This window comes from Diadema setosum, chromosome 22 (assembly GCF_964275005.1).
Source record: "Diadema setosum chromosome 22, eeDiaSeto1, whole genome shotgun sequence".
NCBI lineage: Eukaryota > Metazoa > Echinodermata > Echinoidea > Diadematoida > Diadematidae > Diadema > Diadema setosum.
The window spans coordinates 25,299,420-25,434,850 of NC_092706.1; the positions used below are offsets into that span (position 1 = coordinate 25,299,420).

Here is a 135,431-nt window from a genome sequence, read left to right on the forward strand (position 1 = left end):
GCGGAAAATATTTCGAGCTTGGATTTTTATCGGGCTGATGTGAAAATGCCTTTTGTTTAAAGACTAGTTCCACCCGTATGTGAGGTCGATTGTCAACGCAAAATTTGATTGTTTTCTTGCTCTCTGTATGCGTTATTTTCAATAGAAAGGGGGGGGGGGGGGGAGAGAAAGAGAAGTGAGAAAAAAAATTAGATACAACTATACCAGGATAAAACGATCTTCACAAACAATAGCACCCTCATAATATCATGCTAATTCCTGCGAATTGTCATCAGTTCGAGTACTGCATAGGGTTAGGGTTCCATACTACATATCTGCTGAGCTGAGATAAATGCTATTTTGCGTTTTTTGCAGATTCTTTAAAAACACAGAAACATTCAAAAATAATTTTGTGGTATGATTATGCACCATACCTAGTTGTCTAACAATACCTAGGAAAAAAATATGTTTCCGTTATTTTTTAAATGTTAGGCCTATTTAGGAAAATGTAGTTACTGCGGTGACTTACCCATGATTTTGGGTAGTTTCCCCATGGAAAAAAGCAGTAACTGCACATGTCACATGACCATAGTGAGGAGACTCCACCAGCTTATAAAATAAAGTTCTTCTACTTTCTAGTTAGTCTAGATCTATAAGATCTAGGACCTAGACCTAGACTAGGTCTTGTCACTTCTAGGAATGAATGGAATTCTGTGTAACAGTAAGGTAATTGAAGTGCCTGACCTGGTCCCTGGACTAGACTATAAAGTATCAAGTCTCTTCGTCTTAGATCCTAGTCGAACTCTGTCGTTACACTTAGACTACACGTACAGATCTATGCCCAATGTTAGTGCTAGACCTAGATCTAGATTACTGACATTTTGTCTAACACTAAACAGTTAACTCTGACTCTGTAATGTTAGATATGGTACGCGGTAGACCTAGATCTAGACTATTTGTGTATTAATACTAGAATATCTAGTGCTCATCTCCTTTCAAAGCCGCCATTCTGCCATTTTTTTCTTCTATTTTCCAGTCAAGGTGCAGCCCAGGTCCAGGAAAGGATAGATTTAGTCTAACAGATCTAGACTAGGGTCTAGATCTAGATAGCGTAGGCCTACTATGGCATAGCCTATATCTACTAGGCCTAGTATTTTTGCAATAGACCTAACTTTATCGCTTTTTTGTGCCATAATATTCCTCAGATTTTGAAGGGGGCAGTTCAAATACCAAAATCACATTTGGATGATTTTCAATTCATTTTCTACTGAAGACTTCAGTCTGAGGATTTGATTCTTTTAAGTTTAGATAGATCTAGAGATCTAGATCTGGAGGGGTCTAAATTTTGGTAAATATAATCTAGGCCCTAGATCTAGATCTAGATTCTAGGCCTATCTAGATAGACCTTGGCCTGGGGTAGACTCTAAATTCTGTTATATTCTGTTATAACACTAGTTCGAGTGAATAGATCGGGGTCTAACCGTTTACTGTTACTATCATCAAATTGTACTCATCATCAATCATCATCATCATCATCAACAACAACATTATTTTGTTGTCTAATACTAGGGTCTAGATCTAGATCTAATACAAGTTTTAAAAAGTTTACAAAAATCTTGATTGTAAACTTATTTAAATGGCTGTTAAATGACATTTCTGGTCATTAAGTTCAATCTACTGTAGATGTGGACTTAGTCTCAGAAAGTAAAATACTAGGTTAACGTTAGTAGATCCTTTATTTAGTTGCAAGTTAGACTTTCTCAGAGACTATGTCCAGATCTACAGCAGCGCCAGTGTGTTATACTGCCCTCTTACGGGCAGTGTTTGAGATGTATGTTATATTGTTGTTGTACAACCTTCGCCCCTTTCGGCCGGCAGTTTGTGTTGCGTGAGCATAATAAAGATTGCTTAAACCTTAACTATTGTGACTGGTTATCCATCCCCGAACAATGTTCTCTTAATGGCGTGGTGGCAGCTACATGGGATCAAGTACCCTGCTCTTCCCTCATTACCGATGGATTTTATGCATGATATGGCAGCCAGTCGGTCGGCAAAACGTGTCGTGATAGGTAGTTATGGTTTGCTCGCATCTGCTGTAGTCCCATACATAGCCCTTGAATGGCCGTTCCCTGTCCCCTCTTGAGGCAACGACCTCGCACCCAGGCCCGAGAGAGAGGCCGCCCCTACCAGTACCAGTATTCTAACCAGAAGTACAATGTACCAGGTACCTTACAGTGTTTGCGATTCTGAGTCAATTCAAATCAAAAGAAATGAAAGCAATGAATGGATGACTGAGGATGATTATGTCGGTCTTGATTATGATGATTTCTGTGACGATCATGATGATGAAAGTTATGACAGTTGTGATGAGCCCTTCGGGGACCCTAACCAACCTCGTCCCCATGAGGATCTAGTATTGCATGCTACTCGTTGTGATGGCGTCAATCCAAGTTCATGTAGCATTACTCCTCGTCCTGTCCCTATGTGTATGAGTAGTCTTGGTGTTAGTGAGTCCAGTCGTTCTAATGTTAGACATACAGTTCACAGTTGCCCAATCTGTCTCGTGGCCAATCGCCCGAACCAGCATCACATCAGTGATTGCTCATTCCTACCAGAGCATGAAAGAGATATCATTACATGTGCTCGCCAAGCGGCGTCAGTCCTTGGCTACTCTGATTCCCTGTGTCCATATGACAATTATCTGGATGATTATGATGAGCTAGATTCAGAATGTGATTTCTCAGAAGTTGATGAATGTTTTGATGATCTTCATGACAGTTTTTTGTCTACAGATATCATCTGCTTGTCTGCTAGGGTATGTGTTGCTGATTCAGACTGTACTAGTCTTGGAGATACAACGGATATGTCAGATTTAGACAGGTCAATAGGGTTTCAAGACAATTCTTACTGCTATAATCGTGGCTCATCGGAGTCGGATGAGTTCCACTTCCGGGTTGATCAGTCGCCACAGTCTCCAGTAGCTAGTCCCTCAGTGTTGCCTGAAAAGGCCTGTATGTCTCCCTACATTGATCTTGACCATGGCCAACAGAGTGTCCGGGTTACTCTTGTCAGCGGTTCTCCACAGAACTTGATTGGCTATTCAGTGTTTAAGAGTCTTGGAGGTGTTTTAATGGACTCTTCTGAGGCTTATTCAGTTGACCGTTCTTCACCGTATGCAATCATTGGAGGGACGTGCCTTACACTCACAAGAGATGGGAAGGCATTTCTCTTTGAAGGGTTAGTTGTTGACTCTCCGGATGTTTTAGTTGAGGCAGGCATTCCGTTCATAGTGTTACACGACATTACCATCCGTCCCGCGAAGCGCCGCATCACAGTTGGTGATGGACCTTCGTACACCTATGGTCCTGATCCTACACCAGAGGCAGATATTCGGCTGTCCCGTACGCCTTCAATGTCTCTCAGCCTTCCCCGGTACAACCCACCTTCATCCATCCCTGATGATGTGACCGAACCTTCACCAGCCAGCAACTGTCACCACCAAGGCATAGGCCTACGCCCCTGTTCCCAGGACGCTGAACCTGCACGTCAGTGTCTAGCCCAGTCTGAGCTAGCCATCATTCGCACCCCTGAGATGAATGGCACCATCCCTGATGACACTGATGATGATTCCTGTGATGCCCTAGCCACACCTCGTCATCTCTGTGGCTGGCCAGCATGTCAGCCATCTTCAGATGTCAACCAGTGTTCCTTGGACACCTCACCCCCTGATGAGCTTCCTGTGGATGTTCTAAACATCAGTGTTGGTAGCACTACCGCTCCTCATCGACACAGTGGGCCCCCCGACCATCCTCGCATTATCAAGATCAATGACCCTCCTGGGCGCCCCCCAGATGCATCCATTGAACCCCGTGCCTTCACCAATGCCTCCACTCCTGGAGGTACATCTCGCTTTCCACGGGGCGAGAAGATTACTGCCCGTCGTCTTCATCTTACCACACCTGTGATGTCTCCAACCCCAGACATTGCTCCTCACCCTCAACCAGGTCACTACACGTGCTTGCATGTAGGACCCCCTCCTGGTCGTCCTCCAGACATTGACTGTATATTCAGAAGCTCCCTGATAATTGATAACCCCCATTTTTGACCTCAGCTACCAGATGTTCCTGGACTCTGACTTGTGAATTGAATTGTGTGCCACATGCCTGCTTCATTTTTATAAGTTTGTTAAGCCACTATATTTGTGTAAACAGGTAATAGGATAAATGGATTGTTGTTGATTAAATAATGCAGGATTTTTAAGGTTATCGGTTATTTTTTATCATTATGTATAATGTATATGTGAAATTAGTGTTTAGAAGTGAGACAAAAAAAGTGTGCTGTATAAGTATGTGATCTGTTATGTTTTATTTGCAAGGTAATATTGTAAACTTTAGTTGATAATTATGTTAGTTATATTGGAATTTTTGTTTATAATGGGTGAAGTTTGTGTGAATTGTGTATAGTTTTGTAACTTTTGATATTTTGGTACTCTGAGATTTAAAACTGGCACTCTGAGATTTCAAATTCAGGTTCATTTTTTGTTTGTTTGTTTTTGTGATTGTATGAAATCTATGCACAGCATGCATTTTTCCTTTTTGAGCATCTTATATTACAAAGTTGCTAATATTTTTGTTCTGGTCTAAAGTGTTTTGTATTGATTCTGATTCATGTCATGTACGAAGACAGTGCATGTACAGCTGTATATTGTTATTGGATGCAAGTACATGTTGTAGTACATACATCATGTAAGCAGAAAGTTGACTTGCACATAGCAACTTGCGCAAATCTGAATAACATGTACTGTATACCGTTTTATGTGTGCAGCATACACATGCTGGTTTTGACAGCAACTCAAGTCAGCATTTTTATGTTTGTGTTTTTGCCTTTCAGTTTGCCCAGTGTGTATGATTCTTTGAGTCATTTCCTATGTCTTATGTCAAATACATGTTGCACACATTTAGGAGAGGTGAGATTTTTTACATACGTATGTATGATGTTCGTTTGATTTTTTTGTTGTTGTTGCACATGCAAGGGAAGAATATCAGTAACAGGTTTATTGATAAAGAAAAGATAAATGTACGTATGATGATAATTTGTCATTATATGAAGTTTATATGATATGCATGGTAACACATTGTACATGGCATATACAATGTAGTTTTGATGGACCTTATGTAGCTCATTCTCCCCCTTTTGATATGTAAGAATCATGTGTCAGGTCATATTGTATGGAGTGACGTCAATGTTGGAGTCCGTTTTTGATACACTTGAAGGACAAAATATGTTTCGGAAGTTTGAGTATGTTTTTAAAAGTGTAATACACCGTACAGGTGTATTTGATCTCTGCGTTTTTCTGATACCAATGTATATTGTAATTTGTTTTTATATACATGTACAGTACATCTTTTACTGGATGTATCGTTGTCAGTTGTTTCGTTTGGTATATGCCAAAGGGTTGCAGTAATAACTCACATCATAAGTTAATGATGACATTAAGGTTTTGATATTGCTTCATCAGATGGGTGGCTATTTTCAGCGGCTTTCATTCACGTGCGTGTCTTATTCATACCGATTTGAATACATGTATCAGGCATTATTATGAACACACCACATTGTTGTTTTCAATGCCATGTTGCTTTCATTTGATTTATCTAGGGATTTTTGTCTTCACGCTTTTACAGCCTATGTTGATGTTTATTTGGTTCTAATGTAACAACATTGTGTGTGGTGTGTATGTGCTTTAAGACTGTAGAGGAAAGACAGCTATAGTGTAGTGTTTATGTACACTCGTTCCAAATCCCAGCATATGTTAGAAGATAATTGATTACAGCTGTATGTGCTGGGTTTAACAGTGTTGTAACAAAAGAGTGAATGAGAGTGGGGAGACCATGGTACTTACATGGTACGTAGGCCTACAGTAGTAGTGTTTCATATTGTGAGAAAAGGTAGAAAGTGAGGTAGCTACATGTGTTTGTATGATATTTGATAGTTGACATTGTGAAATATTTTCTGTTTCATTTACACCGTAAAGTAGTTTGTTTTATTAAGTGTTGTTTTATGATTGGTAGAAGATGTTTGTACAGGGTATGTATGAGGTTGTGCATGTATAGCATAGGTTATTGGTATTTTTGTATGGGCATGATTCTGATTGTTGATCCAGTGAGTAAGTACTGTATGATAGCAGTGCTTATCATAGTGTAATGTTGGTGTTTCATATTAGTTGGGTGTCAGTCAGTTCATACAAGTTTCTAGAGACCGTGTCTATATGGGGATAATGTTTGTATTAATGTTATCAAATCATTGAGTGTTCGTAATGTGGTCTAGCTATCCACATCATTAGTCAGAAGTTTGATTGGTTTAATTCCACACACATTCTTGGCATATTGAATGTGCATGATTATTCCATAGCCAAGGGTTTCCCATTGTGTTATGTAGAAGAAGACAGAAAGAAGAAAGTGATCGCGCCAGTGTGTTATACTGCCCTCTTACGGGCAGTGTTTGAGATGTATGTTATATTGTTGTTGTACAACCTTCGCCCCTTTCGGCCGGCAGTTTGTGTTGCGTGAGCATAATAAAGATTGCTTAAACCTTAACTATTGTGACTGGTTATCCATCCCCGAACAATGTTCTCTTAATGGCGCAGATTATAGTAGACCTAACGTTAGATTGATCTTAACATGTCAAGTCTAACTCTATGTGTCGATATACTGTTTGTCATAAATGACATGTACATGATCCTATCTGATGTAACGGAATTAAGCAGAAATAAATCAAATCAAATCAAATCAAAAATCTATAATTTAGGGTTAACTGTCAGACCTTCCTTACTAAATTTCTACTCATATTTTCAGCTCACCTTGATTTTCTGGTTCTGGCCAAAGCCATGGCCACCATGACTTTTCTTCTGCAATTCACAATGGATTTGCAGGCATGCCTTGACAGCATAAATTTTTCAGTCACTGTGTGACCGCATGGTTGGCACTGTCACTCAAACTGTACTGTGATGACTCTGATGTGATGAATTCTGCAGTGCAGTTGTAAGCATGCTGCAAAATATTATGCGCGTGCAGCATGATTCTGCACTCAGAGCGCGCTCAGTCTTTCAGGTCTGATAGTCTCCAGAAAGAAACTTTTTCTACAACTTGTCATATGATTCCCTGCGGGCAGAGTCAAGTTACTGGTGAAACAATCTTTTTATATCTACTTACCTAAATTATAGAAGAAACTGCTGTTTATATTGTTTTAAAAAACTGATAGAACTTTTTATACCCCCGCCAAACGAAGTTCGAAGGGGGTATATTTTTTAAAGGTATTAGGGGAAAAATATACAGGAAGGACTACAGAGTCTGAATGATTAGACTAAATTGGTAGTTACTGCTTTCTTCCGTATGTAGGTTTTGTAGTTACTGCTTTCTTCCGTGGGGAAACTTGCAAAGTTGAATCAACTGGATGTAGTTACTGCTTTTTGCAAAAGTGAAACATTGCATTTTTGGTCACTTTCCATTTTTTTTTGGGGGGGGGGACAAAACTGATCTACTCACATCAAAGGGCATTGGGTAAACTATTCATTTTTGCAAAAAAAAAGTAAAAATTCATAAAAATGTCAGTTACTGCTTTTTTCCGTGGGGGGCAGAGGTAATCAAAGTCTGTAATTGACACATTCTTTTTCCTTCATCTTTGCTCCCATCTACAGTACACTTAGCCTCTGAGACGTTTTGCCAGCATCCTGGTAGCGTGTCTTACGGAAAATGGAACTCAACCGACACGTCACTGGGATCTTCAATAACTCTCACTTGCGATGAAAATTACGTCATCAATGGCAGTGCCACCCTGCGGTGTATAAGATTTCCTGACAACAATTCGCTTGACTGGAGTGCATCGTTACCAACTTGCCTGAATCTCGAGAAAATGTGTCCGGGTATAACAATAGGCCATTTGCTTCATACAGTGTACAAGGAAAACACTGTTGACAATATACACTTCGCACTTTGCACATGCATAGGATAACGTTTTAAATTCGGACACACACAACAAAAAATTCCAAATCTACGTCCTCTGTCAATTGTTGCTATATGGAGTGGTGAAACTAATAAAGTGCCGTAGTAATAAAAGTGACAGTTCTGTGTACCCTTCTGTATTAACAGAGCATAACTTGGTAAAATTTAGTACTGGCAACATTTTTATATACCAATATAGCAGGTAAACATGCATGTTGCTCATTTGCTTTTGGTATTTTATTCCTCATAATCTTTTAAAGCAAACACCGTCGCTCTAAGTCCAAAAACCCAGATCCTTCTGAACCCTGCACCCTTAGGTACAATTCTTTATTCCGATGGTTCATTTTTCCCAACCTTCGGCGTGACGCCACAAAATAAAAATAAATAGATATTCTTATTAACGAAACTTATTTCATTTTTGGGAGTGACAAACATCTAGGTATACACAAAATGTCAGTGTTTCACAAAACGAATCTTCCAAATAACAAACATTACTAGTATCCCCACCTGTCTCCTGCATTCTCAACTCTTAAAGATGATAAGGGATTTACATTAGATACATACACCTTGCTGTGGACAGGAAATATGAGACGTCACACAAGAATAATCTAAAATGAAAGGAATATAATAATTATTCAGAGGGGTGAAGATTCAGGTTTGAGTTTCTTCAATTTGTCTCCATCAGTTGCGATCTCTACAAATGAAATTTGTCCATTAGCTGCGATCTTAACAAATTTCATTTGTAGAGGGAGACAAATCGAAGAAACTCAACCTGAAGAATAATCTGGCCTAAATAAATCATTTTCCTCTTTCCAGCCAACGAGTCAAACTGTGATCACCCTGGTAACGTCTCTCATGGAAAATGGAATTTGAACACCACACGACTTGGATCCATAGTCACTCTTGAGTGTGATGAAGGTTATATCATCAGTGGTAGTGCGACGTTGGTTTGTGTGCAGAGGTCAACACACCAGCTAGTTTGGAACGCATCGATCCCATCTTGCCAACCAGATGAACGTACAGGTTTTACCTTCACCCCAACATTATTTAACATGAAGAAAATTTATGCATATCATAATTACTATCAGTTTTTTTTCTCCAAACGTTATTCATTGAAGATGATTGTTTATTTGCCAGAATTGACGTTAAGCTTTTTATCACTTCAAGTATTGGTTAACTATGAGTTTTCACACACGCTTCTGAACTCTTTATAGATTGTATCTGTTCGTTTGCTTAGGATTCTTAATCTTAATATGCATTTCTTAAACACAAGATATACATTACATGATATTAGATAACATGACATCCGTAAGTGAATGACATAACTGAAAGGTCGCACGACATTATACAATGTAATTTAACAAAATAAGTACTCAATACTCTGATAGCATTTCCTCGTAATGTTGTAGAAATGCCATTTGAAAAAGTACAGAAGACTAGTAAAAAACGTTTTTATGGGCTTTCGGTTAAGGAGGAAAATATGTTTACAAAAATTAGAGGAGATTGACATGATTGTTGTGTAGGTGTGTTCATTTTTCAAACAATTATATCTATTTTTTAAGATATTGCAAATGCACAGAGCTGCTTCTTAGGCCTATAATATGTACAATGTACGGTTTTAATTTTATGAAAACTCACAAGTGACGCAGACTGTTATACAAGGAGAAGGGAAAAAAAATCACATTATACACACTGTATCTGACTTGTACACCCGCACGGGTGATCACGCACCTCTCCATAAGTTTTGTGCCACGGACATTGTTTTCTTTGTCTTCTCTTTTTCTTTTTGTTTATTCGACGTTAATATTTCCACAATTCATAAATTTTCATTCCTTTCAAATGTAAATATCAAGTAAGAATTAATCTCATATCAGCATCTAAGAATTTACACCGTACAAGCAACGCTTTTATGTAGACTCCTCGTATTTCACTTGTTTAATTGTCTAAAATTATGTATTTGACAATTTACTCATGGATATTTTGTTATGTTTATGGTTTATTTGTTGAAATGTGGAATATGGAAAAAACAAACAAACACATGAGGCATTTCTATATAGCGTTGTCAAAGAAATATTTAAGAATTGTTGGTGTGTTTCCACAGTGAATTCCGAGTCTTACCTTTAGAGGGAAGGAGTATAGGCAACGAAGGTGAAAGGCTGTCTCGTTTGTGAAATCATTTTGAGCCATACATGTGTACTGGCTTTACATCATAATCGAAGGACTGAAGGCCAAACAGATGAATGGAATATTACGTTGTCCCAATGTAGAACTGCAGCTGGACGGGAAATCAAACCTGGGATCGAAATTTTGAGATGTAAAAGATAAAATTGTGGATTCTGTTGTTGGCATTTGTTTGTCAATATTTCACTGCAACCTAAACGGCAAAAGTGTGCTCACATTTCAGCATTCCGTAACTTTTACACGTTCGAATTAATTATGTACTTTTTTTTAATGTTTAGGTGGAAACGGCCTTGTTATGATTACACATGTGAAACAAGCTCTCTTCACCTTCACAATTACCCACCCTCCATCCCCTAGCCTCGCCCCCAGAAAACAAAGAAAACAAATTATCCGTGCACGCGTACATACCATATGCATGACAATAATACTACTAATAAAAACATGCAGAAACCGTATTCTTGTCTTCATGCGCCTGAAATTATTGTTATGATCATTCTCTTTAGTTTCAGGTAACGTGTCGAAATGTAATCACCCTGGTAAAGTACTGCACGGAAAATGGAATTCAAACACCATGCGGGTTGGATCCACAGTAACCCTGGTGTGTGATGAAGGTTACATAGTCAGTGGTAGTGCGACGTTGCTTTGTGTGACATCATCCGACGAAAATACATCAACATATTCGCCAGGGTGGAACGCATCCATTCCATCTTGCCAACCATTAGGAAGTAAGTCCTCAAAATGTATATCAGCATCAAATCAACAACAGATAAACTTGAAGAGTTTGTTCGCAAAAATCGATAAGTCCATATTTGCTAAATCGAGATATTTGCGATAAAAGGTCATGAAAAATAAAAAGAATAATAAGAAAATGTTTGCTTCTTTTGACCATAACTTCAAAAATGTACCTTTATATGTATTGACCAATATATCATTTAAAAGGTATTATGACTTTATGACAGAGACCGTACTTCAAAATCTTCAAAAATGGACTTATCAGTTTTTGCGAACAAACGCTTCACTTCATTTCGTAGAATATCTTGCAAACTAAGTGAACAAATATGCTTAAACTGACACCTTTATCAGTTTATCCCCACGTGCATCATATCAAGAAATGTATGTTCAAGTTCCTGAGGGGTATACTTAAGTGTTTATTCACAAGTTAAGGTTTTCTTTGAAAGTTTATGTCAAGATTATTTTTTTTCTTCGAGGCTTCAAAGCAGATGTTATTTATAAGACCTTTCTTGTAAAATTGATTTTGTACGTATTACTAGGCATTATGACATGCTTACTTCAGCTGACTTCTCTGCTGCTGATGTAAGGAAAGGCATTTGACAAGGAAGAAGTTTTGGGAGGTGAAAAAAAATATAAACAAGCAGTGAAACGTGTTTTGATAAAAAGAGATCTGAGATTTGTTTAAATTAATGAGCAGAAGTCAACTTGGATTGGAATTGAATATGAATGGATCTTTGAAAGAACGCAATCACAGCACGGATGTCTTCAACTCCTTGACGAAAAACTATAATAGCGAAGATGAAAAAGGTGATGCGTGGAACAGGGTTGGAAGTATTCATGCATTTACCCAAACCTATACTTTGCCTCAATCCTCTTTGTTGGTTTTTCAACTCGGAAAAAAAAAACACCATCAAACGACTATTATTGTCTTTCTAACTACCCATTTCCTTGTTGTTATTTTCTCTGAATTACCAGATCTTGGCATGATGATTTTTATCTATTTGTGTTTTTTTTTTCTTGGAATGATGATCCAGACGATGCACTTGCTCTATTATCGGCCAAATTCCTATAACATTTCTTTATTGATTATTTGTTCGCGAGTAAACTAATGAAAGTTGGTGGCATCATCATCCTTGCCTTAGCCAAAATTATGCGGTTGTAATCATAACCACTTGAATTTTGGCAAAAAACATGTAAAACATCCATTGTTTTCCCTAAACAAAATTTGAAATGGCTCATATATTTTTTAAGGTTTGTTCAAAATCCCATTGGCATTCACGCTGCACACTGACACTGGTCCGACGCGTCGCGACGGTCCCTGACCAGTAAATATCCTTGCTGGACCACTAACCTTTTCAGGAATGGACCTGCCAGTACTAAAACGTGGAAACTGGGTAACTACTGTCCGTCGTGTCTGTCGGACCAGGAGAAAAATGAGTTAGTGTGAAGCCCTGTCCAGGTTCTTTTCGTTATCTGAGACAATAAAGGAATGTATCATTTTATGTCGGGTGTCATTCTGGAGATTGGAAAGGAATAATTGATCTACACACTTTCGTTTTCGCAATATAGAAAGAGACTTTATGTCCTTTCCATGGGAAGAAAGACAAACACATGGACGTGTACTGGACAATTATTAGGTGATCCGAGTATCCCTCGGATCACCTTCTGTATCTGTATGGATTCTTTGTTCTTCTTCTTTCTTTATTTCTGGACAAAATTTGTGTATCGATTAGCTCAAAAAGTGTTCTTCCTATCAATTTCAAACTTATACCAAATATGTATCATGTCCCAAAGACGACGGGTCTAATAAAATCATAGTGATCAGTCGACCGTGACGTCACTATGACGTCATTATATGAAAACACATTCTCAATCATATCTCATTTTTGCTTGTTTTTACTACATGATGCAGGGAACATTACTATCCTGAGTTGTTCTTTATTTCTTATAAGCTTGTGCTTTTCTGTGTTTAAAAACAACAACGCAAAACAACATTATCTTTGTGTTGGTTAATAAAGCTCCATACAATATTTCAATTTGTCATCCTGTTGCAGCATGGGTCGGATGCCTTCGAAAAATAGCCATTACAAGTTCGTTAGTTGTCGGATTAGTTCTTGTGATGTTGGGAATCTGCATCATCCAAAAGTTCAACACCAAACCTTGCACCTGTCATAAGGTAATACATTATTTCGCCACAATAGCTGAGTATTTCGCCACAATAGCTGAGAGATATCTTTAATGACTTACAATCAATGATTTCAATTGCACTGCCCTCACCATGAGCGGAAAATAATGTCTTTCAAATTGCATCTGTTGTCATTTGTCAGGGCCATATAGAAATCAGATGCATGATGTTTAAACTTTAAGAAGATACAAATTTGTATGTGAAAAAAAAAATGATATGGGACTGTCATTCTAACAATCATTCCTTCGTTCAAATGGTCAGGCACATACAATGTAAGAATCTTGTTAAAATGGTTTTGGACATAGAAAAATGGAAACATCTATGACTGCACAAAACAAAACAAAACAAAATCCTTATGGGTAATATTTGTATATGTAGGCCGGTCAAGATAGATTCAGATGTTCTTGTAAGTAAATGAGTAAGTAATAAACTAAAGTAAAGTTTGAAAGTAAATGTAAGAAGTTCTTAAAGCACATGGGTGAAGATGTGCTTGTGACATTGATCAAGTTTCTCTCCCTGTACAAATGTGTTTGCTAGATCGCAAGTGCAGTTTTGTATTTTTAGCAAACATGTTGGAAATAGAAAACAGTGAGAATCAAACCTGTCATCTACTTCTTTTTAGGCACCGACACTTCCACAAGGGTATCGCTGGTTGTCGCTAGTGACACAATGAACTTGGAAGTATGCCCAGTCGACAATTATCGATAAACATGATGAAAGTCATAGCACATGACATACCCCCTGCATTGAAAATCTCTTAATTTGTTTGAGTAAGCCTTAATCGCCTTGGGCTATTCAACATAGCAATGTCTGGATTTCAGAGCCTCGGTATAGTTCCAAGTTCATCGTATCACCGTACTGCTAATCAGGGATAGCCAGGAAGTATAGTCTCACTGCCCAGAAGGCAGTAGATGACAGGTTCGAGTCCCGCTGGTTACCTTTTCCAATCTGATTGTTGAAATGTAAATCGATCTACAGTTGCAATCTTACAATTACATTTCACAGACAGAGACAACTTTATTGATAAAAATCATACCACATATAAGACACATTTTGAAGTACAGTGTGTATTCTTCAATTCTTGATTCGTCTCTGCAGGATTATACTCCTAAAACAAACATGAGAAACTCAGCAGACAAGAGCTCGTTGCCTCTCCATGATATCAAGAGCCAACAAGGTGAAGGTGTTGTCGATGTCAAGAAAGAGGTATACATGAACATGTCAAGAACTGTGAAGAAGGAAAAAGGGGAGGATGTCATATATGCGGAGTCCACGGATATCGAAGGGGAGGAAAGGGATATCGATGGAGACAGTTACTTGCTCTCCGGAGCTGCAGGAGACTGTGCTGGATATCGAAACATTCGGTCACCAATTTACGAAGATATTCCTACAACTTCCGACCAAACCGCCACCTTTCAAAATCCACATTATGTCAATGAGTTGATGAATGTCGGTAAGACTGCAACACACAAACACCTGGCATTGGGTGCGCACGATCCGCTATATTCTGTATCCATCTACTCAAGCAAACCAAACGAAAAGCCCGAGGTGGATGGAAATGGGTACCTTGTTCTCGATGATCAGTTTGCTATCGAGGACGATAACTTGCCACCCACCCAAATACCTCTGTATGAAAATGAGATTTCTCCAGAAGTACAGATCCATAAGGCACACGTTCACGCCAATCCATCAATGTACGAGAGCATCTCTAGTAATCCAGAACTTTGAAGAAGATTGAAGCCATGACGTCATAATGAGAGTTTCTAACGAGATCTAAGACATGTTCGCGTTCTCTTTATCGAAATAAATTGTTGTCTAAGACCAGTTTCAAGTCAGGGCAAATTGACTTTCATTGGAAAAACTCGTGCCAACGAGATTTCTCCTGCAGCATATATTTGTGGGATTCGTTCAAAATTGATTAATTTTAGGAACACCTGAATATGCCTTCGTTTTTTTTTTATTCTGTGGAAAACTAACTTTTGTTTCTGTATCCATTGCATTTTTGTATACGGATCATGTTACAATACAATACAACACAATCAGATCATTTATACAGCGCCCTTACACAGTCAATGACTGGTTTCACAGCACTTTACAACAACATTCAGTTACAGATTGCCATCAAAAAGGAAAGTCTTAAGATTCTTCTTGAAGACATCAAGGGATGGGGAAATGCGGACGAACCGAGGTAAATCATTCCACAATCGCGGTGCAGCTGTCACAAAAACATTGTCCCCCGCTCTACTGATTGTTTTGGGTACATGGAGTAAGGTGCTATCTGCACTTGAACGTAGTCCAGGGCGAGCATAACAGTATGGAATGATCAGAGATCTAAGATAAGTTGGAGTCTTGAAAGCAAGTCTTGAAAGCAATGCGATGTGCGACTGGTAGCCAATGTAGCTGCTTCAGCAAGGAGGTGACATGATCACGCCTACGGCACATGAAGATGAGTTTTGCCGCACGATTCTGTACCCTCTGAAGGCGCTCTACCTGCTGGGAATTGATGCCATAAAGCAGCGAGTTGGCGTAATCCAGTCTGGATGCACAAATGGCCCTGACGGCATTATCACATGTTTCCTGTCAATTAATGGTCTAATGCGAGCAATGACAGATGGTAATGCATGTTACGGTTGGAATACTTGAATGCAAACGAAATTATCCATGTTTACTATCTTTTATTAATGAAAAAAAAAATGGATGAAATTCGTTTTCAAGTCAAATGGAAATGTGTGATCAGTGCCAGTCATTAATTTATTAATGGACGATTTCATTGTGAACTTTCTTGTGATTTATAGATCACTCCAACACATATGTGAAGGTACATTGTTTCATGTCGAATGTTCTGGTGTCATGATTAAGTAGACCTACATGCTGAATTCATAAAAGAGCACAGTCTTCAAGGTCACGATGGATATCGCACTTTAGACACGGTTAGAGAATATGTGTATACCAGTTATGGTTTAGATGGTATGATTGCGAGAAACAGATATCAAAAGGTATATTTCATAGTTTGAGCGGTAAATTGTTAAATCCTTTAATTCTGTCATCTTTTAATGTAATGTAGTTATGAACCTCATCTAAAAGCTAACTTCCAGCCTCGCTTTTCTTTTTTGTGTGATTTTTTTTTTCTTTACACTACTACTTCCACTTATGTGTCATTGATTGTATGATGAAACTACAATGTATGCGCAATTCAAAGGTTGAATTGTGCATTGATTGTCGAGTACGACGATAATTAAACTATTTCAGATATCTTTATATTTCTGACTTTTTACACATTAATGTTCTATAATAATTTCAAATATATAAGATATCGTTGTCTACCGTTCTTTATATCTTTCTTTCGTTTGTTTACTTAGATCAGTTTCTCCTTTTTTATCACGATAGCTTGTGAGTACTGGTTTCTCGTTTTTGAAAAACAACAACAACAGAATAAATATGGTTGTAATATATCTTAAACGTGTGAGCAGTTATCGACAATTTCAAGAATGAATGTTTGTTCTGTGGTTAATCATAATCAATTTAGTCATAATGTTTCATACAAATCAAAGCTTACTGTGCAATTGCATTCATTTGCACAATGTGTAAGCTATATCCTGCATTAAGCATTACTATATGAGTAAACCAGCTTGAGTTTGTGAATCTCACGTAAACGGCGAACAAAAATTGTAGTCGACAAACCGTTGTCACAGCCGAAGATGATACTGATTGTATGAGTTTTCTTCTGAATGGCGATTTAAGCACAAACATTACCTACAGATATTTAAGAAATGCCTGGCAGTAGTTAAGACTAATTCCACTTTTTTAAATGCATCTCTCGTCGTAATATCAAATGCATTCCATTGAGTAATAACCAAAAAATCTAGGCTTCATATCATGTAAATGATGTGTTACACTTACACTAATGCTATCACTTTGTGTACTTATTTGATGTTACAACAAAAAGAGAACAAAGCACATCTACGCTAATCATTCTTTCTAGCAAGATAAAAAAAATGGCTGCAGCTTTGATCAGACGAAGAACACTAAAAAACACACTTGCACGAACACACAAACACACATATAAGAGGCAAGTGGATTCTAAAGCTCGAAAGTTGACCCTTTTAAAAACACATGGTGCATTTTCAGATAATAAAGTGGTTCATATTTTTCACACTACATGTAAGGCGTAGTCTTACAGTTCATTAGGTGTATGAGTATGCCATGAAGAGATATTTTTATATATATGTATATATATATATATATATATATATATATATGACCGTGCACCTCAAAACGAACATAAAGTCGCACACACTGATTTTGCGTGAGGACTGAAAATAAGTGAAATGGGTTAACCTAGCCGAACTTGACTCTTTCATATTTTCTGACAGAGCGGGCCTTCTTTTACATTATGCTAAAATTTAGTATCATAAAACGGGCAGGAAAGTGCGTTTTTTAGCAGTTTATCTCGAACATTTTTGGTAGAATAGTGTGATTAGGTGTGTCTTTCGAATCCCTTTTTCATTTCTGAAAAACCTTGTCCACACTCTTCACTTTCAACTATAATAACTTTTTAAAGGATACTGGTACTGCTTTGAAAGTTGGCATTAATTATGGACAAAATGTGTTAATGAGGCATGCTCAATTTCAGTTTAATCTGATAATCCCTTCATTGTTGTTACTCTGGTGGTTTACTTCCTGTTTTTTGTCCCATTCATCGCACAGCCAGCACGGTTTGGTAAAGATTAAGTGCTTGAATAGACATTGTACTTCAGAGCCTCTTTTCTCAGTTCACACTTTTCCTGAATTTGTGCTTTCTTTCCAATATTTAGATAGGTTAGGAGAGTCCATTTGATTTGAGTTATACATCATTTTAAAGCTTTAAGTCTGCTCTTTCAGAATATGGTCTTAACTGAAAATTCATGTCTGGCGATTTTATGTTTGTTTTGAGGTGCAGGGTCACATATACATGTGTGTGTGTGAGTGTGTGTGTATGTGTGCGTTTGTGTGAAGTGTATTACTTTGTCATTTCATAAATGAGCATTCAAAATCACACAGCGCACGCACTCGAAATATTCGGGCATTTAGATTCAGAATCCAAGCAATCAGTTTTATTTAGGGGAACTCTATTTCGTTTATGTCAAGATGAACAAGAACTCAGATAAAGTAGGTCTACTTGATATACAAAAAAAAAAAAAGTTGAAAACACATCAACACCACAGTAACACCAATTGGTGTGGACTCCTATTGGCACTGGGCGGAAGTTATGACACGTGTAGTGTCATTGTTGAATTAACACCAGCGCAATGTCGAAAGTATCACTAACTACAGTGTCAAACTCACACCACAAAGTGCCGAGTGAAAACTTTTCAACACCACAATATAATTTCTACACATGTTGCTGTGGTCCTCTATTAACACTTAACGGTAATCTGTATTAGATTTAACACTCACTGTATCAAATATACCACCAACATCTTGAAATTGCAGTGTATGTTTAAAGGTAATGTAGGTGCTGTATAAAATATTTTGAATAATGGGGGGTAATGGGTTAAGGATAGGAGAAGAAATGGGCGAAAATTTCTTGTAAAACCTGCAAAGAGGTGTACACAACAGATTAATTCTTATGCATTTAATGTTTAATGCTTTTGTATTGTTGTGTGTTATGTGTTCTTGGTTGTTGAGTTTAAGATATTTTGAAGTATAAGGTCCAATCAGCAGTGCACTATTACAACGACAATTCAAACATACTCCTTGGTGACACCGCAAACACTAAAAAAGGACAACCCTCCTAGAGTGAATAACTCATCGTTATCTAAAGGCAAACTCAAACACAGTAATCTCACATAGTCCTGCAAAATTTAACAAAAAAGATATCAATAAACAGCAGACAAGACATATGGGCCTTTAATATTCGTGGTTTCAGTTTCCATGTTGTCGATATTGTTTTCTCTCGAATGTGTCAATCAACCTCTCCTATCATTCTCGTTTGTGTCCGTTGAATGATGGTGCCCTTATATGGCTGTCATTTTACCCTCGTCATGATCGCTAAGTGAAATTATGGAATGAACAGGCAGATCAGTATACGGCAAACTAATAGGCCAGTCTATTCAAAACTATGTGAAAAAGACACTCATACAGGGCCCCAAGCTAACTAAATGCAAGACTTCTTTTTAATGGAATCCACTCATTTGGAACATGGTTGTCGTTTCACGAATTTGAATGACCGACGAGATTCCATCGCCGCGGTTTAAAATGAATTTGAATGCCCATTGCTGAAATGCATGTTCCTACAGTAGGTTTGAATGACGCATATGAAAAATTGATTGCTCCGTGAATTTTAATGACCGAATTTTGGAATTCGATTGTTGCCTCGGTGCTGCAAGCGTGAAATGCGTGAAATTCATCGCTCAGAATAGGAACTTGAATGACAAAATTATGAAATTGACGGTGAAAACCTACACCTATAACTTGTGAGGATCATGAAAATAAAGAGAGCTGAACATTTGTGTATAGGTTCCTTTGAAGTTAGTATTACCATTTGAATTCGTACAGTATTAGTACCAACTTATCCTACCCCTAACTTCTAATCGGTGATATACAGATGTACATATTAGCGTCAATAGGGATCTCGGACCTTTTCACTTTAACATAGCTTTCCCGCCAAATTTCGTCAGATTTGTATTCGAATTAATGAAAAGACCTTTAAATTCAAGCGATTTTGGTCACTGCTCTGTGTTCTCACGGTTCATAATAATTCTTGAGCATTCAATTGCGTTCTATGTCATTCTTTTTCAATTCTATCCAATTCAGTTTAGAGAAAAATTCATTCCATTTAACGACTCAAATATGACGTTCAATTTTTAGCCACCTGAATAGACGTTCAATTTCGTTCAAAATACCAATTTCAATTTCATTTATAGGATAACAACTTCTCACCTTGAACATTAGAATTCAATCAACGTAAGAAAGTTCCCACCCGTTTTACGTGTCTTCTTTTCATTGTGATTTCATTGTACAATGTAGTTCATTTTCATTTCAAAGTTTCGTTTCATCAGTTCAGTCTATTAGTAGTGTTTGTATTCTTGCCCGTCGACCATTCTTCCATCTTCACTTTATCCAATTACAGTATCGCTGTAACTTAAGATGGAATAGCTATATCTCAGAATTTTGTCTACGTTCATATTTACATTTCTTATTCTATTCCTACCAGTCCCTTTCCCTGTCCATACATCAAGTCATAAGTTGCCACAAGCGGCTCAGCTGTAAACCAGTTTAACCCAAGAGTATCGCCATTGACATTGTCATGCTGGTTGTCTATGCTTCCCCCACCAATTCTGTCAGTAGGGCCTATCCGAGATATCCACGTATACGCGTTTATGCTCTTGTCTTAGCAGCGTTAAAGTCGTGGATGAAGAAAATAATGTAAATGACTGGTAATGTGTTTTAAAGTGGAGTTATATGAGCTTATAGATTAGCTATCAAAAGGCAAAAGTCTCATTCCACCTTACATTAAGTTTGCATATTGTTCAAACAGATGAGAAATCATAAAGAATATATCAATTTCAAGAAACAACGAAAACAATGCCCATATAATATGAATGTTTGCCTCATCGTCAATGCTGATGGGAATTTAAATGCGCTACACGTGCATGCATTTTCTAATTTGAACGCCCCCTATTTCACGTCTATCTGAAAAACTCATGATATCGCATGCTGATGAAATTAAATTGAATGTACTAGATACTTTTTTGTATGTTGATATTGGTGATCTTTCAAATTCACTCGAACTTGAACGATGGCATCTTTCAATCAAATGCAAATCTGATGAAATTGGGTGGGAAAACCTATATTTGCACTGCTCCAAAAATGGTAGTCAAGACGATACGTGTTCGAGGACTGGTCTAGTACAGAGACATTGATCCTATAGTGCAGCACTGCCATACAGGGGCTTTTAACTGCATTGCACACCCTCCTTGTGCCACTTCTTTTTCCCTTCTTTTCCATTCTCCTCCCTTGAAAGACTGCATTCAATAATGACAAACTGGTTAATAATGTTACAATACTATTACAGGCAGAATACCCTGTCTATACGTTAGATCAGCCGTGGGAAGGAAGCGGCCGAGCCGGAGGGAGAGTGTTGGCGGGAGTGTCTCCCTTCCTGCGACAGGGATCCTAGCAACAGGCTGTAAATCTTGCGAGCTGGTGCATACTTTGAAGATTGTTCCGATATATAAGGCTTGGGTGGTTGGAAATCAATTTGTTAAGAGTGTTATTTAAATGCCTTTAATCTTTTCAGGTTTGTGAGCTTCAGAGAGATGGATAGGGGAGAGAGGGGGGGGGGGGGGGAGGAGAGGAGTATCATGCTTACTACGTGAGACTTGGTTGGCTTGAAAGATAGTTCAGTACGTTCATAATGTTGTAGGCAATGTTGTAAGTTTTGCTTACCCCCCCCCCCAAAAAAAAAAAAAAAATCACATTTGTATATTAAAGAAAATATACAAAAAATCACATGCATAGCACTAAAATTATCTTCTTCAAAGTCTCGAGGAATACAAAGTAGCGTCAACATACTGCAGTGCGCCAAATATCAAGGGAATATGTCTTTATACATCTTTCAAGAAATTTTGGTGTTATATATTTTCTATAAGTCTTCATACCAGTTTACTATCTTGACACTATAAACTCCTATCTCGTCTCCCTCCGGCAGCGAAGGCACACACGTTTGCAGAAAAAAAAAAATCTATGAGGCATTAATTAAAAAATTTAAGAGCTACTTGCTGGAGTTGAGAGAAATGTTGATAAAAGTATCTGTCCCATTCGTTTGAAGAATTGTCTGGCTGAGGTTTCAGATAGATAGATGGCGCTCTTCACCTAAGGAACGTATCTTCGGATCTCTCCAAATCAGCCAGGGAATTTTTCATTTTTGTACCCTTCACTTTGTTAATTCACCACCTCGAACATTTACAACTGTTTTCACTGTGTTCTTCTGAGCCGACTAGACGACTTTCAAAGATGATGAGTCAGCGAAGGCCCACCAGATCTCAAGTTATAAAAACGACCCCACCAACACCAGCGAGCGGGCTCCAACCCAACAGTGCACCCCCTGCTCCAAAGCAGGCGAGCGGAGCCACTGCAACAGGATCGCCCGGTGCCAGCCCGACAAGGACCCCTGGAGAGTCTGCAAGCCATAATATCGACAGATCTCCATTGCCCGCCAACAACCCGGACACAGTGCAACAGGGTGTCCATTCAGATGCATCGGACCATGATATATCTATTGAAACGACCCTTTCTCCGGCACTCGAGGCATGCTTTCAGCGGATGAGCGACAAGTTTGAAAGGATGCTTAGAAAGGTGTCCGATAATCTTATCACAAAGCTGAGTGAAATGGAGAGCAACTTCAACAGGTCTTTGCTTGCCGAGAGGAAGCGGATCGACACCCTCGAGAAACAGCAGGCGGAGATGAAAACGACAATCGACGAGCTGAGGAAGGAGGCAGATGACCTTCGAGCCCGGACCATCATCTGCGAAGCCGCCGTCAACAAGAGTGAGCGTTTCCTGAGGAGAAACAACGTGAGAATCGTCGGGATTCCCGAAGCTCCACCAGGAGACGAGCGAGAGGACTGCATCCAGGCTTCGGAAAAGATCCTTCGCGACAAATTCAACATCACAGCCAAAGTGGAACGCGCTCATCGTGACGGTCTTAAATCGAAGGACCGTCCACGTCACATCCTAGTGAAGCTGTTGTCCTACCGGGACAAAATGGATGTGATGCGCAGCTGCAGAAATGTGTTGAAGAACGAAAACTACTTCATCATCGATGATCTAACAGCAGTCGACCTCGCGGAAAAAAAGAGGTGGTCAAAGCAGGTCCAACAGCTCTACAGTTCGGGAACAAAACTCCGCTTCTACGCCGGGAAGTGGCGCCAGCTCGGTGGCGCCCCGTATGTATTTGAGTAAACGTTCTGTATTTTTTTTTCTGATTGATATCCGATAAATGTACTGAATATATTATTATTTGAAATTAATATTGATGCAAAGTTTGTATAAATTATTATGATACTGGATATTTGATATTACTTTGAATATTCTACTTATTGTGTTTATATTGCCCCGCTCTGATTATATTAATGTTTGACACATTATCCCAGCGTTAAGAATAACATATAATTGTTTTTATATTTTTGATTTCCCTTTTTATGGATTAACATTTTTTCTTTTTTCCTCTTACGGTATGAATATACTAAATTTTATATTTATTTGAATTGATCTAGGTAAAGGGTTGTATTGAAATCTGAAATTTGGTGTTTTGATAAGTACAGATTATTTTCTTTTTTTCTTTTTTTGTTTTTGTTTCAAGCATAATGAATACTGCAGTCTCCCCCGATAGTTGAGAACGTTCCAATTCGATCATGATCGTTCGCTCATTGTTTATGATGTGAGTGTAGCTTTTTTTCTCTCAACCTAATTTGATACATCATAATGATGTATCTCCGAATGATTTTTTCTAAGGTATTGCATTGAATGATTGAGTGTTTTGTATTGTTTAGTTTTGGATAGGTTAAACAAATCTGATTGTAATCGTCCCCCATAAGTAAATCAGGTATTTGAATAATGTATCCTTTTTTTTTTTTTCCATAATCTTTTATTGATTCCATATTCAATACAATTTCATGATAAATCGAATCATATATATTACAAAATTCACGATTTAACAAAACACAATTATAATGAAATCAAAACCAAGCTGTACTTTCAGCAGGAACAGTGCATTAGCAAAGGAAATACAATTCACCGAGAAAAAAACAAAAACAACATACACTGCTTACTTGCTTTCATTAAAATCAAATGGCTCTGTCCTTTTAACATGACAGCGCATTCAAAAAAAAAAAAAAAAATATATATATATATTTATATTAAATGGAGCTGTACTTTCAGCGTAACGGTGCTTCATACAAAGAAATATTTAACACATCAATATGCACCCAAATAAAATCGATATACAACCAAATGGAATCGATATTCCCATTAATCACCCCCCTCCCCCTCCCCCCTCCCTCTCCCCTCTACCCTTCCCCTCCCCTTCCCCCCTTCCCCGTGGACATCTGGCTCCGGGTCTTTCCATACTTATTTTCAAATTTTCCCATTTACTAAAATGAATGGTTAAAGTTCCCTTCATTGATGCTAATTTCTTTTCCTCAAATCTATCCTCTAAAATATTATTTTTTATTTCACGATATGTAGGCGGCTTTCCATATTCTCTACTTTTAAAAATCAAGTATTTAACCAAAATTAAAATGTGATTTAACAACTGATGTTTTCCCCTATTATCCTCCTTCCACCCAAACAAAATTTCTTCCCAAGTACAATTTTTAAATTCAACATTCTCTATCATTTCTTCACATGATTCCCAGAGTAATTTCACATGCTCACAAATATAAAATAAGTGTTTGTATGTTTCTTCTTCTTTTTCACAAAAAGAGCATAAATTACTTGCAGTAAAACCAAACCTGTAAAGATGGTGATTTGTATAAACAATACCATGCATCAGTTTAAACTGAAACTCTCTTAATCGGCTATTTAATGTACATTGTCTTGGCCTTAAAAATATATTTTGTATCTCCTTGACAGAAAACCCATAATTTTGATTAATTCTATCAAAAATCAATACTGCACTTTCTTTTTCCTTAAGAAATTGCAAATACATTTGTTTTGATCTTAAATTGCTAATGGCGATTGTTTTCCCTCCTATAATAAAATCAGTTTCCAAAATATCTTTTTCTTTTTCTTTCATATTTCTCCTCCAACCCATCGGTATATTTTCATAAATACATCTTAACAAAAAAATATCTTTAACTCCTAAACCTAAATCTCTAAAATATCTATCACATTTCAATTCACCATTATTTCCTAAAATATGTTTTAATCTATAAACTCCATTTTTATACATACTTTCATCATATATACAACTTCTATTCAATCGTATATATTTATTATTAAATATTATAACATTACCACTATACAAACTACTACTAACATTACTTCTCATTTGTTTCGTTTGTACCCACACTTCTAATAAATCCCTATAAAATAATGGAGCTCTCACTTTCAACAGCGCTGGTAAATAATCACACAAAAATATAAATTCTCCTCCTATATCTCTCGTAACAAAATTAAAATATTGCTTCCATTTCATATTTTCATCTTTATTAAGAAGTTTCTTAACCCACATAATTCGCTGTGCTTTAACTAAATCAACAAAATTCATCATTTTTAACCCACCTTGTCTATAATCTAAAAACAATATATCTTTTTTAATTTTATCTCTTTTTCCTTTCCATATAAAATCAAAAACCAATTTGTCTAAAGAATCAAAAACCCACCTAGGAACTGGAGTGAGAGAAGCTCGATATATAACTTTTGAATAAATATGTACTTTGAGTAATTGAATCTTTCCCATCAAAGTTAAATCTCTTTGTTTCCAGAAATTCAAAAGAACTTTTATCTTACTCAAAATCTCTTTATAATTCATATTTTCCTTCGTTCCTTCATCTAAAGAAAAGAAAACCCCAAGTATCTTCACAAAATCAACTGTTTCTCCAAAATTAGTATCTAATTTCAAATACTGATATAATCCCAATCTTAATACTTTAGTCTTATCCATATTTACCTTTAATCCCGACATTTTTTCAAATTCTTCAAACACCATCTTTAACCTATAAATTGATTTCTCATTACGTATAAAAATAGTCATATCATCTGCATATAAAACTAATTTAATTTCCTCCTCTCCAAACTTTATTCCTTGTACAGAATTATCCCTTCGTAATCTATGCGCCATTATTTCCATGCATAAAATAAATAAATAAATGGTAAGAATCGATAGGCACTGTTACACCCCGAATTAAAATCGATCAAGGAATATTATGTCGCAACTATGCTGTGAGATTGGAATATCTTTTCTGTTTTTGTTCTTTCTTACGGTCGAAGTTTGATTTTGTTCTTTTCTTGTCTTTTTGCAAAGTGTTATTTCCTTTATATCTTATCTTATGGCCCAATTTACTCATCAATTTAAAGAGTTACTCAGTAACCACGCTCTGATATACAAACGACCATTCTAGATATCTTCATCAATACCCTGACTTGCAATCGATTGTGGATTTTTTTTTTTTAATCGTATGGCTCGATGTATTAATCAAGGTAAAGGGTTACTCAGTAACCACGTTCTGATTTGCAACCGATCATGATTCAATGTTATTATCGAAACTTTAACGTGTCATGGATCGTAAAATATCTAGCTATTTTTTTATTTTTTTTATGAGATGTGAATACCGTTATTTTGTTGTCAATTTTTTTTTCTTTTATTGTCTAAATATTGAAATTGGTTTATTAAAGTACAGAATAGTGTTATATTTTTCTTAGTTTTTTTTGTATGAATTAACCGATTTATTAAGTTAGTAATTATGTTTTAGTAATATATCCTTTTGCATTTATACAATCTCTGTACTGATATTGAGAGGTCTTTTATTTTTTTTTTAAATGTAGTTGTATTCCATGTTAATAGATTGGAAATTTGCAGTAACCCTGACACTACACATAAATCCTGTATTTATTTTAATTTTTCTGTTTGTAATAGATTAGGAAATTTTCATAATATGCCTTTTAGGCAATAAAAGATTAGGATATAGTTATGATTGATTTAGTAAGAAACATTATTATTATTATTATTTCTTTTTTTGATATCCTTCTTTTTTCTCTGTCCCATAATAATTTTGATTTTATGAGATTTGATTACAAACTTTTTTTCAACATTTTTTTTCTCTTTTCGTTGCTTCCAGGAAAGATCTGTTATTAATAATTGTACGTAATAATGGTACATTAACTTTTTTGTGTGTGTGATAGTTATTGATAGGTAATGAAAGTACCAATGAAATTAGTGAATGGTACAAATTCTAAGATTGTAGTTTGAACATAAGGTTATTTTACTCCTGTGCTCCTTTGGAGAGACCGATGTGACTCCTTAAATTGATAGATGTGTAAGTCCCCTTATGACGTTGATGTGTATGAGTACATTGTATGTGTGTGCGTCTTTATATGAACGTGTGTGTGTGTGTTTGCGTGTATGTTTGTGTATGTGTTTGTATGCATGTGTTTGTATGTACCATGTGTGTGTGTATGTATGTACACTCTTTCTTTTCATTCCCTCTTCTTCTTTCAACAGGTCAGTAGATTTCTCATTACAGGACGTGCGGTGGTTTTGTTACGACCGTCAGGGTCTTCCAGCATTGAATCGATTTAATGGCTGATTCGATATTTGATTTTGACTTCAGTCGTTTGAATGAACAGGATTTTCATGATTTATTTGTATTTGATTCAAATGACCAGAATGCTACTGCTTCACTGTCATTTGACAACCTAATATCTAAAGATATTAATTTTCATACAAATGATATTTTTAATGATAAATTTCAAGATATTTCTTCGCCATATGTCACTGTTAATCAATTAAAGTCCAAAGATGTTAGCGAAAAGTTCTCCCTGATGCATATGAATATAAGAAGTTTAAATAAAAACTTTGAAAATTTGCGTATTTTTTTAGATAATTTTACAGACTCATTTTTTTCTGTAATTGGGCTCACAGAAACATGGCTCACTGATAATACTGCCTCTTTATTTAATCTCCCAGGATATCATTTGATAAATAACGACAGATATAATAGAAGTGGTGGGGGTGTTGCCTTCTATGTTAAATCCAATTTTGATTTTTTCATTCGAAAAGATATCTGTCGAATGGAAAGTTTTGTTGAATCCTTATTTATAGAAATCAAAGTGCCTAATCGGAAAGATATTTTATTAGGCGTAATATACAGGCCCCCTGATGCTAATATGAAATTATTTTTTGATTATTTTAATGAATTATTACAAGAATCTTCAGTTTTGAATAAGGAATGTTATTTAATGGGTGACTTTAATATTGATTTAAGTAAATGTAATGATTCTTATTATCCCGAGGAATTTCTCAATATTATGCTCTCTGCATATTTCTCACCCTTGATATCAAAACCAACCCGTGTAACAGAACAATCTGCCACTTTAATAGATAATATTTTTTGTAATGTAAACCCTTTTCCTGATTCTGCTATTATACTTACGGATATATCTGATCATTATGCTATTTATATGTGTTCATCTTTACAGTTAAAGACAAAAATACCTCAGAATTATGAAAGAAGGCGTAAGTTTACACCTCAGAATATAGCCCAGTTTCAGGAATCTTTGATGGAAATTGACTGGTCTGACTTACATGTGGTGCAAGATACGAATGTAGCTTATGAACTTTTTATAAATAAGATTGTTACTTTGTTAGATACACATATTCCATTAGTTAAAAAGAAGTTGGGTAGTTACAAACGTGATCCAAGATTGCCATGGGTGTCAAAGTCATTATTACGTTCAATTAATCGTAAAAATAATTTGTATTATGTAAGTAAGGCTAAAAAAACACAGCAATCCCGTGATAAGTATAGGGCATATAAAAATACTCTCACTATGGTATTGCGTAGAGAAAAAAGGAATTATTATATGAGAAAATTAGATTTGTTTAAAAATGATATGCGCAATACTTGGAAATTGATAAATGAAACATTGAATAAGCATAAGGAAAGAAATGTTATTTCTAAAATTAAGAATGATGGATTTGAAATAAAAGATTTACGTATGATAGCAGAAATATTTAATTCACATTTTTCAACTGTTGGCCGGAATCTTTGTGCAAATATTCCGTTGTCTACTAAAGAATTCTATGATTATCTGGACGTAGGTAATCAAAATTCAATCTTTTTTTTTCCCTGTAACAGTATATGAGATTTTAGATATTGTTCATAATTTACCTTCTAAAAGAAGTTCTGGTTATGATGATATTGATAATATACTGTTAAAAAATATAATACCGTATATTGTTGATCCTTTGTTTCACATTTTTAATCTATCAATATCACAAGGGCAGGTACCAGATGTTATGAAAATATCAAAAATAGTTCCAATTTTTAAAAAGGGTAATAGGGAAGAATTGAATAATTACAGACCTATTTCTCTTTTGCCTAATATATCTAAAATATTAGAAAAGATAATATATTCTCGAGTTATAGATTTTTTAAATAGAAATGACATTTTGTCAAAATATCAATTTGGATTTCGCAAGAAACATAGCACAGCACATGCAATATTATCTTTCACTGAAAAAGTATCTCGAGCAATTGATAAGTTTCAACATACTGCAGGAATCTTCCTGGACCTCTCCAAGGCCTTCGACACGATTAACCACGACATTCTTCTTTATAAACTTAATCATTATGGTATACGTGGGAAGGCCTTGGAGTGGTTCAAAAGCTATTTGAAAGACAGAAAACCATTTGTTTGTATAAACAATGAAAAATCTTCTTTGCGGTCAGTTGATTGTGGAGTTCCACAAGGAAGTATACTAGGGCCGTTACTTTTTATTATCTACATCAATGATTTTCCAAAATCTTCAAATGTTCTTTCTTTTACATTATTTGCAGATGATTCTAATCTTTTTTTTTCTCATTCAAATCCTCATACATTAGTTGATGTCATGAATATAGAATTGAACAAGATAATGCAATGGCTAAGAGCAAATAGATTATCGCTTAATTTGAAGAAAACAAATGTGATGTTGTTTAGTAATACCCTTGATAAATTGCCACATGATATGATTTTTGAAAATGAAGTGATAAAACAGGTTTATTCTGTCAGATTTCTTGGTGTAACTGTAGACAGTAAGCTTTCTTGGAAACAGCATATAGATTATATATGCCGCACTATTTCCAGTAACATAGGTGTAATTAATAAAGTAAAGTTTTGTTTTTCTGTTAAAAAGTTGCTAATGTTATATTCAACGTTAATTTTACCTTATTTAACGTATGGAATTATAATATGGGGAAATACACATTCAACTTATTTGGATAGATTATTCTTGTTACAAAAAAAAGCACTTCGAGTAATATGTAATACCTCTAAATATTCCCATACTGACGGATTATTTGTGGAGAATAAGGTTTTAAAAGTAAGGGATTTCTATTATTATTTCCTTGGTCAATTTATGTACAGTTTGTATAATAAGTCACTTCCTTCAGTTTTTGAAAATATGTTTAATAAGAATAAAAATATTCATAAATACTCCACTCGTCAAACAGATGAATATCATTTGCCCCTTACCCTAACTCTATTTACAAAATCCACGTTTATCTACAGTGGCCCAAAATTTTGGAATTCCCTTGAGAAAAATATAAAAGATTCCATTAGTTTGAAATCATTCTCTAGTAATTTAAAGAAATATTTGATTAGCTCATATGTACCCCATGATTAGTTTGACTGTTTGGAATTGTTGTTCTTTTTTCTTCTGCCTGTATCGAGAATGTTGACCTGCCCTTCGCTCTCTCTACTCTCCCTCTCCCCCTCCCGCCCTCTCTTTCCCTACTCTCTTCTGTGTGTGCACAATGTATGTGGATGCATACATGTGTGTGTACGTGCGTGTGTGTGCGTATGTGTATGTGGGTACGTGTGTGTGCTTGTGTGTATGTGTATGTCTATGTCTATGTGTATGTGTGTATGTGTATGTCTATGTCTATGTGTATGTGTATATCTATGTCTATGTCTATGTGTATGTGTATACATGTGAAAGCGTATACACTGTACTTCATGTAACCATCCGATTTGATTGAATGAAAACTGTATACTTTCAATGATTAGCTTGTACGGTACATGTATCGTTGTATTGTGTTATAAAGTCATATATAATTAATGTATTGTAGTAATGTAACGTAAGTGAGGGGACTGCAATCTACAAGTTCGCTTTTTAGCAGCCCCTCAATTTCCATTTCCATGAAGTTCTTTTAAGAACCAATATGTATTATTATGTTCCAATATATGTAATCATGTCAAAGTGTATTACCTGTGTTTGATTGGAAATGAAAATAAAAAAACATGCATGTGAACATGCATGTGTGAAATGAAATGAAATAAATGAGATTATTCAAAAATATTCAAATTATGCCGGGTATCTGGATCCTTTCGCTTCTCAAGATCGCAATAAAAGAGCTTTCGATATTACACACAAAGACACACACACACACACACACACTCACAGACACACACACAAACAAACACACAATGCACTTGCTATTGTACTAATTGCATCTCCTTGTCAATTAATCGCCGTTCATTGACAGAGTTTTCATCTCTGCAGCAATTTCATTCTCCGAAACTGTTACCACCAAAAATCATTTTAAACAAAACTGAAGGAGCATCAAAGACAGTGAGGTTTCATACATTTTGGACCTGGTTACACTTGCACATTAGATGAGGTGGTGATATTCATCAAGTAATTCATACTTGAAATTGAAAATGTCTAAAAATCAGGAAGTTACCCACCCTTTAAGAAGTGATCATTGCAGCCATATTTGATATACATTTAACATGAATTTTAAACTCCTGGCTGTATTTCTGCACCATATCCATTACTGTAGTATACACGCAAACAACTAGGTGACTGTGAAGGCCACCTCCCTTATTATATAGTTCTGTAAATCTCTTCTTTCCCCACTTCAACAAAACCGCTCTCGTTCTAACTATTCAATTTCACCGTATGCATTCAATTACATTTTGAATTAAACTGTGTGGAGTGGAGTTTCGCTTTCATTTCTCGCAGCATACGCGCCATAAAGTCCAGGGATGATTGGCCATCACATCATATCACGTGATTCACAACAGAAGATGGGATGTTCGTGCGCATCAACCAAGCTCAGAACAGGGTGCGGTCGAGATGACGTGACAATCTCTCTTCTGTGGGCTTTACTTTTACTTACTTTTACTTTTCCGGAACGATGGTGTAGGACAGAGCCTGTTCATCGATCAGGTAGAGTTATCTCTTGATGCTCTCTTTCCAATGAAGTTGAATTTGTTGGGACATGCTTCACCTTCTAGGTTACATGATTTAGCAGCGAGGTTGATGCAAAATGTTACTTATTCCACCTCAGATTATGTGCTTGTCAAAGAATGAACACGTAGAAAGAAGTCATGGGTTTCCGTTTGAAAACGTGGATGTTCATGATGGTCATACTGTCCTTTTCCTGGCAAAGTTCATCTAAAATATACCGTAAGTAGTCCTGCGTGTCATACCTTTTTCTGATAAACTTAAGTGCAGAGGCGATGAAAACATTTCAAATGGGAATTTCCAAGCACAGTCGACTCGCAGCTGCTTATAAGAAAGTATTTCAGATTTTATTTTCTTTTTATCAACCATATCTATATATAAAAGTCTCGAACTACTGCTGCTGCTGCTGCTGCTGCTGCTGCTGCTCGCACTTGCTCGGTGCACTCAGGCGGAACGCCAAGGGCATTCATAGGTCATTGTATTGAAACACTGCCTGTGTCATTCCCACTAGGCAGAAGGGATGATGCGTGTACACTCGTGCGAATGTGCACTTAGTTGACTCAATACAGCACTAGTTTATGTCCATTTTATGAAAAGAAATAATAAACTGAGAAGGTATAATGAAAAATATTATGTTTCTGTGTATTTTATTCATAAATCATCTTCATTTCAACCTATCTGTAATCACATCTTACCCACTTGCAAATCGACGTGTCCATAGTGTCCTCGAGCCCCCAGATACAGTGTACCGCTGGGACATTCCATTCAATGACGGGGTTTTTATTTTGCAACGTTATCAACTAACTCTCATGTAAGCAAGTTCTTGCTATGGCTAATCTATTCTATAATGTATCATAATCTATCTATGCTTTAGATAGCCTAATTCAATTTTGCAGAGACATAGAAAAAGATTTGTTTACAATCGTGATACGTTCAACTACTCATTTACCCTGTGCTGGAATCCGCATGTCTGCTCCGCACGTGTTATCGCTATCGCTCAAACTTCGATCGCGATGGCTTGTGTGTAGGGGAAGCATGGGGCTGAAAAAACACGCATCACGTGGCATGGTACAAACAAATCGGACGTAAGAAGTCGTACATTCAAGAGCTAAAACAGACAAATAGCGAAATCAATGTCCACTGAAAAGGTCTTGACACTGTAATGTATGTCCCAAAATCATGTTTGGCTTAGTTTTGAGAGAATTTTCAAGGTTTTCCTCGCTCGAGATCAGGAATGAGATAACTGAACTAGGTACTCATACAACGTGTACTGTAACATGTGCAATGTGACTGCTGCATGCATCGAGTGCGACAAGAACGCTAGGAATGCACCAGCTACGCGGTGTGCTGCAAATTCTTGGGGCGAAATTAGACTTCATTGTTCAGCCCGTGTAGTATTTATATTTTCATAATAATTCTAATTCTTCATAAAATCACGATTAAAATACTTGATATATTCGTTATATATTTTAGAAGCGTAATAATCTTATGAAATATTTTTTTTTTTTGGGGGGGGGGGGGGGGGGGTTCAGTCCGAGAGTAAAAAGACTTTTGAATAAAAAAAGTAATAATAAACAAAAATTCTTAACTCAAGTCTAAATTCCATGCGCCTTCTTGCAGTTCCCCGCAGTTGCCCATGGATACAGAAGGCGTTTTTACATCAGCCCGATAAAAATCCAAGCTCGAGATATTTTTTTTTATTCCCCAAGTCAGAAAATAGCGCGCTATTTCGAAACATCGGGCTGATGTAAAAACGCCTAGAGTCGTACCTATCATATACCCTACTGCTCCTGTTAGATTGTAATTGAGAGCGATTGTGATTTTATCGGTGGTGTTTATAGTTTTATAACCCTAGCCAATAAAAAAAAAGACAAATTCTAACATCAAATGGTGTGACAGTTTTAGTCAGAATTCCCTATCGATATCACTTGTTGCCACGATAGTTTTCAGATTTCACTTGCTTCATTATCGAAGCTGTTGGAAGTTTGAAAGAACTGCTTCACAGAAATCACCTTTGGTTTATCATTTATTTTCACAAATAAGAATTTTTATCACTTACATATATATATTTTTTTTTATTAGTTTAATGTCATAATATTTCATGATGGTATGTGTTCTGTCCTTACATGGCAAGATGGGATTTTTTTCCATCCAGGGTCAAAGAAGAAAGTGACAGCAAGGAAACAAAAAGGATAGGGAGGAAATGAAGAGGACAGAATGAAATACCTGCTCAGCAGGCTCTTTTTTTTTATTGATTTAACACAATGGTGAACGCAGTACATCAGATGATAAGTACAATTCTAAATAATTTATTAGTTGAAAAATTAGCAAAGAAAACGGGATTTCATCAAGTTCTAAATGAAAACTAAATAAATTAGCATCGCCATTTAGATCTAATATTCACTACAGAATAGACCTAATGCAAACTTATTGTCAAGCTTTTGGTTGAGTTTCTTTAGAGACACAAATTTTGGTAGCACTAAATCCGAGTGAACAAGCAAAATGAAAAAAAAAATGATAAAATGCAGGTCTCTAGACCATTCCTGTCTGTGCACGAGCGAGCATCAGTACCGTTTCAGTGTCACTCTCGTCATCAGCCTAGGCTACTCGTGTCATGTCGTACTCGCCATCAACATCATGCTCATGGTCACACGAAATAAATTGCATCATAAGGGTTCGGACATCAACATCACCAGAATCATGGACATTAACATCATCATCACTTTCATCTCAAGTTCTCAACCACAGCAAATCCCTGAATATCACTGCCATCATCATCACATACTCTTCACTCTCACAAAACACATCAGCAAACGAGACCTAGCTAGACATTAGTTATACAAAAAATGAAACGGAGGTGGAAAACAAGTATTGAATACACGAAGACTATCGACAGTGGTATTTTACCGTAGAAAAAAATACACAGAACATCTTGCACCGGAAAAAAAAAAATCGAGGTAAAAAACTACGATGAGGAAAACTAGGGTGAAAACCCGATGCCTGGAAGAGGAACGATGAAAACACTTTACGGTAAAAATGCTAACTCGAAAACAAACGAGTGGGTACCATACAAAGAACGATGTTCTCGCACACACGTAGATAATCTACATCGTGTTCAATAAAAAAACTCAACAAACACTCGAACAAAAACTCACCTCTAAATTGTTGCAAACGAGATGATCACTTAAAATAATGAACAAAACACTCTCAGAAGTACGATTGTACTCTGAGAATAAAAGATATTAGAATGATAAGAAAGCAAAAGAGAAAAAAGAGGAAGAAATGGACGGGAACCCTAGAGAAGTTACGCAACACTCACTAACGTAGATGGAATTCGACACACACAGCTAGCTAGGTTTATAATCAGATATCCACGCACTCTCTGAGGAGATCGATCGATATCACGATATAGTCCAGTCAAAATACGACAAAAAGTGGGTTAACCCACAACTAATTGCAACAGAAACGATTCCACTTGCATATGAACCGGAGGAGCTATTAAAATAACATATGAAAAGTTCCCTAAAATTCGAGTGGTGGATCAGTGTCTAATTTGCATAAATTCAAAATGGCCGCCATACAACCTATTTATGCCTATATCTCGGGATATATAACCCACAGAAAGTAAATTCCGGTGTCTAAACCTATGTTTTATAGGTCAAGGAATACAGATATGTTATCTTTATCAACTTTCAAGCATCCCTTTATGTAGTTTTTGCATATATTTGCATATAATTACACACAAAATGGCCGCCATATTGCCTGTACAAGCAGGTATCTTAGTAATGTAGTACACTCAGGAATAAGTCGCTATATATCTGGACATAAAACCCGCAGAAAATAGATTCTTGTGTCTAAACCTTTGTTTTTTATGTCAAGTAATACAATTATCATATAAGCAGTAACTTTCAAGCTTTCCTTTCTACATTTTCTGCATATATTTGCATTTAATTAAATGCAAAAAAAGCCGCCACAATGCCTCTACAGGCTTATATCTCCATTTGTAAAAGGTACCCAGTGTTGGTGTCTGTGGTCTTAATTTTACTGCTGAGAATCACTGATGTAGAATACCTTCCACTCAGGAATAATTACTTATATTTCACTAAAAATTTGTGTATATTCATACATAAATCTATTCAAATTAAGAGTAGCTTATATCCATAAGCTGCTCTAGAAAAGTTTCATGAGTTTGGACATTAGATGACGATCTTGTCATATCAGGGTACCATGTCACTCACTCACTTTCTGAATAAAAGACCCAGGGGTCCAGCCCTCATCCGAGCATCTCAAGTTCCCCTTCCTTACATGTTATATTACTTGGGAGAGAGGAAATTGGAAGACGTTGGGAAACTGTAGGGCCATATCTGGAAGCCTTTAGGGACCTCTATGGCCCAGGGAGGCATGATGTCCATATATGCATGACACTAGCGATAAATGCACTTACAGTACTAAGTTTGTTGTAAATTTGACCATGTGTTTTCAAAAGGAGGATCAAAAATCAAAAGTGGCCTCCAATAATTTGGTCCCAGCCCAAAGGTGGCCGCACCTAGATCAGATTTGAGGTGCCTTTGGGCATTCTGTGGCAGGGGGATGGTTCCCATTTTATATACCAATATTCTACCAGCCAAGTTTGATAACAAATTGAACAGATTTTTTTTTTTTTTTTTAAGATGAAAGAGTGAAAATTGGTACCTATTTGGCGCTAGCCCCAAGGAGGTCACCCCTGCATCTGCCATAATAATCTTGAAAGTATTCTAATACACTCACTGATGTATTTACTCGATGCTCTTCTGGTTTTATAAAATCAGCAACTCTAGATACAGATGGGGACACACGTTAAAAAAACAAAAAAAAAAACATATATATATATATATATATATATATATATATGACGAAGTAGACTAGTGATGCATTTCAGTCCAACAGTGCTAGTTATTCAGACCAAATTTTCGACGAATATATTTGTCTTCCTGAAGGTCGACAATGGCAATTCTGAAGAAAGACGAATGTATTCGTCGAAAATTTGGTGTGACTAAATAGCACTGCTGGACTGAAATGCATTACCACCCTACTTCGTCATATTTTCTGTACTGGTACTATATATATATATATATATATATATATATATATATATATATATAATGTGTAAAATTTTGAAAAGAAGGAAGATAAAACTGCGAAACTATGCAGTCTCCAAGATAATCATCTTTGTACTTTTTACCTAGCTCTGTTATAACTGGTTCTACTTGTGTGTGTGTGTGTGTGTGTGTGTGTGTGGGTGTGTGTGTGTGAGGGGTTTTTTTTATGATAAATTCCTTAATTTGGGGTTTCTGGGACCTTTTGGACATGGCGTCTATTTGAACAACTTGATAGTCTGTCATCCTTGGGATGCTACTTGCTTAGTTTGTTGAAGATCTGTCATTACATGGGGTCTTAAAAGAGAATCTGAAAATGGTTTTTGAAAATGCATGCATGACTGTCGACGGACGCCAGAAGATAAATGATGGCTATTTGCAATATTAGCTTGAACCTTTTTTGCTGTCTTGAACCTTTGGCTAAGATGAATTTAAAATCTAATGAATCAAAGTCATTGGATTTCAAGAAAACTTTCTTCCGTTTTAAGTACATCATTTTCATTTTCTGTCTTGCAATAATACAAATACTTAAGGTATGTAATGTGATCTCTGAAAATATAGATCAGTGATAAAAGTGTAAAACATGAAAACTCGCTTACACTCAAAGTGTTCTATACCACAAACTCTGGACTAGTGTGAAATTGCAGTCGATTAATGTAAAGCAAACAGGATCCCGGCTTCATTTCATACTGACGAAAAGAAGAGTGGTAAGTCTCACATTTGTTGTAAACTGTGTTGATGTCTTTCAAGAATGTTATTCATTCCTAGTCACCAATTAGAACAGCATCATCTGACTCCTCAGATATTTTAGAAATACAACATTACAAGTGTCTGATCTATAATGGCCCGCATCTGCCACTGATATGGGTTGTGTGCAGTCAAATCTGTTTGCCCTGCAACTATACACTACCAGTTTGCTAACAGCCTGATGTAACAGATACAACACGAAAAATGGTAAAAGTGACATTTATCAGAATTTATAAGCGTTTTATTAGCTTGAAGCCAATGAGAAGGATGCTGTTTGTATTGATCGACTGATGAATCCAGAGTACTAGGAATAGAAATGTTAAGGCATTTCCTTTTTCTTTTCTTTTTTTTTTTGTATCTGGCTTTTTTTTTCTGTAAGTCATTGGGTGAAACCACGCAAAAATATGACAAAATCCGATTCCATACAAATTATCACGGTCATATGTTGCTCATTGATAAACATGCCTTTGCCAAAAGTTTTGCAACAAAAGACACAAGTATTGACTAAACATGGCTGCAAATCATCGCAGGTAAGGAAAAAGATGTTTGAAAAAAATCTGCTGAATGATTTAAGACCAATCTTGGTGTACTGTAAGCACACTTTGAAAGCTATATGAGATAATATGACAAGAACATCATCTAAACAAATGTCCAAACTCATGAAACTTTTGTAGAGTAGCTTATGAATAATCATGATCTTGATGACTCCCCCCCCCCCCCCCCCCTTTGGCCTAAAAAAAAAAGTATTGCAACATAGACACAAGTATAAGCAGTAAACATGAGGGTAAAATTACACGATATAATACATTAAATATCATGCAATCATAAAAAATCTTTTTAACGATTCCTACTACATAATTTGAGACTTTACTGTTGTGTACCTATTGAACACACTTTGGAAGCTAAGTTGAGATTATAGTTACATAAAGATATATTCTATTTGATGCTACTTACAGTTGTTTTCTGTTCTGAGGCTTTATCTCAAGAAAATGTGAGTTTAATGTAGTACAATACTTTTAATCAATGCAAGAATATAAAACTGGGTGTAAGGATAATTGTTAAGGTCATGAATGGAATTCTAACAATTTTGCCCTTGAAATATTGGATGCATTAATTACAGTACAATTAACGTTCTGTAGCTCGTATTCGTATATCAGAAATTATATTCACGATAAAAATTTGAATAGATTTATGCTTAAACATAGCTATGCAAATTTTTTAGTGAGATATAGGTAATTATTCCTGAGTGGAACGTATTCTACATCAGTGATTCTCAGCAGTAAAACACTACGGTAAAATTAAGACCACAGACACCATCACTGGGTACCTTTTACAGATAGAGATAATAAAAGCCTGTGGAGTTATAATGGCGGCCAATCTGCATTTAATTAAATGCAAATATATGCAGAAAATGTATAAAGGGAAGCTTGAAAGTTACTGCTTGTATCATAATTGTATTTCCTGACCTAAAAACCATAGGTTTAGACACCAGAATCTATTTTCTACAGGTTTTATGTCCAGATACAATGTATATAGCGACTTAATTCTGAGTGTATACTACATTAATGATATACGAAGATACGGGCTTGCACGGGCAATATGGCGGCCATTTTGTATGTAATTATATGCAAATATATGCAAAACCTATATAAAGGGATGCTTGAAAGTTGATAAAGATAACATATTTGTATTCCTTGACCTAAAAGACATAGGTTTAGACACCGGAATTTACTTTCTGTGGGTTATATATCCCGAGATATAGGCATAAATAGGTTGTATGGCGGCCATTTTGAATTTATGCAAATTAGACACTGATCCACCACTCGAATTTTAGGGAACTTTTAATATGTTATTTTAATAGCTCTTCCGGGTCAAATGCAAGTGGAATCGTTTCTGTTGCAATTAGTTGTGGGTCATTTCATATTTTGACTGGACTAATACCGCGCGTAAGAAATCACTGCAGTTGCTGGGACAACAAAGATACATGCGCGCTGTAAACATGAATATTGATTACTTTCTCAGCAGACTCGAACCCCTGGTAGGTGTTTTGGCCAATAAGAGACATTCTAAAATACATTTCTTTGCTTGTAATAATTTTTCTGAGTCCATGAAGGATCTCTGTGATTGGCTAAAATTATTCTACAGCTCCTGGCCTTGGCTAAGTCTGAGGTCGTAGGACGCCCTCTTTTGGTCATAAATAATGCATCCCACGGTGGATGTTTCAGATTTTCGCAAAAACTGTTCGGTTTTCACCACAATTTGCTAGGTTGTGGTGGCCCTGCCAAGTTTCCAGCGTACTGAACACATTCCCGGTCATAATTTTTTGTTTAGTGTGCTTAAAACAATTTTAAGCGGGGTGACGGTATTCGGGCCCCTGACGAGGTGCGGGCACCTCGCTATACTTGACAAAGGGACGCCGAGGCGCGTAGCGCCGAGGCAGCTAGTATATATATATCTATATATATAAAAGTCTCGAACTACTGCTGCTGCTGCTGCTGCTGCTGCTCGCACTTGCTCGGTGCACTCAGGCGGAACGCCCTCGCACTTGCTCGGTGCACTCAGGCGGAACGCCAAGGGCATTCATAGGTCATTGTATTGAAAAACTGCCTGTGTCATTCCCACTAGGCAGGAGGGATGATGCATGTACACTCGTGCGAATGTGCACTTAGTTGACTCAATGCAGCACTAGTTTATGTCAATTTTATGAAAAGAAATAATAAACTGAGACGATGTAATGAAAAGTATTATGTTTCTGTGTATTTTATTCATAAATCATCTTCATTTCAACCTATCTGTAATCACATCTTACCCACTTGCAAATGGACGTGTCCAAAGTGTCCTCGAGCCCCTAGAGATACCGCTGGGACATTCCATTCAATGACGGGGTTTTTATTTTGCAACGTTATCAACTAACTCTCATGTAAGCAAGTTCTTGCTATGGCTAATCTATTCTATAATGTATCATAATCTATCTATGTTTAGATAGCCTAATTCAATTTTGCAGAGACATAGAAAAAGATTTGTTTTACAATCGTGATACGTTCAACTACTCATTTACCCTGTGCTGGAATCCGCATGTCTGCTCCGCACGTGTTATCGCTATCGCTCAAACTTCGATCGCGATGGCTTGTGTGTAGGGGAAGCATGGGGCTGAAAAAAACATGCATCACGTGGCATGGTACAAACAAATCGGACGTAAGAAGTCGTACATTCAAGAGCTAAAACAGACAAATAGCGAAATCAATGTCCACTGAAAAGGTCTTGACACTGTAATGTATGTCCCAAAATCATGTTTGGCCTAGTTTTGAGAGAATTTTCAAGGTTTTCCTCGCTCGAGATCAGGAATGAGATAACTGAACTAGGTACTCATACAACGTGTACTGTAACATGTGCAATATGACTGCTGCATGCATCGAGTGCGACAAGAACGCTAGGAATGCACCAGCTACGCGGTGTGCTGCAAATTCTTGGGGCGAAATTAGACTTCATTGTTCAGCCCGTGTAGTATTTATATTTTCATAATAATTCTAATTCTTCATAAAATCACGATTGAAATACTTGATATATTCGTTATATATTTTAGAAGCGTAATATGAAATATTTTTTTTTTTTTTGGGGGGGGGGGGGGGTTTCAGTCCGAGAGAAAAAAGACTTTTGAATAAAAAAGTAATAATAAACAAAAATTCTTAACTCAAGTCTAAATTCCATGCGCCTTCTTGCAGTTCCCCGCAGTTGCCCATGGATACAGAAGGCGTTTTCACATCAGCCCGATAAAAATCCAAGCTCGAGATATTTTTTTTTATTCCCCAAGTCAGAAAATAGCGCGCTATTTCGAAACATCGGGCTGATGTGAAAACGCCTAGAGTCGTACCTACCCTACTGCTCCTGTTAGATTGTAATTGAGAGCGATTTTGATTTTATCGGTGGTGTTTATAGTTTTATAACCCTAGCCAATAAAAAAAAGACAAATTCAAACATCAAATGGTGTGACAGTTTTAGTCAGTATTCCCTATCGATATCACTTGTTGCCACGATAGTTTTCAGATTTCACTTGCTTCATTATCGAAGCTGTTGGAAGTTTGAAAGAACTGCTTCACAGAAATCACCTTTGATTTATCATTTATTTTCACAAATAAGAATTTTTATCACTTACATATTTCTTTTATTAGTTTGATGTCATAATATTTCATGATGGTATGTGTTCTGTCTTTACATGGCAAGATGGGATTTTTTTTTTTCCCATCCAGGGTCAAAGAAGAAAGTGACAGCAAGGAAACAAAAAGGATAGGGAGGAAATGAAGAGGACAGAATGAAATACCTGCTCAGCAGGCTCTTTTTTTATTGATTGAACACAATTGTGAACGCAGTACATCAGATTCTAAGTACAATTCTAAATAATTTATTAGTTGAAAAATTAGCAAAGAAAACGGGATTTCATCAAATTCTAAATGAAAACTAAATAAATTAGCATCGCCATTTAGATCTAATATTCACTACAGAATAGACCTAATGCAAACTTATTGTCAAGCTTTTGGTTGAGCTTCTTTAGAGACACAAATTTTGGTAGCACTAAATCCGAGTGAACAAGCAAAATGAAAAAAAAAATGATAAAATGCAGGTCTCTAGACCATTCCTGTCTGTGCACGAGCGAGCATCAGCACCGTTTCAGTGTCACTCTCGTCATCGGCCTAGGCTACTCGTGTCATGTCGTACTCGCCATCAACGTCATGCTCATGGTCACACGAAATAAATTGCATCATAAGGGTTCGTACATCAACATCACCAGAATCAAGGACATTGACATCATCATCATTTTCATCTCAAGTTCTCAACCACAACAAATCCCTGAATATCACTCCCATCATCATCACATACTCTTCACTCTCACAAAACACATCAGCAAACGAGACCTAGCTAGACATTAGTTATACACAAAAATGAAACGGAGGTGGAAAACAAGTACCGGTAATGAATACACGAAGACTATCGACAGTGGTATTTTACCGTAGAAAAAAATACACAGAACATCTTGCACCGGAAAAAAAAAAATCGAGGTAAATAACTACGATGAGGAAAACTAGGGTGAAAACCCGATGCCTGGAAGACGAACGATGAAAACACTTTACGGTAAAAATGCTAACTCGAAAACAAACGAGTGGGTACCATACAAAGAACGATGTTCTCGCACACACGTAGATAATCTACATCGTGTTCAATCAAAAAACTCAACAAACACTCGAACAAAAACTCACCTCTAAATTGTTGCAAACGAGATAATCACTTAAAATAATGAACAAAACACTTTCAGAAGTACGATTGTACTCTGAGAATAAAAGATATAGAATGATAAGAAAGCAAAAGAGAAAAAAGAGGGAGACTGATGATTCCGAGAGAAACAGACACTGGAATTTATTTAAACATTATAGAAATCAAGCTAATAATTTGAATAAGAAATTGAAGAAAAAACATTATAATAACGTATTAAATGTATGTAATAATGATATGAGGAAAACTTGGAAAGTATTGAAGGAATTATTGCCAAACAATAAAAAAGGAAATCAGTTCAGCAATCTTATTGATGGTGAGTTACTGAAGAATGAAAAAGATTTGGCAGATACATTCAATGAAATATTCAATGAAGTGTGTAATATAAATGATGATGTAGATATTCATACTGGTGAAATGACTCACTGTTCATATATTGATGATGTAACGCATACATGTTTTAAATTTTCTGAAATAGATTCTGAATATGTTAGAAAGGAATTGAAAAATATAGATTCTAGTAAATCCATGGGAACTCTAGGTATGCATCCAAGACTACTGAAATTAGCAGCTGACCACATTTGTGAACCACTGTCTGTTCTGTTTAACAAATCTCTCGCCACAGCGATAATACCAGCTGATTTTAAAACTGCTAAAATTGTTCCTATTTATAAAAGTAAATGTAAAACTGATTTGAATAATTACAGACCAATATCGCTATTGCCTGTTGTAGCCAAGATATTCGAAAAAGCTATCCATAATCAATTATATACATATTTCATAGATCACTCATTATTAAATCAATTCCAATCTGGTTTCAGAAAATTCCATTCAACTTCAACAACATTATGTGACATCAACGAATACCTATTAGAAAATCGATGTACTGGTTACTGCACTGGAAGTTTATTTTTGGATTTACGAAAAGCCTTTGACCTGGTCCCGCATGATTGTATTATTCATAAACTTGAAAAATATGGAGTATTTTTCAAAGAACTACAGTGGTTCACAAATTATCTAAACAATAGACAACAGTGTGTTTCTATAAATGGTGTTCTCAGTGAATGCCTAACGGTCAAATCTGGAGTACCCCAGGGTTCAGCACTGGGTCCATTGTTGTTTTGTATTTATATAAATGACCTGTGTAATATAGATGTATCATCGAATGTTAAATTGTCTCTTTATGCAGATGATACAGTGATATTTTGTAGAAATAAGAATATCCAGCTATTACAAGAGGAAATGCAACTACAGCTCGATAAAATTTCTCAGTGGATGAAAGTAAACAAGATGATGTTAAATGTAAAGAAGACCAAAGTAATGGTGTTTGGTTCAAGAAAGAAATTGCAAAATTGTAAAATTTCTGTAATGTTAAATGGTCAGTATATTGAACAGGTAAATGAATTTAAGTATTTAGGAGTTATTCTAGAACCTACTTTAAACTGGTCGAATCATGTTGATAATATTTGCATTAAAATTGCTCGTGCAATTGGAAGTGTACGAAGAGTGAAATGTTTTCTATCACGTAAAACGATTATCAATTTGTATTACTCACTAGTTTTACCCCACATAGATTATTGTTCCACCAGCTGGGGTTCATGTTCCAAATCACACATTAAGAAATTACAAATAATGCAAAATAAATATATTCGTATGATTTTTGATATAAAGCAACATGAATCTGTATCAATGTATATACCAACACTACATTGGCAAAATATTGCAGACAGGATAAAATACCAGCATTGTCTCATGGTCTTTAAAATTTTGAACAGGCTTGCACCGCCTTATATGAATCGCCTGATCACACAGCGACCCGTTTATTATGTAACACGGTATGCTACCAACAGTCCACTGTTTGTTCCTCAGGTTAACACCGAGTACAAAAAACGTAGCTTTTCTTATTTTGGTCCAATGCTCTTTAATAAGTTACCCCTTCCCGTCCAGACGCTGAGTTCATTGCCTCTTTTCAAGAAATACTGCCGACCATTGCTACATACTATATGATCTTAGGTTGTGAAGCATGGTAGAAAATAATGTTTGTTTGTTTTTTGCTCATTTGATTATACATTGAGTTGAGTTGATATAATCATGTTACCACATGTTATTGTAATACACTGGTACCCCTCTAGTACCATTTGTGAATGTACTTGTAAATACTGTATATAATTCGTTTGTTTGTTTGTTTGTTTTTGTGTAGGTCACATACTGTTTGTTTTTACCTGAAAGTTTATGTATGCATTGTATTATCGTATACAGGGCTTCCTTGAAAAGCAGGTCTGCTGGCTGTCAGCAGAACTGAACGGAATGTCCCTGTTAAAAGATGTTGTGAATAAATAAATAAATAAATAACTTAAAGAAATGAAAGAACTTAAATTTGCTGGCATGCAAGAACGTATGTTCAATGGAAAAACTCATGTCAAAGCATTATTTTTGCCACTTTTTCCATTTTGTGCATAAAATACCTTTCTATTATAAGAGAAATATCAACAAAATTTGTCAAGGCTTATTTGTAGATTAGAAAGCGATAGAAAGAACAATATTTCAATTTGACTGTGTCGTTTCCCTACGGTCGATTGACGTGCTTTCTCTTTTCGGGCACAAAATCAGACGGAAGAGATTTAGTGAAACTCTTTTTATACGATATTTATACTATGTGGACCTTTGAAATTTCGGTATTCCAGCAGCTTAATGCTACGATGTTACGTTGTTACAAAAGACAATACTTTGGTGGGGGGGGGGGCGCCAACTTTTCTGATTCCTTGAGAGCTTGTATATTTTGTGGAAGTTTTGTGGAAAGTTTTGCAAGATTGTTTGTTTGTTTTGAATTTTACAGGTCTTTTGCAAGATTCACCATTATTTTTTGTAAGAACTGCATTTACCATTCGACGTGGTTTAAAAGTCTTCTGTGTTTCCTCTATTCGTATTATAGTTCTGTGTTACCCAAAAACGTTATTGTTTTGATTTTGTAATTGTGACCGTGCACCTCAAAACGAACATAAAGTCGCACACACTGATTTTGCGTGAGAACTGAAAATAAGTGAAATGGGTCAACCTAGCCGAACTTGACCTTTTCATATTTTCTGAAAGAGCGGGTCTTCTTTTACATTATGCTAAAATTTGGTACCATAAAACGGGCAGGAAAGTGTGTTTTTTTAGCAGTTTATCTCGAACATTTTTGGTAGAATAGTGTGATTAGGTGTGTCTTTAGAATCCCTTTTTCATTTCTGAAAAACCTTGTCCACACTCTTCACTTTCGAACTCTTATAACTTTTGAAAAGATAGTGCTACTGCTCTGAAAGTTGGCATCAATTATGGACAGAATGTGTTAATGAGGCATGCTTAATTTCAGTTTAATCTGATAATCCCTTCATCATTGTTACTCTGGTGGCTTACTTCCTGTTTTTTGTCCCATTCATCGCACAGCCAGCACGGTTTGGTAAAGATTAAGTGCTTGAATAGACACTGTACTTCAGAGCCTCTTTTCTCAGTTCACACTTTTTTCTAAGTTTGTGCTTTCTTTCCAATATTTAGATAGGTTAGGAGAGTCCATTTGATTTGAGTTATACATCATTTTAAAGCTTAAAGTCTGTTCTTTCAGAATATGGTCTTAACTAAAAATTCATGTCCGGCGACTTTTTGTTTGTTTTGAGGTGCAGGGTCACAATTGCTCTCCTGATTCTGATCAATAAAAAAAAGAAAATGATTTATTTCATCACAACTTTTTACTCCGCTTCAGACTCGGAAGTGTAAATCCGGCATGCTTTCTTTCTAGAAATCACTATAAAATAACTACATACCTAACAGACTTAGGCCGTATGCAGTATTTTACCTTGTGTATGTGTTTTATTTATTTTATTCATTTATTTCACATCTTTAAAAAGGGTAGCCCGAGTCAGCATTAGCTGGTTTTCATCGGGGCCCTTTAAAACACAACACATAAAACAGTGCAGAATCACAGTTACTAACAATATATTTCAAAACATTTAAATACAAATCGAAGGACAAAGCATGATGATACTAGTATGGTAGTTAAAAAACTGAAATACTAAAACGATTCCTAGGTTAAACGAAGGGGAAAAAAAAACATACATCAAAATTACATTTAAATTAGTACCCCGAATAAATTCAGTTGATAGGGGAGAGCGGGGACATTATTTCAAGTTCGCCGATTTTCTTCTTATATCTTTTTATAGAAGAGATGATTACATTTCCTTTCGAGCTTGCATGAAGGTTCATATGGCAGGTTACATAAAGAGCTATAAACTGGGGATGGCACTGTTCTAAATTTTCTGCAGTTAATGAAAAAAGAAAAAAAAACTTATTTTGGGGAAAAGGTTGACCCACCCGATGGGTAAAGTGGGAAAACGGCAAGGGAGAAATGGGACGGTGTTGGTAAAGTGTGACATCCTATAGAAATGTCGGAAATGTCAAAGTTGGAAGGCATAATGAAACATTGACAATGAAAACAGTCAAACATACTTTGAAATGATCTTTATTTCAACAAAACAAGTGTGAACAAAATGTTTGAAAATCTGAACTGTTCTACATGTAATGCTATTATGAGGGACAAATGGGACACGCTGTCCCAACTGTCCCTCACATGGCATATACATAAATATGTACGACTGCTCAGTAACCATGCAGGCATTTGTTAAAAACAAGTTATACCACCGGCTTCAATTGTGCCCTTGAAATCATGAATACAAAGACTACATGTTAATTAACCTGATTTCAAAAAAAAAAAAAAATACCATACTTTGGGGAAAATTTTCAATACCAATTTTCAATACCAATTTATACATACATACATAGAATCCGAAATTGTTGATGTTGTAAATAATCTTAAAGCCAAAAAAAAGTACTGGTTATGATGGAATTTCTAATTATCTTCTGAAATATGTTGTACATGAGATTCTCGCCCATATATTTAATTTGTCATCACTGAACAGTATAGTGCCTACTAGGATGAAAATCACTTAAGTTATCCCGATATATAAAAAGGGCCGAGAGGACGAACTGGGAAATTATCGAACAATATCGTTATTAACTTTTTTTCCAAATTACTTGAAAAGATTGTGTACACACGTGTATTCCGATTCTTAAATGACTGTAATGTATTAGATGAAAATCAATTTGGATTTCGTAAAAAGCATTCCACAATTCAGGCTATTTTACTCATGATAGAGAAAATTATCAAAGCGATCGATGCCAAGTGTCACACAGTAGGTATCTTTCTTGAGGCCTTTGACACAATCAACCATGAAATATTATTATACAAATTGCAACACTATGGGATTCGTGGGAGGGCCTTGGAGTGGTTTAGAAGTTACCTTACTGGAAGAACTCAATTTGTTAGTTTGAATGGCCATGTGTCCAGCTCACAGCCTATAACTTGTGGGGTACCGCAAGGATCCCTTTTAGGTCCTTTATTGTTTATTCTTTATATGAATGACTTTCGCAGTTTGTCCTCTTTGCTCTATTTTCTACTTTTTGCCGATGACACCAGCATTTTTTTATTCAAATCGAAACCCTCATGTTTTACTGAATACCATAAATACTGAATTAAAATCAGTATCTAAGTGGATTCAGGCTAATAAATTGTCATTGAATTTGACCAAGACAAAATTTATGGTTTTAGCAATATAATCAATATTTTACCGGGTAAGTTGGTTGTAAACGACGTAGAATTGAACCAGGTGGGATATATAAAATTCCTTGGTCTTTATATTGATTGTAAGTTGACATGGAAAGTTCATGTTGATTCTTTGCGTAAATTACTATCAAAAATTGTAGGTGTTATGTATAAGTTAAAACAGTATTTTCCTAAACATGTTCTGCATTCATTGTATTTTACTCATTTTTTTTTTAATATAGGTTATGGGTTATGGAATCCTGGCATGGGGAAACTGCTGTACAACTAGACTTAATTCTTTATTATTGATACAGAAAAGAGCTATACGGATAATTTACTTCGCCACATTTCTCGAACACACTAATGTCTTATTCTTTTCCAGTAGAACACTTAAGATCCAGGATTTATATCATTTCAATATCGGGTCATTTATGTATCAATTAAACTCAGGTGGTCTCCGTGATGTGTTTTCTTCGATGTTTGTCAAAAATACTGAAGTTCATTCTTACCCTACTAGACAAAAAGATTCTTTTCATCTTTCTCCTGTACGAACCGTATCTGCTTTAAAAACAATAACCACCAGAGGACCTAAATTTTGGAATGAGTTGGATAGAGAAATAATCCAATCTCAGTCTCTTTATTCATTTAAGCATAAACTTAAACTAGTTTTTTTGAATTCATATCTATAGCTATTCTTCAATCCTCCTCGACATTTTCTGTTCATACTTCACATTACTGACATTATCAATTATGTAACATGTGCCTCGCTCGTGATTTCTGTATTATCTCCTGAACTTCCTTTGTACACATTTGGTATCTCTGCTATTGTACACTGCATCTGACTTGTACCTCCCTCGGGTGATCACGCAACTCTCAAGAAGTCTGTGCCGCGGACATTGTTTTCTTTGTTTTTTTCTTTTTCTTTTTACTTTTTGGCGTTTATATTTCTCCAATTCACAAATTGTCATTCCTTTAATTACATAACCAAGTAAGAAATAATCTCACATCTGCATCTGGGAATCTACACCCTACAAGCAATGCTTCTATGTAGATTCCTCATATTTCACATGTTTTATTGACTTATAAGCTGTACTTGACAATTCATCCAGGCTTTTGTATTGTGATGTTTATGTTTTATGTATTTGTTGAAATGTGGAATATGGAACAATAAAAAACAAGCAAAACAAACAAACAAATACTTAGAATTTGCCAAACTGCATGGCTTTCTTAGTGTGATGTATGGTTGCTAGGGGCTTATTGTAGATATAAGTCAATCGCTGATTGGTTAAACAGTTTTTGATTCAGAGAACGTGTCCCACTTGACCCGCGTCCCAACTCACCCCGCAGGCTCTCCCCACCTGCCTACAATGAGAATAGGTTTTAAGAATTGAAAGACATATGCTTACAACAATCCAGCGTACAACGGTAACTTCAGATATTGCATATGAAATCACATATGATAATATACATACTCATATTTCATGATAAACCGTTTTATAAAAATGGCGTAAGTACATGGGTTAAACAAATCATAATTAGTAGAAACAGAAATGGATAAAATGGAGTTTGCAACAGGTGACATAATTGCTGTAAATATAACAACTTCAAGTAGTATTATTGTTTTCTTGCAGGAAAGAAAAAGAAATTCTTGCATTTGGTCATTTTTTTACTGGGAAGATTTTTTTTTTTTTTAAGTTGAATTGTGAAATTAATTGGGGAAAAGTGAGCAATAACATTTATTACACAAATTAAATCTCTGGTATAATTTATCCTGTGTGGGTATTGACTATTGAGAAGGGGTCCTCCTGGTATGAAAAACATATATGTATATCATAATTTACGTTTAAACAATTCTAAATTAGGGGAACAGCGTGTCTCTATGGGCAGATTATTCTAATCGGATATTGCTGAGCATATTAATGATCGCTTGTAAAATTCAGTATTACATCTAGGAGGCTCAAGTTTGAGTTGATGTGAATTACGTGTTATTCGATGCGCTACGTCATCGTGCAACATAAATTTGTTTTGTGTGTGTGTGTGTGGGGGGGGGGGTGCGGGTGTGTGGGGGTGTGTGTGTGTGTGTGTCAAGGAGGGGGATTATCTACAATAATTTGATATACGTGCGCTATATATCGTATAGTCTTTTCCAAACTGTTACAAATAATGTCCTGAAACAAAAGCTTGACAAGCACACAGTTTGAATATCCAACGAAGAACAATAATGGGGGAAATGTAACAAGATTGATTTGTCACGTTACGCAGCTTATATCAATGCAATATACATGATTATGAGTAAAGGAGTATACAAAATACGAAGATTACGTTCCTGCAATACCAATTATTGATATCAAGAAAATACGATCTCACATTTTTCTTGAAACATTGACCTTCAATCTATAGTGTCACTTTCAGGAAAGTTCCAGAGACTTGGATCAGTATGTGAAAGCGTAATTTGAGTTAAGGATATTGTGAGAAGAAGAAAATATGCGTTTCCTTGTTTAATTGTGTATTTTGATATTTCGTTTCATTCGTACTTGTTATCATTAAGGATTTTCCATTTGATCTTTCAAAAGTAATTTAAAAAGAGTCAATATGCAATAACTATGAATAAAACAAACAAAGAAACAAAAACATGTATAATTCTTTTTTATTCATGTTCCATATTCCACATTTCATACAAGTTTTATATTCCATTTGATTTGAAGCAAAAATGTTTTTCACACAATGGTCAGTTTGAACCAATAATGCACAAATGTATAAGGATATTTATAATTGACGTGTAATATGAGGAGCCCACTAAAAAGCAAAGCTTGTAGGATGTGGTTTCCAAAAATAAAACATAGAGTTTAGTACAGTATAGCAATGTCAGAAGTGACGTAACATGCAAAATACAAAATATCGAGAATATTACAAAGTTTACGGGATGTACAAAGTATAATATATAATGTTTATGATTAACTTATAGTGTAAATGCTAAGAAAAGTAGCAAGTTGATCAAACTATTGAAGTCATCCGAGCGAGGCATCATTTGAATATGCAAAAAAAAAATTTCAAGTGATTACGGCAAAATAATTAAACATAGGATTTTAGAAAATTGGCTTTGAGATTTTTCTTAAAAGAGTTTAAAGAACTTGAGTGCAACCGAACCGAATCTAACTCATTCCAGAAAGAAGGGCCGGTCGATGTAATTGTCTTAAAGGGAAGGTAAACCCAAAGAGCAATGTGGATTGAGTGAAAGCAGCAACATTAGTAGAACACATCAGTGAAAGTTTGAGAAAAATCGGACAATCGATGCAAAAGTTATGAATTTTTAAAGTTTTGGTGTTGGAACCGCTCCCTGCAAAAAGTCCGGTGTTAAATAGTGAACACCGAGCTAGTGTTAAATTTTCGGTGCTCATTTATGGTGTTAAATTAACACCCCCGGGTGTCATTTCCAAATTTTAAACTGTTTTTTGAAGAGTTTCTTAGTAACTACACTTCTTGTTGATTTTTAATTTAAACAAGACGATCAAGAATTTTACATTAAAATACTAGATTTTTGAAAAAATGTGAAAATAATTTTACACCAAAGTAACACCAGCTGGTGTGGTCCCTTATTGAAGCTGGACGGGTGTTAAACCATTGATATTAACACCAACAAGTATCAAATCAACACCATGTGGTGTCATTTTTTAATTAACACCAGTACAGTGTCAAAATAACACCTGGTACAGTGTCAAATTAACACCACGAAGTGTCAGGTGAACACTTTTCAACACCATCACAGTGCATTTTTAACACCTGTGGGTGTGGTCCTTTATTGAAGTTTGATCGGTGTTAGATTTAACACCCGTGGTGTTAAATCTAACACCCATGTTTTTACAGTGCTGGATGAGGAGACTACTAGAGGATATGACGTATGAGTGGACAACAATACAAAGAAAATATAAAGGATATTCAACAAAAATTCACTTTTCTAGAATTATGAAAGAGCAGTGGACCAACCGCTTTCAGAAAGCAGGGGGAATAATTGCTACCCTTAACATATGTCAATATCAAGTTGATGGAATTTGTAATTTTCATGAAAAATTGATTTTTGTAGTATTTTCTTTATATATTCTTGATACTGTAGTCCACTCATACGTCATAACCTCTAGTAGTCTCCTCATCCAGCGGTTCCAACACCAAAACTTTAAAAATTCATAACTTTTGCATCGATTGTCCTTCAAACTTTCACTGATGTGTTCTACTAATGTTGCTGCTTTCACTCAATCCACATTGTTCTTGGGGTTTATCTTCCCTTTAAGGGTTAAAGCTGTACGGACAGGGGGAAAATGATAGGATTCACTGTGTCTTGTAGGGTAAGTATGAATATCACTGTTTTTCACAAACATTTTTCACCCTTGAAATTGTGTCAATTTCTAAACAAATTTCGTCTGATATAATTTCACCAGATCAATCATCGAACCGTTGGAACGAATTGCCGTCGGAGGACCGTCCGAGCAAACGTCTCTGGAGCATTCGTCGCCGGAGCAAATATCGCCGGAGCATTTGTCGCGGAGCAAATGTCGCGGAGCATTTGTCGTATTTTTCGGAGCAATTGTCGTCGGAGCATTTGTCGCAGGAGCATATGTCGTGTGACCTTCTAGGACAGATATATGAATCTATACAAATGCTGTGAATAATCATCATACAAAATGTACATCCATTTCTATTGATTCACTGACATTTAAGTTGCTGCTAAAAAAATTGCTTAAAAATAATCAAAATTAATGTCTTAAAGATATTCTTGTTACGTAAAGAATAAATTGTCATTGGAAAAAAAATGTATTGTTTCATGATAACCTTTATCAAGAAAAACGAAACGAAAGAATGACGTTCATCTGTTTGGCCATTCAGGTTCTTCATATATAATAAGGTATGTTTACTCTAATACACGGAGAATTTGTGTCTTTAGTTTCAAGATGCTCAATTATACATCGTGTATTTTACTCCACATACGTTCATAAAAAGCTGATGAGAAAATTGAAAGATATTTCTGTAAGTGGCAGATAAAAACGCGAGAAATTGGCAATTCCTTCTTTATGTTCACTCGCAAACATTCACCATTTTATCGCGACGCACAATGTAACCAAAAAAAAAATGCTTTTTGAAACAAACATGCCACATTTATCGCGACATACAATGTAACAAACACAAATTGCTTTATGAAAATACTGGCTCTTCGAATCATGACAATCTGCAATGCATCTGTAGTACTTCCTTCTTGTTTGAAAATCCTGACATGGTACATGATAGGCTACAGACAAAGTTTGTACAAAATCTGTAATTACATATCATGTTTCATCAATATCATTTTTATCTCATGCATGGTATGTACACCTGTCAATGAGCCAGGGTAGTCTGTCGTCAAGGGACAAAGTGAGGCCATTGATCCCACAAACAGATTTTTGAATATTAACGTCTTGTTCTCGTTCTTTCTATGAAAGACATATAAGCCGTTCTAGTTTGAGATTATTGATCGCTTACGAAAAACAATAAGCATCTAACGTGACCATAAACACAGTAGTTGAATTTGACATAGAGTTTGACGCACATCATTTGCTTTATCATTATGCTGATTTTGACAGAAATGGAACAATTCTTTAATTTCCTCTGATTTCGCCTCAGAGTGTATACGCGAAAAAGGATTTTGTATGTAAAAGTTTTGCCTTCTTTTGTTAAAGACTTTTGATACGGATGTATAGGCCTACCCAATGTCGTGGTATAAGGAAACTTAAAAAGTACCTCGTATAATAGTAACACACACAATATATATATATATATATATATATATATATATATATATATATATATATAAATGCCTGTGGTCAACGTATTTCATTCTTCTGGAGACCCAGAGAAAATGCGACAGTGATGATATAAAGTTTCCCAGCCAATTTCCTTGTTTGTCATTTGTCATATTAGAAGCACTCATTTTCGTCACATTTGCTCAGCTACCAAAAATACCGTCATTCAAAAATCGTTTTTCTTTGTCCAGATATACTAATTTTGCAACTGATTTTACAATTACGCATTAAAAATCATTAAATGCGAATATATTATCGCAAGTGATTATTCCACTTTTTCTCCACGTGAGAGTAGTTCTTTCCGGAGATTCAATTCGCTTTTTGGCAAATAAGTTCGTAGAATTATCATTCAAATTAAATATCTACGATGTGCATTAAAAAGTGCATCACTTGTAATGCGTTTTAAACTGACTGTTAAAAACGTCTGCATGTCCATGACACATGCTGATGCAAGTAAGGACGTAAAATGAAGCTCACAGATCAGTATACAATCATAATTAAAACAAAGATATCAAACGATGATTATTAAAACGTTATAATGATCTCTATAAAAAAAATAATGATGTGAATTAGTGATAAAGAGAGCTGTGTGATGACATGACGAAATGAGGAATGAGGCATAATTTCGAGTTTTACTATGTCTAGCAAAAGAAAAAACATCGGATGTTTAAATACACAATAATGCTTTTCATTTTGATGATGAAAGAGTAAGATTCAATGATTAGCTGGACATAATCACTCTTGCTAAATTTTGAGTATTAAACATGTATTGCGAGATTGAGTGCTAAATTGTGGATTTTTTTTTTTTTTTTTGCTCAAAAACAAACTTGAAAGTGCTTTTAAGTTGAATGACATCAGTGACTTGAAGTTGGTTCACTCAGTCACCGACCCCTGTAATGCTTATAAATCTTTCCATATGTGTTCCTTGTATATTGATTATGCATAATGGGAGTCCCTGCAACCCGATTGGCTAAAACATCGCACCACTCACAGCTTTCCATATGCTTTTAGTGGTTATTTTTACACGGCCTTGGCTTGTGATACTGTTAGTGTTAGTGATCTGGTTTATTATAGGAACTCCATGCGCCCCCGCAATGTCATATCTAAATGCATCTAATTATATGGGCAAATGCCCTTGTTTGATAAGCGCGTTTCGTGTGTCACACTGATTTTATTTGTAATATCAGGATATTGTACTGGTTAGTCTGCGTCTCTCAAACAGGTTGTATTTTTTCTATCCTGTTATTATTTTCAGCATAATAATTCTTTTTTGTCTTTTATCCATTCACTACATCACAACTGGACCTTTTCGAGCGCTCAAAGCGCACTAGCTATACATTGCGGAAGCCAATCAAAAACTATTAGCATGTCATTCCTAATGTCCGCTCGGATTTCTGTGTTGTATATATTTCATTGTTATCGTCTCGAAAGCCCTCGGAGACAACCGATTTGTTCTCGTTTACATGTTATGTGTGTTTCATGTTTCTCTTCGTTGTTACTGGACTTTCTCGTCTACTTTGTACTGCTCTCTTTTCTTCCCTGTTCGACTTCTTCGCAGCGATCCTCTGCTCATTATGATTTTGACAGAATCCATGTTCTTCGGCTTCTCCAGTGTCTGACCTCACTCTATTGGTTGCTTATTTTCTCGCAGTATGCACTCGTTCCTGTCATTGAGGCTTGATTGGTAATACAAACTTTCATAGATATGTTCCACATTTATAATGGCTAATTTCCCGAATGCACCGTTTAGTTCTCTTTCAAATAATGACTTTTTTTTTTAGTTATTTAGGCACATAAGATTACATTCAGATCCGGTTCATGGAGTATCTAATTCACGAACAATTTTTTATGACAATGCTGTCGCTGAAAACTTAAATTCATCTGTAAATGAATTGTTCTCTGATTTTGGTGGAGAGTTAACTGAAAATATGTTGTGTAAATATATTTCTGTGAATCAATGTAAAGACATGTACGATAGTTTTTCTGAGGATACATTTTCTTTGTTGCATTTAAATATCAGGAGTTTGAATAAGCATTTTGATGAGTTAAAATTATTTTTAGAGACTGATGCAAATCAGGCATTTTCTGTTACTGGTTTAAGTGAAACCTGGTTAAATTCCAACTCTGAACATTTTTTTCACGATTGACGGCTACAATATGTTTGCTAATAACAGGCCAGACAAGAGTGGTGGAGGTGTTGCATTGTACATATCGAATGCTTTCGAGTGTATTGTTCATGATGATATTTCCAGAATGGATAATATTGTTGAACCATTATTTTCAGAAATTTACATCCCAGGAATTAGGAATATTGTGGTCGGCATTATGTACAGACCTCCAAACTCCAATATCAAGGATTTTTTAACTTACCTTTCAGATTTGATAAAATCCCCAGTTTTCATAAATAAGGATTGTTTCTTCCTCGGCGACATCAATATTGACTTACTCAAGTTGGAAAATGATACTGCCGCACACGAGTTTCTTCAAACATTTTTGTCCTCTTCTTTTCTTCCGCTTATTTCGAAACCTACGCGTGTCACTGATCACTCTTCTACTCTGATCGACAATATGTTTTGTAATACCCTACCCCTTACTAATTCTTGTATAATTCTTTCAGATATGACAGACCATTATCCAATTATGACTCATTTTGCGCTTAAAACCTCAGTTAATAATGTTAAATTTGTTTCATCGCCTTTATTGAGTCGTAGAGTCTCGTCTGAAAAGTTAGCTAGTCTTGATGCGGTTCTCGAAACTGCTGATTGGTCAAGAGTACTTGAAAATGATGATATTAATTTGTCTTTTGATTATTTCATGGAAACATTTAATTATCATTTGAATAATGTAATTCCGAAACAAAACAAAAAAATAAACCAGATTATAAAAAGACACCTAGGTTGCCGTGGATTACAAAATCAATTCTTCGGTCGATTAACAGGAAAAATCGATTGTATTGTAGATACAAATTTGAAAAAAAAAATGAGCGATCAAAACGTAAATACACTTCATATAAAAATACTCTAAGATTTTACGTTCTGAAAAGAAAAAAATTATTTTAAGCAATTGCAAAGATACAAGTTTGATATGAAAAATACTTGGAATGTGTTAAAGCAAGCTATGAATGTTTCGAGTAAAAAATCTGGTTTCGACAAAATTAAGTTGGATGATGAAATCATCAGTGACCCTGTTCACATTGCAAATGCTTTCAATTCTTGTTTTTCAAAGATAGGTGAAAATTACGTCCAAAATATTCCTGCGTCAGAGCATCATTTTACTGAATATTTAGGCCAGCGCAATTCCAATTCTGTTTATTTTACTCCAACTAATAGACATGAGATTATTGATATTGTATCTTCTTTTAAGAATAAGAGGAGTTCTGGGTATGATGATATAGATAATTTCATTCTTAAAGGTGTTATATCTTCAGTTGCTGATCCACTTGTTCATATATTCAATTTGTCAATTTCTAACGGTGTGTTTCCTGATAAGATGAAACTGGCCAAAGTAATTCCATTATTTAAGAAGGGTGATAAATCCGATGTCAGTAATTATCGTCCAATTTCATTATTATCATCGTTGTCCAAAGTTTTAGAGAAACTTATTTATAAGAGAACCATTGGTTTTTTGAAGTTGCATAATATTTTTACTAATTAGCAATTCGGTTTTCGAGAGAAGCATAGTACAACTCATGCTCTTTTATATTTTATTGATAAAGTAGCTCACGCAATTGATAATCATTCTCATTTAATTAGTATCTTCTTGGACTTCTCCAAGGCCTTCGACACTGCTGATCACGATATTCTACTCCACAAGTTATCACATTACGGAGTACGTGGGAAGACCTTGGAGTGGTTCAAGAGTTATTTGGAAAATAGAAGACAATTGTTCAGTAATAAGAGAAGTAAATTGTGGTATTCCGCAGGGAAGTTTATTAGGGCACTGTTATTTATTGCTTATATTGATGTTTTTTGTCAGGCATCTGAAGCACTTTCTTTCATCCATTTTGCTGACGATACCAATGTATTTTTTGCCACAATGATGCTAATTTTCTTGTTCAAAAAGTTAATTCTGAATTACAAATAGTGAGTAATTGGGTAAGAGCCAACATTTTATCCTTGAATGCCCAAAAAACGAAATATATGATTTTCAGTAATACTGTTGATACTCTGAGTACAGCTATAGTATTGAATGATATTCAGTTAGAAAGAGTTTCACATTTTAAATTTCTTGGAATTATTGTTGACGACAAACTTTCCTGGAAGTTACATATTGATTATATATCCAACACAATCTCGCGTAATATAGGCGTTATAAATAGAATGAATTTGTATATTCCACAAATATCATTACTTCTGTTATATTCTTCACTGATATTGCCTTATCTTAATTATGGTGTTTTAGTATGGGGTAACACTCATCAGAATCTACTGGATAGAGTGTTCCTTCTACAAAAGAAAGCTCTCCGTGTCATCTGTTATCCTTCCATACCCTCCCACTCAAATTTGTTATTTTCCTCCAATAAGCTATTAAAAAAATTAAAGATCTGTTTTTATGTAATTTGGGGCAATTTATGTACATGTACAGCAACAACTCACTCCCGTCCATTTTTGCTTCTATGTTTCAAAGAAATTAATCATTCCATGAGTATCCCACTCGACGCTCCAATGAATTTCATTTACCTCTTTTACGAACGATGTTTGCTACGAACACACTTATTTACACTGGCCCAACTTACTGGAATCCCCTGAATAATGATATAAAAAATGCCCCCTTTGTAAATAAATATTCATTTAAAAGAAGATTTAAGTTTTCTTTATTGCAATTTTATGATCCCACAAATTTAAATTAGCCTGTTGGCTTATTTCAATTCCATTTCGAAGAACTTGGCTTACAAGTGATATACTGTCACGTATTTTCTCGTCTCTCTTGTCCTGAGACACCTACAGAGTAGGTTTGATTTCATTTATATTATTTATGCATCTCTTTCTCTATACTTTTCTATATAATCGTATCCTTTTCACGCATCCCATCATTTTTTCAATGAATTCTGTCGAGGATCACTGGATCTGTTTTGTCTTTCTGTCCGTTGTATTGTCTTCCTGTTATGTTAGTCTTGTCTCGTTCTGTCTTGTCTATGAGTCCCCCTTTATTAGTTTCGTCGTCCCAGTTTCGTTTTATGCTTACTCGCCTGAGTATGTGTGTCTGTTTGATACTCTATCTTCCTAGTGGGCTTCCAGACTTTTTTCTTTTTTACTTTATTCCCAGTCTTTCTTCCCTTTTTTGCTTCAGATCAATTTCTATTGACATTCTGTACTTGAGGGGCCCACATTCTGCAAGCATTGTCTTTTTAGTGGGTCCCTCCATTTTTCGATGTCTTACGTATTATATCGTCTTTATCACTTCAGTCAATTTTCATTAGAACGTATTTCTTATCCCAAGGTTCCTCGATTATATTTCTCTCAATTTACTTTGTTTTGATTATGCAACCTTATTCTTTGTTACCAAAGAAAGTGAAATGTTTGTGTTCTTTTCGAAAAATGAAATAAAGCATGAATTGAATTGAATTGAATAAAAAGCTCTTATCGATCCCATTGCACAAACTTGGAAATCCATGCTCAAACAGGAAATTGAATGCTTACATCCAAATACGACCTTGTGATCATTAGTTCGCGTGCCTCCATAAGCATTTAAATGGACATACATAACATGAAAATGAGTGAAAAGTTTAAGATATTGGTCGAGAGAACTGTAATTATTTTGGACACTTGTTTTGGTTGTTAATTCGAATAACTTCTCTACACAGATATGCCTTCTGTAGAACTCATCGGAGAACGTTCTCCTCTAGAAGGCCTTGTGTTCCGATCAGCTACCAACAGCTTTGTTTGTGAGGAAGGATTTACTGAAGAGGTTGCTGATTCGGTCTGTGGAGAACTCGGCTTCCCAGCATATCAGAACATCTTCAACAGTAGGGTGCCTCCCAATTTCACGGCAGGCAACTGGATTAAGGCAACAGGTTGTCAACAATGTAAGTGAATCCTTTGGTCCTTGTGTTTGATTAACACAATCTTATGCCATCAGCGAGGTTCTTAGGAAGTTTAAATGTATCTGTGGCCTAACATTATGCAGAGTTGAAATTTATGCTTATTTGAAATGTTAAAGAGAACCTTGTAACCGTATAGATGACTTTCTGTTAGCTGCTGAATCTGTGTAGATATGATATTTAGAGGAGAGCGTTTGATTTTATCTTCTTCTTTTTTTATTTGAGTCTTCGGGTTTGCGTGTAAAATTTGTACTCACAATGATAAGGATTTCTTTTATTTCTGTACTGCTTATTTCAAAATATCATTTCAAGATAAAATCATCACACAAACTGAAAGGAAACAAGACTGATGAAATAAGATCTATTTTTAGCAAACATCTGGTCATGGTGCTCAAGATTTCATGGTCAATTCAAACTCTTGTTAATCAAATTCATAAAATGGTAATTCATATTCAACAAATAATGTCATACGTTTCGTGTCTATCAGTCATTCAAATTAATACACACAGCACTCAGTTTCGTTTCAGAGCACGCGATTTTTATTTTAGGCGATCAACAATTTTAATAAAAACACAATTTCGTCAATGTGCGGTGGTAAAAGAAATTTCTGCAATGTTCACAGATGGTGTTTCGAGCATTCAAATCCTTTTTTTTTTTCAATGAAATGATATATTTCTGACCCAGATCAATCGGCCAGAAGCTTTACGAGTTTGCATGATTTTTTTTTTCTATCAAATTTATTGTATCACCACCAACCACTCAGTATGAAACTTTGAATATGTACATAAACAATGCCGGAAGCATGTGACAAGAATGAAATAACAAGACTGATGTACTATTGAAGCGCGAAGAGAAGGGTAAAATGTAGACATAAATGATGTGTAAAAATGTATTATGTAACAGAAACACCAATAACAAAAACAAATACTCTCATTGTAACTGAAAAGGGTCATAAGTAGACATAAATTGTACACTTAATCGGTCACAGATAATTCATAATTTTTCAAGAAATTGTCACTTTTTTAATATCCTCTAACGAGATTGGAAGTTCAATTATCATGCAAATCGCAATCCCAGCGACGTTGGTGTATCTCATATGTATTCAGTTTTGCTTTTGTTGTTGTTGTTGTTGTTTGCTTTTTCTCGACAATATCCATCCCACACCCAGTCGACGGAGAAAGAATTCTATTGGTTATATTTTCCTTTTTGTTGCTCTCTTTCTGAAAATAAGTTTCCAATCACTCAGATGCGGGGAGCATGGTACGCTGTTCGTGAGCAACTACTGAATGCACTTCCGAGAGTGCAGTGAAGCTAATATGCCGAGGTGGGTAAACGGAGTCGAACCTATAATAACACTGTGCTGCATCATCTGCAATGACATTTAAGTCCTGACATTTGTAGGAATCAGAACGCTGCTAGTAGCCTAGAACACAATCCTTCAAGTAACTAGCTTGTATTTTCATTTTTTAAACAGTACAGACTAGAACATCAGCTTTTCACTATCAGATGACCATTCGCTTTAGTGTATAGTTTTGTCAACTTCACGGGCACTCGGGATTCTATACGTCAATATGAATCATTAGAATTTTTAACAACTCAGGCGAGAATTTATGAGGAAGTTACAGATGCCCTATTTAATAATAGTTTCAAACAATTGGAGCGATTCATGAATGCAATGTGAGGTTGTTATCCAAGCTTGTTGCCCTCTAATGGTCAGTATAACAATGAAACTCCACATTTCCTAATTATTTTTCCATTTATTTAGGTAATGATAAAATGCTTGACATCTAAATACCTTTATATTTGTTGCGAGCGTCCTTTCAAACAAAGATCAAATTTTAATCAGATGGGGTCAATGTTACATTCTGATTTTGATTCTGCGATATCTTTTGCCTACTGGTAAACATCATTATACAATTGTTGTCATGTTATGTACATGATGTTCAAGGTCTAAAGAGAAAGCCTGTCCTTACAAGAGAGTGTTCTTCATTTTGTTGTTTTGTGTTTCTTAGGAGGCATTCTGTGCACAGTTACCTCTCAAATGAATGCCGATACCATTGCATTATTGCTTATGAAACTTTTCATCCTCAAAAAAACTAATCATTATTTCAATGTTATCTTACAACAATTGCATGTACATAATAGCAGGTCCAAAGGACCGTTGTATTTTTTGCTTTTTAATTAGTTGTGACAGTGTTTAATTTTTCCTCTCAGTACCTGGGTACCTCGGATGCTATGACGGATCACAAAGTACACAGGTCGATTCTCAACTTCAGGGATTCTCCAGACATGAAGTCATGGATGATTTAGAGTGCGCCACTAAGTGTCGGGAACGAAGAAACATCACCGATGTAGCTGTCATAATCCAACGTGCATGCTTGTGTGTCCCGTCAGAGACATTTTCTGACTTGTCCTGGTCAGCAACATATCTTCACGGAAGGTTATGTCCAAGTATGGAGCATCTAAATTTCTCGCCTGCTGTGTATTATGCATTTAGCGGTGAGTAGTTTTAATCACATGTTGATATACATGGTATTCATTCGCAAACTTGCGAGATTAGGTATTACAATAAAATATGTATATATATAATCATACAGTCTTCTTCTTCTTCTGCTTGGTTGTCTCTCGAAGTCCGAGGAAGACTAGGTGTTGCGCCCTCGTTGATGTATTCGCATGTGACTGCGTAGTCCAAAACTGGAGGCATACATGCGGTTACAGGTGGGACATGGAATGCCAGACGGTGGGACACAGGTAGATGCAGCTTGATGCCGTCTCTCCCGAGCAGCAGCAAGGCGTTGGCGGCGGTTAACTTCAAAGGCAGTTACAGCCTTCTTTGTTAAGGCTCGCCATCGATATCTGTCTACAGCAACTGTCTCAAGTTCACGGGGTTGTAAATGCGCCCATTTGAGGTTGGCCTTGAGATTGTCTTTATATCGTTTCTTGGGACGGCCTTGATTGCGATTACCTTGCGACAGCTCGCTATAAAGGAGCTGACGAGGGATTCTTGACTCTTCCATGCGGATGACATGTCCGGACCATCGAAGTTGAGCTTGGAGGATTTTGGCTTCAATGCTTGATGTCCTGGCTCTGTCCAAGACCTCTTGGTTTGTGATGCGATCTTGCCATCGAATATGCATAATGGACCGCAGGGAGCGCATGTGGAACTGTTCCAGTTTTTTTTGGTATGCCTGCGGTACAGGGTCCATGTTTCACAGCCGAAGAGCAGAGATGGCAGGACAACTGCATTGTACACCTTGAGTTTGGTTGAAAGGCGAACGTTTTTGTGTTGTAGGACTTTCGTGCGTAGTGTTCCAAGTGCCAAACTGGCCATCTGTATTCTTGCTGCTATTTCATTGTGAAGAGTACCGTCACTGGAGAGCGTACTGCCCAGGTATTTGAAGCTATTGACGTTCTTAAGCTCTGTGTCATTAACAGTGATGCTTGGCTGGCAGGGTGCACTGTTCGGTGCTGGCTGGAGGAGGACGTCTGTCTTTCTGAGACTGATTGTAAGGCCAAACATCTTCGACGCTTCAGAGAACTTGTTGACGATCAACTGTAGGTGATTCTCTCCATGTGCCATCAGAGCACAATCATCTGCGAACAGAGCTTCAAGAATGACCCTTTCCAGTACCTTTGTCCTTGCTGCAAGGCGTCGCAGATCAAACAGCGACCCATCTAATCTGTACCTGATGTAGATGCCGAAAAAACTTCATACAGTACAGCTGACTAAATGCATGTTTTTGATCCTCCTACCTTTCATTGTTGGTTTTAATTTGTAGTATCATACGGATTTTGCGACCAACTTGGCGTTGTTCAGAACGGTACATGGGACTCTACCAACACGTGGTTTGGTTCCTTGGTAACCCTTACCTGTGACCAGGGATTCATCGTCAATGGCAACGCGACACTGCAATGTGTAGGACTATCCGGAAGGTCGACTTACTTCCCGACTTGGAATTCGTCGATGCCATCTTGCCAAGTGGTCAACAGTAAATTGTTGTTTTGTTTTGTTTTGTTTTGTTTTGTTTTGTTTTGTTTTTTGTTATTTTTCCCCAAACTAAGATGGACGTTATGCATGCATTTTACTCACTTTTCTTCTCCCCTAATATCCTGTATTTTTATTTCCTGTGGTTTCTAAAGAAAAGTGGTCTAGCTGATTCAAAACCCAGCTAAAAGTAAAAAAAAAAAATGAAGTAGTGGTGGATAAAGGAGAATCCGTTGGTATTATATTGTAGGCGATTTGAAGGAAAATGATGTCATGTGATATGATATGATATGATATGATATATAATTTATGATATGATATCATGTGATATGATATGGTATGATATGATATATGTTACAGTCTGATATTGACATTGATATCCACAATCTTATACCTTGTTTGCTTTCTCAAACTCTGTACCTCCTGTGACAATCGCTGAAGGAGCATAATAAGTATTAAAAGGGAAAACAATTAATGAAATGAAATGACAACATGACATATAATTGCACGGATATATACTGAAGGGTTTACAAAAATGTGTGTCCGTATACCAGATTGTAAGTCAACACGCACATTATGTTGTTTTCTGGCTTATTGAGTAACTGGGTGCGTTATTTTCAAGACAGGGATTGACAAATGGAACTCCAAGCCATCAGTTACACTAGAGAAAACCACTTATTACCAAAACCAAAATAAAGAAAAACATTCTTTATAGTTGATAGTGTCCTTCATTTTATCATGGAAATTCGTGGAAATAAGGAAAGAATTTTTTTGTTTAATTTACACTGTCGTTTTCTTGTATTTTTGCTCCTGTTTATACTGTAGCCTCCGAGATGTACTGCAATCATCCTGGTAATGTGTCTTACGGAGAATGGAACTCAACCGATGTGTCACTGGGATCTGCAATAACTCTCACTTGCGATGACAATTACGTCATCAATGGCAGTGGCATTCTGCAATGTATAAGATTTCCTGACAACAATACGATTGACTGGAATGCATCGTTACCAACTTGTCTGAATTTCGAGAATATGTCTCAGGGTATGCTACTACAGTGTACGAGGAAAACACTGTTGATAATTTACACCTCGCACTTAGCACATGCATATAAAAGAGCTATGCTATTGTATGCCATTCAAGTGCAGTTACCTCGTGTTGCTCATACCCTCAACATCATTTATAAACCCAAATGAATGTCTAAATAGGTGTCATAGTAACTGGCCTGATTTATAACAGTTTTTATATTATTGTTCTTTGGATTACTTAACGCCCCCAAAATAATACCTTCCAAACCAAGACTCTGAAAATTACATGCTTTCGAAAAAAATAGTATTAAAACTAATAAGTTGCTCGAAGAAATAAAAGAAGACTGTTGATTCCTCCTTTCTTTATTAACAGAGAATTACTTGCATATTACCACGTTACTAAGTTTGCAGAGAACATGCATGTTGCTCATTTGTTTTTGATTTTGTTTCTTGTTTTTCTTTTTATCATAATCTCTAAAAGCAAACGCCGCCTCGCTCTAAGTGCAAAACCCGAGGTTCGTCTGAATCATCCACCCTCCAACCTTGGTTACAATTCGTAATTGCGTTAGTTCATTTTTTTTCGAACCTTCGGAAAAACCAACCTCAGGAATAACGCCACTGAAATGTTGTTATATACAAAGTTTATTTCATTTTGTAACGACGAACATCTGGGTACACAAAATTTGTGTGTTTCAGAAAACGATCCTTCGGAATAACAAACATTATCCCCACCTGCATGCCTCCTGCGTTCTCAGCTGTTAAAAAAAAAAAAAGTAATGATAAGCAATTTATATTGGAGACACGCATTTTGCTGTGGACAGAAATCATAAGACGACAAACAAGAATGAATTTACCTCCCTAAGCTGCTAAGTCTAGCCATCAGATTAAAAAATCATGTTTGTTTGGATTTGTTTTTTTCAACATAAACCGTTTTCTTCTTTTCAGCCAACGAGTCAAATTGTGATCACCCTGGTAACGTCTCTCATGGAAGATGGAATTTGAACACCACACAGCTTGGATCCATAGTCACTCTTGAGTGTGATGACGGTTACGTCATCAATGGTAGTGCAGCCTTGGTTTGTGTGAGGTCGACACACCAGCTAGTTTGGAACGGATCGACCCCATATTGCCAACCAGTTCAACGTGAATGTTTTACCTTACGCCTATATCATATTTGACACGAAAAGAAAAAAACATTTAGCGTATACTGTAATATCACATAGTTGTTTTTTTTTTTTCCTGTTTATATGAGTTTACTGTAAAGTAATTTCCGTTTGTCCGTAGGCGTCAGGGTTGATAATTATGTGTATTTTTGTGTCAATTTGACTTTCTGTACGAATCCATCATGTCCACTAAAGAAATATTGAAATATTGAATCAATAGTAGTAAGCACAAAGCAGACACTACATGAGAAAATGAGACTGTAGCTTCTCGCACTGTTTACATATTGTGAAATCATTTAAGACCACTTAAAACAGGCTTTATGTCTCGTGTAAAGGACTATAAACAATGACGATGCAGTGTCTCGCCTCAGGGCATAAGTGCCGCTCTTCGTAAAACAAAAACTGAGATGTAAGGAATGAGTCTTTAAAATCAAGATAGAACTAAATGATCAGCCTTTCATCCATTCTCTAATCTATATTTATGCAAATTGGAAAGTAATATTTGAATAATGCATTCTCTGATAAAACATTCAAGAATATATTGAAAACGTTTAATGATCTGTCTTGCTACCAAACTGACATATTAAAGGGCAAACACTGCGTAAGGTACGGTGGCCAAACTGAAAGTCAAGATGGCCGCCAAAACTTATGAGGTTGGACAAAATTTATGATTTACATTAAATCTGCTGTATCACAGACACGGGTATTGCCACCATTTTCAGTGCTTTTTCATGCTCAAAGACGATATGAAGGACAAAACGTTTTGAAAATTGGCGGCCATTATTTGAAATAAATTCTCATTTGCCATCTAAACAGATGGGGTAGAACAAAAGCACGGCAATAATTAAAATAAGATCTGCTGTACCAAGAAAATACGGACACTACCGAGGTTTTTTTTTTTTTATTATTTTTTAATTGTTCACAAGTCGAGATATAGGAAAATATGGGAAAGTGGGAGTTTATAAGTGGGAACCATTTCAAAATTCAAAATGACCGGTTAAGATGTGCTCAGCAAAAACGGCATCGCCTTACCTCTTAGTATGCCACTTAGTTTCGGTCTGTAGTATGAGATTTGGGTTATTTATTTTTCCTTTGGCCACTTCAAGACACGGAAATCTGAACGATGAAAATTTCAAGAGTAGATATTCCCATGCTACGTCAGGATGTGTAAATGTTAATAATCACTTAGTCTGTGATTATGTCTGTAATCAAACGCTGAAGCGAAATCCAAGTGCATTTTAAGAGTAGCTATTCCCACGCGACGCCAGGAAGTGTAAAAATAAAAGATCAATTAGTCTGTGGTATATCTGTAATCAAATACAGAAATCAAAATTGCGATCATAATTGCAATGCTTGATATGACAAAAAAAAACAAACATACGTTTATTAATCTCATTACAACCGTTAATGTCTTATATATTACACCTTGTATGTGCAGACTTTGACACGTTTTACTTGTTTTGGATTTTTTTCTTTTCCCCTGTTTTAAGAATGAACTGCCTTCTTGTGATTACAATAAGAAAAAAAAACGCACCTATATATATAATATATATATATATATATATATATATATATATATATATCGCCATGCACTGTGCTCTTGCCCATGTAGGCCTACCGTAGGCTCACAGGTATGCCTAGAATGTTTGTAACTATCATTATCCAGATCCAGGTAACTTGTCAAGATGTGGTCATCCTAGTAAAGTATTGCACGGAAAATGGAATTCAGACACCATGCGGGTTGGATCCATGGTCACCCTGGAGTGTGATGAAGGCTACCGAGTCAGTGGTAGTGCGACGTTGCTTTGTGTGACATCATCCGACGAAAATACATCAACACATTCGCCAGGGTGGAACGCATCCATTCCATCTTGCCAACCAATACAAAGTAAGTCCTCAAAATTTATCAGCATCAAATTAACAACAGACAAACTAATTATTTGAATATCTTGCACACTAAGTGGACAAATATGCTTAAACTGACACCTTTATCAGTTTATCCCCACGTGCATCATATCAAGAAATTTATGTTCAAGTTCCTGAGGGGTATACATAAGTGGTATTCACAAGTTAAGGTTTTCTTTGAAGGTTTATGTCGAGATTATTTTTTTTTCTTCGAGGCTTCAAGCAGATGTTATTCATTACACATTTCCTTTAAAATTGATTTTGTACGTATTACTAGGCATTATGACATGCTTACTTCAGCTGACTTCACTGCTGCTGATGTAAAGAAAGGCATTTGACAAGGAAGAAGTTTTGGGAGTTGAAAAAGAAATATAAACAAACAGTGAAACGCCTTTTGATAAAAATAGATCTGAGACTTATTCAAATTAATGAGCAGAAGTCAACTTGGAATTGGCCCTATACTGGACAAATATATTTTTGTTTGTTTTTACCACATGATGCAGGGAACATTACTATCCTGAGTTGTTCTTTATTTCTTATAAGCTTGTGCTTTTCTTTGTTTAAAAACAACAAAGCAAAACAACCTTATCTTTGTGTCGATTAATAAATCTCCAGACGATATTTCATTTTTTCATCCTGTTGCAGCATGGGTCGGATGCCTTCGAAAAATAGCCATTACAAGTTCAATAGTTGTCGGATTAGTTCTCGTGATTTTGGGAACCTACATCATCAAAAAGTTCACCACCAAACCTTGCACCTGCCATAAGGTAAGACGTTATTTCGCCACAATAGCTGAGTATTTCGCCACAATAGCTGAGAGATATCTTTAATGATTTACAGTCAATAATTTCAATTGCACTGCCCTCATCCATGAGTGGAAAATATGCCTTTCAAAATGTATCTGTTGCCAATTGTCGGGGCCATATAGAAATCAGATGCGTGATTTTGAAACTTTAAGAAGATATGTGAAAAAAAAAATGATTTGGGACTGTCATTCTAACAATCATTCCTTCGTGCAAATGGTCAGGCACATAGAATGTAAGAATCTTGTTAAAATAGTTTTGGACATAGAAAATGGATATATTTATGACTGCAACAAAACAAAACAAAACAAAATCCTCATGGGTAATATTTGTATGTGTGTGGCTGTCAAGATAAATTCAGATGTTCTTGTAAGTAAATGAGTAAGTAATAAACTAAAGTAAAGTTTGAAAGTGAATGTAAGAAGTTCTTAAAGCACATGGGTGAAGATGTGGTTATGATATTTATCAATTTTCTCTTCCTGTACAAATGTATTTGCTAGATGGCAAGTGCAGATTTGTATTTTTTGCAAACATGTCGGAAACAGAAAACAGTGATATTCATACCTGTCATCTACTTCTTTTTAGGCACCGACACTCCCACAAGGGTATCACTGGTTGTCGCCAGTGACACAATGAACTTAGAAGTATGCCCAGTTGAAAATAATGATTAGCATGATGAAAGTCATAGCACATGTATACCCCTTGCTTTGAAAATCTCGTAATTTATTTGACTTAAAGCCTTAATCGCCTTGGTCTATTCAACATAGCAATGTCTGGATTTCAGAGCCTGGGTATAGTTCCAAGTTCATCGTATCACCGTACTGGTAATCAGGGATAGCCAGGTAGTAGTCTCACTGCCCAGAAGGCAGTACATGACAGGTTCGAGTCCCGCTGGTTACCTTTTCCAATCTGATTGTTGAAATATAAATCAATCTACAGTTGCAATCTTACAATTACATTTGCACAGACGGAGATAACTTTATCGATAGAAATCATACCACATATAAGACACATTTCGAGGTACAGTGTGTATTCTTCAATTCTTGATTCGTCTCTGCAGGATTATACTCCTAAGGCAAACACGAGAAACTCAGCAGACAAGAGCTCGCTGACTCTCCATGATATCAAGAGCCAACAAGGTGAAGGTGTTGTCGATGTCAAGAAAGAGGTATACATGAACATGTCAAGTACTGTGAAGAAGGAAAAAGGGGAGGATGTCATGTATGCGGAGTCCACGGATATCGAAGGGGAGGAAAAGGATATCGATGGAGACAGTTTCTTGCTCTCCGGAGCTTCGGACCACTGTGCAGGATATCGAAGCATTCAGGCACCAATTTACGAGGACATCCCCACAACTTCCAACCAATCATCTACCTTCTTAGAACCACATTATGTCAATGAGGTATTGAATATCGATAGGACTGAAGCACACAAGCCCCCAGCGTTGAGTCCGTTATATTCAGTATCCATCTACTCAAGCAAACCAAATGAAAAGCCCGAGGTAGACAAAGGTGGGTACCTTGTACTCGAAGCAAATGCCGGTGAAATTATCGATGATCAGCTTGAAATCAATGACTATAACTTGCCCGCCATCAAAATACCTCTGTATGAAAATGAGACTTCTGGAAGAGGAAATATTCATGAGGTTCAAGTTCACGCCAATCCACCAACGTACGAGAGCATTCTTAGTAACCCAGAACTTTGAGAATCTTGCTTGAAGTCATGACATCATAATAGGAGAGTTTGATCCTGACGAGATTCAACATGTTCGCGTTCTCTTTATGATGTAAATGATGTCGTTCTCGTCGAAGACCAATTTCCAACCAGGGCAAATCGCGCTTCACTTGAAAAACTCTGTGCCAACGAGATTTCTCCTGCAACTAATTTTCGTGTGCTTCCTTCCACGAAAAAACTGAACATGCTTTCGTAGTTTCATTGGAATCTTACCTCCTTGTTCTTTGTATCCATTGCTTTATTGCAAATAAATTATGTTACGTATAAAATACTTTAGTGCGAAGTAAATGATCCATCTTCTTTTTTGAAACAAGAATGGATGAAATTCGTTTTCAGGTCAAATGGAGATGTGCGATCAGTGGCAGTTATTCATTTATAAATGGACGATTACAACAGGAATTTACTCCTGATTGATAAACGATACTCCTCATTCCAACACTTCTGTGAAGATACATGGTTTCATATCGAATGTTCTGGTATCATTATTTAATACATGCTGAATCAATAAAAGAGCACATACGCAGTCATTCAACGTCACGATGGATACTGCACTTTATAGACACTGTTAGAGAATATGACTGTGTATACCAGTTATGGTTTAGGCGATATAATTGCGAGAATTAGGTATCAAAAGGTATATTTTGATATTTTGATATGACAATTACTGTGTCTGCTTCAAAGCACTGGAACAATTTACCACTTACCGTTAGACAGTCTCCATCAGTCAGTGTTTTCAAAAAAGCCTTGAAAACACATCTTTTTAGTAGCAACTAGTTCGTAGCTGTAACATTTATCCAATTTCATATACTGTCGTACATGTTTTGAATTGATTGTAAGCGCTTTGGGCCTTGTGGGAAAAGCGCATTATAAATAAGGTTAATAATAATAATGATAATAATAAAAAAAAAATAATAATAATGATAATAATGATAATAATGATGATGATGATAATTCATGGCTTGAGAGGTAAGTTATTAAATTCTTTAATTCTGTCTCCTTTTTCCCCGTGTAATGTCGTTTTAAAACCTCAATTAAAACCTAATTTCTCAAGCCTCGTTTTTCTTTTTCTTTTTTATTTTTTTCTTTACATTTACACTTCCACCTATTTGCAATTGAATATAATATTATGAAACTGAGCTCAATTCATAGGTTGATTTGTGCATTGTCGAGTTTGACAATAAAGTATTTCAGACATCTCTATCTTTCTGACTTCTTACACGTTGATGTTCTTCAATAATTTCAAATATGTTTATGAAATATCATTGCATGCTGTTTTTATATCTCCCCTTCGTTTCTTCACTTAATTCAGTTTCTCCCTTTTGATCAAAATAGCTTGTGAGTACTAGTTTCTCGTTTTGAAAAAAAAAAATGGTTTCAATATGTTTTGAAAGTGTTATCAGTTATCAACAATTTCAAGAACGAATATTTGTTCGGTGTTTAATCATAAGGAATTTAATCCTAATTTTGCATACGAATCAAAGCTTGCTGCACAATGTGCAAGCTCTATCCTGCATTAATCATTATCATAATATGAGTAAACCAGCTTCCATTTGTGAATCTCACGTAAACGTCAAACAAGAATTGTATATTACACACCGCCGATGACACTGATTGTATGCGTTTTCTTCTTAATGGCGATTTAAAAACAAGCATTTAATACCTCTGATATTTAAGAAATACCTTGCAGAAGTTAAGGATGATTCCATTTTTTAATTTATCTCACATCGTAATATCAAATTCACTCCATTGAGTGATCTACATAGGATTCATATCGTGTATATTGAAATGCATGCCATGTGTTACACTTTCCTTTGCAAACATGTCTGCCATCACTTTGTGTATATACTTATTTTGATGTTACAACAAAAAGAGAACAAAGTACATCTACGCTAATCATTCTTTCTAATAAAACAAAAACGAAAACAAAAAAAAATGTTGCAGCTTTGATCAGACGAAGAACAGTAAGAGACACACTTGTACGAACACATAAACACATTTATAAAAGGCAAGTGTATAAAGCTCGAAAGTGGACCTTTTTAGTCACACATGGTGCATATTCAGATAATAAAGTGGTTTATATTTTTCACACTACATGCAAGGCGTAGTCTTAAATTTCATTAAGTTTGTGAGCATGCCATAAAGAGATATATATATATATATATATATATATATATATATATATGTGAGTGTGTGTGTGTGTGTGTGCGTTTATGTGAAGTGTATTACTCTGTCATAAAGTGAATGACCGAAAATGAAACAAGCAAGGGAGGACAGTACAGTAATTGTTTGAAATATAATCAGAAAATGAGATATTCAAGTTGAGGCCAAGTTTTTATTGCTATAATTCTTTCTGGTACTATGCATCATCTAAAGAACTCTCAGAAATATTGAACTGCTGCTGATTCATTTCATTTTACGTTCAAACCTCATAATAAAGTGCATGCTGCGACCCTAGCACATAGGATGTGAACAAAGTCACAAGGAATTCACAAATACAGTGCACTTTCGTTATAACGAAATAAAGGTCTTATTCCCAAAATGATCGTGTGTATGCGTGCGTTTGTGTGAAGTGTATTACTCTGTCATAGAGTGAATGACCGAAAATGAAACAAGCAAGGTAGGACAGTGCAGTTATTGTTTGAAATACAATTAAACAAGGAGCTATTCAAGTTGAGGTCAAGTTTTTATTACTATATAATTATTCTTTCTGGTACTATGCATCATCTACAGAACTCTCAGAAATATTGAATTGCTACTGATTCATTTCGTTTTACGTTCAAACCTCATAATTAAGTGCATGCTGCGACCCTAGAACATAGGATATGAACAAAGTCACAAGGAATTCACAAATACAGTGCACTTTCGTTGTAACGAAGTAAAAGTCCCAAAATGATCATATATTCATTATCTGAATGTATACTTTACCTTTCGGCTACGACGAAACGAGGATTTCGCTACAACTGGAGTCGCCTGTAATTTCTACACATGTCAGACGCACATCGTGTCCACAACAGTACTTTATAAAATATTACATTCGTTATGCCTATTTATTGGTATCTATTCATCAGTCTCTCTTTGTATTGATTATGTATTTACAATGTTGATCTCATCAGCATGACGAACAACAGTCATAAAAATCATGGTAATTTAAGTTTTCCCGGTCAATTTCATATTTTGTTTTTCCATTTCATGAATGAGCATTCAAAATCACACAGCGCACGCACTCGAAATATTCGGGCTTTTAAATTCAGAATCCAAGCAATCAGTTTCATTTATGGGAACTCTATTTCGTTTACGTCAAGATGAACAAGAACCTATATACAGTAGGTCTACTTGATATACACAAAAAAAAAAAGTTGTACACACATCGACACCACAGTAACACCAATTGGTGTGGACTCCTATTGGCACTAGGCGGATGTTATGACACATGTAGTGTCATTGTTGAATTAACACCAGCGCAATGTCGAAAGTATCACTAACTACAGTGTCAAACTAACACCACGAAATACCAGGTGAACAATTTTCAACACCACAATATAATTTCTACACCTGTTGCTGTGGTCCTCTATTAACACTTAATCTGTATTAGATTTAACACCCACGGCATTAAATCTAACACAAATATCTTGTAATTGCAGTATATGTTTAAAGGTAACGTACTGTATACATTTTGAATAATGGGGGCAATGGATTAAGGATGGGAAAAGAAATGGGCGAAAGTTTCTTGTAAAACATGCAAAGAGTTGTACACAACCAAGGCTTATGCATTTAATGGTTAATGCTTTTGTACTGTTGTGTGCTATGTGTTCTTGGTTGTTGATTTTAAGACATTTTGAAGTATAAGGTCCAATCAGCAGTGCACTATTACACCGCAAACACTAAAAAAGGACAACGCTCCTAGAGTGAGTAATTCATCGTTATCTAAAGGCAAACTCAAACACAGTGATCTCACAAATAGTCCTGCAAAATTTTACAAATAAGATATCAATAAACAGCAGACAAGACATATGGGCCTTTAATATTCGTGGTTTCAGTTTCCATGTTGTCGATATTGTTTTCTCTCGAATGTGTCAATCAACCTCTCCTATCATTCTCGTTTGTGTGCGGTGAATGCTGTGCCCTTATATGGCTGTCATTTTACCCTCGTCATCAATAGAACAGGCAGATCAGTATACGGCAAACTAATAGGCCAGTCTATTCAAAACTATGTGAAAAAGACATACATACAGAGCCCCAAGCTAACTAAATGCAAGACTTTAATGGAATCCACTCATTTGGAACATGGCTGTCGTTTCACGAATTTGAATGACCGACGAGATTCCTTCGCCGCGACGAGGCGCACCGGCTTAAAATGAATTTGAATGGCCATTGCTGATATGCATGTTCCTACTGTAGGTTTGAATGACGCAAATGAAAAATCAATTGCTCCGTGAATTTTTATGACCAAAATTTGGAATTCGATTGTTGCTTCGGTGCTGCAAGCGTGAAATTCATCGCTCAGAATAGGAACTTGAATGACAAAATTATGAAATTGACGGTGAAAACCTACACCTATAACTAGTGAGGATCATGGAAATAAAGAGAACATTTGTGTATAGGTTCCTTTGAAGTTAGTACTACCATTTGAATTCGTACAGTATTAGTACCAACTTATCCTACCCCTAACTTCTAATCGGTGATATACAAATGTACGTATTAGCGTCAATAGGGATCTCGGACCTTTTCACTTTAACATAGCTTTCCCGCCAAATTTCGTCAGATTTGTATTCGAATTAATGAAAAGACCTTCAAATTCAAGCGATTTTGGTCACTGCTCTGTGTTCTCACAGTTCATAATAATTGTTGAGCATTCAATTGCGTTACATGTCATTTTTTTTTTCAATTCTATCCAATTCAGTTTAGAGAAAAATTCATTCCATTTAACGACTCAAATTTGACGTTCAATTTTGAGCCACCTGAATAGACGTTCAATTTCGTCCAAAATACCAATTTCAATTTCAAATATAGGATAACAACTTCTCACCTTGAACATTAGAATTCAATCAACATAAGAAAGTTCCCACCCGTTTTACGTGTCTTCTTTTCATTGTGATTTCATTGTAGTTCATTTTCATTCCAAAGTTTCGTTTCATCAGTTCAGTCTGTTTGTAGTGTTTCTACTCTTGCCTGTCGACCACTCTTCCACCTTCACTTTATCCAATTACAGTATATCATTGTAACTTAAGATGGAATAGCTATATCTCAGAATTTTGTCTACGTTCATATTTATATTTTTTATTCTATTCCTACCATTCATTTCCCCTGTCCATACATCAAGTCATATAAGCTGCCACAAGCGGTTCAGCTGTAGAGCAGTTTAACCCAAGGGTTTTGCCAGTGACATTGTCATGCTGGTTGCCAATGGTTCTCCCACCAATTCTATCAGTAGGACCTATCCGAGATATTAATGTATACTCTTCTCTAGCAGCGTTAAAGCCATGTATGAAGAAGTGTATAGTGTATGTGTTTTAGAGTGGAGTTATATGAGCTAGATAAGCTACAGTATCATAAGGCAGAAGTCTCGTTTCGCTTTACATTAAGTTTGAATATTATTGTTCTACCAGATGAGTAACCGTAAAGAATTATCAATTTAATGACACAATGAAAACAATGCCCATATGTTATGAATGTTTGCCTTATCGTGAATTTTATCGTGAATTCTTTAATGTTCTTCACGGTAAATACTGATTGGAATTTGAATGCGCTGCACGTGCATGCATTTTTCTTCTCTAATTTGAACGCCTTTTTCACGTTTATTTGAGAAACTCATGATATCACATGCTGATGAAATTAAATTAAATGTACTAGTTACTCTTTTGTATGCTGATCTTGGTGATCATTCAAATTCACTGGAACTTGATCGATTGCATCTTTGCATCAAATGCAAATCTGATGAAATTGGGCTGAAAAGTCTATCATTATCTACACTACTCCAAAAATAGTAGTCAAGACGATACGTGTTCGAAGACTGGCGTAGTATAGAGCTATACATTGATCCTGGTGCAGCACTGCTATACAGAGGAACTTTTACTTGCATTGCACACCCTCGTGCATTCAATAATAATTTCAGGCAAACTGGTAAAAACTGTTACAATATTAAGGCAGAATAGCCATTGTGTATAAGGTAGATCACCTGTAGGAAGGACCCCGAGCAGGACGGAGTATGTTGACGGGAGTGTCTCCCTTCCAACGACAGGGATCCTAGCAATAGGCTGTAAATCGTGCGAGCTGGTACATTCTTTGAAGATTGTTCCAGTATGTAAGGCTTGGGTGGTTGGAAATCTGTTTGTCAAGAGTGTTTTGTTTAAATGACTTAAATCTTGTCAGGTTTGTGAGCTTCAGAGAGAGAAGGAGAGAGAGAGAGAGAGAGAGACGGGGGGGGGGAGAGGAGTCTCATGCTTGCTGCGTGAGACTTTGTGGGCTTGATAGATAGTTTAGTACGTTCATAATTTTGTAGGCAATGATGTATGTTTTGCTTACCCCCCCAAAAAAAAAAAAAAAAAAAAAACTTTTTCACATTTATATAAAGAAAATCTACAAAGAATCACACACATAGCACTCGACTTAACTTCTTCAGAGTCTCGAGGAATACAAAATAGCGTCAACATACTGTACGTCCAATATCAAGGGGATTTGTTTTACTATACGTCTTTCAAAAAATTTTTGTTGTTAGATATTTTTTTATTTGCCTCCATAGCAGTGTACTGTCTTGACACTATACGCTCCTATCTCGTCTCCTTTCAGCAGTGGAGTCACACACATTTGCAGAAAAGGAAGGTAAAAGCTATGAGGCATTAATTTGTACAAATTTAAGAGCTACTTGCTGGCGTTTAGAGAGATGTTGATAAAAGTATCAGTTTCCCTTCGCTTGAAGAATTGTCTGGCTGTAGTTTCAGATTATACCGGGTAAGTGGATCCTGTCGCTTCTCAAGAATGTAATAAAAGAGCTTACCATATTGCACACAAACATACACACACAAACACACACACACATTATACATGTTATTATACTTTACATTGGCTCTCCATGTCAATTAATCATCTTTCAATGATAGATAATTAGTTTCTGCAGCAATTTCATTCTCCGAAACTACTACCACCGAAAATCATTTTAAACAAAACTAAAGGGGCATAAAAAACACTGAGGTTTCATACATTTTAGTGATAATGTCTCAGTTAACATTCGTACATTAGATAAGGAAGCGATATCCTTTTATCAAGTCATTCATATTTAAAATTTAAAATGTCTGAAAATCACCCTGTAGGAAATTTAAAGTAATCATAGCAACCATATTTGTTAACATAAATTCATGTACATACTAATATATGAAGTAACATATAACATTTGATTATAAATATGTAATATAAAAGATGACGCAAAATAAACATATCCTTGTATACATAATATGAATGATCATACATGTATGTATGTATAATATATATAGGCTACGTACATCAATGTAGCCCTATTTAAAATATATAGAGACAGACAGACAGAGAGACAAGAAACAATGACAGAGTGAAAAAAAATACTCAGAGAAAGGGGGAAAAAGGTGAAAGATAAGGACATAATATTATTATGAATAAATCAAACTCCAGGCTGAACTTCGTCACCGTATCTATTACTGTATAGTGTACACGGAAACAACTTGGTTACTGTCAAAGCCAACTAACTTTTGTAGTTCTATAAAACTCCTCTTTCCCCCATTTCAATGAAACCACTTCCGTTCTAACTACAGTTGAACCTCTCGTATCCGGACAAGTCGGGACCGGAGCTCATCCGGATAAGGGATTTGGCCGGATACGGGAGACTCAATGCTTTATACATGTACATATACATACACATGTACTGATGTAGCCCATTGTAGTACCACATGTAGTAATGTGTATACTGCAACCTTTTCATTGTTACATTTGGGGATGTTTGGGGATGTTGGAATGTCTGGAGGTAAGCAATTTGGAAGGAAATTTGATGTAATGTATGTTAATCATGTTGGAAGTAATATGTAATTCATGTGTGTTTGGGTAGGAGTTGTCAAGGAGTTGGGAATCCCCCTTTCCTCCCGTAATTATTAAAAAAAATCACGGCGAGATTGCGTCCATAATTATAATAGAGAGATCCGGATAAAGGGAGGCCGGATAAGAGAGGTTCAACTGTATTCAATTTCACCGTATGTATTCAATAACATTTTTATTTAAACTGTGGAGTTGACTTTCGCTTTCATTTCTCGCAGCATGCGCGCCATAAAGTGCTTGGATGATTGGCCATCACAATCATGTCACGTGACTCACAACAGAAGATGGGATATTCGCGCGCATCAACCAAACGCAGAATAGGGTGCGGTTGAGATGATGTGACAATCTCTTTTCTGTGGGCTATAGGCTGCAATTAAGTTGGATTTGCTGAGAGATGTTTCAACTTCTAGGCTACATGATTTAGCCTCGAGGGTGATACGAAACATTAATTATTCCGGAGTGAACATATAAAAAGAAGTAATGGCTTTCTGTTTGAAAACGTGGATGTTCATGATGGTCATACTGTCATTTTTCTGGCTTTGTTCATCGGATCTTTATCGTAAGTATCCCTTGCTTTAAACGTATATAACTAAAAGTCAACGGAAGTGGGGGCTGATGCACCAGGTATTACATGAAGTAGCAAAGGGATATCATAAACGGGTTTACGATTATTCGACTAAATTTTATTCAGCAGAAAATAAAGACACCGATGTTTGTCAAACCTCTCAAGCTACATCCAACTTCATAACCTCTACAACGTGAGACCTTTACACCTTTTTTTTTTCTTTGTGAACCGGTTCCAATTATTTTTAACACAAACACACACACACACACACACACACACACACACACACACACATACTCTCTCTCTCTCTCTCTCTCTTGGTCAAGAAAATCAAATGGAGAATAGTTGATGCAAGCCTACATAAAATCCTGGAAAATAACTTTCTATCAATGTGTTTTTGCCACTGACTTTAGATCACTCAATCGGTTGTTCAACTGATGGTTATGGACTGGAGATGGAGACACAGTCAGAGTTTTCTATACGTTCTGACAGGTGGGAGATACAAGCACCTGATGGCGAGAGAATCTTCATACGGCTGCAATCTGTATCAAATCAGTACGTTGAAGTAACCGTGAGGGATGAGATATCGACGACAAAACGCGACGTTGTACTTTTGAATTACGCCATATCTCCGTTCATCCTCTCACTCGGCCACAAGTTGAGACTGAGACTATATACATTCACTGAGATATCAGCCCATTATACGTATCCAGTAACAGTCATTATCACCGCATCATGCGCACAAGGTAAGTGTTATACTCCTCTCTAACCCTTGTCTTATGTGAATTTGTATGCAGTTTATGTTTATATATGTAAGTTCTGATACAATAAAAATCGAGGATTACACGCCATTAAAATCCTTGCAGGAAAATGGTCGATCGTATTCAGCTCTTTAAAAAAGAAAAAAGTTATGACATCCGTCAAAAACACAGGAAACTATCACCATAGGCTTTAGTGTCTCAAACATTATATCTGCAATTGAATTACTAAATATCTATACTATTTATAACGAAATCTATTGAATTTTCACTATAGTTCATTTTAACGTATAACAGTACATTGTATGATAGCATATTATGCGTGTTGCCATTAATGGTATCACTGCCACCAGAGCATGAAAATAGGGGTCTACCCAATGGTAGATGTGGTTTGACAAAGGAGAAGAAATCAAGGCGATAACTTTAAAAGCGCAACTCACAGTAATTCAAAGTTCAAGAGTGAAAAAAAAAACCCAACAACAAATGGCTTACAGTTTGCAGTTGAATTACAGTGTGTTATTAAAATTTGAATCTAATGAGAATGTGAAGGTCTTTAATTGAAATACTGCATATAACAGCTAAGAGCCGTCATAACGATCTCATGTTTTTTGAAAAAGAGTGCAAAATGGACAATGTGGTCGTTATTTTTTATTTTTTTTTTCTGAGATAAACATTTGTACACGTGGATAACTTCGAGAATACGTAAGATATTGAGGTCGTTAAATTGTGTTTCATTACTTCTTGGAGGCACGTCAATAATTGTATAACTTGGTGAACATGCAGTTATGTCAGATATTGAACATAACTTTCCATAGGGCTGTGGACACGAACCTACAATGTATCTAGAAGGACTAAGTGTCTTAAAGTAAATCACTTTTTGTGTTTCCATTGACCGGTTATTGCAGACAGTATAGCCTTTAACCGTTTAGAGTTTTAATGTAAAAACAGATACAAAATGTAAGTGTAGGTCTACACCCATTTTTATCATTCTAATCTAACTGAGATTAAAGCTGTTTCATTTCATTTCATTTCATTTCATTTCATTTTATTGTTTCTGTATGGCACAATATAATCAACTCTGATCACTTTCAGAAATAAACACATGATTCATAATAATTCATGTCTGATTTTGCACATGACAGGTAATCAAATCAATGTGACAAAGAACGAAGACGTAATGATAATAAACAAAAAGTCAAGGTACCATACAGGAGGATCCCCAGTAAGCCTAGCTTGATATTGGGGCCTCATACACAGATAAATAAATAAACAGTTTCAACCAACTATTAACTTAACTACAGCAAGACAAACTAGTTTTACACAACAAAAACAGTTACACAACAAAACATACACGGACATGTACGCAGGTGATGCTAAGAAAGAAAAACAAAGAAGAAGGGGACAGCAATAATGAAAGATGGTGAGAAAGAACAGGAGAGAGAGAGAGAGAGAGAAATAGAAAGACTCCTCGTTCACTGTACAATAACACACTGTGCAAATACAACACTATTGCAGGTGCATACACCCTGTTGCCAGGTAACGGCTGGGTGGAGCAACGTACGGACCAGTTACATCTGTATATACAAATAGAGAAACATTCCATGGCATGCTTACAACAGAAGGCAGAGTACAACATAGAATGAAGATGCTTCAAGTAACAAAAGAAATTCATGTTCTGGATATGTTAATTAAGTCACTGATATTTAGCAACAAGCATAATGTTTAACAAATCTTTTAAAGGAACCTATCGTGCGAATTGCACGGGACTGAGATGGTAAAGAATGTCTGGGCCAGTGTGCCGAATTAATTTTTTAGTTAAACAAGTTCTGAGAATTAATAAGATGAATATTAGAGGCATCTTGTAGGGTAAGAGTGGATTTGTTTATTGAGTTGGAAAATATTCATGAAATAAGAAGGTAAACACTAAATGTTGTAGCGAAACATGAAGGTAGCAGTCTGTAAAAAATTAATGTCATCAATTTTCAGAATTTTATGCTTTTGAAATATTGGGTCTGTGTGAGCTCTATAATCAGTCCCAGTACAAATACGCATGGCTTTCTTTTGGAGCAAAAATATTAAATTTGAAGAGTTTGTTTGCAAAAATCGATAAGTCCATTTTTGAAGATTTTGAAGTACGGTCTCTGTCATAAAGTACAAAATAATACCTTTTAAAAGATATATTGGTCACTACATATAAAGGTACATATTTGAAGTTATGGTCAAAAGAAGCAAAAATTTTCTTATTATTCTCTTTATTTTTCTTGACCTTAATCGCAAATATCTCCATTTGGCAAATATGGACTTATCGGTTTTTGCAAACAAACTTTTCATTTGTACTACTGTATGAAGTTGCCCAATTGTTGAAAAATCATCATGGATAAAGTAATAAAAATAAATGTAATCTTTGTAATATCTTTATAAACATTCTTGATATTTAACGAATACACTATGATTGAATGATTTTATTATTCTCCAGTTCATGATAACCTTAATTCGGAAAAGAATAAAAATGATCAGATGGTGTTAATCTGGTTTTCCATTCAAACTCGTCATATAATAGGCCTGATCAGATATGTATACCTACTTTGAGATTTTTTTTTCTTAGTCGGAGATGCTCAAATACCGTATGTATTTGTTGTCCAAATACGTTCAAAAAAAGGCTAATAATAAAATGGAATGAAATCTCTGTGTCTGGCAAATAGCCACACACACACACACACACACACACAAAAAAAAAAAACGGTCAGTTTCTTCGTTCAGCAAATTCACACACATACACCATTTATCGCGACACCCACTCCAATAAACAAAGATTGCTCTATAAAAATACTGGCGCTTCGAATCATGACCAAGCAAACATCTGTAATGTGTTTTGTGTATTAAGATCAAGAGTTTTATAAGTATATATACATATATATATATAATATATATATATATATATATTATATATATATATATATTATATATATATATATATATATATATAATATATATATATATATATATATATATATGTATAATTGGTGTTGTATTACATTGGTATCACATACTCAGAGAGGGCCTCATCCACGTCAAGCTCTGCTTATGATGACGGTCCCCTGTATTGATTTCTCCTTTGTTAAAAGATACAGTATGCCTTAATATGTTATTTTGATTCATAATTATGCCACTTCAGACTGAATGTTGTTACGCAAATTATTTTTCTTTGTATTGATTTGGATGTATCTGTATCATTTTGTTTTCATTTGCAATTGTATTCGGAGAAAGAAAATGCAGAAATAAACCAAACAAGCAAACAACACTTTCTTTGTGCTAAGTACAACTCACATAATTATACAGACAAAAGTGTAAAGAAAATCTGTAATCACACTTTATGTTTCATCAATGTCATTCAAAGTACAAGTGTATACATATCTCAGGTATATACACTTGTAAATGAGCTTTGATGAGTCTAGCGAAACACTTTATACGTCGTCAGAGCTCCCGACCCAATCGCGCTCCAAGGAACAGAGTGAAACAACAACTGATCCTACAAATAGATTTATAAATAATGGTTCTTGTCTTTTATATGTGCGACATGTAAGAAATGTATCCAGTCCAGTAAAAGATAATTGACCGCTTACGAAAAATGATATCAAGCGTGACCAGTAGATACATGGTTTAAATTTAACATACGTGTTTGGAGTATTCATCAGTTGCGTTAATCATCATGCTGATTCAGAAATTTAACAATTCTTTAACTTCTTATGACGTCACCATAGACTGTATACACGTAGAGGATTCTGTATGCAAAAAAAAAAGTCTCATATTGTTAAAAACTTTTGACACAGATGTCTTGGGCAGCCCAATGTCATGGCATGAGTGCCTCGTAAGGAATGAAAACATACACAAGCATGATAATGGTCAAAGTATTCATTCATCTGGAGAGACAGAGAAAATGCGACAGTGATAATATAGATTTTCGCCGCCAATTTCATTGTTGCTGTTTTCATGTAATCTCATATTAGAAGTTCAGGCATCGAAATACCGTCATTCAGAATTGTTTACTTTGTCCCCGTTCAAATTTACAATTTTTGCAGCCGATATTGCATTTGCGCATTTTAATTCTTTAAATACGCATACATTCTCGGCAATGCTGATTCAAGTTTGTCTCCATCTCTCGCCAGCTCTTTCCGAGTATTCAAACTCGGGTATGGGCAAACAAGTGCATGAAAGGAGCGTTCAAATCAAACCTGTATACAGCGTCCATTAAAAAGTACATTATTGTACTTCGTTTAAAATTGAATGTTGAAAATGCCTTTGTATCACACATGATGATGTGATTTAATAATAAACACGTGAAATGAATATTACCGAGCTGTGTGATGATCACAACTGATATAAGGATATCAAATGAAGATTACAAACGGAGAACGATGACCTTAGTAGAAATAAAGGTGTGTTTAGAGATAAAGAAAGCTTTTGTGATGACACGACGAAATGAAGATTTAGTAGTTGATTTGATATACATGTGTAGCAAAAGAAACAAATCGGGATGTTCAAATAAATACTGACCATAATGATATTCAAGATTAAAAAAATATCAGCTTAAAATGATCACTCTTGCTTATCTGAAAATTAAATGCTCATCTGTGAAATTCGCTTGCTCATATAAAAAAAAAAAATAAAAAAATCTTGTAATTATCGTGAGGCCATGGCACTGATGTGAATGCACAAACTTGAAAATCCATGCCCACACACGAAATTGAATGCTTACATCCGAATTTCAACTTGTGACCATTGATTTGGTTTCCTGAAATTAATTTGAAAGCATTTGATTTGAAATCGTTTGACTAAAGTCACTGCACCGTTTCAAACATACGAATTTAAATTCACAAAACATGAAATTAAGTAACGCCTTTACAAAATTGTTCACGAGAACCTACAATCAGTTTGGACACTTGTTTGAATAAATTGTTAATTCGAATAACTTGTCTATACTCTGGTACACAGATGTGCCTTCCGTAGAACTCATTGGAGAGCGTTCTCCTCTAGAAGGCTTTGTGTTCCGATCAGCTACCAACAGCTTTCTTTGCCAGGAAGGATTTACTGAACAGGTTGCTGATTCGATCTGTGGAGAGCTTGGCTTTCCAGCATATCATGCATTTTTCAGTAGTAGAATGCCTCCTAATTCAACGGCAGTCGACTGGATGAAGGCCACAGGTTGTCAACAGCGTAAGTAAATCTTTTTGGCCCTTGTGTCTGATTAACACAATCTTATTCCATCAGTCAGGTTCTTATGAAGTATAAATATATCAGTGGCATTCCATTTTCAGACTTGAAATTTGTGCTTATTTGGAATGTTGGAGAGAACATTTGGAATTTTCTGTTACTCCTCGTATTTGTATAGATATGATATACAGGGAAGAGTGATTGTATCGTCTTTTTTAGTCTGATTTAGGGACCTATTTGTTGAAATTGCACTGAAACTGATAATGATATCCTTGATTTCTGTCTTGCTTATTTCAAAATGTTATTTCGTAAGATATATGAAATTATATAGAAATAAGATAAAATCATCACAAAAACTGAAAGGAGACAAAACGGATGAAATAAAATTTCCTGTTTGCAGAAGACATCTGTCATTGTGCTCTACGATTTCAAACTCTTGCAAATTAAGTTCTTAAAATGGTAATTCATATTTAACAATATAACATACGTTTCGTATCTGTCAGTTGTTCAGATTAATACAAACTGTAATCAACTTTAGAACACGCGATTTCAGTTTTTGGCGCGATCAAAGATTTTAATAGAAACATTATTCCGTTAATGTGTGGGAAATTTGACATTTTTGCAATAGTCACGGATAGTGAGCTTGTTTCGAGCAGTCAAATTCTGTTTCTATGAAATTACATATTTTTAATCCACAGCAATCAGACAGAAGATTCTACCGCATTTTTTTTTTTCTATTGAATCGATTCTTTCTTGAACCAACTACTCAGTATGAAAATTTGAATAATGTTATGTATATAAATACAAGAAATGAAATACAAAGACTGAGATAAGATTGGGGAGAAGCGTAAACTGTACGCGGACATAATGTGTATGATGAAACAAATTGAAACACTGATAAAAAAAAAAAAAACTGCCATTGTAACTAAAAGTAGTCATAACAGGTGGTCGTGAATTATACATTCACAGAATGGCCTAACTTTGAATTTCATTTTTTGTCAAATAATAGAATTGTCACTTATCCTTCATTCTAACAAGATTGGAAGTTCAATTATCTTGCAAATCGGACTCTCAACGACATAGCCGTATCTCATAATCGTAATCGATTTTTTTTTTCTTTTTCAACAACATCCATCATACACCCATTGGACGGAAAAATAGGTTTTATTGGCCATGTTTGCTTTTTTTTTCCTGAAATCTCAATCTCGCAGATGCGGGGAGCATGGTACGCTGTTCATGGGCAAGTACTGAATGCACTTCCGAAAGTGCAGTGAAGCTGATATGCCGAGGTGGGTGAACGGAATGGGAAATCTTTATACACTGTCCTGCATCATCTGCAATGACATTTAACTCCTGACATTTGTAAGAATGAGAACGCTTCTTGCATAGAATATGGTGAATGAAGAAAGTATTGCTTACCTAGATCTCCAGAAATCTAGACTAGAAGTCTAGAACACAATCCTTTATGTAACTACATTACGTAGCCTGTATTTTGAGACATTAGGCGATGTGCATAAATACGTTTCTCACATGGTTAAAACCCCGGTCACACAGCGATTTACGGCTTAATCACGGCCAAAACACGAGGTCGTCAAAACGTGGTCCCCCGTGAAGCAGACGATGTTGCTCGCGTTGATGTCGAGTTTAAGACGAGCTACGGTCGATTTATAGACGTGGCAGAACGCGGGGAAAAATCTGAACGGCGTCGGACGCAGTAAAAAGTTTTGAACTGCTCAAAATTGTATTCCGCGGACAACCACGGGCGGCACAGGTGGTAAAGACGTGCAACACACGTGATAATCCGTCTTCCGGCAGTGATTAAAACATGGGGAGACGCGGTAAAGACGCGAAAGTTTAGCGGTCTGTCACGGGCAGAGCATGGTCATCTGACGCGTGTTACGCGTTGGTATCACGGGAGATAGCGTGTATTTAGCTGCTTATCGCTGACAAATGGATTTTTCCCTCGTGCACACACATGGCTGGACGTGGTTAGCCGTGCTTAGGCAATCAGCAGTGGAACAGCCGCCAACGGCCATACCCCATACACAGCACGGCCAAACCAAAATTGAACCAAAAATTACTACTTACGACCAGATTTCATAACTTTTTGTACGTAATTTGGACGTGGAGTGTTGTGTGACTGGGGCTTTAAACAGTAGAAACAAGAAGATCCGCTCTCCACAGCTGACCATTAGCTTTAGTGTATAGCTTCTTCAACTTCGTAGGCACTCTATACATCAGTATCAGAATCAGTGGACTTTTTAACAACTCAAGCGAGAAATTATGAGGAAGTTACAGCTTATAGGCCCTATTCAATAATAGTTTCATACAATGGGAGAGATTCACGAATGCAATGTGATGTTGTTATCGAAGATTGTTGCCTTCTAATGCTCAGTTTAAGAATGAAACTCCACATTTCAAAATTTTAATTTCATTCTTTTAATTGATGATAAATGCTTGCCATTTAAATAACTTTACATTTGTTTTGTGCGTCCTTTTAAACAAAGATCAAATTTAAACCAGCTGGGGATAGTTACATTCAGAATTTGATTCTACGATATTTTGGCCTACTGGTAGACATCATCATATCATTGATGTCATACGTACATGATGTTAAAGGTCTAAAGATAAAACCTCCCTTACGAGATAGTCTTCGTTTTGCTGTTTCATCTTCTTTTTTCTTCTTTCCGAAGTGGCATTTAGTACACAGGAACCTCTCAAATGAATACGGACGCCACATGCCATTGCATCATTGCTCATAAAACTTAAATCAAAACATCAACATTTCCACTGTCATATGGTACGTCAGGTCTGTAGATTGGTGTTTTCGCTTCTTCTTCTTCTTCTTCTTCTTCTTCTTCTTCTTCTTGGATAATTATTGTTTGTTAGAGCGTTTGAATTTGTCTCTCAGTACCTGGGTATCTCGGATGCTACGACGAGTCACAGAGCACACAGGTCGTTACTCTACTTCAGGAATTCACCAGACGTGAAATTATGACTGATATGGAGTGCGTCACTATGTGTCGGGAACAAAGAAACACCGCTGATGTTGTAGCTGTCATACACACAAGTATGTGCCTGTGTGTCCCGTCAGATACATTTTCTGACTTGTCCTCTTCAGCAACATATCTTCGCGGAAGGTCATGTCCAAGTTTGGAGGATCTAAAATTCTCGCCAGCTGTGTATTATGCATTTAGTGGTGAGTGTTGAGCAAAGTCCATAGTATCCAATATACATGTTAGATTCAATCACATGTTCATATACATGGTATTCATTTGCAAACTTGCGATATTGGGTATTACAATAAAACGTACATATTCATTGTCTATACATCGTACAGTACGGCTGACTAAATGCATGTTTTTGATCCTCATAACTTTCATGGTTGGTTTTATTTTGTAGTTTCATACGGATTTTGCGACCAACTTGGCGTTGTTCAGAACGGTACATGGGACTCTACCAACACGTGGTTTGGTTCCTTGGTAACCCTTACCTGTGACCAGGGATTCATCGTCAATGGCAACGCGACACTGCAATGTGTAGGACTACCCGGAAGGTCGACTTACTTCCCGACTTGGAATTCGGCGATGCCATCTTGCCAAGTGGTCAACAGTAAACTGTTGTTTTGTTTTGTTTTGTTTTTTTGTTAGTTTTTCCCAAACTAAGATTCACGTTATGCATGCATTTTACTCACTTTTCTTCTCCCCTAATGTCCTGTATTTTTACTTCCTGTGGTTTCTAAAGAAAAGTGGTCTAGCTGATTTAAAACCCAGCTAAAAGTAAAAAAAAAAAAAAAAAGTAGTGGTGGAGAAAGGAGAATCCGTTGGTATTGTACTGTAGGCGATTTGAAGGAACATGGTGTCATGTGATATGATATGATATGATATAATAATTTGTTTTATGATATGATAATTCATGATATGATAATTATGATATAATGTTATAGTAAGATATCAATATTGATATCCACAATCTTATACCTTGCTTGCCTTCTCAAACTCTATACCTCCTGTGATAATCGCTGAAGGAGCATAATAAGCATTAAAACTGAAAGAAGGGAGAACAATTAATGAAATGAAATGACAACAGGACATATAATTGCACGGATATACTGAAAGGTTTACAAGAATCTTTGTCCGTATACCAGATTGTAAGTCAACACGGACAGTATGTTGTTTTCTGGCTTATTGAGTAACTGGGTGAGTTTATATTTTCAAGACAGGGATTGAGAAATGAAACTGTAAGCCATTAATTACACTACAGAAAACCACTTATTACCAAAACCAAAATAAAGAAAAACATTCTTTACAGTTGACAGTTTCCTCATTTAATCATGGGAATTCGTGGAAATAAGGAAAGTATTTTTTTTTTATTTACACTGTCCTTTTCCTGTATTTTTTACCCCCGTTGATACTGTAGCCTCTGAGATGTACTGCAAGCATCCTGGTAATGTGTCTTACGGAGAATGGAACTCAACCGATGTGTCACTGGGATCTGCAATAACTCTCACTTGCGATGACAATTACGTCATCAATGGCAGTGACATTCTGCAATGTATACGATTTCCTGACAACAATACGCTTGACTGGAATGCATCGTTACCAACTTGTCTGAATTTCGAGAATATGTCTCAGGGTATGCTACTTACATCATGCAGCGTACAAGGAAAACACTGTTGATAATTTACACCTCGCACTTAGCACATGCATATAAAAGAACTATGCTATTCAAGTGCAGTTACCTTGTGTTGTTCATACCCTCAACATCATTTATAAACCCAAATGAATGTCTAAATAAGTGCCATAGTAGCTGGCCTGCTTTATAACAGTTTTTGTATTATTGTTCTTCGGATTACTTAATGTCCCCGAAATAATACCTTCCAAACCAAGACTCTGAAAATTACATGCTTTCAAAAAAAAAAAAAAAATTAAAACTAATATGTTGCTAGTAGAAATAAAAGAAGACTGTTGATTCCTCCTTTCTTTATTAACAGAAAATTACTTGCATATTACCACGTTACTAATTTTGCAGAAAACATGCATGTTGCGCATTTTTGTTTTTGATTTTGTTTTGTTTTGTTTTTGTTTTTATCATAATCTCTAAAACCAAACGCCGCCTCGCTCTAAGTGCAAAACCCGAGGTTATTCTGAATCATCCACCCTCCAACCTTGGTTACAATTCGTAATTGCGTTAGTTCATTTCTTTTTCGAACCTTCGGAATAGCCAACCTCAGGAATAACGCCACTGAAATGTTGTTATATACAAAGTTTATTTCATTTTGTAATGACGAACATCTGGGTACACAAAATCTGTGTGTTTCAGAAAACGATCCTTCGGAATAACAAACATTATTCCCACCTGCATGCCTCCTGCGTTCTCAGCTGTTTAACAAAAAAAAAAAAAGTAATGATAAGCAACTTATATTGGAGACACGCATTTTGCTGTGGACAGAAATCATAAGACGACAAACAAGAATGATTTTACCTCCCTAAGCTGCTAAGTCTAGCCATCAGATTAAAGAAAGCATGTTTGTTTGGATTTTCTTTCAACATAAACCGTTTTCTTTTTTTCAGGCAACGAGTCAAACTGTGATCACCCTGGTAACGTCTCTCATGGAAAATGGAATTTGAACACCACACAGCTTGGATCCATAGTCAATCTTGAGTGTGATGACGGTTACATCATCAATGGTAGTGCAACCTTGGTTTGTGTGAGGTCGGCCCACCAGCTAGTTTGGAACGCATCGACTCCATCTTGTCAACCAGTTGAACGTAAATGTTTAACCAGATACGCCTAAATTATATTTGGCAAAAAAGAAACTGTTAGTGTATACTGTAATATTACACTGTTTTTTCTGTGTATATCAGTTTACTGTAAGGTAATTGTTTGTCCGTAGGCGTCAGGGTTGATATGTATCTTTTTGTGTTAGTTTGACTTCCTGTACGAGTTAATCATGTCCACGGATGAAATATTGAAATGCTGAATTAATGTTAGTAAGCACAGAACAGACACTACATGAGAAAATGAGACTGTTGCTTCTCGCACTGTTTACATAATTATTGTGAAATCATTTTGGACCACTTTGAAACAGGCTTTAAGTTTCATGTAAAGGACTATAAACAATGGCGATGTAGTGTCTCGCCTCAGGGCAAAAGTGCCGCTCTTCATGAAATCAAAACTGAGATGTAAGGAATGGGTCTTTAAGATTAAGATGGAACTAAATGATCAGCCTTCCATCCATACTCTAGTCTATATTTATGCAAATTGGGAAGTAATGATTTAACAATGATAACACATTCAAGAATACAAACTATATTGAAAACCTTTAATGATCTGTCTTGCTATATCCAGCCCACATAATGGCAAACACTGTGTAAGGTACAGTGGCCATACTGAAAGTCAAGATGGCCGTCAAAACTTATGAGGTTGGACAAAAGTTATGATTTACATTAAATCTGGTGTATCACAGACATGGGTATTGCCACTCTTTTGAGTGCTTTTTCATGCTCAAAGACGATATATAGGACAAAACCTTTTGAAAACTGGCAGCCATTATTTGAAATCAATTCTCATTTTGTTACCTAAACAGATGAGGTAGAACAAAAGCACGGAAAATATTTAAATAAGATCTGCGGTACCAAGAAAATACGGACACTGCCACGAATTTGTATGATTTTTTTTTTTTTTCATTGCTCGCAAGTTGAGATATAGAAAAATATAGGTAAATTATCTATAAGTGGGAACCATTTCAAAATTCAAAATGGCAGGTAAAAAAAGGAACCTCTAAGTATACCGCTTAGTTTCGGTCTGTAGTGAAAGATTTGGGTTTTTTCCCTTTGGACACTTTCAAGACACGGGAATCTAAACGATGACAATTTTAAGAGTAGATACTAACAAACAACGCCAGCATGTGTAAATGTTAATAATCAATTAGCATGTGATTATGTCTGTAATCAAATTCTGAAATAAAAACCAAGTGCATTTCAAGAGTAGATACTCCCATGCGACACCAGGATACGTAAATGTAAAAAAAAAAAAAAAAAAAAAAACAGTTTGTGATATTATCTCTGTAATCAAATGCAGAAATCTAAACCATATGCTGTTATTGCATGCTTGATATGAAAAAAAAACACATAAAAGTATAAATCTCATTATAACCTTAAATGTCTTATCTTATTTTAGTGTAGGCTTGAGCTCTGTACGTTTTGGAGTTTTTCTTTTTTAAAGCATAAAACTCCCTTCTTCTGATTACAATAAAATGGAAAAAAATTAACGTTCCTCTCCATCCTCCATCCTCTAGCCACTAGGACATATCAAGGAGCACAAACACGCACACACACACACACACACACAACGTATATATATATATACATACATATAATTATATGATATATACATATATAATTATATATATATATATATGTAATTATATGTATACATAATTACATATATATATATATATATATATATGAAGAGTTTGTTTGCAAAAACCGATAAGTCCATATTTGCCAAATGGAGATATTTGCGATTAAAGTTCAAGAAAAATAAAGAGAATAATAAGACAATTTTTGCTTCTTTTGACCATAACTTAAAAAATATACCTTTATATGTAGTGACCAATATATCATTTAAAAGGTATTATTTTGTACTTTTTGACAGAGATCGTACTTCAAAATCTTCAAAAATGGACTTATCGGTTTTTGCAAACAAACCCTTCATATATATATATATATTTATATATATATTATGTAAGGAGGAACAGTGAGACAAAAAAATGATATCAAAGCTATGCCCAAATTTCTCCTTCCTTTCTCATATTACACACACATACACTTATCCCCATGCAATATGCTCTTCTATAGACTTTCAGGTATGCCTAAAAAAAACTGTTACTGTCATTCTCCAGATGCAGATAACGTGTCGAAATGTGGTCATCTTGGTAAAGTATCGCACGGAAAATGGGATTCAGACACCGTGCGGGTTGGATCCATGGTCACCCTGGGGTGTGATGAAGGTTACCAAGTCAGTGGTAGTGCGACATTGCTTTGTATGACAGACGAAAATACATCGACATATTCGCCAGGTTGGAACGCATCCATTCCATCTTGCGTAAAAGGTAACTCCTCAAAAGACATCCCATCGCTAAAATGACATCTGATGAATTTCTACTATTTTTACAATTATCCAGTAAATTGTTGTATTGTAACGTTTATTATTATCAATGTTGTTATATCTCATCTCAGACATACTGAAATAAACAAACATAAGACCAATTAGATTGAACATGCTACAAAACTATAAATCATAACACAACAACATGGCAGCAATGGAAAAATTGGCCTGATCACGACATCGCAAACAAGGCTGCCAGAGGCAAGAAAACATTAAAAGGTATTCCTCGCGTTGATTATCTATTTACTATTATCTTTTATCTAAGTTTTAATATGTTTATGTGGCATTTTCCGTGTTTACATGAAATCATGTGAAAGGTATTGAACTATTGCCGCCGGGGTTCTGGTGGAGCCCACCTTTTACGAAGGTCGCTTTGTTTCACTGTGGTTTTTGGATATCTCAGCCATTCCAATCCCGATATTCATCAAATAAACATTAAATTTCTCTTAGAACTGCATGTTCTTTAACATTTCATATAGTGGTTTTAAAGTAATTCGCAAAAGGTTAAAAGCCGAAAACTTATCTCAACTGATAGTATACCATTATTTTACTTTGGAATGTAAGGGAATAATTTGATTATGCGCTTGTATCAACCTTTAGGGACATTGACGAGCTGATGTTCATGAAAAACTACAGTGACAGCTTTACTCTTATGCACAATCTACAACTATGAAATTAACCTGAATGGACGCATTGTATTTGTATGTTTTCGTGTATCAATATAGCTTTCATATTTCCCTATTATACGACAGCCTCTGCTTTTTCATTGATGGTTATATCGGCAACTTTTTCTGCAGTCTTCATTACACTGCTTTGTCTCATCACTACGGTCTGTTATTTGAACAAGAAGAAAAGGTTAGTGTTGTGAAACCGATTTCAAGTGGTTTATTTTATCGTTATGGTATCATATCTTGCAAGGTCAATAAGTATAGGAGAGAACCAGTATTCTCTATGGCAGGGTGAGTGCTATAGGGACTGTCGTCGTTGATTTAGTTCGATCGTTTGTTCGTTCGCTTTTATGGCTGTAAAAATTAAACATAAGATATCCAAATAACAAAGGAGAAATACAAAAGTGCAGTCTTTGCGGTAACAAAATCATTGTAAAGCTTTTAAGGTTGCATGAATGAAGAAAAAATGCAGTACATGAACACTTGATTCAAGGAGGAAGCAGGAGATTGAAAGTAATGTTTGTAGAGAGGTTTAATAAACATTGCGTGCAGAGGGCAAAGTGGCGAGAGAGATAGAGAAAGAAAAATATAGAGAGATGTTCACATTTATCGGTTCAAATATAAATTACGCTCCCAACAGGGAGGATGGATTTTTTTTTCGTCTCACTATGAAAACGGTTGAAAAATTTTTGCAGTGTTGTGCTCGTTGCGAGCAAGTAATCACAAATTGTGCCCATTCTTGATCCATCTGTTTCATTGATATTCTGCATAATATTTGCCACTGAAAGCTTATCCTTGTTGATACTAAAAATATTGTATGTGCGTTTCATAGAACCATCAACAAAGTTACACTCTTTTTCGTCTTGATATTTGCATGTGATTGGTGGAAATGTTATTCAGGATACATTTGTCACAATTTCCGGTTTGATTTCATAGGAAAGTATTTATATTTGAACCGATAAGCGGAACTGTTTCGTCTTATTGCAGATACACACGAAGTAGACATCGGAATCAAACGGACGAAGATTACATGCAATCTCCAGTTCCTGGTAGTCAGGCTACCAATGATGCTTACCCAATGGACACATTGGTCCCGCCAGACAACAATTCTACCAGCTTAGCGGGACGCCCCGTTCTCCCAATCCCACCAGTCCCGGAATACCCTGCAAGTGGACGAGAGGTCTCGTTTCATCTCTACCAAGATACGGAGGAGATACTCAGTAGTGTTGGGGAAAGACACCAAATGTCGGAGGGCGCCCTTTCGAAAGACATGTTCGGGGATCACAGTTTGGCCGCGGAACGGTTCAAATCTACGGACGAGCACTTACACGGAGCTCAGTGTTCGCTTGGGTTATTACATCAAGATACCTCGAACAGAAACGAGGATTATGGATACCATGAATTCGTCTCCGGTGATTTCGGCGGCGTAACAACTTACGGGGGTATTGCGATGAATCAGGCGCATCTGTTTGATCCGACTGTCTACAACTCGCTGGATGATCTTGCACGGGGTCCAGTTGTCGGTTGTAGGGTGACGAAGCCCCAAAAGGCAAAATGCGCACAGAGCACCAGCTCTTCGTGGGCCAAGGACAGAACAGACGGAGAAAAATTACTAAGACTCCCGGTCAAAGAACGTTCTGTGAAACGTCTTGAACGGAGCACTACACCCGGTGAAATTAAAAGCGACAGCACCGGTGCAGTGAGCCAACCAACCGACGAATGGAAGCTGCAAGTTGATAACCAGTACCACCCTATTCCCGACCATATTGTAGAGGAAGATTCGTCGAACTCGCCCTCTGGCATAGCTCACCGCCCTTTGGCGACCGAGGACGTCTTATACTATCAGATGGGTCAAAGGGAGCCTGACGATACTATCATAAGCCAGGTACCACGGACCCCTTCGGTATTCGACTCAGCTGACTATAGCCTGTTAAATCCGGGCCTCTGTCAAGCCTACTATCCCGATCAAGAATATCAGACAAAAGGAGACCAAAAGTCCCTCGACAAATGTGACGAAGACCAAGGCGAAATGACGGTAAATTCAGGCAGGTGTGAGGAACTGTATGCTACAGTCGATAAGCAGACAGATGGAATGTACGCTACAGCCGACTTGGATGATTATAGCCCGTTGAATCCTGATGGCCAAAACTGTCAGACGTACTATCCCGACTCAAATTATCAGACAAGAGAAGGCCAAAGATCCAACGACAATTGTGATGAAGACCAGGGGGAAATGGCGGTAAATTCAGACAGGTGTGAGGAACTGTATGCTACAGCCGACATGAATGATGATAACCCATTGAATCCTGATGGCCAAAACTGTCAGACGTACTATCCCGACTCAAATTATCAGACAAGAGGAGGTCAAAGATCCGTCCACAATTGTGATGAAGACCAGGGGGGAATGGCGATAAATTCAGGCAAGTGTGAGGAACTGTATGCTACAGTTGATAAGCAGAAAAATGGACTGTACGCTACAGCCGACTTGGATGATTATAGCCCGTTGAATCCTGATGGCCAAAACTGTCAGACGTACTATCCCGACTCAAATTATCAAACAAGAGAAGGCCAAAGATCCAACGACAATTGTGATGAAGACCAGGGGGAAATGGCGGTAAATTCAGACAGGTGTGAGGAACTGTATGCTACAGCCGACATGGATGATGATAGCCCATCGAATCCTGATGGCCAAAACTGTCAGACGTACTATCCCGACTCAAATTATCAGACAAGAGGAGGTCAAAGATCCGTCCACAATTGTGATGAAGACCAGGGGGGAATGGCGATAAATTCAGGCAAGTGTGAGGAACTGTATGCTACAGTTGATAAGCAGAGAAATGGACTGTACGCTACAGCCGACTTGGATGATTATAGCCCGTTGAATCCTGATGGCCAAAACTGCCAGACGTACTATCCCGACTCAAATTATCAGACAAGAGGAGGTCAAAGATCCGACCACAATTGTGATGAAGACCAGGGGGAAATGGCGGTAAATTCAGACAGGTGTGAGGAACTGTATGCTACAGCCGACATGGATGATGATAGCCCATTGAATCCTGATGGCCAAAACTGTCAGACGTACTATCCCGACTCAAATTATCAGACAAGAGGAGGTCAAAGATCCGTCCACAATTGTGATGAAGACCAGGGGGGAATGGCGATAAATTCAGGCAAGTGTGAGGAACTGTATGCTACAGTTGATAAGCAGAGAAATGGACTGTACGCTACAGCCGACTTGGATGATTATAGCCCGTTGAATCCTGATGGCCAAAACTGTCAGACGTACTATCCCGACTCAAATTATCAGACAAGAGGAGGTCAAAGATCCGACCACAATTGTGATGAAGACCAGGGGGAAATGGCGGTAAATCCAGGCAGGTGTGAGGAACTGTATGCTACAGTCGATAAGCAGAGAGATGGAATGTACCCTACAGCCAACTCAGATGACTATAGTATGTTGGATCCTCGCCAAGATTGTCAGGTCTACTATTCTTACCCAGAACATCAGACAAGACGGAACGACAGCTGTGAAGAAGACGAGGAAGAAATGGCGGTGAATATAGGCAGGTGTGAGGAACTGTATGCTACAGTCGATAAACAGAGAGATGAACGTACAAACGGAGACGGAATTGTTGCCTGGCACCAAGGCATCACAGATAATAGAAACAGCGCCGAGAAGGCAACTTTAGAACTCTACGCAACGGTAGATAAGGCAGGAGGAAAGTTCCCAGAGAAGACCTGTGCTGTGTCCGCAAGTAGTTGCGAGGAAGTATACGCAGAAGTGAATAAGCAGGGAGATGGACACTCATACAGAAACGGGTCCGTGGAAGGGCATCAACTTCCCAAGGGAGAAAACTTCACGGATATCAATCCTGTAGATGAAATCTACGCAGAGTTAGATGACACGTGGGGACAGTAGTCCACGAAGGCTGTTTATGAATATTAAACATTTTCTACAAAGAACCATAGTTCAAATAGCCCTGTATATTGTTGTAAAGTAAATACGATATTAAATTGAGCAGTGAGCTTTGTTATAGGCAATGACAGACATGACAGAGTAAACATTAAACTTTTTAAAGGTTGTGACATCAGTTTTTGTTGTTCACTATTTGGGCAATGTTGAATAGATTGCCATCGATGAGTATGCAAAAAACAACATAAAAAAACTCACAGAAAATCTATGGTTCTACCTCACACGTACGATTTTCTTCCTTACAAAAATACGCCGTAAAAGAGAGAGAAAAAAAAAAACTTTCAATGTATTGAAATATATAATACAGAAATCCTCAACTAAATTAATGAATGTATACATGGACTCAAACTCATACAACTTCATGTATAAATATTATAGGGAGACGATTTACAAGTATTTATTTCTACTGTCAATAGAGGGGAAGGGAGGGAAAGTAATGGAAATGTATAGGAAGCAGATGGAGATCGGGGTGTGTTGATTGGCATTTCAGCCGTCTACCGACCTTTGTAGTTGATGCATGGTGCAGTGCAAGTGTTGCGGACGCCGATGGCAGCAATGCTTGTATTTGGTTGCGTCTTTAATATGTGACTCTGCATCACAAACCCCCCAAGAAGTCACTAGACATGAACTTTTTAAAGAGGATGGATTCTGACATGGAATATTCTGAGCTTTAAGTAAGATATAATTTAATTCAAGTAGACTTTCCAAACCTACGCAAACAATGGAAAGAAAGTATACACTCTGGGAAAGTGTACTTAAAATCAAGTGGACTTTCAAAACCTATTTGAATAATGGAAAGAAAGTATATACTCTGCAAAAGTGTGTACTGAGGAAAGACGATTTGAAGTTTAGGGTCTATTCAAGTGCATGTTCATCCAGCTGTGCTCTCTGTACTAAATGGAACAAAGAACAGGGTATAAAACTCAATGGCAACCACTAAAAAAACAATGATAAAGGGTTGATAAAACTAAACTAAAAGTTATCAAATCATTATGTAGATTCTATTCATGACCGATACTGACTTCTTGAAAAGTGTTTCAAGGGTTTCTCGATCTCCAAATTTGTAAGTGTGATAAAGCTTACGCCAGACCGAAACAATGTGTTCAACGGGGAAAAAAATGCAAAAAAAAAAAGTCCCATTCGCTTTTTGATCCCAGACTTTTGAAAATAACTATACTGCAGAAGAATTGATTTCTTTAAACGAAGAAAAATAAAACTAAAGACTGACTAGGCTTTTTTCTTTTTAGTCTCTTTTAACCTCTTGTAAATCACGTCGTGCATTTTTGTTTTTGTGATGTATAAAGGCATAAATGTATAGTTGATATGGCCGGGGGAACAGGGGGGCACGGGGGGGGGGGGGGCTCACCCCCCCCCCACATTGTTTTTTTACCATACAGAGGTATACATAAAGTGTCACCACTTTGGACCCCCCCCCCACTTTTTTTTTACCCCGAAAAAAGAAATAGATAGAGGCCTAGAAGTGTGAGCGCGGCAAGGTTATGTTTTTGCACTGAAGACCCTTTTTTTTTTTTTTTTTTTTTGCTTGTCATCTGAAGAAACACGGAAGTGGCACCAGAAGTTGCGCTGAAGGCTTTTTCTTTTCTGCTTGTTAGCTCATGAAACCCGGAAGTGCCCCCCCCCCTTTCTTTTTAACGCTCCGCCGGCCCTGGATGAAATAGGGCAGAATTGTTCGCATACGTGACTTTCCTTCATGAAGAGGAAAGAACATTAAAAAAGTGCAACTGTTCTGTTGAAACAAGAATACAAAGTCATATTGAGTAGACATACTATAAAAGAATTTGAACATTTAATTACATTTAGATATAATAATCATGGCTAACGATAATTTTTGAGAAGTAGCGGCCTGTTTATTTACGTGTTTAAATGTATAGGTTTTGTCAAGTTTGTAAGAACGATGATATTGATGTGTTACTATATGTTTTCCCGCCCAATTTCATCAGATTTGCATTCGATTTAATGACAATGCGTTCAAATTCAAGGAATTTTTGTCTCTACTCTACTCTCACGGTTCATTTTAATTCTTTGAGTATTCAATTTCATTTCATGTCATTCCTTTTAGATTTTATTTCATTCAATTTAGAGAGAAATTCATTCAATTTAACGGCACAAAGTTGGCATTCAATTTCGCGCCAGCTGGATAGACGTTCAAATTCGCACCAAATACCAGTTTCAATTTCATTTATGGGCACACAATTTCGACCTTTGAACTTTCAAATTCATTTAGCATAACCAAGTCCTGTCATTCTATGCAATTCTTGCAAATATTCTTACGTTGATGAATGGCAAATTCACCAACGTTCAGTGTTATGATTTCAATTTCAATATCTCCTTTTCATGTTTTTTTTTTTAATTCGGCTAGTTTCACTTTATATCCCCATCAAAATGGATATCACATCATTTAACAGAACCGTTAAACTCCGACTTTGCTTACATAATGAGAGATCCCATGAAATCATCGATATGTCAAGTGTGATTACAGTCGTATTACAGATTTTTTTTTCAGTCACGTTTGAGGTTTGATATGTGTGTGAGATACACTGCATTGGAATATTCTTTCTTTCACATAATTATTCATAATTTCGATGTTCAGTCTCTCAGTCTCTTCAGTCGTCGATCTGTTAACGTGTCAGGTACCTTGGCATGTTCGTCTGAGAGTGGTTGTACCTGTGTTATTCAAACAGATGGAGAATTTACAAAGAACATGAGCAGCAACGAAAAACACTGCCCAGATGCTGTAAATGTTTGCCTATTTGTTAATTTGAATTACTTAATGTTCATCGCAGCTGTGCTGGTGCGAATTTGATTGCGCTTCACGTGCGTTTTTAATTTGAACGCGCTGTTTACACGTTTATGTGACAAAATCAGGAATTCCAATGCTGATGAAATTAAATTGAATAAACTACTTAGCTTTTTGAATGTTGATCTCGGTGATCATTCAAATTCGCTCGAAAAGGAATGCTCGCATCATTAAATCGAATGCAAATCTGATGAAATTGGGCGGTAAAACCTATATATATCATAAAGTTATCATTGTTATTGGTAGACATTTATTCTATACTTCAATGAATAAACGGTTGATGCTTGAAAACTATTTAGATCAGTCGCTTTTGGATGTCAGTACGTGATACCAATACTCTGTACTATGCCATGTTGTATTTAGTCATTCTAAACGATGCTTTAGTTCTGTCTAGTACCGACATTTATTTGTTAGATATATATCATTCATCTGAAGCAAAATGATCTATTATCTAGAGAGAATTAAATGAACTTTTAAAACATAGCTCATGATTGGATTCTGCATGTGTCTACCATGGCTCAATAGAGATGTTATCCTGTCCAGATGCTGTCGGAGGCTGCGCGTCCGAAGCAATGACCATGACAACCCTCCATTTGTATCTACAGCTCTCTCTTTTTACCGCAGCGACCCTATAAGTAGCAGTCGAAACAATAGGCCTACGCACCCAAAGAGGCAGACACCCTGGATTCAGGAACGTGCGAGCAAAATGAATATCTCCTCCCCAGTAATCACATTATATTGACACCCAGCTATTTTTTTTTTCAAGCATACTGCAGATGATGCGGCCAAAAAAAAAAAAAAAGAAGGATGAACAACGACAACACATATAAACGCACACACAAACACACACACACACAAGAAATACATTTAGCAGTACGAGACATGTGTGGGTCTAATGCCAATCGTAACAAATCAATGAATCTTTAGGTAAAATGTCAGTTAAGGCTTAAGTTTATTTCGATAAACAGATTAACATCAAACTCGTCACTACGTAATTCAGCTGACTTTAACAAATGGAGTAAACATTTGATAGACGTACCATCAACATCGACCAGAAGGAGAAACGGCTTTTAAAATGAAGCGCATGATTATTAGATCATGCAATGAATGATGCATCACGTGATATGAGTGTTAATTGTCCATTCTTTTTAAACAGAAATTTGTATTTCACTGGAACACAACTAAAAATACATTACACAAATGAAATCATGCAAGCTTACACAAAATGTATATACAGTTGTAAATAGATACATGCATACGTACATATAATTTCCATCACACTGTTAATAGCATCATAACTTTGATGTTACCGAACATAGTATATTCTTAAGTCTATACGTGAAATTCGCTTATCTTCAGATGTAGAAGATTGCATGATATCTTACAAGTTATTAATGCTGACTTTATGCAGAGAGAGTATTGTATATAGTAGTTGTAAGATAACTGACTAATACTGTAATTACACAGCAGAAGGAAACTCTTGAGTGACGACATTATCATGTAGTTTAAATTACATCAATAACTGTTACAAAATAACATAATCTATGGTTTCAATATTACAGACATGGTTTGCCTCTCAATTACCTAATCGAGTCGTCTATTGATTTTGTACAAGTTGAGTTTTTTTTTTGTTCTTATTTTTGAGGAGTGCATTTTCACTTTACTGATCTTGTTGGTGTACAGTTCATTTAATGTATTTCTGTGTCATTTGCATTTACAAAATTGTGATAAAATTATACTAGAATGTCACTTCTTTAGCTCGAGCATTTCCTAAATTTCTAGTGTATTGGTCTGATGTAAATGGTAACTATCAAACGTATGTCATTGGCAGATTCTTCAGAGTAAACGTACTATAGAAACCCTTGTGTAAGGGTTTAAAAATGCATTCTTTTTGTAACTTTAGCATCCCTTCAGGGGCCCGTATCACCCCAAAGCACTGTAATAGCAACCGCAACCGCAACCGCATATTCAAATTGATAGAGACAATGACGTCATTAAGGTAAATGCCTCCCAATAAACTATGCACAAATCTTCTCTATAAATTCCTGTTGTTGACATAAAATCCTGAAGAGAGTTGTGTTTGGCACCAACAAGTAGTAATTTTAAGAGAAAATAAATAACAAGATGCGGCAATAGCTTTAATAATTGACTAATTAATTTACATCTCTTAGTGTACAAATCTATATGGTAGAGTTATGAGATGATGTCTTAAATGCATCTTGGGTACAATTTATAAAGTGTATACTATATATATATATATATATATATATATATATATATACATACATATATAGATATATATGTCTATATAAACATCCTGTACCTAGTGAAACCATGATTAAACAACATTTTCACTTAACAATTTCATATCTGTTTTTGCGTCCGGTTTTTTTGTGAAACTTGTACCACGTTGATTTTGATATGTTTCTTTCTTTTTCACAGAAATAAATCAAACTCTTGAATATTCTTTTAATCTAATAAAACACGCTATAGTGATTCAGTTAGGGGTTACGATAAGTGACTAAATAATTCAATTCAATTCAATTCAATTCAATTCATTTATTTTCATACTTCTCGAGTGTCACATCAGAAATAATAATACAGGTTCTTTTACCTTGTAAACGATGTGCAAAAACGAACAATATATATGATGATAACACATCAATTGAAAGGATCCCCTGACTGGTCGAAATCGAATGGGGTTGAACAAAGAGAAGTATGACGGGATTTATATGAAAGCAAGCTTGTTTGGCTGTAAGCCCCAAGTAGTCAGTGCTTGTGAAAAAGAAACGGAGAACGGATAGAAGATGTATAAGACCAGGCGAGTGAATGATACCAAATAAGAAAAGCGGGGTATGCCTATGTGATTAAAAAAAAGAAGAAAAATGATATATATATATATATATATATATATATATATATCTTTTTCTGTTCCCTAAATACAGTAGCATCTTGAATTCATAGTACGCAAACAGAGTACAGAATACATATTTAGTGTCGATTAAACAAAAATGGTAACTGCTGAGAATATCTGCGTGTGCAAAGCAACATGTATAAAAAAAAATGACTGTATCTTTTAGTGTAATCATTAGAGAAATGAAGGGGGAGGGGAGAAAGCAAAGTGCCGCCAGGGAGCCATGAAACAAAAGGAGGTGATATGATATTTCTCTTTTTTTTCCCCTTCATTTGTCTTTTTCTTGTTTTTTGTCCAATCTAATGAAGATCTGATCCTCAAAGACCTATTACGTGGGTGCATTCAGTGAAGCCAAGTTTCTTTTTCAACAATGCCATCAAAACGATTGGTCTATCATCCGCAAGTAGGCTGGGCTCTGCCAATGTCGCAGTACTCGTAACGCACCGACGGGTCAGTGGTGTAACACCACGCCCAGTCAGACCTGTCAGGATTTCGGCAAAAGTTGTGGTCGCCCAGTCCCACGTTAGGGTAATCTTGTAATTGCGTGTGGTCCCACGGCGTTTGCGATGTCCACTTCTGACAAGTCCTGCCGTTTACAGTCTCGTTAACATAGCCCCGGTAGTCCACCGCCCACAGGTAGTCGGTAAAACATTCAATGCCGTCTTTATGTGACAGAGGGAATGGACATAAATACATGAGGTAACGAATTGTTAAAGCTGTAATTTTCTTTTTCTGCCATGAATCCAACAAGATCTACATTTGTATTTTTCTTTCTCATTGTCACAACCATCAGATTTTTTTTTTTGTTTTGTTTATGGTTATATACTCTCCCCTTTTCCAAATTTACAAATTGCTAAGGTCTTATATAATCTTTAATGTATTCAGTATCCGGTATATGACTTAAATATATTTAAGTTTATTTCTTTTGTTTGTTTATGTCATCGAACTGTAATTGTGTGAGTCATGTTACTACAAATGTATTGTAATTTTATATTTTGTGTATATACAAGGCGGCATTGGAAAGCAATTAGCGAACTGAATGTGCCTACCCTATATAAGAAAAAGAAAACATGAATAAATGATAAATAAAATGAGTAAAATGAATAAATAGAGTAAATGATAGATAGGAATATAGATTCGATAACTAAAAGATGGATACAAATAATGCCCTGACTTGATCGAATTTGTAAGTTCGAAAAATACAATGAATGAATAACAGTATCCAAGGTCTTTGTGGCGTGACAAGAAATCTATCAGTCTAATGTAGGTTTACTAATGGCATTATGACGGTATCAAATGAAATACTAAATACTTATTTGCACTCATTAAATTGTTTTAAAATCCAAAAACAGCAAGTAGAGAAAGGAAAACGGAAAAAGAACACTTTTAGAGTACAAGAATATTTACTCAAATTATTCTAAACCTTTCCATAGAAAAGTAAAGAAAGTGTAAAGAGAAAATCAACAAGGAAAAGAAGAGACGAAGGAGAAGTGAGCAATAACATCTTATCTACGCGTTTTTTCATAATCAATAAAGATATATAGTTTCAGGTGTTGTATTCGTGTAGTAATGTTGTTCGCTATTACCATGCCTGATGACCTGCATGTAGATATTCAGTAAAATTTCTTTTTTAGATATAAGATTGACAATACAAAATATTGTCAATTCGAAATGATCAAGTTCGAATAACATAACGAAAAACAATTATTCCGTGACAAACTTCCCATGAGGAAATTCCCCATCATCAGTTAGAATGGAGACAGTAATGCAACTGGTTATCAATGGTGTAGCAATAACAAAAATTACTATTATTATTATTATTATTATTATTATTATTATCATCATTATTATCATCATAATCATTATTGTTTTTGTTATTATTATCATTGTTACTACCACTACTATTATTATTGTTATTGTTTTTATCATTATTATTATTATCATTATTATTACAATTACTATTACCATGGCGTTTTATTTGCTGTAATCATTACAAAAGTGAAAGGAAGAAAAAACACAGGCCGGGACCGCTATGATACGGAAAACAGCAGTAATAACTTTTTTTTTTCGTATTCTGTTTCTTCTTCGACATCCCATCATCTTTTTCTTCTTCCAATACATTTCTCTTATCTGATAGTCTAGTGAGGATTTGTACTTTAAGGACTTAATATCAAGTAAACGCTTTCACTAAAGACATTTTCTTTCATCAACACCCTCAACACGTACGGTTTATTAAGCCGCAAGCAGGCTGGGCGCTGCCAATTTCGCAGTACTCGTAATTCACCAATGGGTCAGTGGAGTAACACCACGCCCAATTACCCCCGTCAGGATTTCGGCAAAAGTTGTGGTCGCCTAGTCCCTTGGTAGGGTGTTCTTGTAATTGCGGGTGATTGTGCGGCGTTTGCGACGTCCATTTCTGACAAGTCGTGCCGTTTCTAGTCTTGTTTACAGTACCCCTGTAGTCCACCGCCCTCAGATAGTCGGTGAAACATTCAATGTCATCTTTATGTTAGAGAGTGAGTGTGATTAGTAAAGATGCATGAATTAACAAGTAGGCACCAATAAAGAGACTAAATGATAGTAAAGGCAAATTAGAATGCATACATGGGTACAAACTACGCACTGAATTGGTCGAAGTCGTAAATTTGGTAAATGTAATGAACTCCCAAAACAGCGCCCGATATCATCTCAGCTTGAAAGAAAACTACTGTGTTATTAATGATTTCTAATGACATGAAATATAATACTTACTTCTTATTTATACTCAGCAAAATATCTTACTGCACTAATATTTGTCGTTCAATAAACAAGACAGATATGAAATAGCACGTGTTATCATAAGTAACTTTTCTTGTCCGTTAAAGGGGATGGCTAGTAACTGATCAGTGGGAATCAGTGGGAATGCTGGGGATGATTTTTCCAATCCTTGTGGGATTCATTTAAGAGTACATTATATATCTATTGTTGTGTGAAAATTATTTGCTTCGGAATGGTCTCATATTCAAGTAATGTGCAGTTTAATGTCTCCAGGTTAGCATCATGCCTGTACAGTGACGGGATGATCGGGAAACATTCAACTGCACACTACTTGAATATGAGACCATTCTGAAGCAAATAATTTTCAAACAACAATAGATATATTAGCCGGGTTCACACGTACAAAATAGCGGGATGACGATCGCGCTCCATATCTCGAGATTTTTTTGCGAGCTCCACACGTACCAAATTAGCGGGATAGCGATCGCGCTCGGAATCTCGAGTTTTTTGCAAGCGTCCACACGTACAGAATTATCCCGCTAATTGCCGATAGAGATAACAGCAAAGCCTGCAAACTGGGTCACACAGCTCCCTACTCTATCACTATCTGCGCGCACTCCTCTTTGCCCATTGTTTTTTGCGCGTCAGTGGTGTGGTTCTCGCGCGGTTGTTGTGGTGCGCCAAAGAGGTGAAAGAGGTGAAGTATGATGGGATATAAAAACTCGAGATTCTAATCCCGACCGCGTTCACACGTACCAGCGCCAGTTATCCCGCTGATTGAGGAACTAGCGCAAGATTTCTTGGGATTAGCATCGCGATGCTTATCCCGCTAATCATCGGGTTTGTTTCTGTCCGCACGTGCAAAAAACTCGAGATACCGATGGCGATGCAAATCTCGAGATTTGTATCCCGTTAATTGGTGTACGTGTGAATCCCCCTACAATGTACTCTTAAATGAATCCCACAAGGATTGGAACAATCATCCCCCAGCATTCCCACTGATTCCCACTGATCAGTAGGTACTAGCCAATCCCCTTTAAAGCCACAAATGCGTATTAAACGGGTTGATCCGACACTGTTTTGTCGAACTGCCCTCTCATCTTGGTTGAAACTTAACTTAAAGTAAACAAGTGTGAGAAATTAAAAAGGAAAACTTTGTATTTATCACAGGAGCAAATTCTTAGTCCCATAACGAAAATTCTAGCATTCTGTTCCTCATAATCATAATGTTAAATTAACTTGAAAATGGGGGCAAAACACACACACACTTTGATCAGTCGTTTGATAGGAATAACAGAACTATAAGATTTTTTATGATTATCATAAAAGATCTTATAATCCGTATTAGTTGTAAAAGCGTCATTTACTATTTGGCTCTTCTAGAAGGTACGTTTCACACAGCCTTCCGGTGAACGTGGAATTGCAGACACACGCAAAGCCTGATGGGAGTTCTTCACATATGCCAGCGTTCTTACAGGGTGCCGAGGCACAATCTGTATCAAACCTATACGTCACAATAATGATGCAAACTTTTTTGTTTTGTTTGTTTGTTTGTTTGATTTTCTGATTGATGCAGGTTGTTCCTGTTTTTATGTTTGTTCTTGTGTTTGTTTTGTGTTTTTGTTTTGTTTGTTTTTGCCGTATTTCTTTATTGTTCAACATTTTACACAAATACCAAGTCTGGTCAGGCAAAAGGAGGAATATCAAAATAATTCATAATGATAATTTACTTCTCATACTCCTTAGAAATAAAGAAGTATACAGTATTTGCAATAATTGTCTTATTCCAGTATTAAGATACTCAGAAACCTCCCTGAATATTTAAGAATGATAAGTAATTGAAAGCTTTTGAAAAAAAAATAGATTATGTGTGTTTTTGTGGATTTCTATTATGTTTAAATTAATTTGTCTGAATTTACGTGAACTTGTTTGTGTCACCCTCTTTTGTAGCGTTTGTGTTTAGTGGTTATGTCAATACTTTCTTTATTCTTGGCATCTAGTTTCTGCTATGTTGTAATGTATTTGGTTGTGTTATGCTAGATTTATTGCTAATTTGCATCGATTGATTTGTTAACTCTTGTCTTGTTTCTGTTGTTGTTGTTGTAACACTGTATTCACGGCCTCTCTGAAAAACAGCCTTACCTGGCTTTTTAAACAAAATAAAGCAGATAAACAAACAAACGAACATATCACAAGGTATCGCATAAAAAAAAGAAAACAAAATAACGACCTTTTACAATAAGTGTTATTCACTGCATCTTATGGTTGAAAAAGAGAAGGAAATAGAGAAAACTGATAAAACCCACCAGGAGAAGAACTTACGGTTTCAGCTCGTTATTCCGAAGGTTCCTTATTCGAATTTCATTTTCGGATTTACGAATCTCGGGAATAACAAACCTTCGGAATAACGCCACAAATGTTGGGATTGACGAACCCTTTTTCATTTTCGGGATAACGAACCGCTAGGTATGGGGAAAGTGTATGTTTCGGATTAACGAACCTTCGGAATAACCAACCTTCGGAATTAATAGCGAACCTTCGGAATAACGAACAGCACAGAACTTACGTAGGCAGATAATTTTACCCAAAATGCCCATTGCAAGAGCAGGCCCTACTTCTTAGAATAAAGTTGAATAAAAAGTAAATGATAACATTAATGCAAAGAAGAAAACATGCTCGCATTGCTTATATTTACAATTTACCAACAAATGGAAAATGACATATTTTTTTTTGTTCGATTGCTAAAAGTCTATAAATTTGGGATTGGTAGTGTGAAGCACCCATAATTTTTCTTGAAAATGCTCCGTCATTCAATATTGCCAGGTAGTCACATTAGTTTAACCTGCAAGAAACCATGTCCTCACCTGGGATTTGACAGTTATATTGCTTAAATGCAGTTAAGTCGATGATGGATGTGCTGAAAGAGAGCGTGGTTTGTCCGAGTACTGGCTTTGCGATACCCCGTATCGTTACCCATTCTCCCTCGGCGTTCATGTATGTTTGGAGTGGACACTGCAGATTAGGCCGACAAACACCGGGTGGTGACAGTGTTTGAGTTGCAGCTATCATAAGGTTGAATTTGAACAGAGAGCGCAGTTATATGTGAGGACTCAAACTTCTTTATCTGTTTGTCTGTCTGTCTATATCTATCACTTTTATCCATCTGCATCTCCTTATAAATATTAATTATCGATTCATCTACGAAATGATGCTCTAAATGGCCTAACAGGTCAACATGTACTTACAATACGTCATTATAAAGTACTTATTATACTAGTCTTCCTCAAACATTTTTGAGAGAGATGTTTCGTATCGCACCCCCATCTAACTTGGTTACTTCTCCGATGAATTTTTTTTCCAGCTCAAGAAATAAGTCAAAATTAAGTTTCTAATGTCAATTAATTTCTTCTATGTTGATGCATATCAACACACTTTATATCTTGATAACATTTATAGGTCAGTCGCAACTGCCCCAGTTTCATATGCGTATGGCGTTGCTATAGACAGTTCGAATGAAGTCAAGGTAATTTTGAGTAATTGATTCACAGGTAGACGGACATCTCTGAAGGATAATCCAGCAACCAAGGTTTCATCACAAACAACAACAAAAAGTCGTGCGTACCCTTTCTCACCCCTTCGAACAGCATGTTGATGTATATTTGATGATCTAGTGATTGTCAGAAAAGAAAGTCAGCCAAGCTGACTTCCTTCACGATGCAAAGAATGATAAAATTTTCAGCTTCCAAAGTGAACAGAAGCATTTTTACTTTTCGTGTTCCCATTCCACATAAATTAACAATAGGCATGTCTAAATTGGGATTAACTTAATTAAGATATATTGCCTTTAAGGTGAACATCATTGAAATTTACTCATCTGACCCGTTCAATTTCAACACTAACGATTTAGATTTCCAATCATTTTATGTTTCACTTAAATAGTCAAATTGTGTAGGCTAAGATACTCGACATTAGGTGTGGAATACCTCAAGCTTCCTTCTTTTGGGGTCTTTATTGTTCAATATTAATATTTATAGGCCTAGATGATATCACAACCCTGCTGGAAAGAACACAGTGTCCCACAGTGTGAGAAACTCATGTGTGAACACAATGTGACCACATTGTGAACACAGTGTAAGATCTCTTCACACTGTTAAATTCGAGCATTTTAAAAATGCGAACATATTGTCAATCATCGATTTACAGTGTGACACAGAACATTATCATGTGAACACTCTGTGAAAACCAAACTCCACACTCCACACTATTAAATTCGAGCGTTTTCACAAAGTCGACTATGTAACCACAATGTGAACATATTGTGGGACACATTTTTTTTTTTTCCAGTAGGGAAATTCTTCCCATCTCTGATTTTTTTTTTTTTTTACTTTTTGATGATGATATATATGGGCATTTCCACGGTAACTCACGTTACATTTTGAACTCAAAATTAGGTCGTTGAGATCAATATCCTTAAAACCTAATTAGTGATATGAGTTACTATATGTGAATGAGTATCATGCACCTCTATCCTACCTCACAGCAACATTACATCCACAGACTCTTATGAGAACTATGAGAAAAAACACTACAAATGTCGGTAACTCACGTTACATAATTTGGACATGCAAAAATTTGGCATGTCTTATATTCAAAAGTTTCCTCAAACAAGAAACAGAGAGACTTTAAAGTCTATTGTGTCAAAGTCATGGACTAACAACATACGTCACCGAGTATGGTAAAAATTCAAATTGTCTTACATTCTCCAGGTATCGTCATGTGAAGCGGTAACTCACGTTACGGTAACTCACGTTACAGTTTGTCCACATGATCACAAGACGAATTTTTGTCTTAATAATCCAAAGAAAACTTAACAAGACAACTTTTTTTCACAAACAAACTCCATGAATAGAGAATCTAAATTGATTTGAACATTGATCTGACAGTAATTAATCCCATTCTATCCATGAGATTACCAAAGGGCAGGAAACTTTACATTTAGAATACCAACTTGAAGATACATTTCATTTTTAATTGAGTCGTTTTCCAAGCTTTCATTTGTACTGAGACAAAAATTGTATTCAACAAAATGATATGAAACAGAGTCTATTTAATTAAATTACACTCTTTTCCAGTTTCCAAATGCATCAGAAATTGAGGATTTAATTGAGAATTTGATTTGATTGTTGTTGTTTTTGACTAGATTTAAATGGATTTCAGGCTATCTAGATAAAACAAGTCATCCATAAACTATTCCATTTAATACACTGAGTCACGAGACTAGAGACTTGTACAAGTAGTCTGTGGAGAGTTTAAAGGTTCAGAAATGAATATTTCAATAAATCTTTTAACTTTTAAACAATGCAATTTATATTCCAATTATTTGATAATTGTTTGAATTACTCAATAATCAATTGTTTGTATGTTTGATTTGTTTACAAATTCTTATACTAAACTGGTACAGAAATTAGAATTGAATTACAGAAACTGCAGATAAATTTTAGTTATCTGCTACCAGTATTGATCAGTTTAGTAAAACATGTTCATAAATGTTTAAGCCTTAAAAACAATGGCTTTGGTCTATGAAATGTCAAGTAGTCATTATTCAAACTGTACATACATGTAAAAAGTATACCAGTATTTTCTAGAGTAATCAAGCAGACTGAGGCAGTAAATCCCAATGAAAAACATGAATAGTAAATATTTTGTGATCAGGAGTCTAACTGTTAATATCGCAAAATGTTGATAGTTTGCTTTAAGGTACATTGACTGTCCAGCTCTTGAAGAAAATGTCTGATAATGAGGTTCGCATTCAACAAGTTTTTGGTAATAGATCAGCATGTAAAGTAAATTACAGTAAACCTGGAAAAGTTTCATTGTAGGATTTTGCAACAATATAGCTAAAACCTCAGAGTAGAAAAGTATAAAACACATTTAAGCGTGTCAAATTCACAATGTTCAGTTCTCAAAAATCTCAGAAAAAACAGCAGGAAGCGAGCTCCAACCTTAAAATTCTGTTCATACATGTAAATGTTTCAGCCTCATAAACAATGGCTTTGGTCTATACAGGTAGGTATAAACTATGAAATGTCAAATAGTAATCACTTGAATTACAAAAACAAGAACTTTTCAAGAGTAATCATGCAGTGATTATCGGCTATTAATAGTTATCACAAAATTTTGATAATTTGCTGGAACAAGGTCCATGCAGCTTTAGAAGAAATGTCTTTTAAAAACTTTCGTAACAGATCAGTATACATGCACTGTAATATTAAATAGTAAATATGGAACAGTTTCTTTCAGAAGTTAAAGTGATGAACATGTGTAATTAATACATTGTACATGTAGACCAGTTGGTTTGATGATAGAGAGAGACCAAGAGAATAACAATCTACTGGAAATAGAATCTTAATACAAGAGTTCAGTAATCATGTACTCATTGGTTACTTACAATCACAACCTTCATATCATTTCTTGGTATTAAAGAAAAATCATGTCGGTAACTCACGTTACATTGTGGTAACTCACGTTACATGGTAACTCACGTTACAATTGATTTTTAAGACCTCTGTTATGAGAATTTGAAGCAAAGACAATAAGTCCCATCATATTTCTTGGATGTGTGCTGCATAGTTATTTGATAATCCAAAATACCATGTCTCAGTTGGGCATAGTAAAATTGCTAGGTTAAAAAGTTCATGTTTCGGTAACTCACGTTACAGCAGCTTCTCAAGCTATGTAAGAGCACGCTGGTGTCCGAAGTAATATCTTATATCGAGGTCTCCACTTTATTTGCTGCTAGATTAATATATTTTTGATTTGTAAAACCAAACAAAGTTTGATTTGAGCCTCAAATATAAAAAATAATCACAAAGAGCAACAAACATGCATTTTTAGGGATGTTTAGGTCAAGAAATGCTTTCTGGTTTCAAAAGGTATAAAAATGCACAAAAGGGAACTTTTCTTAAAGGTAAAGTTGGTTTCACACACTTCAAACTATGGTTAACAAAGTAAGATTATCAGTTGTCCTGAAATATGCGGGTAAAATTTTGGTGGTCATGTCGCACAACTCACGGAAATGCCCATATACATTTTTTGATCCAACTGTGATATAGAAACCTTTACTTATCATTTGAATCGTAACTTGTTATAAATACCGCATTGTTAACATTCAAACAAGTTATCTTTGAATGTAAATAAGACAAATATTCATATTTTGTTCATTTCAGAAAAGGTGACTCGCAGGATATAAATGGTGATGTATCAATTCATATGTTTTCCCTTTCCTAGGTACATGTATGACGATCGATTCTTAGTTAACGGAAAAGGAACATATAACCTGATTGCAAAGAACTCTATCAAGGAATATCAATGTACTTATTATGTTGGGACAAAAGATTCCTGCTTATTTTGTACAATTCTATAACTCTGTCACACATATTGTATTCAAGTATTGTGTGGGGAAGCTGTTGTAGCACTAAACTGAACCCATAAAATTTACTTCAAAAGCGTGCACTTATACCATCATTACTTAATTTGCTTATTTATCTCATATATAGCTTTATTTCATTGCTTGAATAATTAGAAAATTCAAGATATTAACATTCTTTCAACAGGCATATTCACGTACAAGTAGGCCTACATCACAAAATTACTTCCTTTTTCATTCCACAATATATTTCATTTAAAAGGATTGTATACATGTAGTATTGGTTGAGATGAGAATTGGACTTTTAACTTTTGGTGTAATACCAAGAAACCACTTGTAAAATAGTACAAAGCAAACCATTTTAAGAGGAATTCAAAGGTTATTACATGAAAATCGGTTTTGGAATTGCTGAGAAATCCAAAAACAAAGTAAAAACAAAGCGATCCTACAAATAAAAGATGGGTCCCGCTTTTTATTAGGAATGCTCTTTTTTTTTTTTTTTGATATCTCAGCCATTTTAAAACCGATTTTCATCAAATAAACGTTGAATTCCTCTTGGAATTACATGCTCTTTCATATTTCATGAGAGGTTCTCATTATCTCACCAAAAATATTAGAAACCTGAAGTTAGGTCTCAACAAAAAACTATACGCTCCCTTTAAATTTGAATGTCCACACATATCTAACTCTCCGTCTGGAAGGCTATCACCTTGTGAATCCAAAAACTGTTCTTGCCCAGAAATCGGAGGCATTACATTACATGACATTATATTACATACACCCAAAGCAGTGTACTTCACTTTTTTCTTTAAAGACCAGTCTAAAAATGTATCTGTTATTGAAATAATATTATGTACTCAGTTAACACACACTTTTTTTCTTGAAATGTTTATTTCAATTTTATTTGAGTCTTAGTCAGCTCTAAATCAATTTTATTTTACCCATTCTCTTCCACCCTTCTCTTTGTGAATGATTATACAAGGGCATATAATTATGTTTGCATATTTTATCATCCACTCATGTGCATCCCTTAATATACATTCAGATTAACAGTCTTGCACTTTCATTTAAGCACACGACACACTGTCACTTGCACGCAAATATACGTAGTCAATGATTCTGCATCGTTTTTTTAACAAGCACACAGCCGTTATCCTTTTGGAATACCTGCACTGTACAACAGTAAATTTGATAATGTGTGTGAGTTTAATGGTGTCGTAGTGTAATTGTATATGATAAGGCCTCATCCCGTCATCCAGCTTTGCTTATGATGATGGTCCCCTGTTTATTTGCTGCTATGAAATTGACAATTCCTGCATTGATTTATATGTTTTACTTTTTCCTTGTATACTCTGTATCAATTTGTACTGATTTGTCATTGTACTTGGAAAAAGATAATGCAGAGATAAACCAAACCAAATCGAATAAACCAATCGTAATAATTGAAATATTCGATTAAGAAAAAGAAAAAAAAAAGCATTTAAACATGGACTATTTTTGATATCTAGAGGAGGCCACTCCAATTTCTTTGGTATCCTACATAAAACAGAGGACATACCAACATGAGTTTTATTACAATATGAAATAATAATTAAGATTTTTCTAACAATATGAATAGATTGCACTGTCCGCTAAAAACAAAGACGAAAGACTTAGAGAAATGCAATTTTACAGAACATAATTCAATACATACACCAATATCAAAACTTTCAGTTTAGAATATTTAAAACAATACCTTTCGATACAAAGAGGTTTAGTAGAGGCAAGATATTTGGCGTGACATACTATTTTTACAGCTTTCTTCTGCAGACTAAATTTGATCATATCATAATGTAACTGCTGTGTTTGCACAAGCAATGTTGTTAAATTGCAGTTGACTTGACATCATTCCCTTACATATCATAATCAAGATATCTTGTGGAAAAAAAAAACAACATCCTTATTCATGATCATGGCATGTCGATACGATTTGGGGTTTTATTACAAACTAAATAGTAATGTTTATGTCATGATAATGAGAGCATTATGGTCAGGATATTTCAGAATTCGAATGCAAAACAAATGAACGCCATATTCAAAGACTAATGGATGTTTAAGTAATGTCATTATCAAATAGAAAAAAAAAAAAAAAAACATCAACTGTATTTTGGTCACCTTCGGCTCTTCAAACTCACCTTAAAGGTTGAACCCATGACTACTAATCTAGATGGCCGACCTGTCCTTCCTATAGTGAGAATGAGGAAACACAATTATTATTATCACAATCCGTCGATGTCTTTTGATCCACAGAAAGAAGCAGTGGAAACGGCTCCCTGAGAGACCAAGCAGAATTGAAGCGAAGCTCGCAGCGGTGATATTTCCTGCTGCCTCCCCGCCGTTTCTGGGGCAATAGTCGAACTGTTTCACTTGGATATTGTTTAAGGGTTCTTTATCATTTATCTACTATTTTATCTACTTTGGGGTTGACGCTCAATCCCGGTTAAAAAAAAAAAAAAAAAAAAAAAAAAAAAAAAAAAAAAAAAACCTCAACACAGACTCTCTGAGTCCATTTTTTTTTTTTCGGGGGGGAGGGAGAGGAATTCCTTTCAAATAATAAGGCCCTATTTTGCCAATTAATGCGGAAAGACACGTACGAATAGCAATACCTTGGATAACCAGTGGTAACGAGTCGAGTACAATTATGCCGAGTGTCTAATAAAACTGCACACTCCGCTGGCAAGAAGGGCGTTCAGCGCACGTACTAACAAATAATTCCGTTAGGAAATGAAGAGTTTGTTTGCAAAACCGATAAGTTTTGAAGATTTTGAAGTACGGTCTCTGTCATAAAGTACAAAATAATACCTTTTAAATGATATATTGGTCACTACATATAAAGGTTACGGTCAAATGAAGCAGAAATTTTATTATTCTCTTTATTTTTCTCGACTTTTAATGGCAAATATCTCCCTTTGACAAATATGGACTTATCGGTTTTTGCAAACAAACTCTTCAAATAATTTTACTGATTAGGGTAATCAAATTGAAATACGAATGACGATATATAAGAGAATGGTGGTATTTGTAGGCCTATCCTCCCCCCCCCCCCTCCTAAAATTAATGTTCCCTCACTTCTACCACTTCGTCGAAGTTCACTCACGCAGGATTGTATAGCTCTTCTGCTTTATCCTGTCGTTTTCTCCCTTAGCGTAGTGTAGCTTTGTCGTGTGTTCATCGACATGTATGTTTGTGTGTGTGTCATTGTGTTTGCGTGTTTGCAGCCAAGTGTTTTGTGTCTTGTTGGTGATCTACTCGCTTGTTGTTCTTGAACACTTATTTCTTGTTCTTCTTTTTCCCGTTATGCTACTCCTTTCTGTCTCTTCTTCCTGTAGAAAGTACAGATATAATGTCAAATAGATTTCCTTAGAACTGAATTTTATAAGTCTGAAAGCGATTGCGTCGATCGGCTGTTTTGTATATTTGACATTCAATATGTCGTGTGGTGGTGAGCATTATTTAAATCGTGTAGAAAACAGTAAGAAAATGTATTGTTAAAGCCTACGCGTACGTTTGCTCTCAAGGTATGCATTTGTATTACAGTAACTGTCATTAAGTTTGCCATTTTCTGTTTAAATCTTGTAGTCTGAGTTGCTTTGTAACAATTCAAAGATAGGTGACAGTATTAGATTACGTGGATAACTTCTAATCACGAAAAATAATTAAGAAACCTGAAATGTTTAAAGACCCGCCAATTGGACATTATTAGCACTTCGTCGTTATGGATGTAGAAACGCTTCAAGGCTTGAAACGTGTTCGCACTGATTTTTACTCTTGCTTTGATAGTAGGTTGCATAAATTCCTTTACAAAACATGCTGTCAGATGAACAATACTTGAATGATATTCTGAATGCTGGTTGGAATGTTTAGGCTGTGGACGTATACAGAACCCAGGCTGAACACGTGCTTGCTTATCTTTTCCTTTTTTTTTCGCATAATCATATTCATAGCTACTAAAATGATACTACGAAAACTCGGTGAAGTTATAATGGCAAAGATATTGTAATGCCAAAATTAATACAGACAAACATTCACATCCGTATATATACAATGCTTTATATCATAATTATATATATATCATATCAATATTAACGATTTATTTTTGCTGATGATTCAAATAATTATTTTCTTTTCACATCAAAATCCAGATACTCTCGTACACATTGTTAATTCCGAATTGAAAAAAGTGACCCAATGGATAAGAGCTAATAAATTATCACTTAATCTTTTGAAAACTAAGTATATGTTATTAAATTAGCAATTCCATAGAAGCTTTATGCAAAGATATTATTTCTGATGACACTCAATTAGAATGTGTATCTCATATAAAATTCCTCGGGATTATAATGGACGATAAACTTTCATGGAGGCCACATATTATTAACATTAGCACAATAATTTCACGTAATGTTGGTATCATTAAAAGACTCAATTTGAATATTCCATTGTCTTCTTTGCTGACGTTGTATTTTTCTCTAATTTTACCTTATCTTAATTACGGACTTTTAGCATGGGGTAGCGCCCATCAAACTTTATTAGATAGACTACTGTTATTGCAAAAAAGGGCACATCGTGTTATTTGTGGCGTCCCGCCACGTTCCCATACAGACCCATTATTTACTAAATATGAGAGTTTAAAAAACAAAGATTTGTATTTTTTCAACTTCGTCAGTTTATGTTTACTTTCAACGAAAATGCACTTCCCTGTATCTTCTTTTCAATGTTCACACGGAACCATTTTTTTTTTTTCATAATTATCCCACTAGGCAATCTAATGAGTTTCATTTACCCCTCCTGAGAACTTTGTTGGCTCAGAATACATTTATATACACACGCCCTACATTCTGGAATTCATTAGGCTGCGAAATAAAAAATTCTCCATCTTTGTATTCTTTTAAGCGGAAGCTGAAATCCTTTCCGATAAACCCTCTCTGAATTCATTATAATGAAATAGCCATCATAATCTTTGCACGGCTGTGTGCAGCCCCCAGCTGTTTAAAGCACCTCTTCAATTCCCTCTTTCGTTTCCTTGATCAGTGTGTAGGCATTCTCTTCTTTTCTTCTTTTCTTCCATTTTTCCATCCACTCTGTCTAGTCGTTTCATGTTGCTGTGTGTCTCCAGGGGTCCGTTTCATGAAAGTCTTAAAGGGTGTGTACAGTTCTGGTCGAGGTGAGGATTTAGCTTTTAACGTTTTGCGAGACATTCAGAAACCACTCTCTGAGATGTCAAAGGGCATGCAATTCTAAGGGGTATCAAAAGTTTATTTGATGAAAATCGGTTTTGAAATGGCTGAGATATCCAAAAACAAGGTGAAACAAAGAGATCCCAATAAAGTTGTGGCATGTCACCTTTTATTATTAGCACTTTTTGGGATATCTCAGCCATTTCAAAACCAATTTTCATCAAATAAACGTTGAATCCTTCTTAAAATTACATGCTCCTTCATATTTCATAAGAGGTTTCCTATTATCTCACTTAGGAATGTTCAAAACATGAATCCCCACCTTAACCAGTACTGTACAGTCCCTTTAATCTTGAGTTTGGGATCATAAACTGAATTGGAATGTGGGTTTTCGGCAGTTTTTCTACAACCCTTTTTTGGTAGAGTATTGTGATCAGGTTTTTCTTAGAGGCCCCTTTCATTTCTTGAAAATCCTTTGCACCCTCTTTACTTTCAACTCTAATAACTTTTGAAAGGATAATGCTACTGCTCCGAAAGTTGACATTTATCATGGTCAGAATGTGGTAGGCATGCTCAATCTCAGCTTAATCTAATAATCCCTTAATTGTTGGTGCTACAGTGGTTAAGGGGACTTAACAGTAGTGGTTGAGGTCAGGATTCATGTTTTGAGCATTCCTATTAAAGTGAGATTTCTTATGAAATATGAAAGAGCATGTAATCTTAAGAAGGATTCAACGTTTATTTGATGAAAATTGGTTTTCAAATGGTTGAGATATCCAAAAAAAAAGTAATAATAATAAAAGGCGACAGGCCACGCCTTTTATTAGCTTGTTTTGTTTTGTTTTTTGGATATCTCAGCCATTTCAAACCCGATTTTCATCAAATAAACTTTTGACACCCCTTAGAATTGCATGCTCTTTGACATCTCATAGAGTGGTTTCTGAATATCTCGCAAAACGTTAAAAGCTAAATTCTCACCTCAACCAGAACTGTACACACCCTTTAACATCATGTTGGTTTTTTTTTTTTTTTGTCCCATTCATGGCACAGGTAGCACGGCTTAGTAAAGATTAAGTATTTGAATAGACACTGTACTTCAGAGCCTCTTTTCTCAGTTCACACTTTCCAGAGTGTGTGCTTTTTTTCCAGTATTTATATAGGTTAGGGGAATCCATTTGAATTGGGTTATTCATCATTTGAAAGCTTAGAGTCTGCTCTTTCAGAATCTGCCCTTTAACTGAAAATCCATGTCTAGCAACTTATTGTTTGTCTTGTGGTGCGGGGTCACACACATATATATAATACATAATTATATATATATATATATATATATATATAATTTTATATATATATATATATATATATAATACAATATATTATATATATGAAGGGTTTGTTTGCAAAAACCGATAAGTCCATTTTTTTAAGATTTTGAGTACGATCTCTGTCATAAAGTACAAAATAATACCTTTTAAATGATATATTGGTCACTACATATAAAGGTATATTTTTTAAGTTATGGTCAAAAGAAGCAAAGATTCTCTTATTATTCTCTTTATTTTTCTTGACCTTTAATCGCAAATATCTCCATTTGGCAAATATGGACTTATCGGTTTTTGCAAACAAACTCTTCATATATATATATATATATATATATATATATATATGTATACATATAATGTGTGTTTGAGTGTGTGTTATACGAGGGCGGTAAGTTGGCTCAGTCGGTAGCGCGTCTGCCTCACGATCACGCGGCCCGGGTTCGAACTCGAGTCCGGACTGAGCAATGTTGTGTGTATACAAGCATACCGTCCCCTCTAGCAAGAGGCAAAAACATCCTGTCCCTCGGATAGGACATAAAATGGAGGTCCCGTGTATGAGAGAGTAACAACTCATGCACGTAAAAATAATATCCCGGTTCATTCATTCATCACAAAGAGCAGGGTCATTAACCCGGTGAGTGGTCCCACCTCACATCCAACTGGGCCCCATGGAAGACCAGCTTTTGGGCTATCCAGCCATCTTCTCAGATGGAAAATGAACAAACAAAAAAATAAACGTACAGACAATCTGGCATATATGGAACGATGTTGACATTATCTTACCTGCAAAGCGCATTAAGGTAATAGCAACGACCATGATCATCTGAAATGGAAAATGACACAGAGAATACATATTTCAACAAGGTTTGATTGCTATTAAGACTCCATGACATAGAACTGCCCCCCCCCCCAAGGAAAAACGCAGTATCTACATGTACATCCAGCTCCATTTCTAAACAACCGAGATATTCACCATTTTATATTTTTGCCAAAGCCCCTGGAAAATATACTCTTTTGAAAAATTCCTTCATTGTGGAATTTTAGTCTATCTAGCTACCAATTTTCCTGGAAAATATCATTTTGTGTTTTTGTTTTGTTTTTCAGTTATTGATGAAAATGTAGATACTTTGGGGAAACCCCACGCAATTGACTGATTTCCCCAAGGAAAAACGCAGTATCTACAATGGAACGAATTTCCCCAAGGAAAAACGCAGTATCTACAGCGGAATGACTGTAGGATTAATCTTCTGCCATAATTATGTAGGTTACCTATGCATGTATACATCATTGTTCCTGGGGCCCTGGGGGATGCATCCTCCACCCCCCCCCCCCATTTATGCCCTAATTACAGAACAGGCTTCAGAAGATTATTAAATAACAGATCGTTCTTGGAACGTTTTGCTTAAAAGTGTATCCCAGACCGATCTTGCTGTAGGCCTAACGTTACGTCGATACGTGTTTAATATGAAGCTTGCCAGGGCTGTAATGTGATGCTACATGGCCTAGCCGCTAACTAGCATCTAGAATACTAGATCTAGATCTGTACAGTCTAGGTTACAGTCTGTCTAGACCAAAATAAATCTAAATCGGATGTCTGGACCTAGATCGATCTAGACTAGGTCTAGTTTATTCTAGGCTGGCTACGTAGCAGGCTACACGAGTCTACCGCCTCAGGCTATACATGCACGATGCTCACAGAAAAAACAAAAATAGCCTAACGTTAGAACTGCAGAAGGTTTAAGCCCTACACTAGCCAGGACTCTTTGATTAGAAAAAAAAAAATACATCTAGAACCGGTCTAGAATGAAGTGACATCCGCTCTCTGACTCTAGGCCTATTCCTTCTGGATTGAACCTAAGTTTAACGTCATGTAAATTTGTAATGTAACTTTTTTTTAGTTGTAAGTTATGTAGCATGCAGCATGGGATCATGCATGCATTTTACGCAACCCAGTCTCACTAGGGTCTAGACACTAGTGTCTAGATCCGATAAGAATTAAAATACAACTTATTCTTAACTGTCTCTATTTTGTCCATTTACCGTGGGTACCTATTTTTCACATGGATAACTATGTAATTTTAAGACAGTATGGTATGGAGTAGATAACTGAACATTGACACTTCACTAGACTTAGGTCTAGGATTCTAAAAAGTGGTTAAGTTTTAGACTTCTTACTACAGGCCTGCCCTAGAGTAGGCCTATTCAAGTCCTACACTAGATCTTTCTTTAGGCTTTCGGAATACGGACCCTGAAAGTTCTGATTAACGTTAAGTCTAACATTAGAAAAGAGACGCAAGACTCAAACGTTACTGTCTAGACAAGTCTAAAATAGGCCTAGGCTTACTTAGACTTAGATCTAAGGGAGGGTGTAACATGTTACATAACCTGACGTTTATCCGATACAACACAAATAGATCTAACGTTATTGCCTTTCGACGAAACTTTCGGATTCGGAGCCTGAGGAATTTTGACAAGGTTCTAGGCATAACAAAGTTACTTCACAACAAGTTAATATTGAAATAGTACGGATAATGTTCATCATTGAGGTAGAATATGAAAGAATAAAGCTGATCGTTTATCACACGAAGCGAAGTAAACACAAATGTATGCATTTGTGTTTACCTCGCTTCGTGTGACAAACATGCATTTGTGTTTACTTCGCTTCGTGTGACAAACAATCAGCTTTATTCTTTCAATATTGAAATAGTTTTGAATAACTTACTCATTATCTGCAGATAAATTTTTCTTGAGGGCTAGGCTCACGAGTAATTTTCCCCACGACAACATTTTGTTTTATTCCAAGTATGGTTGAGGGGTCTAGATATCGCGCACGAAAATTTGAAATGCTCTTATAATAGAAGTTATTCCATAATCGTACCTGAATTTCTCAATGAATATCACGAAAATGCAGAAAAATCACCTCCCAGAATCTCCTGATGATACGATGACGGAGTAGTGCGCTGTCGCCGTTTGTATGTCGGACTTTTTTTTATGCGTTCAATTTCTCGGGGTATGTAAAGATCGCGCAGCTGCCCTCTATAGTTTCATGCGTGAAAGTGTCTGCCCCTCTGCGGCTGTAACGTGCTCCGGCTTTCGTAGAATATTTTTTCACTTGATATTAAATTTGTCCCTGTTAAGCAACAGCAGTTTTACCTAACTTGTGTATATTATTGTTATTATTATTATATGTGTTATCATTATTATCATTATTATTATTATTATTGTTATTATTATTATCATTATTACTATTATCACCACCACCATCATCGATCATCATAATCATCATCATCATTATCATTTTCATTATTATTATTATCACTTCCACCACCATCATCATTTTATCATTCTCATTATCATTATTTTTACCATTGATATTTTCATAATCGTTAATGATTTTCATTTATAGTTTTCTTACAATATTTCTAATCACTTAAACCAATAATATACACGTAATATAAAATGGAAAAAAGTAAAATATGAACATATATTTTGTGTGTGTGTGTGTGTGTTTGTGTGTGTGCTTACCCATTCGTCACCCTCTCATTTTCGTCACCCATTTGTCACACTCTCATCTAATTTGTTTTCTTCAGTATCATTATGGCCCTCCCCTGTCACAAATATATCACAAGTTAGCGTAAAAAAGAAATCACAAGCAAATTCAAATTGAAATCACACTTCAACTTCGATAGACTGAAATATTTATTCCTTTGTAATATTATAATCGTTGTGTTAAAATTTGACTTAAAACAACATTTATTAACAGTATTTCAGCGTAACTGGCAGCATACATTGTTCTTGTGTATGATGACGTCACGTGGTAAACGATCGATCGAACAAATTACGAATTCTATCGACTACGGACGAGACAAGCGAGACGACACGTCTACCGGGTCTAGGCTACAACATCCTTAGAGCAGATTTTAAGGGAAGGTAGGTTTGTACAAGGTAAAAAATTGGAAATTTAGTGGAAAATTTGTTGGAAATCAAAATTTCTTACCTGCTTCCTTCTCATGTTGAGCGGTAAGTCAGGTATGTTTATTCCACGGGCGTATCGGCAAATTTTGCGCTTAGTCCTACGCGTAATATCGCTTGCTATACGCAGTTACGCTATTGCGCGATCTTTAGGTCCCTGCGCGAGACCTAGTACCCTTACTATACACACTCCCACTGTATGCTGACTAGCCGGGCCCTGTGCTGACTGCTGCACAGCATCATATCAGTGCAGCTAGCTGCAAGCTGTCAGTGTTGTGTTGTATTGTTTAATGTGCACTAGCTCGGTTAGTCTTAATCACACACTGTGTTTTATATTAGGATCACGATCTCATCAAAATATTTACTAATCAGTATTGTTTCGGTTAGATATTTTGAACATTATGTCTTATTATTGAGTAAGTATATCTAAAGAAAGTAATTTACGTTCAAATTACAGAACAACCGGCAAAGTATTCACATATATAAATAACAGTGTCTGGTAATTAAGACTAGCTTTGTAGATACTGCGTTTTTCCTTGGGGAAATATTCATCATGTAGATACTGCGTTTTTCCTTGGGGAAAGTGCAAGTTAAGTGTAGATACTGCGTTTGGCAGTTACGGAAAAGTGGTTTTCTAAACATTTTTTCAAAAATCTGAATATGTCATATGAAGAAGGATTGCCCACTGACTATATTTATGCAAAAAAGTGAAAATCGCCAAAAATGTTAGATACTGCGTTTTTCCTTGGGGGGGGGGGGCAGAGAAGCACGGACATTCTTTTCGCGTGATTCAGACTATTCAAAACCATTCAATGCACAATGGATGCCGGGTTTAATAGATTGAAATTTAACATTTTATGTTAAATGCATAGGCAGTGTATGCATCAACTACGTAAGGCGTTGCTATAAACTGTTCCAGGAAAGTCAAGGTAACTTTGAGTATTTTTTTTTTCTCACTAGTAGACCCTTCCCCACCCCTTCGAAAAGCATGTCGATGTACTTTTCATGATCGAGTGATTATCAGAAAAGAATATTCAGCCAAAATGACTTCTACACTATGCACTGAATGATCAGAATTAACATTATCCATATCTTAATTGGGAGAAAACTTAGGGTATATTGCCTTTAAAGAACAAGTCCACCTTCATATACATAAGAATTGAGAGAATGCAGCAAATAGTAGAACACGTCAGTAAAAGTTTGAGGAAAATTGGACAATCCGTTCAAAAGTTACGAATATTTTAAGTATCTGCGCAGTCACTGCTGGAAGAGGAGACTACTACAGTGTATGATGTCACATGCGTACAACTATATAAGGAAAATAAAAAGAGAATTTCACAAAACTTTACTTTTTTAATAAAGTGCACAGTTCTTCGACTTGCTACTGACGTATGTTAAGGGTGATATTATTCCCCCTGCCTTCTGAAAGAGAGAAGTCAAACGTTCTTTTGTTATGCGAGAAAAATTGAAATATGTTGGATTTTGTTTGTTTGATAGATACTTTATTTTCCGCAAATCAACATACATAGGTTACATAATCATGAACATGCTGGAAATATACAAAGTAAATTTAACACAGAGTCGTTTGACTTGCGTAAGCAACGATATACATGTAAAGTTACATAATCATGAACATGTAGGAAATATACAAAGTAAATCTAACACAGAGTCGTTTGACTTGCATAAACAACGATATGAAAGAAAATTAATGATATAATATACAGTATGCATGTCTATGCAGCAGTGATTACAATAACAATTGTAGTTAAGAAACGATCATGCAGAAGCATATACGCATTGCTTGAAAAGATGGCCGGCCCGAGGAAAAGATAGGGACGTACTAGATTCGCAACAATACAAATTCTGCTGCGAAGATAGCAGGGGAAAATAAACTATGATGTGTGATGGTGGTGAATGTGCGTGCAGGTGCTTGAAAGTGCATAAGGGCAGATATGCAGGAATTTAGAATAATGAAATTGGTTTGCTGGAAGAGGGGACGATATGCGATGTTGCTATCGGGAGACCAACATTGATTATATAAATTGTTTGTTTTTAGTTTGTATTTGAGATATACTGTACTTCTTTAAGTTTGCTTTGAATGAAAACAAGGAGGCACACTGTTTCAACTCCTCAGGAAGAGTGTTCCATGTATCCTGACCGTGATGTCTAATCGACTTTTGAGCAAGTAAAAGCTTTGGATTGCATCGTGGGGAACGACGGGTAGGGTATGAGTGAATATGGTCATATTGGTTACTAGGGCATTATGAAAAAATGGTAATAAATTTCGAGTGTGTTTTTACATAAATATGGCAGTTAGGTATAAATGTATGTCATGAGCTTTCAAAGATTTTAGGCGATAAGATATGGGATCAGTGTGAGCCAAAAAAAAAATTGAATGTGTGCATACACGAAGAGCCTTTTTCTGGAGAAGAAAAATTGTGTTCAATTTAGTTTTGCTGCAGTTGCCCCATACAATATTGCATTACATTACATATGGTAGAAATAAAGTGTTGTATAACATTATTAAAGTTTGATCATTAATCAAGTATTTTATTCTTCTTAAAACACCAGTTGCTTTAGATATTGCTGTTGTAATATTCTGGACATGAGTATTCCAAGTATATCATATCAGAAACGTGCAGTCCGCTGTGTCTCAAACTCACTTTTTAGCTCCGACAAACCCTTTGTTTGAGAAATTGAAGGTTTTAAAGTTTTTAGATTTGTATACATTGCAGGCAGCGTGCTTCATGTACAAATTTTCTAAGGATTTACTGCCTGATGTTTTTAAAGATTATTTTATCTGTAATAACAAAGTTAATTTGTATAGAACTAGAAACTCTGATAATTATGTACCATTTTACCGTCTTAGCCTGTCAAGAAAGTCAATAAGGTATTCAGGCCCAAAAATATGGAACTCAGTTACCCCCAGTTTGAAATTATGCTCCACCATTTCATCATTCAAAAGACAGTTTAAATTACAGTTGATTAATGCTTATTGTTCATAGAACTGTACTGTGTCTATACAGTGCACTGGCTGATTCTCGTCATGTGTTGTTCTGTGTTCTCCTTTCGGGCGCCTGCTCGGTGACCTTCACCCTGGCGCGCTGGCGGGGTGCGCGCGCCGGAGTGGGGGTACGGTCACCGGGCGGCCGCCTAATCATGATCTGAGCCTTCTACATTCATTGTACACTATTTATTACAAACTGTACAATTGAAGGGGTCGGTGCATTATAGTACTAACCCACACTTATGCCAAAATTGATTTGCATGCATTTTCATGATCCTTACCCTTCACTTTAACAGGGGCGTCACCAGCTTTTTTTCAAGGGGGTGCGCTTTGACACTAAATGTAACTGCGAGATTCTCTTTTTTTTATTTGATTTATTGGTGCCTGTATCAACATGTACATTTACATAATACACTGTACATTAATATACATGTATAATTACATACATTGTTAGTGGCATGTGTTCATAAGCATAGGTTAAACATAGTGGAAAAATAACTGTAAAGGACTATGATTATACACTGTAAAAACATCGGTGTTAGATTTAACACCACTGGTGTTAAATCTAACACCGATCAAACTTCAATAAAGGACCACACCCACAGGTGTTAAAAATGCACTGTGATGGTGTTGAAAAGTGTTCACCTGACACTTCGTGGTGTTAATTTGACACTGTACCTGGTGTTATTTTGACACTGTACTGGTGTTAATTCAAAAATGACACCACATGGTGTTGAGTTGATATTTGCTGGTGTTAATATCAATGGTTTAACACCCGTCCAGCTTCAATAAGGGACCACACCAGCTGGTGTTACTTTGGTGTAAATTTATTTTCACATTTTTTTCAAAAATGTAGTATTTTAATGTAAAATTCTTGATCGTCTTGTTTAGATAATAAATCAACAAGAAGTGCAGTTACTAAGAAACTCTTCAAAAAACAGTTTAAAATTTGGAAATGACACCCGTAGGTGTTAATTTAACACCATAAATGAGCACCGAAAATTTAACACCAGCTCGGTGTTCACTATTTAACACCGGACTTTTTGCAGTGTACAGGGGTAGTGACGGTGTGAGAGCCTCAGCGAAGGAGCGAAGCGACCGAACGGGGGAGAGTGTTGGAGGGGGATACCCCCTACCACGGTAGGGACTTTTTGTAAAAACAGAGTATAAAAGTCGCGTTTATAGGCCATTTTAAATCAAAATTCTGGAGAATTAAATATCACTGTGAGGTACTATGATTATAACATGCGGGGTACATTATGTGACGGTGTGAGATCCTCGACGAGGGAGTGATGCGAGGCAATTACTGGCAGAAACATCAGGAGAATTGCATAACGATTATATGCGAGAGAGCGAAGCGAGCGAGCTTAAAAATTTTGACATTTACAGTCCAAAAACTGCCGTTTGTAGCTATATCTTTTCGCTATGGAAATCAAGGCGGGGGGGGGGGGGCGTACCGGGCCCAACTGCTGGCAATTACTGGCAGCAACATCAGGAGAATTGTTGTATAATGATAAAATGCGAACGAGCTTGAAAATTTTGACATTCTACAGTCCCAATCTGCCGTTTGTAGCTATAATATTTTTTTTTTTTCGCTTTGGAAATTGAGGGGGCGCATCGGGCGCAACTGCTGGAGGTACATTGTAATTACTGGCAGCAACATCAGGAGAATGGCATAGCGATTAAATGCGAGCGAGCGAAGCGAGCGATCTTGAAATTTTTGACATTCTACAGTCCAAAAAGAGCCGTTTGGAGCTTTATTTTTCGCTTTGGCAATTAAGGGGTGGGGGCGAACCGGGCGCAACTGCTGGCAATTACTGGCAGCAACATCAGGAGAATGGCATAACGATTTTTGAGCGAACGGAGCGAGCGAGCTTGAAAATTATTATTTTGACATCACAGTCCAAAAACTGTCGTTTGTAGCTATATCTTTTCGCTATGTGTGCTTGTGTGTATGTGTGTGCGTGTGTGCGTGTGTGTGTGCGTGTATGTGTATGTGTATGTGTATGTGTATGTGCATACATGTGAAAGCGTATACTTCATGTAACCATCCGATTCGATTGAATGAAAACTGTATACTTTCAATGATTAGCTTGTACGGTACATGTATCGCTGTATTGTGTTATAAAGTCATATATAATTAATGTATAACGTAAGTGAGGGGACTGCAATTTACAAGTTCGCTTTTTAGCAGCCCCTCAATTTTCATTTCCATGAAGTTCTTTTAAGAACCAATATGTATTATTATGTTCCAATATATGTAATTATGTCAAAGTGTATTACCTGTGTTTGATTGGAAATGAAAATAAAAAAACATGCATGTGAACATCCATGTGTGTGCTTAATGAAACTGCTGGCAATTACAGTAACATCAGGAGAATGGCATAATGATTAAATGCGAGCGAGCGGAGCAAGCGAGCTTAAGATTTTGACATTTTACAGTCCCAAAACTGCTTATTGTAGCTATATTGTTTTTCGCTTTGGAAATTAAGGGGGGGGGGGCGCACAGGGAGCAACTGCTGGCAATTACTGGCAGTAACATCATTAGCATGGCATGGCAATTAAATGCGAGGGAGCTAGCGGAGCGAGCGAGTTTGAAAATTTTGACATTTTACAGTCCAAAAACTGCCGTTTGTAGCTATACTTTTTCGCTTTGGAAATTAGGGGGGGGGGGGGCGCACCGGGCGCAACTGCTGGCAATTACTGGCAGCAACATCAGGAGAATGGCATAGCGATTAAATGCGAGCGAGCAAAGCGAGCGAGCTTGAAATTTTAGACATTTTACAGTAAAAAAAACTGCCGTTTGTAGCTATATTTTTTTCGCTTTGGAAATTGAGGGGGGGGGGGGACGCCCGGTGCGTCCCCCCTGGATCCGCCACTGGTAGTCAAGGGTGTCGGTTTATGTTCATGATGGGGGGGGGGGGGGGAGGTATGACCAGCAAGGGGGCGTCGAAGTGACCAAGTTCGGGAAAGATGTCCAAAATCTGCACTTTAGCGCATCCCCTAATTGTTTGTGTTTGTTTGTGTGTGTGTGTGTGTGTTTTATATACATGGAAAATTTAGGAAATACTAGGCCAGGTCAAGTCTTATCATTGGCAATGCAAGGCATTTTAACATAAGACTTATATGTAAAGCACAACTGCAAAATCAATGATCTAGCTTTGATATAACGAAGCGTTAGGTACAAAGGTGTACATTCTACATCACATTGCGCAACATTGCAGAGACTCTGGATGCCGTTCGGATGTTCTGAGTACATTGCGCACATCCTGCTTATATTCAGAATGCCAACCAGGAATCACGCTGAATCACAATCCTTTGTCGGCTCCGGGCTTTTTGAACAATGTTTCACACTCTATATCTCTTTAATGATGGTTAAAAGAAATCTAAGAAAAATCCTTCATCATAAGGTGTATTAAGTCCATGAAAACCAGACCAAACGGGAGAGGGTGTGGAAAGGGGTATCCCCCTCCCACACGAGAGAGACTTTTCATTTTTAGAATTGAAATTCAGCAACCTGGTTCACACTTCGGGTGAAATATTTGGACAGATTTCTATCAAAAAAGCAAGAAAATCTTCTCATATTGGGAATTATGACTAAATTATGTGTGTGTGTGGGGGGGGGAGGGGCAAATGATATGCTTACCCTTGCAATATTCTTATGGGGAACTTTTTTTTTCTGTGAAAAAGCAAGAAAATCTCATCTCGGGAATCATTGGGGAGGGGGAAGGCAAAATTATAATATGCTTGCCCCTTAAAAAATCTTCTATAAGGCTAAGGCTCGCACTTGGTCTCGCATTTTCAATTTGGACTGGTCATAACCACAAGTGCAATATGTAGACACTACATCCTTGCAGCACACGTACACGTACACGCAAACGTGAACGTGCTCCGTACCGTACGATCTCGTACTGTAAGGTCGATAAATAGTGAACACTGCAAAATTACATCAGTGCTGCCAGAGCCCGGGGTGCGATTTTTTTTTTCCCACGAATTTTGTCCCTGGTACAAAATAAAAAGAAAATGATAAAAAGAAATAACAATAAAAGAAAATTTTTAGCGTCCGGCGTTGAGGTCGCTCGCAGACTGATTTTTTTTTTTTTTTTTTTTTGTCTGAAGGGGGGTGCGTTCGCACCCAACGCACCCCCCCCCCCCCCCTGGTGACGCCCATGCTTTATTCTCCATGAAAATAGCATATTTGAATTCAACCATTAAGATGGTAAAAAATGCATGCATTCATGTTTTATTAATGTACAATGTATGGACTTTCCAAACATTCAACAGCGATTATCTCAAAATGACCATTGTGTGGGTTAGCACTGTATTGCACCGACCCCTTCAATTATTCTTTTACACTGTACTCAGTATCGTAATGGAGGGCTCTGATCATGCTGGAAGTGGTGCGCCCTCAGTGGCAGAGCGCGGCTCACGATATTGCTCATGTACACACTGAAGAATCAGGTTAAGATTCACGATTATACAGCTGCACACTACAGACTGTATATTCAATGATACTCAGTATTGTGATGATATGTAATTTTGTTTGTCTTTATAGATTTTCATAGAATATTGTATGCACAAATTGTATATATATTCTTTTGAATTGCATTTAATTTTAATTCTTGCCCGTCATTTTGTCCCACCCTTTTATGGTTGTTTTTTGGTATGTCTTGGTTCATTCCTTTGGATGTTCTTTTCTTGTCCCTATTTATTGCAATCCGGTTCTTTTTTATGCGACTCATGATTTATGAAACAGTGTATAACGTCATGTAGTTTTAATATTGTATATTTGCTCATGGGATCAGCCTCGAAAGGCCAATGGCCTACTGCTGATTTCCTTCACCATTTATTTTAATTGTTATGTCAATCTTGAACACACACTTTCTAACTTTTAACTGATTATGTACTCATCCAAAATAATTTTTGGTTTGTATATGTATGTATTAGAACTGATTGATTGTATATTTATATGTTTTTACCTGAACTTGTGGAAATAAACTAAACTGAAACTGAAGATAGATTGCTATCCAGGGTCACTCCTAGGAACTTGGTTGAATGTTTCTCAACAATGTTTGTATCATCAATAAAAATACTTTGAGGAAGGGTGGGTTGGGATTCAAGCGTATGAAAGTGTATAAAACATGTCTTATCAATATTCAATGAAAGCCTTTTGCTTTAAAACCATTTCGAGATGTTACTTAATTCCGTATTTAGTGTATCAACCAATGTTATAATGTCCTTGTGGGAATAAAAAAACATTAGTGTCGTCTGCAAATAAGATAAAGTTAAACGAGGAGAAGAGTTGATAATATCATTAATGTAAATTTCAAAAAGTAGGGGCCCGAGGATAGATCCCTGAGGGACACCACATGACACATTAGAATATGTTTGATTTGATTTGATTTATAGGTTTCTGTATCATTGCACATGCACATTCATGTACAAGCATAAATTAGTTGTTCACAGAATATTTTTCCTTCATTGCCTTTGCACAGCAATGTACAGCAAAATGTACAACAAACATACAGCAATGAATAATACAGTGGGGCTACAGCATAAGCTTGACTTGATTTGCGTGCAGCCCCCGTACATACTTATTATTGTAATATACATCTGAAGGAGAATAGGAGGGAGGGAAGACTTGCATAGAGATAGGATAGTTGAAAGGAGAAAGGGAAAGGAGAGGTCTGTCTGCTTTCACTAAAGGTTTATACAAAGTAAGATCACCTGTATCACTGATTAGCAAGGCATAACAAAATATTTTCTCACCGAGGTGCAGGTGAACAGTAGATACAGGTCATGGTCGGTTACATAATTACGTAATAGATTAAATGCGTCGATACTTCTGCGAAAGAATTTCGTGTATAATACATTAACAATGACAATGGAATTACTGATATCCAGAAAACAACATTGTTTTTACAGCTTTCCTAAAAGAGTACATGGACTTTAAACTTCGAATTTCAGAAGGAAGAGAATTCCAAACATCGGGTCCGGTGTGTCTGACAGATTTCAGAGCCATCACTGTTTTGGGATTATATAAATGAAACTTGTCAGACTAGGCGTTTTCACATCAGCCCGATAAAAATCCATGCTCGAAATATTTTCCGCGATTGCAAATTAGAGCGCTATTTCATTTCTCGGACCCCGTTTACAGTGCGGGGCCGGGCTCGGCCGCGGCTCGGCCGCGGCCGAGCCTGGCCTCAATTGCGCGGCCGAGCCTCGCAATTTTGTCCGTTTACACTGCTGGGCTCGGCCGCGCTTTTAATTCAAACCTTTCAATATTTTGTCGTAGTGGCGCTCTGCTTGTAAACAAATGCAATTTGGTATTGTCTGGTTTTCAGACCCTTTGCCAAATGAATTCCATGGCGACGAAGTCGCCGTTCGGGCAAAGGCCTTTGTCGAAGGAAAGAATCCTTTGCAGGACAAAACCACCTTAAACTATACTAGTTTTCGACGTTGAGGGGGTTAATATCCTGAATAGCGAAAGATACATGCAGAGGGTTTGGAAACCAGACTAAAATTGGCCGCGCAATTGGCCGCGCATTTGGCCCAGTTTGCGTTTACACCAAGAAAAGGCCGGGCTCGGCCGCGGCTCGGCCGCGGCCGAGACCACCTCCAGAGCGAGTTCAAATGCGAGGCCAATTTTGGCCTCGCATTTGGCCTTTTGCGCGTTTACACTGAAGCGGGGCTGGGCACGTAAACGGGGTCTTATTCACATCAGCCCGAAGAGGGGGTAGCCCGAATAGTTAAAAATTTAAAATAGCTAATTCGACAGCTGAGTATGTGCAAACAGCATCAGTAGTTAGTGTGCCCTCTCAAAAATTCCTCATGATTTGTGTGCAGTTTGCCTCGATCGATCGGGTCACACACGCTAGGCATGATGGGATTCATCGCGCTAATTTCTCGAGTCGTTTTCACATTATCAAATAGCGCGCTACTATCCCGCTATTTCAGGAATTTCCCGAGTTGGAGTCGAGAAATTTTCTCGATCAGAGCGATACAATTAGCGCGCTTATTTGTGTTCACATTATCAAATAACGCGCTATTTCGCTATCGGGAAATTTTCCCAAGTCAGAAAATAGCGCGCTATTTCGAAACATCGGGCTGATGTGAAAACGCCTACTTTCTTGTGGGATGTTGAGTGACTGGATTTCAATGCAACATATTGTGTTCGATAACTTAGATAACTTACGAACCACGGCAGAGAAATCCCTCTCACGCCATAATTATATAATTTTTCAAATAAAATATCATGATCGATAGTGTCAAAGACTTTACTAAGATCCATAAAAACTCCAATTATGTGCTCCTTTTT

The 135,431-nt window shown here is 36.3% G+C and overlaps 6 protein-coding genes across 6 annotated transcripts in view; 5 read left to right on the plus strand and 1 right to left on the minus strand.

Moving 5' to 3' along the window:
* Positions 1 to 14,186, plus strand: part of LOC140245233 (zona pellucida sperm-binding protein 3 receptor-like) — a 17,125-nt gene extending 2,939 nt beyond the window's left edge. Inside the window, exons 4-6 of the mRNA XM_072324818.1 lie at positions 7,682 to 7,891; positions 10,661 to 10,882; positions 14,173 to 14,186. Coding sequence (XP_072180919.1) covers positions 7,682 to 7,891; positions 10,661 to 10,882; positions 14,173 to 14,186 — 446 coding nt within the window. The remainder of the gene's footprint in view (positions 1 to 7,681; positions 7,892 to 10,660; positions 10,883 to 14,172) is intronic.
* A 7-nt stretch (positions 14,187 to 14,193) lies between these two features.
* Positions 14,194 to 14,802, plus strand: LOC140244990 (uncharacterized). Its single transcript, XM_072324582.1, has one exon. The coding sequence runs from the start codon at positions 14,194 to 14,196 to the stop codon at positions 14,800 to 14,802; it is 609 nt and encodes a 202-aa protein (XP_072180683.1).
* Positions 14,803 to 60,426: 45,624 nt separating this feature from the next.
* Positions 60,427 to 67,659, plus strand: LOC140245234 (uncharacterized). Its single transcript, XM_072324820.1, has 6 exons — positions 60,427 to 60,646; positions 62,876 to 63,160; positions 64,441 to 64,650; positions 65,472 to 65,687; positions 66,617 to 66,747; positions 67,651 to 67,659. Exons 1-6 carry the CDS (start codon positions 60,427 to 60,429, stop codon positions 67,657 to 67,659), a joined length of 1,071 nt encoding a protein of 356 aa, XP_072180921.1.
* Positions 67,660 to 68,568: 909 nt separating this feature from the next.
* LOC140245235 (uncharacterized) lies at positions 68,569 to 71,247 on the plus strand. Its single transcript, XM_072324821.1, has 3 exons — positions 68,569 to 68,722; positions 69,385 to 69,506; positions 70,603 to 71,247. The coding sequence occupies exons 1-3, from the start codon at positions 68,569 to 68,571 to the stop codon at positions 71,245 to 71,247; spliced, it is 921 nt and encodes a 306-aa protein (XP_072180922.1).
* Positions 71,248 to 87,090: 15,843 nt separating this feature from the next.
* Positions 87,091 to 91,665, plus strand: LOC140245236 (C4b-binding protein beta chain-like). The gene is made up of 5 exons (XM_072324822.1): positions 87,091 to 87,157; positions 88,780 to 89,067; positions 89,271 to 89,480; positions 90,288 to 90,503; positions 91,442 to 91,665. The coding sequence occupies exons 1-5, from the start codon at positions 87,091 to 87,093 to the stop codon at positions 91,663 to 91,665; spliced, it is 1,005 nt and encodes a 334-aa protein (XP_072180923.1).
* A 13,141-nt stretch (positions 91,666 to 104,806) lies between these two features.
* LOC140245237 (plasminogen-like) lies at positions 104,807 to 110,164 on the minus strand. Its single transcript, XM_072324823.1, has 3 exons — positions 110,035 to 110,164; positions 106,640 to 106,915; positions 104,807 to 105,075 (listed from the first exon to the last, which is right to left on the minus strand). Exons 1-3 carry the CDS (start codon positions 110,162 to 110,164, stop codon positions 104,807 to 104,809), a joined length of 675 nt encoding a protein of 224 aa, XP_072180924.1.
* Positions 110,165 to 135,431: the final 25,267 nt, after the last annotated feature.

Excerpts from the sequence above, each read along its gene's own strand:
- LOC140244990 (XM_072324582.1), top strand. The coding sequence starts at position 14,194 with ATGAGAAACTCAGCAGACAAGAGCTCGTTGCCTCTCCATGATATCAAG.
- LOC140245234 (XM_072324820.1), top strand. The coding sequence starts at position 60,427 with ATGCCTTCTGTAGAACTCATCGGAGAACGTTCTCCTCTAGAAGGCCTT. Across the intron at positions 63,161-64,440 it reads TGTGTATTATGCATTTAGCG|TATCATACGGATTTTGCGAC; the intron begins GTGAGTAGTTTT and ends TTTAATTTGTAG. Across the intron at positions 64,651-65,471 it reads ATCTTGCCAAGTGGTCAACA|CCTCCGAGATGTACTGCAAT; the intron begins GTAAATTGTTGT and ends TTTATACTGTAG.
- LOC140245235 (XM_072324821.1), top strand. The coding sequence starts at position 68,569 with ATGCGGGTTGGATCCATGGTCACCCTGGAGTGTGATGAAGGCTACCGA. Across the intron at positions 68,723-69,384 it reads ATCTTGCCAACCAATACAAA|CATGGGTCGGATGCCTTCGA; the intron begins GTAAGTCCTCAA and ends ATCCTGTTGCAG. Across the intron at positions 69,507-70,602 it reads AACCTTGCACCTGCCATAAG|GATTATACTCCTAAGGCAAA; the intron begins GTAAGACGTTAT and ends TCGTCTCTGCAG.
- LOC140245236 (XM_072324822.1), top strand. The coding sequence starts at position 87,091 with ATGGTACGCTGTTCATGGGCAAGTACTGAATGCACTTCCGAAAGTGCA. Across the intron at positions 89,068-89,270 it reads TGTGTATTATGCATTTAGTG|TTTCATACGGATTTTGCGAC; the intron begins GTGAGTGTTGAG and ends TTTATTTTGTAG. Across the intron at positions 89,481-90,287 it reads ATCTTGCCAAGTGGTCAACA|CCTCTGAGATGTACTGCAAG; the intron begins GTAAACTGTTGT and ends TTGATACTGTAG.
- LOC140245237 (XM_072324823.1), bottom strand. The coding sequence starts at position 110,164 with ATGAACGCCGAGGGAGAATGGGTAACGATACGGGGTATCGCAAAGCCA. Across the intron at positions 106,916-110,034 it reads ATATAACTGTCAAATCCCAG|ATGACATTGAATGTTTCACC; the intron begins GTGAGGACATGG and ends TCTAACATAAAG. Across the intron at positions 105,076-106,639 it reads TGCTTGCGGCTTAATAAACC|ACGGCATTGAATGTTTTACC; the intron begins GTACGTGTTGAG and ends TGTCACATAAAG.